This window comes from Dipodomys merriami, unplaced genomic scaffold (genome assembly GCF_024711535.1).
Source record: "Dipodomys merriami isolate MVZ:Mamm:240054 unplaced genomic scaffold, mDipMer1.0.p SCAF_11, whole genome shotgun sequence".
In the NCBI taxonomy this organism is placed as follows: domain Eukaryota; kingdom Metazoa; phylum Chordata; class Mammalia; order Rodentia; family Heteromyidae; genus Dipodomys; species Dipodomys merriami.
The window spans coordinates 14,234,294-14,371,639 of record NW_027202382.1 but is presented as its reverse complement, the minus strand read 5'-3'; the positions used below and the strand labels follow the sequence as shown (position 1 = coordinate 14,371,639).

Here is a 137,346-nt window from a genome sequence, read left to right as displayed (position 1 = left end):
AGAGCTGAGGGACAGTGCCCAGGCCCAGAGTTCAGGCCCCCACGACCGGACCCAAAAAAAAAATATTTGGAGGGGCTGGGAAGGTGGCTCAGTGGTAGAGCGCTTGCCTTGCATGCATAAGGCCCTGGGTTCGATTCCTCAGCACCACATAAGCAAAAAAGAAAAAAGCCGGAAGTGGCGCTGTGGCTCAAGTGGTAGAGTGCTAGCCTTGAGGGGAAGAGCTAAGGGACAGTGCCCAGGCCCAGAGTTCAGGCCCCACAACCGGACCCAAAAAATAATAATAATAATTGGAGATTTCAGTACAATGTTATTACTTAGTAAATCTCCAAAGTTCTACTGCTTCTAGGATTTTTGGCTTAGTATATAACATAAATTTAGAAATTTACCTTGTTATTTCTTCTATTTTGTTTCATTGTCTCTCTTTTTTGCTTCTGGGATGCCAGTTGCATACATATGTTAGTATTTTTTTATTCCAATTAACTAGCCTAATAGCTGGAAATATAGCTCCATCCAGCCATGTACAGAGCATAAAACCAAGTATTCAAGCCACAGCACCTCAGATCCCAGCCTCCTGCACAGTTAGGGCTACAGGTGTAAAGCACTAGTGCACAGCTTAAAGCTCTCCATTTCTAAGCCATAGTCATGTTCCTATGTGCTTCTTGGCTACATTTTCAGGAGAGGTGGCAGAATTGGTGGAGGGTCCTCTGACTCAGCCACTCCCTTTAATTTCTGGTGTGCATGCATATGCACACCAATACACAGCACTCTCCCTTAGCTCTTTCACTTAAGGCTGGTGCTCTAACACTTGAGCTACATACACCTTCAGTTCTAGCTTGTTGCAGGTTAATTGGATTAGGAGTCTAACAGACTGTCCAGGCTGACTGAGTTGCTAAACATTTCAGCCACTCTTTCTCACCAGGTGAATTATATACTAAAGCATGTAATTTTCTAGGGACAGGTGACTGGATAGTTCTTATGAAGGAGAAACACAAGCCAATGTGGTAGTAAAGAGAAAGTGGGAAGTAGACACAGCTTGTGCATGTGGCACGTATAGATGCAGACTATGTAACCTTGACGCAGGACCACACACCATCCACAGACTGAATCACCACTGCACTTCCCTTGGGAAACAGAAGGGCTTTGTGATGCAGTCTGCTTGGCTTGGTTCTGCCCTCTGTGAGGTGGATATGATAGGGTCCAGCACTGAGTGTCATTACTCATAAGGACCTTGAACTCATAGTTAGGGGGATGGCTGGTTTCCTCATGCTAATAAGATGTAAACTATGTTGAGCCAAACAGAAGTGCTGTGGAGCATTGGATATCCCTTATATGCTTATGGCTCCATCTTTGTCATTATTCTAATTGTCTGGCACGTGACAAGGAGTTACCATGGAGTGAGGCATGAACCTAAAAAGAGATGCTGCCGGGTAGGGAGATGCTCTGATCTCAGCTGAACTAATTCAAATCTCAAAGAAACCTTTAAATTCTCTCTGTTTCTCCATATTTCTTCCATCCCTACATTTATACCATACATTAACTTTTAACTCAAGTGTTTATAAAAGAATAAAAGAGGGGCTGGGAAGGTGGCTCAGTGGTAGAGTACTTACCTTGCATTCATGAGGCCCTGGGTTCAATTCCTCAGCACCACATAAGCAGAAAAAACCGGGAGTGGCACTGTAGCTCAAGTGGTAGAGCGCTAGCCTTGAGCTGAAGAGCTGAGGGACAGTGCCCAGACCCAGAGTTCAGGCCCCACAATCGACAAAAAAAAAAAAAAAAAAAAAAAAAAAGAAAAAGAAAAGAAAAGAAAAAAGAAAGAATAAAGTATTGGAGAAGTAAGGGAAACACACATGGTGCTTGCTTCTCTGAACCTATTTACCTGGTCCTCCAGACAATATACACTAATTGAAAACCCAAGAACTTCCCTATTTGGCTTGAGTTTAGAACTAAATATAAAAAACATAGGATTTCAGAAGTCCCCCTCCCCCGAATGGGAGAGCTTTCTCCTTGGAAAACTTTGTAAGCAGAAGTCTTTGGGTTGTCAGAAACACTCTTCCTTTAATTTGTTCAGCTTTTCCCCCTTGAGTCCATCTTCAGCTCCCTGCAGGATTTGTCATGTGATTGGGGACAGGAGGAAAGAGAATAGATTTTGGTTGTTTGTTTTTTGGGTCCGGTCGTGGGGCCTGAACTCTGGGCCAGGGCGCTGTCCCTCAGCTCTTCAGCTCAAGGCTAGCGCTCTACCACTTGAGCCACAGCGCCACTTCCGGCTTTTTTCTTTTTGCTTATGTGGTGCTGGGGAATCGAACCCCGGGCCTCATGCATGCAAAGCAAGCGCTCTACCACTGAGCCACCTTCCCAGCTCCGAGAAAAGAGAATAGAGAGCCTCAAAGTAAATCAACGATAGCACAAAATTGGTGGAATGGAGGAAAAGGCAATGGACAGGAATATATAAAATACAGAAAAGCACGTGTTTGTGATCTTTATCTCATTTTGGACACCAAAAGTGTGAAGTGTGAATGTGAAATAGCTTCACATGCTAATACTATTTTCTCTCACTTTTTTTTTTTTTTTTTTTTTTAGCATCACCGAAAGGTCAGGCAAAGGGCTAGAGCATCAAGAGGTAATGTGTCAATCTCTTCTCTGACTAAGGCAGGCTTCCTGTTCTGTGACCCTTGGTGCCAGGAAATGTGTGTTGTAACCACTTAACTTTTATGGCTCTGGATGGGAAAGCAGAACGGCCAAAAATTAGAAATGTTCCAAAATTCTCTTAATTCATTTAAGACTAAAGAATTAAAACAAGATAGATATCCTTAACTGTTGTTTACTAATTTTCTGACCCTGTGCAATTCAGCTCATGCCTTACCTAAAAAATTAGGTATAATATTGAAAAAATGATTTTTGGTAAGGGACAGCATGTTGTAACTGGTAATGGTATAAACAAACATGACTCTTACATCTTCAGTACCCTAGGCCAAATAAAGGCCTGACTATTTTGCTTATTATAGGGTGTCCCTGAAAATACTTCCATAACATATAACACTGTGTCTTATTTCTCAGCTAGGAGATTTGCCCAAGGAGAAGCTGAGAAGCCCCAGAAACTGCTGTCTGTCATGAAAAGGTGATTTCTTACCCTTTGCAGGTTCCCAACTCCCAACCTGGTCCATGAAGAATTCTTGGTCTGGCATGGGGCAGGGATGAGGAGAGGGATAATGCCTGGGAAGAGACATACATGAAGGGAGTCTACTTGACTGGTTGAAAGGTTGCCCAGACAGAGTGAAGTTCAGGTGTCTCAGGAGGGAAAAGTCCGTCACCCAATTCTACTCTGTGGTAGGGTCACAATAGCTCTGCAATTCAGGATTCAACTAGTGTATCATTCACAAAAGAAATTATATGGGTTGAACTCAGCCAGGAGACAAATTATCCAGCCAAGAGAATGGATTCTGAATAAAGAAGCCATCAGGGTCACCTTCTCTTTACAGCTAGCTATGCTAGGGCAGAGTCCCAAGGCTGAACTTTTCTCACATTGGCGTCTGTGATCTGACTTCAAGGAGTTCACTTCCCGGGCCTTACACTTTCAGAGGACAGTCTGCCATCTTATTCTTAAGGTTTCTAGAGAATAGGACTAGTTCTTAATATAATGGGTATAGTAGCATGAATATCGGCTACTTCTCAGAATGAGGAGCTCCTACAAGGAGCTCACTTTCCACAGTGTAGGCCTAGAGAACCTGTAGGACTGAGAATGGTGCAGTATCCCCAGCCACAATCTTTCAAGGAGGCAGGAGTCCTCTATTGTTAACAGTTGTCATGCTTCTCTTCCCAGCCAGGGCTGGCTTCCTCAAGAGAAAAGTGTGCGGAAGCTCCTGTGTGCAGATCCCCACTGCAAAATCTGCAACACTGTAGCTCTGGAGATTCAGGAGTTGCTGAAGGCTGACACCAACCAATTATCCACCACTTTACTGGGGTCATCTGATATAAAGATGTTGCCCAGGTCAAACATGTCTTTTGAGCAGAATCTGGAGCTTCATTCCCAGAACTCTGGAGATATTTCACTGGCAACTGTAACCCCAAGACAAACAGAACTAACAGAACATTTAGCTCAGCCAACCAATGTAGTCAGCATCCAAGAATACTGGGCTGATCATCTCCAACTAGTGCAGGACATTCAGTTGCCAGAGACGTCCCTGGACTCAGAGATGGTGGCTTCTTCAAGATTGGAGGGAACTATGATTACAGTGAATGAGCAGGAGATCACTGCTAACTGTGCCCAGGGGGACAAACAACACTATCATCTAAAGGCCCAAGATTCTTTTCTGCCGTTGAACTCAAAGATCACTAAACAGACACATCCTACAGCCTTGCACATAGGTTTATTCCTCCCTACCCACCTGGCATTCCTGTGTCCTGAAGTACTGAGGCTTCTCGAAGTACATGTAAAAAAATGGATCCACTTCCAGAAGTGGGGACTCCCCAGACGTGTGGAAAATTCTCTAAGGGAGCTTATGCCAGATCCAACTTTGTTTTGCCTATCTAGAAAAAACCTACAGACTTGCTCCTTCCCAAGTAGTACTTCTAAAGTCACTGCTCACATAATTGGTACCATACCCTATCAGTCCTGGCATTCATGTTTGGCTTATCAGCACACACAATCCCTCTGGGTTTCTGAGTGGTCTGCTACAAGCCTAGGGAAAAGAGTCCAACAAAACCAAAATTGTAAGGTACACCCCCTGCCCTGTAGAGCAATGGCAGTAATAAGTGGCCACCGTCCACTGCCTAAAAGACAGACTAATGACTCAAGGAGCAGTGTGTGGCAAAGATACCACCAGCTATTCTGTGGCCTACCTTCTCTACACAGTGAGTCCCTGGTTGCCATTTTCTTAGGCCCTCAACGGCTCTCCAAAAATATGTCCAAGCTTTCTTTGAAGGATCTTCATCTCTTCAAAGACCTCTCCTACCTCCCCTTGCTGAGTCAGCCTGGCCTTGTGTTAGCTCAAGTTACCCCCTCCCCGCCTTGTCCAAATGGGGAGTATCCAACCCAGCATCAGGAGGCTCTCATCACTGTCCCAATTCTGAGTCTGGCTGAGTGTGAAGCCTTAGAATGGCACCTGCTGCAGAGGCAGCTCCAGCTCCAGTGGGGCCTGCCAGCTGCCTTCCATCGATCTCAGCATGCCCAGAGCCCCATGCAGTGTGAACTGCGTAACGAAGTCCAGTCTTGTGAGATTGTGAAAGCTTCCTGGTCAGGGAAGCCCTTCTCAATCCTCACCAGAGAACTCCACTTCTTCCCAGAGCATGCCCACAAGCTACTAGGATTCCACCTCCAGAAACACTTGATGCACCTTCGCTGGGGCCTGCCTGAGAAGATACAGAAGTCCATCCAGTTGCTTCTTTCCTCCACTGGCCAGCAGCCCCTGTCCTTGAGCAACAAAGCCCTACCCAACATGAGCATCTCCCAGCCTGGGCCCCCAGAGGCTAAAGGAGATGGTTGTCTCTTCTCCCCCATGATTTCACAAGTGTCTGTCCCCATGCCACATTTTTTTGTCCAAGCTCAGGCAATGTTGCAAAGCCACATTGATTCCAAATGTGGGCAGATTCACCAGGGCAAGGTCCCTGATCTTGTATACAGTTCCTGGGAATGCAGAATTCCTGGGGTGCTAGCAATGGCTCCCTTCACTGACATGCTACAAGGGCAGCCTCTGGAGCTGCAGGCAGCAAGTGAACCTGATCTATATCACAAAGTGACGCCCTGTAAACCAGTGGCCCTTGGCCAGCAGCAACAAGCCTTATCAAATACTACTACTAAATACCATCCGCTGCTCCAAACCCTGCCTGAGGAAACCATTGAGAAACTGGAGACAACTTTACGGCATAAGTATCTGGCCTTTCTGTCAGGCCTGCCTGTTGTTTACTATGTGAGTCTCTCTAAAGTCAAATGCCCAGCAACCACTAGCCAACCTATCATCACAGATATGGTGCCTATGCCTATTAAAATCCCACCAGAGCCTCTGGCTCAGATGCATTCCCTTGAAGCCTCAGGTAAGAGATCTGGACCATACTTTCAAGATGATAAACCTAGGAAAGACACTGCAGAAAAGTCCCAGCCTGAACTTCAGGTGGAAGCAAACACTAAAACATGGTCTCCAAAGGGAAAGATATATTCTGCTGGTTCTTCATTCAAAGTGCATATGCTTGCAAACTTAAATTTCCACCTGAAGAAAAAGGTCCTAGAGATACGATTGGGAATTCCTGAAGGTGCAAGGAAGTCCAGGAAACCAAATGTAGCAGTTCCAGAGAACAAATCAACACAGGAGTATCTTCAGAGTAAGCAACACCAAGGAAACGCAGTGCTCCAGGAACTACCCACCCCTCTATGCTCTCCTCCTGCCCCAGTTTCAGAGTGGCACCACCCTAAAGAAAAGCAGGCCACTGAACTAGATGCAATGCAGCACAACCAAAAGCACCCGGGTCTGAAAGCCGTGCCCCCTAGTTGTGTCCCCTCAGTCTCCAAGATCCCCCAACCTTATGAGGACATGACTGAGGCTCAGGTGTTTTGTGTTCAGGTTCAGACCAATGTGAGCCACCCCAGCCTGGAGAAACCCAGGAACCCTGAGCCCCAAAGACCTGGAAGAAGCAAGGCCTCAGCCCATTTGCCCATGCTGGCAAGAAAGAGAGAGGACCACCCAGAGAAGCTCGAGGCAGCAGGAGACTTTGGAGGAAGAGATGCTGGGTTTGAGGACAGACCCCATGCCGAAGTTCAGAGGCCAATGGGGATACTCCTGAACAAGACACCCCAAGGCTCATGGCGATGGAAATACGGCTTTCATCCTGTGAAGCCCTGCCAACAAAATTCCCAAGCTAAACTCCCAAAGCCACTGTCAGGAGTTCCTAGAAGAAGAGAATCTGAGCCTGACTTGCTTCACAGACAAACCAAGCCAAATGGCATCCTCTCACCTGAAAGGACCCCCAACACCGCGCAGCCTGTGGCAGCCCACGCTCCCCAGGGCCAGCCTTTCCTGGACCAACCAACTCGGGATCAGCTTTTGCAGAGCCCAGCTTGCAAAGGTCAGGTTTTGAAGGGGCTCATGAGGCCGGCTCCTGCTCACAGGGAGACCAGACTTGCAGACACTGGCCTGAGAAGTAAGACACAATCCTTTCTATACTGTGTGAGCCCCGAGATGAAAGGCAAAGGGCACCTGGAATCTACATTTTCTACAGCTGGCAAGGAAGCCAAACCCAGAATGGAAAATGTCCTAAGCAGCCTGGTTCATGCCTCAAGTCCCATGAAGAGAACCGAGACAAAGAAGCCAATGGAGCACCCCAAGGTCCAGCCTGATCCTACTGAGAGCCCAGTGGGCACAGCCTCCTTCTTAGCTGGTCCTCCTTCTCCAGGCAATAAGCTTCGCCTGCGCTCCAGACAAGGCTCTGCCTCAGTGCTGGGCCAACCCCTCCACTGCCCTCCACACTGCCCTCTAGTGCCTAAATAAACACAATTGATCAGAATGACAAGTTCTTCTGTAATATACAGCAAAGGTGGACCCAGGCCATAACACTAGGACTTATACATGTCAAATCCAGACACTCACCCCTGTAGGTCAAATAAAGAGGCAAAAAGGACAGAGATTTTCTATGGCAGCCACAGAAAGACTGAGCTTTAGTATACTTCAGCCATTTTCCAGACTACAAGCATTTAATCCCTTGGATTTAGTAGGGAGAATAGGAAGCTATGTCACAGGTGTGTCTGAGGTGGTTAGAGATGGTCTGATAATACATCATCTCAGGATGAGTCAGGTGGAGCTTTGTTGCAGTAAGGGGCATTGACACCTGGCAGGTTGTTCAGCACTTGGATTGTGAGACAGTTACATAATGACTACAGCAGAGAATGGCTCAGGGCAAAGGCCATAGATGCAAAATGGAGATTGGGCTGCCAAGCTTTTAAGATGATGACTTCAAGAGAAAATGAAAGTTGAACATGGTTGCACATGCTTGTAATACCAATACAGGGGAAGCTGAAACAGAAGGATCTTGAGTTCAAAAGTATCCCTAGTTGTCATGAGACAACAGAGAGTCATAAACTCATAAATAACAAAGAGTTAAAGAGAAAGGTGCTGGGCATGGTAGCAGATACCTGGAATCCCTCCACTCAGGAGGCTGAGGAAGGGAGGATCCTAATTTTGAGGCAAGCCTGGGCTTGTTGTTCTCTCAGAGTGAGACGGGGAGATAGAGAAAGACAGACAGACAGACAGACAGACAGACAGGCAGAGAGAGACAGAGAGGAGTGGAGAGACAGAAAAGAAGAGAAGAGCAATTAGTAATAGAAAATGTAAGGAAGCTGAGAGCCGGTGGCTCAGACCTGTTGTACTAGTTACTCGGGAGGCTGAGATCTGAAAATTGTGGTTTGAAGCCAGCTGGGGAAGGAAAGTCCATGAGACTCTTATTTCAAATAAACTACTCAGAAGAAGCTGGAAGTGGCACTGTAGCTCAACTGGTAAAGTACTAGCCTTGAACAAAAGAATCTCAAGGAAAGTGCCCAGGTCCTGAGTTCAAGCCCCAGGACTGGCAAAAAAATTATAATAAAAAATTATAATAAATTCCTTCAAGGAGTTTTGTTCAAACAAAAGTACAACAAGTAGAACATTTAGGTTCAATGTACAAGCTACAGAAAGAGAGAGAAAGGAAAGAGAAAGAAAGAAAGGAAGGAAAGAAGGAAGGAAGGAAGGAAGAAAGGAAAATGGAAGAAGGAAGGAAAGGAGGGAAAGAGGGGAGGGAAGGAGAGGAGGGAAAAAGGGGAGAGAGGGTGGGAAGAAGAGAAAGAGGGAGGGAGAGGAAGGGAAGAGGGGAAGGAAAGAAAAAAAGGAAAGAGAGAGAAAGAAAGGAGGGGGGTGGGAGAGAGAATATGAAGCAATATTACCATGAGTGTTTTCTAACAGTTTCCACACAGAGATGTTGAATAGTTGGGAAAGATGCAGTTGAGAGAATTAAACATAATACACATGAAAGAAAGGAAATAACTGCTGGGACATATAATGGGAGCAATTTCCTCAGCTGAGTGGCCAGTGTTGACTTCAAGCATAGACAACTGGCTCCTATAAGTGCACAGAATGGGGCTAGAGGCATGGCTTAGCAGTAGAGTGCCTGACTAGCAAGCACAAGACACTCAATTCAAGCTCCAGAACCTATAATGTTGTGTTGCCTGATTTTGTTATGAAAGACCCCCTCCCTAACCAACCAGGCCCTGAGCCTCTTTTTTTTAGGGGAACAGAGTTTTGTATCTAACCACGCTATTTCTGGCTTCTGTAACATGCTTTGCTAAGAAAATTATATTACCCCCATATTCCCCCTTTTGATAACTAACCTCACCAGTTAATCAATAAGCCCACACCCTACTAACTAACCCCACCCCGCAGTCAGCCCCCTGGTGTGAGCGAACGATTAGGCGTCGACTCGGACAAAGGTCACTTCCTCATACCAAGGGCCGGAGACACACAACTCGGCACGTACACCGAGGGACCCCCTCGAACAGTGATTGGCCAAAACACATGATTTGTTTTAAAAGGATTGGCTGCCTGCGTGCAGACCAGGTTGTAATACTTTAAATTTACTGGCTGAAAAAGCGCGGGCACTCCTGTAACGGACAGAGGGGTCCCATAAAAGGACCATCCCCGGGACTGCTCGGGGTTCCCAGCCACTGACCCGAACCTTGCGGATCTCGAGGTCACGTGCACCTGGGAACCTGGGCATGCCCAAATAAAACCCTCTTGCCTTTTGCATCTGGTGTCGTCTGACTGGTGCTTGGGGCAGGGAGGTCCTGATATGGGGGACACCCGAAGTCGGGGGTCTTTCAGTTACATGGTAGAAAAGTACAGAGAATTTAGTGTTAATGAGAGAGTGCTGTATGAAACAGAAGAAAGGTATAGCTTAAATTAAAGTGTGGGCAAAGACCCAGAGGGTTGAATAAGAAAAGCCAAAGTGCCAGGCACTGGTGACTCACGCCTCTAATCCTAGCTACTCAGGAGGCTGAGATCTGAGGATTGTGGTTCAAAGCCAGCCCAGGCAGAAAAGGCTATGAGACACTTATCTCCAATAAACCACTCAGAAGACTGGAAGTAGTGCTGTGGCTCAAGTGGAAGAATGATTGCCTTAAGCTAAAGAGCTCAGAGATAGTGCCCAGACCCAGAGTTCAAGCTCCAAGACTGATAAAAAAAAAAAAAAGCCAAAGTCAAACAATGGGAAGTGAAGAGGAATTCTGGAAGTTACTATTAAGGTCTAAGGTGGTACTGTGAGAGCCTAGATGGATTTGAAAAGGTGACTGAAGTTGTCCACCATGCCGGTGCAGTGGTAGTTCTTGGAAACCTGGAACAGAAGGAGAGTTCCCTGAGGAAGTTCTGAAGGCATGAAGTCTGAGGAAGATAATGGACTGGAGACAGAAATAGGACAAGGGTGGCATCCTAGTGCTAAGTAGGGACCAGGAAGGATCTGGGGATGTATGAAAGAAAGGAGGAAAATGGGAAGCAGGATGACAAAAAAGCTGCCCTGAGCAGATAGGATGGACCCCTGTTGACCACCTCACATCCCGTCAGGGGGTGGGGGGGAGCATGACAGGAAGTGCTGAGTTCCCTACAGGGTGGTATGAGAGAAGGGGCGCCCTTGGCCATGAAGGAAATCCAGGATCAGTCACCATTCCACCAAACCAGGAAGAAGAGTCAGGACTTGCTTCATCTGACAGGAACCCACTATTTAGCACAGTGTGTACACCACCAGCAGGATGCAGAAAGCTCAGATGGGAAGAAGCATGGATGGGTCCCTCCTCTGAGGGTGGTTGTGTGCACAAAGATGGGCATCCAGCCCTACTTGGTCCCCAGGGAAGAGAGACATGAGGTCTGGGCCTGCTGAGCCAACAATCTCCAGGTGTTTTCCTGAAGCATCTTCATAGGGCAAAGGAGGTCATGTGACAGGCACATCCTCTCTGCATGCTGGAAGTTGGGCAGAGAGCCCCAGAGCTGGGAGACCAGAAGGGACCCCACGAATGAAGGGAATTGACTAGGAAGGGTCACAGTAGCCTCAAGTGGGAAGCTGGGTTAGTGTGCACACATCCTGGTTTAGGGTGGAGCCGATCCTTCCCATGGCCTCCACAGGCTTCTGACTGTCATATACCCACATGGGCTCGTGTAGCTCACCAAAGTCCCTCAGTGAAATGCTGAGAGCAGGGACTTAAGCTAGAACTTAAACCTTCAGGGTCAAAGGACACTGCTACAGGATAATGATGGAGAATGACTCCTTCTCAACCTATCCCTAACCATAGCCCACCCTTCACCTTCCTCTACAACAAGAGAGGAGAAGGGTAAAGAAGCAAAAGCTTCATGAGGGTCCACATGCGAGAATTTACAAGTCCAGATCTAGGGAAGATGCTTGGAATAGATCAATGTGTGCTTGGAAACAGGGTTTTCCTCTAGCACATGAACAGCCCTGACCTCCTAATGGTCTTCCTTTGGCCATCCAGTAGAGTACCTCAGAATTGTCTAGAAGGAATTTCTGGCAACTAAACATGAGGAGACAGAGGAGAACAGCATCCTACATCATTCTTCTCAGTGCTAAATCATAGAGGACAGAGGCCATGGCTGTTTCTTTTTTTCTTTACTGCAGCCCAGGAAGGGTAGGGCAAAGAACACAGGATGACCACAGGAAGAAGCCACATGGAGATGCTGCTTCCTGCTTGATGGAGAAGGTAGGGGTGTCTGCTGCTTTACCAGCGCACTAAGGCTTCATGCTCACCTGCACTCTGGGACCCATGGCCTAGGCCAGGCCTATCATAGAAGGAAGGACAAGAATGGTTCCTGTGTGCACTGCAAGGAGAGGAAAGAGGGGATCAGGACGGTAGAGCACATCTGTAATCTAGCATTTGAGAGACTAAGGAGGAGGATCAGGATCAAACAAACAAACAGGGCTGGGAAGGTGGCTCAGTGGTAGAGCGCTTGCCTTGCATGCCTGAGGCCCTGGGTTCGATTCCTCAGCACCACATAAGCAAAAAGAAAAAACCCGGAAGTGGCGCTGTGGCTCAAGCGCTAGAGCGCTAGAGCGCTAGCCTTGAGCTGAAGAGCTGAAGGACAGCACCCAGGCCCAGAGTTCAGGCACCACGACCGGGCCAAAAAAAATTAAAAAACAAACAGAGAAAAGAGAGCCTAGCAATAATGGCATGTGCCTAATTACTCAGGAAGCTGAGACTTGGAGATTATGGCAACCCTGTGAGGATCCATCTCCAGTTAACTAGCAAAAGGCACCTGGACTTACGATTCAAGTGGTAGAGTACCAGCTGTTATCAAGCAAGCTAAGGAAGGGGAAATCCTGAATTCAAGTCCCAGTATGAGGGATGGGAAAAAGAGAAGAAGCAGGAGGAAGAGGAGGAGGAGGAGGAAGAGGAGAAGGAGGAAGAGGAGGAAAGAGAGAGAGGGGGGAGAGGGGAGTAAGATAGACACCCTTGAATTCACTAGGGATATAGAAGTCAGCACAATCTAGATTTGAAAAGGGCTGGGGACACAGAGAAACGCATCCCTACTAGGTCTGGCTGTGCTTGCAGAGGGCCGCCCATTTCTTCACCAGAGACTTGAGGCCAGGACCCTCCACACTTGGTCTGGATGAGCACATGAGGAGAAGGGGCCTGGGGAAGGGGCCAGAGACAGATCTCATTTCCAGAAGGAGAAGTGAACTCTGCCAGCTGCCCCCTTTCCTGCCTCATCCTTCTCCTCTACCATATCTCCTGTGGGTGCACAGCCAGGCAAGGCACACACTGGGGGATTTCCAGAGTGTATCGCTTCCAAGGTCAGGCCTGCTCCACAGGCCACAGGGGCAGGGCCCTGGGCAGGCAGCCTGACCCATGGGAATCAGACATTGGGAAGGAAAACCTTCTTTGTGGTAAACAGTGCTGGCAGCTGGGGTGTGTCAGGGAAAATGGGGGAAGACAAAGTGAGAGGCCAGAGCAGAATCACACCAGGCCAGGGAAACAATCAGCCACACAGATACACATGGGAAAAGGTACAGTCACCTACACTAGCCACACAGATGCTAATTCAGAAGAGGCACAGAGGTGTGCAGGAAACACAGCCACATAGACCGGTGAGCACTGTGCCTCAGACATGCTGGAGCAACCCAGGCACACACGTTCATGTAGACACAAAGGCAGGTTTGCACATATTACTGACCTAGTCCATCGCAGAGACCCACAGACACAAATGCAGTCCAAATCTCTCCTTCAACTCCTTCTCCCCCATTAAGCCTATAGCCCAGTTCTGACCAGGCCTGATTTTTCCTCCTCCAAGTCCTGATTATAATTTCTATTCTATTGTTTAACCTGTGCTACAACAATCTCGTCTCAACAGCTTGGCTATGTGCTTTTTAAACAATCATCAAAAAAAGTCATTAAAACTCCTGAAATAAGGTTTGAGATGTGGCTCAAAGGGTAGAACACTTTCTTAGTAAGCAACAATGCCCTAAATTCAATCTCCAGGACCACCAAAACAAAAAAAAGGTAAATTTATGGTCTTAATTTTAGCTAGGTATGGTGGGTCATACCTGTAATTCAACTACTCAGGAGACAGAGATCAGGAGGATTACAGGTCAAGAGGTCTGGGAAAAAGTGAGTGAGACACCATCTCAACACTTAAGAGGGGCATACACCTGTCATCTCAGCTACCTGGAAGGTGTACTTAGGATTGAGGTCCAGCCTCAGACAAAATACATGATTTCCAGCCTTAAAAATAACTAAAGCAGGGGCTGGGAAGGTGGCTCAGTGGTGGAGCGCTTGCCTTGCATGCATGAGGCCCTGGGTTCGATTCCTCAGCACCACATAAGCAGGAAAAAAAAGCCAGAAGTGGGGCTGTGGCTCAAGTGGTAGAGCGCTAGCCTTGAGCTGAAGAGCTGAGGGACAGCGCCCAGGCCCAGAGTTCAGGCCCCATGACTAGACCCCCCCCCCAAAAAAAAAATAAATAACTAAAGCAATAAAGGAATCAGAACAAAACTCAAGTGGGAAAGCCTCTGCCCACAAACCATGAGGTTCTAAGTTCAAAAACCTATACTATAGCCTACAACTATACTACCCTCAAAGTACCTGATTTCATCTCATCTCAGAAACGAAACAGGTTGGTCCTACTTAGTACTTAGATAGAAACCCCAGTACTACAAAAAAAAAGAAAAGGAAAGAAGGAAGGAAGGAAGGAAAGAAGGAATAAAGGAAAGAAAGAAAGAAAGAAAGAAAGAAAGAAAGAAAGAAAGAAAGAAAGAAAGAAAGAAAGAAAGAAAGAAAAGAAAGAAAGAAAGAATTCCCCTGTCCTTTTTAGCAGTTCCATGCTTCATCTACACACCTTTAACCCCAAGAACTCCCAATTTGCTAAGGGCTCCTAACTCCTAGACTGACACAGCAGAAATGAGAGGAGAAAAATCAGGCAGATAAACGGAATACAGGTTACCCAGAAGGGACCATCAAGATGCCAGGTGCCAGTAGCTCACACCTGCTAGTGGCTCACACCTAGTTACTTAGGAAGCTGAGCTTTGAGGATTAAGGTTCAAAGCCAGCCTGGGCAGATAAACTTGAAAGACTTTTACCTCCAGTTAACTGGCAAAAAATGCAGGAAATACAGATGTGGCTCAAATGATAGAGCACAAGCCTTGAATGGAAAAGCTAATCAGGAGCACAAGGTTTTGAGTTCAAGCCTTAGTATGGGCATAAAAGTTAATTTTTTAAAAAAAGGAATCATCTAGAAACAAGTCCAAGATCCTCAGGAATGAAAAATTCTTATTTATGTTAATTAACAGTTACATATAGCACTCCACTTAAACCTAACTCCAACTCCATTCCCAGAGACAATTTCAAAGGGAACCCTTGGAACAAATGTATTTCGGAAAGATAGGTATTAGCAAAATATGTTTATATGGCCAAAGTAAGTTTAACAAAATATCACAATGTTCCTTCTCCCCCAGAGCTGGATACCTCCTTGCCCCAGTGAGATAACTAGAAGAACACTTGCTCCCCTCAGCCCCCCAAAAAGGGTCAACAACCTCTCACCTAACAGATCAATACCGACACAATACATTCAGATGTTCCTCTCCAGACTACCTCAAAGTTCAAAACTTTGAGTTCAAAACTCAAACACAGTTTATTGGTCAATCTTAATCACACTCCTATGTACAAGCAGTGCCTTACTTCATCCCTAACAAAATCTTAACCTGAGATACACCAGCACTCATCCACAGGAGCCACAGACCCACTTTCTAGCCCCTTAAACACATTGGGATTCCAGCCCTGTGCTTATCATTGCTCAAGTTCAGTCTGTATCAACGTCAACACTGCTGTAAGCATAAGTCTAACTCTAACCCTAACTCTGGGCAGCCAGCTACACATTGCTACTGTAAGCCTCTTCACCCATGCATGGGGGTTGGATCTTCTGCATCCTCCATGGCTCCTTGAGGAACAGCTGCACTGTCCACAGGGCATTTTCTTCCTGGAAGGCTCAATGCTCTGCTGGGAACCCAGGAGCCCCAAAGCACCCAGGCCCTTGTTTGGATATACAGGCTCATGCAGCTTTGGCCACCCCACATTCTGTTCCAGGACTAGCCCAGCCCCTGAGCTGAATTTCCCGCCATACCCCTCCTGGTTCATGTCTGCCAAGCTGAGCACATCTGCTGCCCTGGAACCCCAGCAGGCAGGAGCGGGCAAGCCTGGGGCTGAAGGGATGTGGGGATTTCCAGATTCTTCTACTAATCCCCACACCTAGAATGTCACCCCAGAACTGGCCCAGGTGCCTTCCCTGAGCAGGTGGACCTGCTGATACTGAGGCAGAGGGAGGCATCAGCAAGCACAGTTCCCCACTTTTTTCCAGAGTCTCAGCTTGGGTTTGTCAATTCTGTACTAATCATCAAGGTAGCTAATTAACATGGGCAGCTGGACCCGTGGGGATCAGGGCATCACGTCTGCCCCTTGGACTCCTCAAATATTACCAAGCAGTGCCCATGTTCCCTTAAGATCCAAAACTTTCAAACAGGATTTGTGTCTGGGATTCAAGCTCCAGACTCCTGCCTCCAGGTTTAGGGTTCAAATGGGACTGTGGCTCTGGAAGGAGCCCAGGGCGGCAGCCGAGGGCAGAGGAATGGCTGCGTGAGCAGGCCGGGTCCTATGGAAGCCCTCCTCTCATCATCTCCTGTCTTCTTCTGGACTCCCTCCCTTCCCAGCTACCTCAGTGCCTCCTTCTCATACCCCACACTCACCCTTCTGCTAGGGAGGGGCCCGCATTTGCCACCCCCTTTGCTCTCAAGCCTAAGCCTCCTGCCCGTGTGTGTGTGTGTGTGTGTGTGTGTGTGTGTGTGTGTGTGTGTGTGTGTGTGTGTGTGTGTGTGTGTGTGTGTGTGTGTGTGTGTGTGTGTGTGTGTGTGTGTGTGTGTGTGTGTGTGTGTGTGTGTGTGTGTTTTGACCAGCCAGGTTTCTACCTGCAGATAACATTCTGTGTTTTTCCTCCTTTTCCCCAAGGCTTGTCCTTTAGTTTCTAAGTTCCAGAAGCAAACAGGAAGTTCCAATATCAATCAAACATATCTATCTGAGGCTGTTTTTATCTCTACAGACTCAAGTTCCCAGGTAGGGTATGGGGCCTTTGCTAGGAAATGTTTCCTGAATCTAGGAAAGGTAGACAACAATGGGACCTGAGAAGGCCGTAGACACCATCTGACACAAACAAGGGCCCTGCTATTTCCCAGTGGCATAAATAAGAGCAAAGGAACAAGATTTGTTTCATCCTGAGAAGAGGAAACAGTAGAATCTCTGTCTATCTTTTTCTTTTTCTTTTTTTCTTTCTTTCTTTTTTTTTTTTTTGTTGTTGGTTATGGGGGTTTGAGTTGGGGCTAGGGAGTGGTTGCTCAGCATTTTTATTTTTTTTTTGCTCAAGACTAGCACTCTACCACTTTGAGCCATCATTCTAATTCTGGTTATCTGGTGGTTAATTGGAGATAAGAGTATCACAGACTTTCCTGCCCAGGCCAGCTTTGAACCAGAATCTTCAGATCTCAACCTCTTGAGTGTAGCTAGGATAATAGGCGTGAGCCACCAGTTCCCGGCCAGAATCCCCTTCTTACTTTCTACATACTTTCCTACACACTGTGCCAAGCCAGAAAGTTTCTTTCCTTAAGAGAGGAGGAGGACCATCATCCTAGTTTACTTCTCTCCAACAGTCTTTATTCCCTCTCACCTACTCTGGGATAAGCAATAGAACTGGCTCACGTGCTCTCTCAGCCCCACCCACCAAATACTTGGAACTACCTGGACAACTTGGAGAAAATACAGATGCTTTATCTCTATATTGAGATTCTATCTACAATGTTCCAGGGTAGTGAATAATTCAACATTTTTGTTCTTATACTTTTTTGTTGGTATGAAATTTGAACTCAACGCCTTGCATTTGCTCTACCACTTGGACCACATCCCCACTTCTTTTTCCTCTAGTATTTTTCTTTTAGATAATGTATTACAGTTTTGCCTGAGGCCAGTTTCAGACCACAATCCTCCCACTGATTCCTCCCATGTTGTTGGGATTACATTGTTGCACCATCATACCCTGATTTTGATGATTCTCAAGCACAACCAAGTTTGGAAATGTCCTAATACAATGTGCTCACTCCAGGCCTATGCTATCCCCCATCTTACAGAATATTTAAGAAATTAGACTACTTCCCACACTCTTAGGCACTTTCACAGGTGCAGGTGGAGAGATAAGAGAACTGGAACTCTTTAAAATTTCTGGTGCCAGGATTTACCTTCAGACCAGGTTAAAAAGCCAAGAAATCTTATCTTCTTATTTTTGCCCAGTCACATCCCAGAAATGTCAGCCTCTTGCCAGTAGAAGCACTAATGCCCTTCTTAAGGTCTCAGTCTGTTAGGAAACCTTAGACTGAAGGACTCAATTTGCTTCATTCCAATTCCAGCCCCTTTCCTCTGTGAAGCTAGGGATAAAACCACCTCTTTATTTCCATTCCAACAGTGCTCCCATCTCCATCGTCCATCCATCCAAAGCAATACCCCTATCAACGGCCCGCTATTTCTGTCACTACTATATCCCTGGCTATCCCCATCCAGATGCATCTATCCCAGTCCTCATGAGCCAGGTATATAGTAGAACATATCTGTAATCCCAGCATTCAGGAGACTAAGGGAGGAAGATCTTGAGTTTGAGACTAGCCTGGGCTACCTAGTGAGACCCTGTCTGAAGGAGGAGATGGAAGAAGAAAAGGGAGAAGAGGGCAAGGAGGAATAAGATTTTTTTTTTTTTGGTCAGTTGTGGGGCTTGAACTCTGGGCTTGGGCACTGTCCCTCAGCTCTTTAGCTCAAGGTGAGCTAAAGAGCCACAGCGCCACTTCCAGTTTTCTTGTAGTTTATTCAAAGCCTGGGCTGGCTTTGAACCATGATCCTCAGATCTCAGCCTCTTGAGTAGCTAGGATTACAGAAGTGAGCCACCAGCGCCCAGCTGGAATAGATATTTTCAGATAAACAAAACTACAGAGAATTAATACCAGTAGACTTGCCTAAATGAAATGCTAAAAAAGGACTGAGGATATAATTCAGTGATAGAGTACTAGGCTCTTCCCAGCACCATGAAAGAAAGAGAAAGAAGGCAGGAGGGAGGAAGCAGGGATGGAAGAGGAAGAAAGGAGGGTGGGAGGGAGGGAGGGAAGTTCACTTTAAATATAAATAAAGACCTTGGAAGTAAAAGAATGGAAAAACATATTCCATTCAAATACTGACCAAAAGAGATCTGAAGTAGTTGTGTTGCTAGAAATAAAACAGACTTTTAGTTCAAAAAAAGTTATCAGAGGGGCTGGGAAGATGGCTCAGTGGTAGAGCACTTGCCTTGCATGCCTGAGGCCCTGGGTTCGATTCCTCAGCATCATATAAGCAAAAAAAGAAAAAAGCCGGAAGTGGCACCGTGGCTCAAGTGGTAGAGCGCTAGCCTTGAGCTGAAGAGCTGAGGGATAGCGCCCAGGCCCAGAGTTCAGACCCAATGACCGGACCAAAAAAAAAAAAAAAGTTATCAGAAACAAGTAAGGGACAGGGTGGAAGGGAGAGAAGTAGGAAGAGAGAAAGGAAGAAAGGAGAGGTTGGTTTTTTTTTTGGCAGAACTGGCATTTGAAACTCAGGGCCTTGTGTTTCTTTGCCTGGCACTCTACTACTTATGTCATGACTCCAGCCATGGTTTTTGCTAATTAGTTTGGGGTTTCAAACTTTTCTGCTCAGACTGGCTTTGAATCTTAGTCCTTCAGATCTCAGTCTCTTGTGTAACTAGGATTACAAGCCACAGCATCCAAGGGGTATTATATATTAATAAAATATTTTGTACATCAGAAAGTTATAAGATGTGGAAATTAAAACATGCCTTTAAAAACTGAAGAACCAAAGAAGAAATCACAAGGGAAATTAGAGGATAAGTTGAAATAAATGAAAACAAAAACAATATACCAAGACTTCTGACATAGAAAAATCAGTTTGAACAGGGAATTTATGGTTATAAATGCCTAAATGGAAAAATAGAATCTAATTAATAACTGTATAGTTTAAAGAACCAGGAGAGCAAACTAAATCTAAAGTTAATAGAAATAATACTTAATCTCTGCTTAAAGCAGAGATAAAGAACAGAAAAACAATAAAAAAAATCTGAAGCTGGTTATTTACAAATGCAAAAAAATTATCAAAACTTTAGATAGATTGCAAAAAAAACCCTCAAATTATTCAAATAAAAAATAAAAGCCAGACACTGGTGGCTCACACCTATAATCCTAAACTACTAAGGAGGCTAATATCTTAGAATTGTACTCAAAGCCAGCCCAGGTAGGAAAGTTTATGAGACTCATACCTCCAATCATAAACACTGAAAAAGCTGGACATGGAATTGTGACTCTATTGGTTAGCCTTGAGCAAAGAAGCTCAGGGACAGTGCCCAGGCCCTGAGTTCAAGCCCCAGGACAAGAAGAAGAAGAAGAAGAAGAAAGAAGAAGAAGAAGAAGAAGAAGAAGAAGAAGAAGAAGAAGAAGAAGAAGAAGAAGAAGAAGAAGAAGAAGAAGAAGAAGAAGAAGAAGAAGAAGAAGAAGAAGAAGAAGAAGAAGAAGAAGAAGAGGAAGAAGAGGAAGAAGAGGAAGAAGAAGAAGAAGAGGAAGAAGAGGAAGAAGAGGAAGAAGAGGAAGAAGAGGAAGAAGAGGAAGAAGAGGAAGAAGAGGAAGAAGAGGAAGAAGAAGAAGAAGAAGAAGAAGAAGAAGAAGAAGAAGAAGAAGAAGAAGAAGAAGAAGAAGAAAAGAAGAAGAAGAAGAAGGAGGAGGAGGAGGAGGAGGAGGAGGAGGAGGAGGAGGAAGAAGAAGAAGAAGAAGAAGGAAGAAGAAGGAAGAAGAAGAAGAAGAAGAAGAAGAAGAAGAAGAAGAAGAAGAAGAAGAAGAAGAAGAAGAAGAAGAAGAAGAAGAAGAAGAAGAAGAAGAAGAAGAAGGAAGAAGAAGGAAAGAATAGAAAGTGGGGACATTACTACCAATTTGATGTAAATAAGATTTATATCAATTTGCTATAAATGATATACAAATGACATAATGCTATGAACAAGTACATTCTAACAAATTGGATAGCCTAGAGGAAATGGACAGACTCCAAGAATATAAAACTACCAAAACCGATTAAAGAAGAAATAGAAAATTTGAATAGATCTGTCTGTAACCAGTAAGGAGATTAAACCAGTACTAAAAACAAAAATCCAAACAATGTAAAGCTCAGTACCAATGGCTTCACTGGTAAATGCTATCAAATATTTAAAGAAAAATTAAAATCCATCTTTTCTCAAACTCTTCCCAAAAAGTGGAGAGGAACTGACATTATCTAACTCATTCTATGAAATCTAAGTAAAGACATCATTAAAAAAGACGGCAATAGCGGGCGCTGGTGGCTCACGCCTGTAATCCTAGCTACTCAGGAGGCTGAGATCTGAGGATCACGGTTCAAAGCCAGCCCAGGCAGGAGAGACCGTGAGACTCCTATCTCCAATAAACCACCAGAAAAACCGGAAGTGGCGCTGTAGCTCAAGTGGTAGAGCGCTCGCCTTGAGCTGAAGAGCTGAGGGACAGCGCCCAAGCCCAGAGTTCAAGCCCCACGACCGACAAAAAAAAAAAAAAAAGACGGCAATATCTCTTATAAATAAATATCAAAATTCCTCAACAAAATATTAAAATAGTTATATCTTAATTTAATGACCAAGTGAGACTTCCTCCCAGAATACAACAGTAGTTCAACCTAGAAGAGTCAATACAGTTAATATACCACACTAGTAGAATGGGGAAAAATCATATAAACTCAACGCAGAAAGAACATTTGACAAAACCTCAATAGCTTTTCTTTTTTTTTTTTGGTCCAGTCGTGGGGCCTGAACTTTGGGCCTGGGCGCTGTCCCTCAGCTCTTCAGCTCAAGGCTAGAGCTCCAACACTTGAGCCACAGCACCACTTCCGGCTTTTTTCTTTTTGCTTATGTGGTGCTGAAGAATGGAACCCAGGGCCTCATGCATGCAAGGCAAGCTCTCTACCACTGAGCCACCTTCCCAGCCCCCTCAATAGCTTTTCATGATTAAAAAAAAATCAATAAACTAGGAATAGAACTTCCTCAACATAATGAAGTCCATATTTAAGAGCCCACCAGTAACATCATATTCAATGAGAAAAACTGAAAGCTTTCTTTCTTAAGATCAGGAATAAGACAAGGAGATCCACTGCTAGCCAAAATAGTCCTGGAAGACCTAAACCAATGAGACAAGAAAAATAAATAAAAGGCATCCAAATTGAAAACAATACAAACCAACACATAAAAATCAGTTGGAAAAGTTGCTGTAGCAATGAACAATACTAAAAGGAAATTAAGAAAATTTAATTTACGACAGCACCAACAAGAATTTAACCAAGTAGGGTAAGATCTGCACTCTAAAAACTATAGAACTTTCTTGAAAAAATTAAATATTGAAATCAATAGAATAACAGCCAGGCACTGGTGACTCAAACCTATAATCCTATCTACTCAGAAGGCTAAGATCTAAGGATCATAGCTCATATCTCAGGTAAACAAATCCAAGAAACTCTTATATTCAATTAACCAGTAAAAAGGCCAAAAGTGGAGCTGTAACTCAAGTGGTAGAGCACCATCCTTGAGCAAAAGAAGCATGAGGCCTTGAGTTAAAGCCCCAGTACTGGCACATTCACAATAGCAATTTTCTTTTTCAGAAACAAAAAAATCCCTCCTAAATGTCACATAGACTATCAAGGAATCCAAACAGCCAAGCCAATCTTTAAAAAGAATTAAGTTAAGCCAGGCGCCAGTGGCTCACGTCTGTAATCCTAAACTACTCAGGAGGCTGAGATATGAGGATCGAGGTTCAAAGCCAGCCTGAGCAGGAAAGTCCTTGAGACTTTTATCTTCAATAAACTACTGGAAAACCAGAAGTGGCAGTGTGGCTCCAGTGGTAGAGCGCTCACCTTGAGCTGAAGAGCCCAGGGACAACGCCCAAGCCCAGAGTTCAAGCCCCATGACTGACCCCCCCAAAAAAAGAATTAAGTTGAAAATTCACATTTCTTAGCCTCAAAATTTACTTCAAAGCTATAGTAATCAAAATAGTGTAGTGGGGCTGGGAATGTGTCTTAGTGGTAGAGTGCTTGCTTTGCATGCATGAAGCCCTGGGTTCAATTCCTCAGTACCCCATACACAGAAAAAGCTGGAAGTGGCACTGTGGCTCAAGGGGTAAAGTGCTAGCCTTGAGCAAAAGAAGTTCAGGGACAGTGCCCAGGCCCTGAGTTCAAGCCCCAGGACTCGCAAAACAAACAAACAGCATAGCAAGCTGGGGGCCACTGGTCTATGCCTTCAATCCTAGCTTCTCAGAAGGCTGAGATCTGAGAATTATGATTCAAAGCTAGCTCAGGCAATAAGCCCATGAGACTCATCTCCAATTAATCACTGGAAAAAAACACCAAGAAACAAACAAAAAAAACCTAACAGAAAGAACCATTTACAAATCATATATACAATATCCAGTAAGGGTCTATTATCAAGATTGTGTACAGAACTCTTACAACTCAATAGCTGATTGTTAGAAGGAGAAGGAACATGGTGAGGGAGCGTGGTAAGAAAGTTCAGGGCTGGGGCTGGGAATGTGACTTAGTGGTAGAGTGCTTGCCTAGCATGCATGAAGCCCTGAGTTCAAATCCTCAGTACCACATAAACAGAAAAAGCTGGAAATGGCCCCGTGGCTCATGGAGTACAGTGCTAGCCTTGAGCAAAAGCAGCTCAGGAACAGTGCCCAGGCCCTGAGTTCAAGCACCAGGACTGGCAGGAAAGAAGGAAGGAAGGAAGGAAGGAAGGAAGGAAGGAAGGAAGGAAGGAAGGAAGGAAGGAAGGAAGGAAGGAAGGAAGGAAAAGAAAGAAGGAAAGAAAGGAGGAAAGAAGGAAAGGAAGAAAAGAAGGAAAGAAAAAAGAGCGAGCAGGGTTTCAGGAGAGAAATGTCTAGGCTTGCAGCAAAGCAGTGACTAGAAATAGGATTCAACAGCATTGAGCAGGTAGACTCAGGCAGCTGAGGGACTGGATTTCTTTGTTAATTTTGTATTATTATTATAAAGGTGATGTACAGAGGGGTTACAGTCACATGTCAGGTAAAGAGTACATTTCTTTTTGTACACTGTCTCCGTTTTTCCCTCCCATCCCCACCAACAAGTTATATAGCTCGTTTTCAATATAGTGTCTAGTGAGTACCACTGCTGCATTTGTTTACTGTTTGTCCCTCTTTTTCTATGCCCCCCACCCCCTTTACCTTCCTATGGACAGATACATGAAGAAACAAGACAAAAATGAAGACAAAAAACAGCAACAAAGACAAAAACCTATTGTTTCCATTTCCTGGAGCTCATTGTGATAAATATTCTTATATACGATCAGGTGCAGCAGGCATTGCGCTTTCTGTTGCTCGCCTCAGAGTGTCCTCCTTTGGTCTCGCAGTGTGAGAGTCCTGTATCATTTGTTGTGCTGAGGCACTGTTTTTACAGCGGCCACGGTAGTGAAGCTGGCACAGGCTAGGGTCCAGCATTCAGGAAGGAAGGGGGGGGGGAGACATGGAAGTGAAAGCATCCAACTGCATAAATAGGCAGCAGGCCAGTCCCAGCCCACACACAGACCCCCAACTTGTGGCTGTCCATCTTGTCCACGGCTCGGGATCGTCCTATCTTTAGTCACAGTCATGGCTCGGATGCTGGCTCTGCACCTCCTTCTCCTGGTCCTGACTTTCTGCATCCCCTCCATCCAAGGTACCAAAGGAAAAGGGAGGCTTAGCTGGGGGAGTGGGTCGGAAAGCTGCGGGGAAGAGCTCCTAGGCAGCATCTGTGAACCCCATTCTGCAGGCAGCGATGGAGGGGGTCAGGACTGCTGCCTCAAGTACAGCCAGAGGAGAATTCCCTACCACGTTGTCCGCGGCTATCGGAAGCAAGAGCCCAGCTTGGGCTGCCCTATCTCAGCGATCCTGTGAGTGGCTAAAGGCTGGCGGAGGAGCAGGGAATTCATGTGGGCAAAACCAAGAAGGCTCATTAACCACCTCCAACCCCCAGGTTCGCCCCCCGAAAGCGCTCTCAGCCAGAGCTGTGTGCAGACCCAAAGGAAGATTGGGTGCAAAAGCTGATGCAACGGCTGGCCGAGCCACCAGTCCCGAGGAAACCAGGCCAGGCCTGTAGAAAGAACAGGGGGGCCTCCAAGTCTGGAAAGAAAGGGAAAGGTCCCAGAGGTTGCAGGAGGTAAAGCAGCTGAAGGGAAAGGGAGGGGGAATCGAGGGGAGCCTCAACCTGCACTCCTCCGTGCCCCCTCCCCTCCACACACACCTTCTCCTTCCAGGACTGAACAGACACAGAGCCCCAAAGGCCCGTAGTCCAGTGACCAGCCTGAAGCCCAGAAGACCCTCCACCCACCAACCTGAACAGGACTTGGAGCCCTGATATGAGGGGCTAAAGGGGGGCTAAAAAGAACTGAGGGGCTCCAGAGCAACTACATCCCACTGGCTTTATCCCACCCCCTTTCTCCTGCTTGAACCAACCCACCTGCATTCCCATTGCCTCCTGCCTTGCATGCCTGAGCCACCAGGTCCAGAGAGGGAGAACGTTGCCCAGGGAATAAGGGAGGAGATGGTAGGGCTGGCCCCTTGGGGAGGTCACACAGGACCGGAGAGGCTCCCCACTGCACCCCCACCTTTCCCTTGAAAATGTTCATTTAGACCTAACTGAATAAAATCCAGTTCCAGCCTCTATCCAAAATACTCATTCTTGTGTGTTGGTGTCTGTAGGGAACTGATGGCACTTAAGGGAGAGATGGCACACTCCGGGGCCCCTACAAGGGCTCAGCATGGTGATCTCTGCTCTGTTACTACCTACCCCAGTAGTTTCCTTGCCCCAAATACATGGGTAGTTGTAGGGCAGCTGATGGGCAAGGATGGGCCTTGATCTCTGAAGAACCTCTGTCAGCCCCAGAGATCCTGTGTCACAGAGAGAGAGAAAGAGAAAGAGAGAGAGAGGAGAGAGAGAGAGAGAGAGAGAGAGAGAGAGAGAGAGAGAGAGAGAGAGAGAGAGAGAGAGAGAGAGAGAGAGAGAGAGCATGGTTTTACAGGCCTCTTGACACTTCAATGAACCCTTCCCTAATTTTATTCTTTTTTTTTCTTTCTTTTTTTGCTGGTCCTGAGGCTCAAACTCTGGTTCTGGGCCCTGAGCTCCTTTTTTGCTCCAAGGCTAGCACTCTACCACTTGAGCCACCGCACCACTTCCAGCTTTTTCTGTGATTAATTGGAGATAACAGTCTCACAGACTCTCCTGCCCAGACTTTGAATCATGATCCTCAGATCTTAGCCTCCTAAGTAGCTACCTGCACCTGGCCCTAATTCTATTCTTACTCCAATAGTGATCTGAAGTGTTTTCCCCAATCTTCCAGGAACTTTGCTTCCACTTTCCTTGGGACCTTCTGGATGAGAACCTCTAACTACTGCTAGTAAGATTTCCCAAGAGGGGGTAACAATACTCGACAGGAGATGTACTCATTACCTTACTCATGTAGCTGTAACCCCTCTGTACAGTATCTTTACAATCAAATGTATTTAAAAAAAAAAGATTTCCCAAGAGTCATGCCATGGCCTGTACCAGTTAGTAGCACAGGCAAAAACAAATTCTAGTGAAATCTACCCTCTGCACAGTTCCAGCCCCAGAAGCTTCTCAGAGCCTCAAGAATGCAGCCCTGTTCAATGAAGCTCAACCTGCTGTTCTGTCTGCCTTAATGGGACTTTTGCAATATCCTTCTGCTCCTGTCTGGGCTCCTCGGTTCCCTCCACTTCCTTCCAGTTAGGAAAGCAAGCCTCTTCCTCTTTCCCTTTTTCCTCTTTTCTTGCCTAGCTGGGACCCAAGGCACTCAAACTCCTTGAGTTTGAAAGCGCTTGATTCAGATATAAATCATACCCTGATTCAAGACAACTCCAGCCAGCCTCCTCTACCTCTTCCACTTCAGAGCCCTCCTACTCCTCAGTTAGAGAGAGAGAAGGGGGGGAGAGGGAGAGGGAGAGAGAGAGAGTCCATGATGGGATGGGACAATGTGGGAAAGAGGAGCGGATCCTGGGGGAAGGTCAGAGGAGGCAGGGCCCTAGGAGGCTGGAGGTGGCTGGCTGGCCCACCTCATCTCTCCATGGAGCCAGCGTCTGCTGCAGTGTTTAGCATTTACTGGAAAATGGTTAAAGTATCTTCCCCTTGAGGCTGATAAAGACAGGGCTCTTCTCTCCCACCACTGTGCATCAGATGTGACCTTAGCCTATGAGGTGCAAGAAATACTGCATTTTTAAATGCCCTAGAAATGAATGTCATTCTTACTCAGCCCCTGCAATGCAGTGCTGGCAAAAACTCACAGGCATCAGGCACTCTGCCAAAAGCTATATAATGATCCTCAAAACGCTAAGTCCCAGGACAGACCTGCTACCTTCCTTGTACCTCTCCCCACTCCCCCAACCCCCGACACACACTCCCTGCAACCCCAACCCAACACTGGATAATAGCTGTGTTCACCGTGACCCCTATAGTCCCAGCAGGTAATGTGCCTTCAAGTCTGTGCCAAATTTGAAATATGGGAATTCAGATATGAATGTTTCTGGACTCGGAGCTAGCTTCTTCCCCGCCCCCATCCTGGCCTCCAACCAAAGTCATCCACTAGAGGGCTGTCATCTGTTCCCTCACAGCCAGGGATCACAGCCTAGCTGCCCATGCTGTCTGGACCTACACTAGTCCCCTCTGCCATCTGGAAGGGTAGTGGAGATTGTGCAAGTCCAACCTCTCTAGGGTATAATCTCTTCCCAGATTTACTTTAGACTTTTGCAAAGGGCAGAAGGGCATTTGACATGAGGATAACTCTACTCCAAGCCCAGCCAAAACCCTTGCCTACACTAAAGTGAGAGGAAAAGCATAGAATAAACAAAACCTCATGGCACACTAAATAATCTCCACCCTTGCTTACCTGCCAGCTGCTTCAAGCCTTGTTCTGGGCAGGTGTCCAGCACATTATTTATTTCTTTGGAGGCTGAGTGACCCCTCTCCTGTTTTTTTCTTTGTCAGTTCTGCCTTATTTCATTTTCTTTTAATAAAATATGTAATTTTTTTTAGTCACATAATATATACATGTGGTTTTTATGTCAAAAATATCTAAATGTTTTGTTTATGCCTATTTCTGTCATCTTCCTTCCTTCCTTTCCTTCCTTCCTTCTTTCCTTCCTTCCCTTTCTTCTTTCTTTTTTTTTTGGGGGGGGGGGTGGTGGTGGGGGTCCGGTTGTGGGGCCTGAACTCTGGGCCTGGGCGCTGTCCCTCAGCTCTTCAGCTCAAGGCTAGAGCTCTACCACTTGAGCCACAGTGGCACTTCCGCTTGTTTCTTTTTGCTTATGTGGTGCTGAGGAATCGAACCCAGGGCCTCATGCATGCAAGGCAAGCGCTCTACCACTGAGCCACCTTCCCAGCCCTCTTTCTTTCTTTTTGATTGATTATTTTGAGACAGAGTCTAATCACATAGTCCAGGCTGGCCTCAAATTTGTAATCCTTGTGCCTGCTCAATCTCCCTAGTGTTTAGATTACAGGTGTGCCACCATGCTCAGATTACTTATGTCTTCTTTACCAATTGGCTTCCTATTATAAAAAGTGAAGGAACTTTGAGGCCAGAATACTCAAAGGCTCATAGCTATAAAGTGACAGAGGATAATGACAGAAAATGTAATTAAAGAGTTGTATGTCAATCCAAGCACTGGTGGCTCACGCCTGTAATTCTAGCTACTCAGGAGGCTGAGATCTGAGGATCGAAGCTTAAAGACAGCCTGGGCATGAAAGTCTATGAGTCTCATCTCCAATAAACCATTCAGAAAACCAGAAGTGGTGCTGTGGCTCAAGTGGTAGAGGCTAGCCTTGAGCTGAAGAGCTGGGGACAGCGCCCAGGCCCAGAGTTCAAGCCACATGACTGACAAAAAAAAAAAAGAGTTGTATGTCAGACACTACAATTTTAGAAAAACTGAATTTTAAAAACGTGAAGATTTAACTCTCTTACCAACACTCCTCTCCTGTGATGCAATCACTTCATCCTCTAAATACAACTGCTATGACCACTATAATTAGATCATGATCAATTTACATTATCAGGACTACATAAATATTGTTCTCTATAGAACAAAATAAGTACTATATTTACTTGTTCATTAGTCAACATTTTACTTTCTGAAGATTCTAATGGCTCTTGCCTTTAAAAATATCTTTTCTTCCTTTTTTGGGGGGTGGGGGTGGGAGTGGGGGAAGGACAGGGTCCAGACTTGATAGTCCTACCTCAGCCTCCTGGGCTAGGATTACAAGCATACGCCCCACATCTAGCTTAATATTTTTACATAATGTGCATTAAAAATCTAATGTTTAAAATATATGTAATAGAAGAAAATATAGCTGCATGCTGATGGTTCATGCCTGTAATTCAGGCTGAGATCTGAGGATTGCAGTTCAAAGCCAGCCCTGGCAGGAAAAGTCCATGAGATTCTTATCTCCAATTTGCCATCAGAAAACTAGAAGTGGAGTTGTGGCTCAAGTGGTAGAGTGCTAACTGTGAGCTAAAGAACTTAGGGACAGTGCCTAGGCTATGAGTCCCTGCGACACAACTGACAGAAGAGGAAGAAATGGAAGGAGGAGGAGGAGGAGGAGGAGGAGGAGGAGGAGGAGGAGGAGGAGGAGGAGGAGGAGGAGGAGGAGGAGGAGGAGGAGGAGGAGGAGGAGGAGGAAGGAAGGAGGAGGAGGGGGAGGAAGAAGAGGAGGAGGGGGAGGAGAAGGAAGAGGGGGAGAAGAAGGAGGAGAAGGAGAGAAGAAGAAGAAGAAAGAAGAAGAAGAAGAAGAAGAAGAAGAAGAAGAAGAAGAAGAAGAAGAAGAAGAAGAAGAAGAAGAAGAAGAAGAAGAAGAAGAAGAAGAAGAAGAAGAGGGAAAGAAAGCAAGTGGCAGCAGAAGGGTCTTGAACTCACAGCTCCACACTGTCATTCTGCTTTCCTCTTTCTTTCTTTCTTTCTTTCTTTCTTTCTTTCTTTCTTTCTTTCTTTCTTTCTTTCTTTCTTTCTTTCTTTCTTTCTTTCTTTTCTTTCTTTCTTTTTGTTGGTCATGGGGCCTGGGTGCTCTTTCTGTACTCTTCAGCTCAAGGCTAACGCTCTACCACTTGAGCCACAGCACCACTTACAGCTTTTTCTGCTTACGTGGTGCTGAGGAATAAAATCCAGGGCCTCATGCATGCAAGGCAAGCACTCCACCACCTGGCCACCTTCCCAGGCCCATTCTGCTTTCTTAAGTATGGCACTCTACCACTTGAGCCATGTCAGTAGTTCCAGAAAAGGATTTCTTAAACAAAATATAAAATCAAATCATAAGGGAAAAGATCAACTCTATCAAATTCACAGAAGTTCGGCATAAGATGATAATGTATATACAACTTTATTTTTCCTCCTTTCTAAGTCCCCATTGGAATTACAGTACAGTAAACATTTTGGTATTTTTATGTATATAAAGAGATAAACAAACAAGAACCAAAATGGAAGAAGAAATGAAGACAACTCTTCAAAAGCCTGCCAGTTAGAAAAGTCAATGTTTCAGTCATGATGGGCACAAGGTATAAAACCAAATTAACAAGTCTGAAGGATTTCCAGTGTCTTGTTCCTGCATATATTTTTAAATCCATATTTGAGAGATTATTACTATGCTGGTAACCAGCACAAACAAAACAACCCAACAATGAACAGTGTCTACTAGAAAGGTGAAATGGAAAATTATGAAGATGAATTATGCCCAACATTTACAAAATCATCCCTTACCATAAAACATGCAATCCCCCAGGGTGCACAGGTTGGCTGGAAGAAGGGGATTGGCTGGCACTAGCTCAGCACGACCTGCACCACCTGCTCAGCCACCTGCTGGGGAAGAAGACGCTGTTTCATTCTGAACTGGTTAAGCCAATCCTTTAAAGAGGCATAATCACCAATGATGATTAGTTTTAATATCTTTATCCAGCCAAATATGGGGTAGAGTACTTCTATTCAACACACGCAACACTCGTGGCATGCTCTACCTTGCTGTGTGGCAAGAAGGTCAGAAGGATGGGCTCTGCATTGTGTTATCTATGAAAACTCAAAATAATGTGTTTCCTAGCTTTAAATCTTTACCTGTGCAGCATAGCTCTAGTGTCTGCTGGCCTCTTTTGTGAAGTTCCACCCCCATCTAGCTGTTATTTATACTTGTACTTTAGGACAAAATGAAACTCCTATCCTTTACCATAAATCTCAACCAATGAGTTATTTCTTTTTTTTTTTTTTCTAATACCTATACTTGTAATTCTTCTAATGATGCCTACCCTGTTAGCTGAAAGTTTCAGTTGTGGCAAACTAAGATATCCCCAGATCAACTCTGTTGACATGATGTTTTTTTCTAGATTTGCTATATTTCTTTAGAAAAAAATTCAATAACAGATATAATAACAAGTTTCAGCCCAGTATCAAGAGAATAACCTGAGGCCACTTGTTCTGAATCTCCGCTGCAAGAGGAACACATTGGCTGCGACAAACTCATTGCCCCATTCTGTCACCAGGGGGCAGCATTATCATGCCGGTCCTCTGTCCACTGAAGGCAAACAGTTCATCTGTGTGTTGGATTTTCTCATTTCCTTTAGCTTTCTGGGTCATTTTCTTTTTCTTTCTTTCTTTCATTCTTTCTTTTTTCCTCCTCCTCCTCCTCCTCCTCCTCCTCCTCCTCCTCCTCCTCCTCCTCCTCCTCCTCCTCCTCCTCCTCCTCCTCCTCCTCCTCCTCCTCCTCCTCCTCCTCCTCCTCCTTCTTCTTCTTCTTCTTCTCTTTCTCCTTCTCCTTCTTCTCCTCCTTCTCCTTCTTCTCCTTCATTTATTTACTGGTTTTATTATTTTAAGTCAAAAATTTTTCATGCCAAGTCAGAGGGCTAGCGTTTCTGTGTCCATTTATGAACAGGACAAACTCCTTTTCCGCCGGTGGAGTTCAAACCCTTCATCATCCAGGATCCAGCAGAAAGAACAGTTTGTCTCTGCATCGATCTCGGGGATCAAGAAAGCTGTGCTTAGAGCTGGAGCTGTAATTAAGTGGCTGAGCAATCCATCTAGGAATCAGTCGGGTGCAGATTATTTATCCTGAGAAGGAAATGCCGGAGGTGATGTGAACTTCCTTCAGCCTTTACGCCAGGCGGCAATTACTTTACATCAGTCATTCCTGGTGCCTTAGATTGGGGTGAACTGGGGATATGTGAGTGGGGAACCATCTATTCGCAGGTGGACATGAATCTTCGCCTTCACACTGGCCCAGGTCCATCGAGGTGCGGACACCACCACGCACGCCTGTACAGCAAGGAGGACCCTGAGGCCCTGGAAGGGCCAAGTTCAGGGTCTGGGACTTGGGATGCTGGAACCTCGCTCCAGGGCCTCCCTTGCTGGGCTCGCGCGCCCTCTGCCGGCCTGAGAGCGAAGACACATTCACATTCGGCGCCCAGGCAAGACATCACTCACAACACCCTACACGGCTCGGCCAACATTCATCCAATCAGCAAACACTAAGCATCCATCCGGTCTGGGTCCTTTCCTACAATTATTTATGTATTCCTCTGAACCCCTCTGTTCACTTGGTTGTCTTCCCAGGTCCTAAAAACCCCTCCCTCACCCCGATGGCAAAGACACTTCCCTCCCCCAAGTTCTCCCATCTCTAGAGCTGGGATTTGTTCAGACTGGAGTACCCCTGGAAGGGTCGTGGGGCTATGCTGAGCTACCGGGCTGGGTGGCTCCGAGCTGGGTGGGGCAAGACCTTCCCAGGGTTCACACTGAACCAGGAACCCCACGAGAGCGACAGGACTGCGTAGCGAGTTGGATGAAGCAGTAGAGCTGAGGCCTCTGTGAATACCATCAGAAACAAGTTCACACTCACCTCCCTAAACCTCGGGGCTCCATTCCACACCTCCATCTATATCCTTTCCCTTTATCTATGACATGGGAGCCTTCATGTCACCCTCCTGCTTCCTCTGCACCTCCCTGAGCTGTAGATAACTGGCAAGCCTCAAGACTTGGAACTTGAACCTCTTCTATCCATGTTCTCTTTCAGTGATCTCATTGTCCTGGGTCTTTAAATACCACCCATATGCTTCCAAATTTCTATCTTCAGCTAGAATCTTCCCCCAGCTCCAACTCATGCCAACTATCTACTTCACATTGCCATCTATATCTCCAACATACAGCTTCAACTTAAGTCAAACCGAGGCTCCTGCACCCCTCTCCTCTGCAATCAATCAGCCACATCTTGATAAGTATAATTCCAAACAGTGAGTTTCTCAAGCCAAAAGCCTTGCAGTATATTTGCCCACTCCACCTCCTTTTTTATTTCCGTCTGTCCTAGGTCCTGAACTCAGGCCTTGGTGCTGTTCCTGAGCCACTTGGTGCTCAAGGCTAGTGCTCTACCACAGAGCCATTTCAGGTTTTTTCTGAGTAGTTTATTGGAGATAAGAATCTCATAGACTTTCCTAACAGGGCTGACTTTGAACCACAATCCTCAGATCTCAGCCTCCTGAGTAGCTAGGATTACAGATGTGAGCCACCAGTGCCTGGCTTATTTGCCCTGCCCCCTCCCACCTTTTTCCCCCTCCCATATCCTGTACTGAACCCTTGCACAAAGCTCTACTGTGTTTTCACAGGTGATAACTTCTTACTAACTCTGAGTGTTATCATCTGCCCCCAGCATTGTGACAGCCTCTAGCCTCCTTTTTTTTTTTTTTTTCTGGCACCACTTTGGTATAGTCTATATTCAACAGCTAATATAGATCATGATACCACTTCCCTTTTTGGCCTCCTGGTCATCCCTCAAATGTCCTTTTGTATCCAGAGCTTTTCCCCTGTTGTTTTCTCTACTTAGTACATCTTCCCCTATCTCTGGATGGCTCTCTTCCCAACCATAACATAAGCTCTGTGCTCACACATTCTCAGGAAAGGCTTCCATGATGCCTTAAAATAACATCCACCCCTACACTACCTACCCCTTACCTAATTTTTCTTCATAGCACCTATTGCCATCTGATATACTATAGATTTTTCTTGTTTGCTTACTATCTCCTTCATTAGAATACAAATTCTACAGTAGCAGAAACGTATCTACTTTGTTTACTGTTCTTTTGTAGCACCAAGAGCAGTGCCTGCCAGAGAAGGCCCTTAGTAACATATTTATGGAGTGAATGTGGTATTACTGTTTCATTATTCTGCTATTTCCTGATGACTCTCAGGATCTTTCCCGATGGGCACTTCAGGCAGATGGTACTGAAATTGAATGGAGATTTGTGCCAGCTTTGCACTACACTGTTGTGCTACTGGTGATTTTGGCAGGAAACAAATGCATATTCAAAAAAGGCTTAATGGAAAATAATTTAGTGAAGGGACCACTTACAAAGAGGGTGGCAGGATTTGCTGCACACAACCATTTCCTATGAATGAACATAGCTCTAAACCTCAGGCCACTAAATGCACGGTCTGAAATCCTGAGGATTTTCCTTCACCAGGGCTATGCCTGGCTGGGGCTCAAGCAGCTATTTCTTACTGACTTCAGAATACCTTAATGATCCATTTCTAAATCAAGACCATCAAATTAAGCACCAAGTGAGTACTTAAAAAGGATGGAGTGGGGCCAAGTGGAGAGGAGTAGACAAATGAAGAGACAGACGAGAGGTACTTAGGAATTCAATGTATAGCCTACAAAATTAAGAAGAGGGAGGGAAGGGTTGGGTAGGAATGGATGAGAATGTTTAAAGAGATGCCATTGATTAAAATATATTGTGGGCTGGGAAGGTGGCTCAGTGATAGAGTGCTTGCCTTGCATGCATGAGGCCCTGGGTTCGATTCCTCAGCACCACATAAGCAAAAAGAAAAAAGCCAGAAGTGGCGCTGTGGCTCAAGTGGTAGAGTGCTAGCCTTGCGCTGAAGAGATGAGGGACAGCGTCCAGGCCCAGAGTTCAGGCCCCACGACCAGACCCAAAAATAAATAAATACAAAAATAAAATAAAATAATTGTATTCATAAACAGCTTTGTTAAATGGCAACTCATTTGTACAACTACTTAAAGATAATAATAAATAAAATAAAAAGTTAAGTAAAAGAAAATAAATAAAATGGCTAACTGTCCTATCTCATGTATGCCCTGTCCTTTAAAAACAAAAACAAAAAAACATTTTCTCCCCTCTGTCAATGCATAGAAAACTTCCTGTGAATTCATAAAATAAAGAAGCAGAAATAACATAAGAAGGAATCTAAGTCATATTCTCCCATATTTTTACTCTTCTAAGATCTAGTCTCCCACATGCAATGTCACTTAACAATGAGCCTGTGCACATCCAGTTGGATGATGCATATAGACAATAACCCTTATGTTACATGATTATTGGTTAAACTAGAGACTAAATTTTAGAACATAGCTTTTAAAACAGTAAACTAATCATTTGCACCAGGTGCTTGGGGCTCAGGCTGAGATCTGAGGATGGAGATTCAAAAAGCCAGCCCAGACAGGAAAGTCTGTGAGACTCTTATCTCCAATTAACTGTCAGAAAACTGGAAGTGACTCTGTGGCTCAAAGTAGTAGCCTGTTAGCCTTGAGCATAAAAGCTCAGGGACAGTACCCAGGCCCTGAGTTAAAGCCCCAGGACCAGCAAAAAATCAGCACCAGCAGCAGCAGCAACATCATTATCATCATTTGCAGAGAAGCATGTCTTTTTTTTTTTTTTTTTTTTTTTAATTTTTTTTTTTGTGTCCGGTTGTGGGGCTTGAACTCTGGGCCTGGGCACTGTCCCTCAGCTCTTCAGCTCAAGGCTAGCACTCTACCACTTGCGCCACAGCGCCACTTCCGGCTTTTTTCTTATGTGGTGCTGAGGAATCGAACCCAGGGCCTTGAGCATGCAAGGCAAGTGCTCTACCACTGAGCCACCTTCCCAGCCCGAGAAGCATGTCTTTACTCCGTACTTTAAGAGGCTTTGGCCCTAATTCTATTAGGGTTCCCTACAGCAACCTTATCTGCCCCCAGACAACCTGAAATTTGTTGAATCTGTAGGTCATTAGGCCCAAAGAGCAGGGAAACTTCCCCTGGAGCCCAGGCCTGCAAGGTTCTTCTTTGCCCTGGATCTCATTCTGAACGGTGAGCTCTACCCCAGACCTACCACAATTTTACAATACTCCCCACAGATAAATCAGGGATGATACATGCATCCAGGATTGGGTAGTATTATATTAGCTTGATCACCTGGGAATGGTGTTAATATTGTTAAGTTGGTTACTGAAAGCCTGCATTCAACCAGGACTAGAACCTTGCTGGCACATTTTAAGACATTGCCTTAACTGCTAAGTTAGCATTACTGAGCCCCTTCGGCTGACTAGTCCCATGTGTGTGTCTCTCTCTAAGAAAACTCTTGAAACACTGCTCCCTCCTTTTGCCTCTCCAGGCTTCAGTGTGGTAATGACTTCCCACCATTGCTAGACCCAGTGTCTCTTCATGTTGGTTACTTAGTTCTAGCTCACATCTTATACTATCTATCTATCTATCTATCTATCTATCTATCTGTCTGTCTGTCTGTCTGTCTGTCTGTCTATCTATCTATCTATTTATCTATCTATCTATCTATCTGGTTTAAAACCAAGGGCTCTTTCTAGACTGCCATGCTACCACTTGAGTCACACTTCCAGCCCTGCTTTTTGAATATTATTTTGGAGATGAAGTCTTGCAAACTTTCTTCCCTGATTGGCCTCAATTGATAATCCTTTAGCTCTCAGCCTCCTGAATAGCTAAGATTATAAGGATGAGACCTAGTGATAGGCTTAAGTTGCCTGTTTATTAAAATCTTTTTTAATAGTTCTGAGGTTTGATCTGTCTGGTAGGCAAAGAGTCTACTACTTGAGTTATGCCCCCTAATTCTTTTTTTCATTTGTTATTTTTTCCAACAGGGTCTCATATTTTTGCCCAGGCCAGTCTCTGACCATGGCTCCTCATCCTACCTATGTCTTCCTATAACTGGGATTTCAGACACTCTACCATACTCTGTTATGGATTGAGATGGAGTCTCACTAAACTTTTGCTCAGGCTGGCCTCCAACTTTAGTCCTCCCAATCTCTGCCTCCTGGATAGCTGGTATTGCAGGCATAAACCACAGTGTTTGGCTTGGTTAAATTTTCTTCTCTGTGTGTATACCAGCACATAGAAGACAATCAGAAATATTATTATTATAGTTAATGGATAGAATAAAAGATGTCAGAAGCAGGAAGGAAACACTTCCCCACTCCAAAAAAGGGTCCAGAGTTTGGGTAGGGAAGATTGAATATATCCCATATATTAATTTCTCCTTGGAGATCATCTCTTTTTGTCTTTCTCATAAGAATGGGAAATCACTTGTTCCCTCCTCCATCTGTCAATTCCTTGGCTCTTGGGCTTTGTATGAACATGAGCTGGCCATTCCCTTGCTTTTAGAAATCCCCTCTTAGTTCCCAGGATTGAGAGAAAGCAAAGATGAAAGGGAGCTATGCCAGGCCAGACTCTCTCCAGCAGTTCCTGTGCCCCTAGGCAATGAATTTGGGAAACTGATGGCTCGGGAAAGGATCAATGCCTGTAAGAGCCAGAAGGCTGCATGCAGAGGCCTGAGATGGGAACCTGGGCCTTCTCCTAAGGAAGCTTCCCCTTCAGCTGTCCTTGTCTCAAAACACGGGCTGGTCCCCAGAGGATGACATAGAGGACCCATCTAGGCTCTCCAGGTTTGTCTGAGGGCAACATGAAGCCTTACCAGAAAGGACAGAGGCACCAGGGAAGATGCAGAATGAACCTAGCAAAGCAGATTCAACTCTTCACCCTGCTACTCTTACTTCTGAACCAGCCCCAAGGCTGGTGATGTAATTTCCACCAGTGGCATGAGAAGGCTGAAGCTGACAGCACCCAGCCCCACTTCTGGCCAGACTGCAGACTGCTTCAGTTCTCAGAGCTGAAGCCAAGGAAAGCAAAGAGGGCAAAGCCACCAAGGGGGAAGAGGGGGGGCAGGGTTGAGTTCTGCCAGAAAGACAGGGGTCAAGGGGAAGCCCCAGAATGGGAAACGGAGGGGAATTTTTGCATAGTAAAAGTAAAAGCTCTAGACCATAAATAAGAAGCAGGCCACAGCCTCACCCAATCTCATCCACACACTCCTAGAGCCCCTCACAACCCATCAGGACTAGCTGTGTGCTTCCCATCCCATCATACCCACCCAAGCCTCGGCCTCTCACCGACTCCTGCACACACATCCAGAGACTCGCTCACTCTCACACACTTGCTGCCAGCCTGCCTCAGTTCGCCCTTCATGGCGCCTGGTGTAACCCCACTACTGGCCTTCAGCCTGCTGTTTCTTTGGACCTCCCCAGGTAAGACTGAGGGAAAGGCAGGAGTGGGGTGGCAGTGAGTGGGGCTGATGTCTTGTTTCTCACTGCTTGACAATGGCCGTGAGTGACATACATCATACGTTCATCTCTCTCAATGGACCTGGGGCTCCCTGTACTCTGTGCATCTGTGTACCCCTGAATTCCAGTGTGGCTCATCTGTTGGCAAAACCAGGACTCCATGGCTGCTCTTGTCTCTTCCTGTGTCCTGCTACCTCTGTTTCCTGAAGAAAGAGGGAACGAGATATATTTGTTTTAGGAAAGGAGACTATTTGCCAGGCTGACAGTCAAATATTTGTAATTCTTTTCTTTCTCTTGTTTTGCTGTTGTTTGATTTGGTTGCTTTGTTTGAGATAGTGTCTATGTTGTCTATGCTGGCCTTGAACTCTTAGTGATCCTCCTGCCTCAGTCTCCCCAAATGCTTGACCTATAGCAGTCACAGGCCTTGCTCTTACCAGCCTTCCTGCCTCAGCATTAACTCCTTGCTTGTTAAAACCTGAGGGAAGTTGAGTCCCGGGACAGAGGCCGATTGGATCACAACAGCAGAAAGGCATTTGTTGGACCTAGAGCGGTGTGATTCTTTACCAGTTTGATACATTGGTGCATACTGAGCATCAGGACCAGTATTCACACACACATACACACACACACACAATCACACAGAAGTGTTTCAACCCTGCTTAGAGCTGTGGCTTCTCTGTCTCATGGTCCCTATGTTCTACCTTTCCCCTACCTCAGCCCCAGTGCTGGGTGGTGCTAATGATGCAGAAGACTGCTGCCTGTCTGTGACCCAGCGCCCCATTCCTGGGAACATCGTGAGAGCCTTTCGCTATCTTCTCATCAAAGATGGCTGCAGGGTGCCTGCTGTTGTGTAAGTGATCAGAAGACTATCTAACCCCAGCCACCCCCACCCCATTAGCTCCTCCAGATACCCCCACTACCTTATCCCTCTTCTCCTGCCCAAGTCCAAAGGACAAAGAAGTTCCTGAAACAGGTTCTTATCCTCTGCCTCTCATATTAGAGCCTTCCAAGAAGCTGAGTTGCAGGGCTCAATTCTCTCTGACCTCTAACTCCAGGTTCACCACACTGAGGGGTCACCAGCTCTGTGCACCCCCAGACCAGCCCTGGGTGGAACGCATCATCCGGAGACTGAAGAGGTTCTCTGCCAAGGCAAGCCAAGGCCCTGCCCAGGCCTGCTTCCTCCCTCCAAGCCCTTGTCTAAATATCCAGCTCCTGACCCTGCCTCTCCCTGCCTCCCCAGAGCAAGCGCCACAGCAGTTAGTTCTGGACAGCTCCAGAGGGAGCCCCGTGTCTCACTGGAAGGATGTGAATCACCCTGGCCTGGAGAACTAAGACCAGAAGAGAGGATCAAACCTCCTGCTGCTTTATACCAGACCTGACCCAGCGAGAGTAGGTCTGGAGTGTCAACATGAGTGGGGGTGGGAGGGTGAATGTGGCAACTGCTCAGCCTCCCTATGTCTAGATTGTAGTGCTTCCAATAAAGCCACCTGGCACTCATAGATCTGTCTGTTTGCCGTCCATTTGATCTGTTTGCCGTCTATTTGATCTCGACCTTGGAGGACAGGGATTGAAAGGAAGGAGAAGGAACAGCAGGATCTATTTCCTATTCTGAGACCTAAGAAACCTCTTACCAGCCTCCCTCCTCTTAAGGGCCAATTTGACACGGTCAACTTGGGTCAGTTCCCTGAGCCATCTTAAGTCTGCTGTCCAGGCAGGTGTTCAAGCATCCAGGTTCCTTCCAGATCAGGTGTTGGTGTGAGTGAGGAGGAGAGGGGAGGGCAGATGTCCTAGCTCTATGTGCCAGAAGGAAAGTACTCAAGTACCAAGCCTTTTCCTCCAACACAATCTTCCTCCTCTGCCCCACCGGCTTCCCATTTAGATCCAGATGTCTCTTCCTCCAGGAAACAAGCCTAGGCTGGTTTAGTAGCTTCACTCTCTCCCAAGCTCCCATACCCCCCTGAGACTACCTTCTTCCAGCATCCATTACACTGAGCCATATTCGCTAGTTTGTGCTGGGAAGGAATCATGTTGAATTTAACTTCTAACGTACCACCTGGTACAAGGTCATCACTCAATACATATTTGTTTAAAGGCTGAATGTGAATGGACTCAGCGGCCATGGGTAAAAGTCCAGTTGTCTATTCTGTTCATAGGGAGTCTGACCTCCAGATCTGCCCCTCTACCTACTCAGTCTGAGCAAGCTCCAGCCCCACCTAAGCAAGGCTGAGCTACATAGACAATAACAGGGGTGATGACAGATGGACCAAAGAGCCAGAAGTCAGAGATGGGCATGAGGTCCATGGGGTAGAAGAAGGAGCAGCTAGAGACGCTCCAGAGACTCAGCAGGGAGGAGCCCCATAGTACCCCTGCAGTGCCCATCAGCCTCAGGGCTTACAGGCTACATGGAAACCAGACAAGACTCAGGGAAGCAGTCCCAGACCGAGAGGACGAAAGTCCTGTGACTCTTGGAGCATCCCATAGAGCTGCTTTGTGAAGATAAAGCCCCTTGGCATTAGAAAGTCCTCTAGGGAAGTGAGGGGACTGTTGCTTCTTAAATGCCTGTCCAGATGGAAGTGACAAGACTGTGCTGCTGCAGTCAGGTGGCTGCTAGGAGGCCAGATTGAACATCCTCGCCTAGAAGTATCACCATGTCATATAGACATCACCCAGCAAGCAAGCCGAGCCTGGGCACGCTTTCACGGCAGCCTCTTTCTCTTCTCGGTTCCCATGGCAGTTGTTCAAAACCTCAGGATCTCCAGAGTCACAAGGGGTTGGTGGGAGAGGGACAGGTTTCAAGAACAGCTGCTAGGGCTTGAAAGTTTGCCTCTGCTGCCAGGGGAGAAACTATTCATCCATTCATGCATCCATGTATCCATTTACTCAGCTGTCTCTGCGCTCATCAGACCTCCATCCATCCACTACTAACCTACCTGCTTCCCACCCACCCATCCACTAGTCTAGCCATCAAGCCAGACAGAATGCCCTGCAGGCAGAACAAATACATATTTGTTGGGGGAGAGGGGGCGAGGGGAGAGCAAGGAGTATGTTGCCTCAAATCTTCTTCAGATCCCGGGAAAACAAGAGGAGGTTAGCCTGACTCAGGAGCAGATACAAATCATCTCTCTGAGGGTGGGATTTTTGGCTGATAGTAATACCAGGGCAGAGCCTGAATGCAATCTCCATGCCACAGGGAGATTCATGAACAAGTCCAGAACATAATGCCTGGACCACACTCCTGACAACTCTAACCCTGTCAGTGAGCAGCTCTATGCAAATTCCTTCAAAATACCCCACCCCAGAGCCTATCAGATAACAGAAAAATAAAAGCTTGACTTTTTTTTTTTTTCAGTCCTTCCAAATAAGAACTTGGCTTCCAGAAGCTTTGGATCAGTCACACTAAACCCCCAACATTTGTACAGACTTTACCAATGTCTAGCACATCAAGAAACTTTCTACTTCCTGGATCCCCAGGGACCACTCTCTGGGAACAAAAGAGTCTGAGATTCAGGAATAGAGAAAATAAACCCCAGTAATCCCAGCTTCTCAGAGAGCAAAGGCAGGAGGATTAGGAGTTTGAAGGCAGCTCTAGCAAAATGAGCAAAAACAAAAAGGAGGCACTGGAAATGTAGTTGAAGCAGTAGAGTGTTACTGCAGCCCTGGGAGAGAGAAAAAGAGAGAGGAAGTACAAGAAATAAAAAATTTGGGGGGCTGGGAAGGTGGCTCAGTGGTAGAGTGCTTGCCTTGCATGCATGAGGCCCTGGGTTCGATTCCTCAGCACCACATAAGCAAAAAGAAACAAGCCAGAAGTGCCGCTGTGGCTCAAGTGGTAGAGTGCTAGCCTTGAGCTGAAGAGCTGAGGAACAGCGCCCAGGCCCAGAGTTCAGGCCCCACGACCGGACCCCCCCAAAAAAAATGGGGAAAGTCTAAGAAGATGACCATCTCACAGAGAGCAGGTATGCAACTCAGCCCATCTCTTTTCCAGCCATTACTTTCCATCCTATTTGTTCCTCCGTTTCCCACCCACACAAGCATACCAAGTCCTCTAGGACACTGGATCTTATCCCCTTATCTCCCTATCAGTCTGAGGCTGACCTGCTCCGACAGTCTCTGTCTGGTGACTCCATCTAATGAGCATCTGCTTCCTGTTTATCTGATCAACGGATGTGTGTTTCATTTGTCCTAAGCTTTACCTGCCTGCCTCTGAAAACTAACAGGACTGTTAGTTCTCTGGAAGGTAGCATGGGTACCTACCTTGTTACCTGCCTCTATAAAGATACTTTCCTCCCCAGCCCCTACCCCCCAGCACATGGCACACAGTACAGGTTCAAGGCCTATAGATGAATGATACCTTTTATGCTGAAGCCTCTTATCTGACTTCCCTTTGCAGGGATGTCAACAGAGAGCATCTAGGAGAAGGGACTGAGCCTGTTGAACTCAATTGCCAATGCGGCTCTGTAGTGGCTGACACACAACAAGCTCCAATACGTATTTGATTAATTTTTTTTTAAATTCAACAGAACACGGCCCTCTCCTCGCATGCCATCCCTCACACCTGGAGTCCATCCAGTTCTCATGACAGTTGGAACTGCTTCTTTTGCGTGGTTGAGGGTTTGGTGAGAGCCAGCTCCATATGGTTTTAATCATGTTTTAATCATTTTATGTTCAAATTCTCAGCAAGCCCCCACCCCATGTCACCCTCTTCCTCTAGCCTCCGGGAAATTCAGAAATAGCCAGAACAATCTTGGGAATAGTCTTACAAAGGAACAGGATTCTTAACTAGGGGGTTTCCTCCAAAAGACCCTCTGTAAGAATAAGCCAGCACTGGCTGGGCACTGGTGGTGGCTCACACCTATAATCCTAGCTACTCAGGAGGCTGAGATCTGAGGATCATGGTTCGAAGCCAGCCTAGGCTGGAAAGTTCCTGAGACTCAAATCTAATTATCTACCAAAAAGCCATAAGTAAAGCTATGGCTCAAGTGGTAGAGTTCAGAAACTCAGGGACAGTGGGCAGGCTCTGAGTTCAAGCCCCAGGACTTGCACAAAAATAAAATAAAAACATTAGGGGAAGCTAGGAAACAGAGGCAGAACCCCAACTCTTGAACTCAGATACAGAAATGCCTGTTTCAGGGGATCCAGCTTCCTGAGTTCCACCAGTGGAGCATGGAGTGGGAGACCAGGCCACAATACCTACCCTGTGCTCATTTGAAGGAGAGGATTAGAGGCCAGGAAGGGCAGGGCTGGGAATTCAGAAGGTAGGCACAGGTAAAGGCCAAACTAGGAGACCTGTGGGAAGGGTTTCATATATACCATGGAATATTACACAGACATAAAGAAAAGTTAAACCATATCACTTGCAGGAAAATGGATAGAATTGGACATTATCATGGTAAATAAGATAAGCCAAGCTCAAAAAACAAATATGGCACATTTTCACTAATTTGTGGAAACTAGATATTCATATACATAGATAGATCCATATAGAGAGATCAGTCTGTCCATATATATAGATATATCTATATAGCTATAAATGCATAATATATTCATACACATGCACATGTATATACATATATGTATATATTACATGTTATATATCCATGTATAGACATACATGCACACACACATACACACACACACACACACATATATACGTATATAAATATAGATAGGATCAGGACACACACACACATGTATTATTTAGGACTTTAGGGGGAAGAACAGAGAAGAGAGAGAAATGAAAGGTAAATAATCTTTAAATGCACTGCAACTATATGTAAACAGTACATAAGGAATCTTTTTTTTTGTGGTCAGTTGTGGGGCTTAAACTCAGGGCCTAGGCACTGTCCCTGAACTTTCATGGTCATGGTTAGTGCTCCACCACTTTGAGTTACAACTCCACTTCTGGTTAATTGGAGATAAGGAGTCTCACAGACTTTCCTCTTTGGGTTAGCTTTTTTATTTTTTTTGTCAGTTGTGGGGCTTGAACTCTGGGCCTGAGCACTGTCCCTCAGCTTTTCAGTTCAAGGCTAGCGCTCTACCACTTGAGCTACAGTACCACTTCTGGTTTTCTGGTAGTTTACTGGAGATAAGAGTTTCATGGACTTTCCTGCCCAGGCTGGCTTTGAACCACGATCCTCAGATCTCAGCCTCCTGAGTAGCTAGGATTACAGGTAAGAGCCCCAGCGTCTGGCTTTGGGCTAGCTTTGAATCACAGTCCTTAGATCTCAATCTGAGATCCTCAGCTACTCAATCCAGAGTAACTAGGATTACAGGTGTGAGCCACCAGCACCCAGCATAAGGAATCTTAATGAGAGCTATTGATCAATTGGGGATTGGAGGGATAAGGAAAGAAAAACAATAAAGAAGGTGAATCTGAGGCCGGGAATGTGTCTTAGTGGTAGAGTGCTTGCCTAGCATGCATGAAGCCCTGGGTTTGATTCCTCAGTACCACATATACAGAAAAAGCCAGAAGTGGGCTGTGACTCTAGTGGTAGAGTGCTAGCCTTGAGCTTAGGTACAGTGCCCAGGTCCTGAGTTCAAGCCCCAGGACTGGTTAAAAAAAAAAAAAAAGGTTAATCTCTTAAAATATATGTACACTTGAAATATTATGATAAAGCACACTAAAAAGAAAATAAATTATAGGAAAATAGGCTCTATTGTAGGAGTACCAGCAGCATATGGAAGGAAAAATAAGGATAAATATGGTCAAAGTAGATTATTTGTATGCATGAATAGAACAATGAAACCTGTGGAAATTGTTTTAGAGTAAGGGAGAGTGATGAGGGTTGGGAAAGTCTGATCATGCATGTCACAATAAAATTCCCCGTCATACAACCTTTGCATGCTAATAAAAATCACAGAAATAAATACTCTCTTTTAAAAAAAAATCTTCCCCAAAAGAAAGTCAATCTTTCCTATCAGGGCCTCTCTAACGGCAAAGATCATCCCTGACAGAACATCCTAATATCTGCTGTGTCCTCATGGCTGACAGAAGCATTGTTCATGTCAAACTGCTCCCATTACTCCAAGGCCATCTTTCCCCTCAGGAAATTCTGTCACTGACAGAAGCCTATTATGTAGGACAACAGTACTGCACAGCACCAGGGACCACGTTCTCTCTGCACAGATCCCATGTGAGTGCTGAGTGTCAGAATATAGCTCTGCATATTAGTGTAGTGCCTCCAGTTCTTCTAGCACTATCACACAGGGATGGAATCCAGCCCTGGTAAAAACCCTTTGTGTTTAAAGGATGTTTTGACGCTGGCTGCAATGCAGAACATTTAAGCCAAGCTCTGTTCCAGGTGCTAATGACCCAACAATGAACAAGTTTAATGTGGTCTTAGGCTTCATAGAGCTCCTTCTCTTAAAACGGCAGATAAGCTGGGTGCCAGTGGCTCATGCCTGTAATCCTAGCTACTCAGGAAGCTGAGATCTGAGGGTCAGGTTCAAAGCCAGCCTGGGCAGGAAAGAAGTCCATGAGACTCTTATCTCTAATTAACCATCAGAAAACCAGAAGTGGCACTGTGGCTCAAGTAGTAGAGTACTCACCTTGAGCTGAAGAGCTCAGGTACAGCACCCAGGCCCAGAGTTCAAGCCTCACAACTGACTTAAAAAAAAAAAAAAAGGCAGATAAATTACTGGGAGCTGGTGGCTCACACCTGTAATCCTAGCTACTCAGGAGGTTGAGATCTGAGGATCATGGTTCAAAGTCAGGCAGTAAAGTCTGTGAGACTCATCTCCAAAAAACTACCAAAACAGCTGGAAATGGAGTTCAAGAGGTAGAGAGCTAACCTTGAACAAAATAAGCTCAGGGGCAGCACCTAAGCCCTGAGTTCAATCCCCAGAATGGGGGGAGAAAAAGGCAGATAAATATATCAAACATTATTTTTAATTGCAAGCCACTGGAACTCATTGGCAGGGTTAAACAAAAACTGAAATTTTATTTTAAAAGACCCTAGGGGAGCAGGGAACAGTGACTTACCCGTGTAACGTTAGCTCAGTGTAAGTCTGCACAGGGACACTTCCTTACCTCTTGGCTAAGTTTCCAGCCAGTATCTGTTACCTAGGTAACTGGCAGACCTGGAAGCAGTCATCTTCCCCTCCTGCTAGGTCACATCCTGAGCCACCTCTGGTCACAGGCCTCCCATCAGACCTTAGGAGGGTCCCAAACCCTGAGGTCATGTCTGGATTCAGTGTGGCCACACCTTTCCCTCACCTGGCCACACCTCTTCCTGTCCCTGGCTTAGATAAGTCCTGGCCCAGGGGTGGATCACCCCTTTTCCTTTTCAACCATGCCTCTCCACCGTGCATGGTGGGGGCAGCAGTTTGGTAAGTAAACTTCTCCTCCCTGAATAGCATGTGGTGTTCTCATCAGCTACCTAATGAAACCTACCTATTTAATATACCTTATACTCAAGAGGCTGAAATCTGAGGAGCATGGGTCAAAGCAAGCTAAAGCAGTAAAGTCTGTGAGACTTATCTCCAATTAACTGCCCCAAAAGCCAGAAGTGGAGTTGTTGCTAAAGTGGTAGAGTGCTGGCCTTGAGAAAAAGAAAAAAAAAAAAAAAGCTCAGGAACAATGCCTGGGCCCTGAGTTCAAGCCCCAGGATCAGTACCAAAAAAGCTCTCAGGGGTATGGTTCAAGTGGTAGAGGATTTTCCCAGCAAGCCCAAGGCCCTAAGTTATGGGAAACTAGGGAGGATGTCGAACTCAAGGCCTCATGCTTGCTAAACAAGTGCTCTACCACTTGCAGAAAATGATAAGAATGACAGAGGCCAAGAAACTAACCAGAGAAGATGAATGCAGTACAGCCAAGATGATCCATGTAAGGTCCGCTCCTGGATGGCTAGCAGACTCCACTCAGTACCTGCGTTACCTAGGCAACTGGGACTCCTGGAAGAGGTCACATTTGAATTTGATGTGGCCACACCTTTCTCCCCCCTACCCTAGATAAGGCCTAACCCAGGCCCAGACGCCCTCTCTTTGCTCTTTTCTAGCTCTTTTCTCAGCTCTTTCCTTCTCTTCTCTTTCCCAGCTCTTTTTCCTAGCTTGCTCTTTCCCACCTCTTTCCCAGATGCTCTATTTTCTAGCTCTTTCCTTTTATTTTCTAGCTCTTTTCTTTTTCCCAGCTCTCTTTTTCCCACCTCACTTTCCCAGCTCTTTCCCACCTCTCTTTCCAAGCTCTTTCCTCTCTTTTCTAGCTCTTTTCAATCTCTTTCCCAGCTCTCCCAGTTCTCTTTCCCCACCACGTGGAGGACCAAGATGGCCTGGTACCAGCCGGAACGATGAATACCACCTGCGTGGTGCTGTTCTTACTTGGCTACCTCTTTTTAAAAACCTAACAATCCAAATAGCCCTCCAAGACAAACTGGTGGCACTCCACATACACACCAAGAAGGACACCAGTTGAACTGCCCTTATGCCCACACAACTGGGGCATTAGCTCTGCATTCCATGTTTTAGAGGGCCTTGCTCTGGCCCTCCTCCAATCCTATCTCTAGACCCAGGACAGACTGTCACCAGAGCCAATGGGACATATTCAGAGCTCACCTTCTCTTTCTTGACCACAATTCAAAAAACAAAACCCAGGGAATTCCCTGCTCAGTAGAAACAGCCTCTAGTGTTTATGAGGCCCCCCTCTTTTAGATTTGTTCTTCCTAGGATGGACTGTGTAATTGATATACTAGGTCCAAAGGAAGACCAAGAAGTAATCTGTAAGGAACATGTATCATGGGGCTGGAGCAGTTTCACTCAGGCATGTGAGATTCTCCATAGTGCAAGACAGGAGTGAGGGAAGGCAGAAGACAGGGAAGGGAAGGGAAGTTGGCTCTTCTCTTACTACCTGAAATGACTCCAATAAGGTTTGGCTTTTTTTTTGTTTCATTTTTGCTGTTTGTTGTTTGTTGGTGAGTGGTGGTTGTGAGGCTTGAACCCAGGGTCTCTGCACTGTGCATGAGCTTTTTTGCTCAAGGCTAGCACTCTACCACTTTGAGCCACTGTGCTACTTCTGTTTTCTGGTGGTTAACTGGAGATAAGAGTCTCTTGGACTTTTCTGCAATCCTCTGATCTCAGCCTCCGGAGTAGCTAGGATTACAGGTGTCCAACCTTATTTTTTCAGAGAGGAAACTCACTGTAGAGATTTAATCATTATTGTGAGATAAGAACAGTTCAACTATGATGTTTAGAGGTGGGATCTCTGGAAGGTAGTGAGGATAAGATAAAGTCATCAGAACAAAGCCCTTGATTAAATTATGGTGGCTTTATAAAGGGGGGAGGGGCTGCATCACCTCAGGACATTGGAAATCAGAAAGCCCTGATTAGATTTGGACTTTCAACCTTAGACTGACCTCCTTTTATCAAAAAATCCAAGAATTCCAAGTCAAGCCAGGCCTTTCAAGTTAAAATCATCATCATCATCTTCATTATCAGTACTGGATTTGAACTAGGGCCTCATGCTTGCTAAACAAGTGTTCTTCTACTTGAAACATTCCCCCAAAAGTTATTTTAAGGGTGGAGTTCTCAAGACAGAAACATACACACATTTTTATTTGACAATTTATTACCTTGATTTGTAACTTTTCTTAATTTTTATTGTTATTATAAAGGTAATGTACAAAGGGGTTAGAGTTACATAAGTCAGGTAAAGAGTACATTTCTTTTTGGACAATGTGATATGTAATTTCTATTTTTTTTCAATTTATTTTATTTATGGGTACCAAGGAATCAAACCCAGGGCCTCATGCATGCAAGCACTCTACCACCAAGCCACAATCCCAGCCCTTTATGTTATTTTGTTAAGGTCTCCCAATGTTGTTGTGCAGACTTTACAATAGGAAAGTGCTAAGGCTTAAAAAAACTCAGGAAAAATTTGGGGGATAACACACAAATCCAGAGTTCAAGCCCAGGACCAAAAAAAAAAAAAAAAAAAAGCTAGGTATGGTGAGTCATACCTGTAAACACAGATATAGAGGAGGCATAGGTTGGAGGTTTGCAACCCGAGACCAGTCCAGGTTTAAAAAAAAAATACAATACAAGCTGAAAAATAACTAAAAAGTATAAAAGGTGTAGAGGCATACCTCATGTGGTAAGCACTTATCTAGAAAGCACAAGTCCCCCAGTTCAAACCCCAAACCCCACTGCTGCCAAATAATAAGTGTGTATATATATATATATATATATATATATATATATATATACACATATACAAATGGACTAGGGGTATAGCTCAGTAGTAGCACTTGTGCTTAGCTTGCATAGGGCCCTAAGTTCAATCCCCAGTACCAAAGAAATAAAAAGTATTTAGATGGTGTCCTTTTTTTCCTGTCTCCAATGTTTTCACAAACATTAGGTGGTCAGTGTGCCAAATGCTACCACCTCAATCACAGCTACATATAATATGTATATAAAATAGACATCACTTCTACCACCATTCTTACTACCACTAATAGAGACTCTCTGCCAACCGTGTTTCTTTCCATCACTACTAGTTTCCAATTCAGTCCTTAGCAACATCCAACTCTTAAGATCTCAATCATTCCTCCTCTAAGTTATCTTGTAATCTTATTTCTCTATTCTGAAACACTTGATAATCACCTCCAATTGGCCTGATGGGTCAGGATAGGTTTGGTTATGTTGTACTAACACCCAGATCTGAGTAGTTTCACACAACAAAATCCTATTTCCCATGCTTACCATGCCTGTTGTATGGAGCCACGCAAGCTCCTAGCACAGCTGTATTCCATGTGGTGCTGCTTTGATCTTTTGGCATATCCTTGCATCTCAACACATGTGTCTGTGATCCTTCTCGTCAGGGAAGCCAGCAAGGGGGGACACTTGTTTCCACGTTTTTGTCTGTAAGTGACATATGCCACTTCTCACATTTCTTTAAATAAAGTGGGACGAACAGCCATGCTGTTCTTCTCTGCCAGGAGAAGTAAATCAGAATCTTGGTGGGAGTATTAATATCAACACAGCAACCTACATTCAAGAAAGGAGCATGGAGCTGGCCATTTCTGGCCATTCATGCCTGTAATCCTAGCTACTCAAGAAGCAGAGACCAGCCGGGCGCTGGTGGCTCACGCCTGTAATCCTAGCTACTCAGGAGGCTGAGATCTGAGGATCGCGGTTCAAAGCCAGCCCGGGCAGGAGAGACCGTGAGACTCCTATCTCCAATAAACCACCAGAAAACCGGAAGTGGCGCTGTAGCTCAAGTGGTAGAGCGCTCGCCTTGAGCTGAAGAGCTGAGGGACAGCGCCCAGGCCCAGAGTTCAAGCCCCAAGACCGACCAAAAAAAAAAAAAAAAAGAAGCAGAGACCAGAAGGATCACAGTTTGAAGCCACCCCAAAGAAAAAAAAAGTTTGTAAGACTATATCTCAACCAATGGCTGAGCACAGTGGCATATGCTTGTTATTCCAGTGATGCAGGGAAGCACATGTACTTGGGAAGCAGAGATCAGGAGGATCTTAGCTGGGGGGCCAGACCATAATAATACTAGCAAGACTCCATCTCAACAAATAAACCAGGTATGATAGTGATCATGCCTATAATCCTGGCTATGCAGGAGGCTATGGATAGGAGGATCACAGTCTGAGGCTGGGCATAGACAAAAACAGTAGACCTACCTGAAAAGTAAATAAAGCAGACCTTCTCTGAGTTTCTATTTGCTGACTTGACTACCTGAGGAGTCTGCATAGAGTATGTGTGAGCAAAAATAACCTCAACAGATGTAGCCTTTCCACTTTCAATCTCCAAAACTGAAGTTGGGCATTTTTACACAAAATATTTTTTAAAACATTGTAGGAAAAGATAGATGTACTGACTAGAATTAAACATGAAACACTTTGAAATCAGAAGAAAAATAAAGTTTTAAAAAAAAGCCTCAAAAAAAAACAAACACCTCAAGATCATGGTTCAAAGCCAGCAAAGGCAGGAACGTCCATGAGACTCTTATCTCCAACTAACCACCAGAAAACTGGAAGTGGCACTGTGGCTCAAGTGGTAGAGCACTTGCCTTGAGCTGAAGAACTCAGGGACACTGCCCAGAGTTCAAGCTCCATGACCAAACAAAAAACAAAAAACCTCTATTTTTAATTACATATCTTTAGAAATTATATACATTCAGTCATGGGGTGAATGGTCATGGGACTTCTCTAGAAAAAAATCTGAGAAGGAAATAGATGCCTGCCTGGAAAACAGGAACTGAACACAGAATAAAAAACAATGATGGACAAAGAGGCCATTAACTTGCTAGTAAGAAATATGGTGGGGCTGGGAAGTTGGCTCAGTGGTAGAATGCTTGCCTTGCATGCCTGAGGCCCTGGGTTCAATTCCTCAGCACCACATAAACAAAAAGAAAAAAGCCAGAAGTGGCCCTGTGGCTCAAGTGGTAGAGCACTAGCCTTGAGCTGAAGAGCTGAGGGACAGCGCCCAGGTCCAGAGTTCAGGCCCCACAACCGGACCCCCCCCCCAAAAAAAGAAATATGGCTAATTTCCCAAGAAGGACCCCAGGTCGATTGGAAAAAAACAGCCTCAAATTGGGTCAATTTGTGTTAGATGTGACAAAGCCAAGCAACTTAAGGACTCAATTGCCACTCCCAAGGAACAGTTAAGAGTCTGAATTCAAGTGAACAGCTCAGAACTCCAGGTTCATCAAGATGGCTGTTATACTATGCTCATCAAGAAACCGGTTATGTTCTAGAGATATAAATGATGTAAATAAAAGCTATTTTCTACCACTACGTAGAAATAAAGATGGCTGCAGCCCTGCCAGATTACATCATCGCAGTGGATGACAAGGAGGAGAAGGAGGTGGCCACTAAAGGCAGGCCTTGGAGTCAGAAGCCAGCCAGGCTAGTTGAAGCAGGAACAGAGATGGGACTAGAGGAGAATTTTAGGAAAAAGAGGTAGAAGAACTTCCATATATCAGAATACAATGTTAGGATCCGACACGACCACCCCAAGGGAGACCATGTGGAGTCAGGCACACACAGGAGCAAGATTATTACAAGGTTTATTAGAGGGGCTATATCTCCCACAGGAGAGGGAGCACATGGCGTCTGTACCTATCCAGGTAGCAGGTAGCAGGTAGCTCTGGGGCAAGTGGTGTGCACAGGCAGGTCTGGTTGGAGAGAGGGAATGGCCAGCTATCCTGCAGGAACTCTAGGGGAGGGAGGAGCTCAGGTCTGGGTGGAGCTGAGGACCAGAGGTGGAGATAATGCTATCAAGATTGAGGAAGCTGGGGGGGGGGGCGCTGGGGGAGGATGGGAAGGGATGGGAAGGGGAAACAAAGGAGGAGGCTACAATGCTTGATAAGAAATGTACTCATTACCTTGCTCTTGTAATTGTAACCCCTCTCTACAGTATTTTCACAATTAAAAAAAGATTGAGGAAGCTAAAAAAGAGAACTCATGCTGCAGAGGAATTAACAGGAGTTCCTACAATGGGCCTTCTAACTGCACCCAAAGGGAGACTCTTACCATTAAACAAAGTAGCCAAATGAACACACTAAAGTACAAGGAAGACTACATTGCCAGGTACAAGTTGCACGTTGAACTGTCCAAAACAAAAAGGAAGCTAAATGTGTTTACTTTCATTTTCCAAAATGAGTATTTCAAAACTCCTATGCAGAAATTTGCATTTTATACTTCAGTATTTCTATACAGCACATGCCTTAGTAAAACAAAAATAAAAATAATAGTAACTAATGAGGCTCACTAGTGGCTCACATCTGTAATCCTAGCTACTCAGGAGGCTCAGATCATGCAGTTCAAAGCCCATGAGACTCCAGCTCTGAAATAGCCAGCAAAAAGCAGGGCTGCAGACATGGCTCAAGTGGAAGAGCACCAGCCAAGTAAGCAAACCCTGTAAGTAAGCGAGCAAGGATGTACAATACTCTGCATTCAAACTCCAGAACAAGGGGCTGGGAAGGTGGCTCAGTGGTAGAGCTCTTGCCTTGCATGCATGAGGGCCTAGGTTCCATTCCTCAGCACCACATAAGCAAAAAGAAAAAAGCCGGAAGTGGCGCTATGGTTCAAGTGGTAGAGTGCTAGCCTTGAGCTGAAGAGCTGAGGGACAGTGCCCAGGCCCAGAGTTCAGGCCCCATGACCAGACACACAAAAAACAAAAACAAAAAAAACCCTCCAGAACAAAAAAAAACTAAAGCAAAAAAGGGCTGAGAATATGGCTCAAGTGGCATAGCCTATCAGCAAGCACCAGACCCCAAGTTCAAACCCCAGTACCACCAAAAAAAAAAAAAAAAAAAAAGGTGAAAGATAAGAGGTCAGTTAAAGTAAGAAATGTAGATAAAAGCTACAATCAGTAATTCTGAAACTGGTGCTGAGGCTTAGCTGACACTTGAAACTTTCTCCTTGCATTTGTTTTTTATTGCATGGCAAGTGGTTACAAAAACTTCAAACACTGGTGAGTCAAAGTCAAGACAATGGAAAATGCTTTCAGTTCTACTACAGCCATTAACACAGAGTGCCACCCAGGTACTGGTGACTCCTGCCTGATGGGCTGATATCTGAGGCTGAAATCTAAGGATTCCAGTTCAAAGCCACCTTGAAAAGGAAAGGCCATGAGATTCTTATCTCCAATTAACCTTCAGAAAATTGGAAGTGGTGCTGTGGCTCCAAGTGGTAGAGTGCTAGCCTTAAGTGAAAGAGCTCAGGACAGTACCCAGGAGCTGAGTTCAAAACCCCATGACTGGCCAAAAAGCAAAACAAAACAACCATTGTGCATTCTCCAGTACTGTATGCACTCACATCCCCACCCTCCCAAAAAAGTAGAATGCCTAGGAAAGGTTTCTTTGAGGGAATCATATTTAAACTAAAAGAGAAGCCAGCCATTGAAGAAAAATGACCAAGTCAGATATAGTGATGCATGCCTATAATCCCGAGAGGCTGAATCAGTAGAATCTTTTTTTTTTTTTTGGTCAGTCATGGGGCCTGAACTCTGGGCCTGGGCGCTGTCCCTCAGCTCTTCAGCTCAAGGCTAGCACTCTACCACTTGAGCCACAGCGCCATTTCTGGCTTTTTCTGCTTATGTGGTGCTGAGGAATTGAAATGAGGGCCTCATGCATGCAAGGCAAGCACTCTATCACTGTACCATCTTCCCAGCCCATCAGTAGTTCAAGGCCAGCCTGAGTTACTTATGAGTTCAAGTCCATTTTGAACTACACACTAAGACCCTGTTTAAGAGATGTTGGGGGGAGGGGGATGACCAGTGCAGCTGGAGCAGAGTGAACAAAGGAGATATAAGGTGAAGCAGGACAAGGAGGTAAGGGTCACATGATCCAAGTCTTTGCAGACCAAAGGAAGGCATGAGGATTTTGTTATAAGTGCTGTGAAAGATTTTAGTCCACAGGTAACAAAATCTCTTTTACAGTTTCAAAAGACTCTCAGTAGTATGGAAGAAAAGTAGCATACCAGAAAAGAGTGATTAAGTTGGGGTAGTCTAGGAGTCTCAGATAAAGAGCTGACACTGGCCAAATCCATATGGTGGTGACTGGAATAGAAGAGTAGTAATTCTAGACATAGTTATGAAACAAAATGGCAGACGGCGCTGATAGATTATATTTGAGGCATAAGAGAAAGGGAAAAACCAGGCATGACACCAGGCTTCAAGTCTGCATGTTTGAGTAACCGAAGGGATAGTGGGTGAGATTCTCAGCGATGCGTGACTGAGGGAGGTGTTGGGAATCCAGAATTTGGCTTGGGAATTAAGATGCCTATGAGGCAGCCAAGAAGAAATCCCAAACCAGCAGTTAGCCTCCCCAGCCTGGAACCAAGAAGTAGACGGGTATATCAGCCCTCTTCTATTTCTCTCACTCCTTTGCTACCAAGTCATGGGCTTCCTGTCTCCTTAATGTCTCTAGTGTCTGTGTAGCTTCCTTGGTAAAGCTAAAGTAAAACCCCTTTCTCAGCCTCCCTCCTCAGCATAACTGCAGCAATCCCACATAAAAGCCCAACAATCCAGTACTCACCTGTGTTTAGAGAGGCCCAGCCAATCTGGATGTACCATCTCAGGACTATGAGTGAAAGCTGGACTAGCCATCCCTACTGCTCCCTCCTCAGGAGTCTGACAAAAATAAGTCCTTCACTCCATTCTGCCCTGTGCCACTCTCCCCAAGTGCATACACATAGCCTCCCACCACTAGCCCTTTCCCTGCTCATCCACACTGGATTAGTGAACACAAACCCCTGTAACTCTCCCCCACATCTTTGTGCTCTGCTATTCCTTCATCCTTCTCAAAGTCGGGCATAGTTACCTCCATCATGCAGCTCCGCTGCCTCCTTCTGACTTGTCCCCCCAGAAGCCCTTGTTTATCTTATTTTCTCTGTGTGTGTGTGTGTGTGTGTGTGTTTGTGTGTGTGTGTGTGTGTTGTTGTTGTTACTGGGGGCCTTACACTTTTGCTTAGGTTTTTGCTCAAGGCTGACACTCTTGAGCCAGACCTCCACTCTGGCTTCTTGCTGGTTAACTGGAGGTAGAGTCTCTCTGATTTAGCTACCCAAGCTGGCTTTTAACTACAATTCTCAGATCTCAGCCTCATGGGTGGCTAGGATTGTAGTTATGAGCCACCTGCACCCAGCAGGGGCCCTTGTTTTCTGAGTTTCTCCCAAGCCCCCTGGGGCAGAATGGCCCAAATAACAGTGAATGAAGGAGAGAAGTCTTCATGAATTCTTTTTTTTTTGTCAGTTGTGGGACTTGAACTCTGGGCTTAGGTGCTGTCCCTCAGCAATTCAGCTCAAGGCAAGTGCTCTACTACTTGAGCCACAGCACCACTTCCGGTTTTCTGGTAGTTAATTGAAGATGAGTCTTATGGACTTTCCTGCCAGGGCTGGCTTTGAACCATGATCCTCAGATCTCCTGAGTAGCTAGGATTACAAGAGTGAGCCACTGGCACCTGTGCCTTCTCCATGAATTCTTTAAGAAATCACCAAACAAAAAACAAAACAAAACCAACCAAACAAACAAAAACTCCTGGCATTGAGGTTACTTCAAGCTTCTAACGGTAGAAGGCAGGAAGGGGTGGGGGGAGTATTGCACTATTGCTCAAGATTTCCTCCATGGCTTCCAGAAGTTTATTTCTTTTCTTTTCTTTTGTCGGTCTTGGGGGCTTGAACTCTGGGCCTGAGCACTGTCCTTCAGCTCTTCAGCTCAAGGCTAGTGCTCTACCACTTGAGCTACAGCGCCACTTCCAGCTTTCTGGTGGTTTACTAGAGATAAGAGTTTCACAGCTGGGAATGTGGCTCAGTGGTAGAGTGCTTGCCTTGCATGCCTGAGGCCCTGGGTTCGATTCCTCAGCACTACATAAGCAAGAGTTTCACAGACTTTCTTCCCTGGGCTGGCTTTGAAACGTGATCCTCAGATCTCAGCTTCTTGAGTAGCTAGCATTACAGGAGTGAGCCACCGGGACCTGGCTCCAGAAGTTTATACAAGGCTCCAACTATACTCAGGGACTACAAGGCCAAACTTCCCCATCCCCTGGCTAGGCCAGACCCTCTAGACATAGACAGAAGATAAGGAGGAAGATGGGAAGTGATACAGACCCCCTTCCCAGGATCAGGGACTTTCAGAAGCTGAGTCATTTCTTGTTCATTTCCAGCTCTTTTCTGGAACAAAACATCCCAGCCTGTTGAGATTGCTATCCTGATTTCCACAGGCCAGAAACCAGATACCTCACTCCTATATACTAGACGCCCTCTGCAGGCCCTACAAGGTTGAGGTCTCAGACCAGGAGCCCCATATCCGCTGTTCTCTAAGCATAGGACGCCCCCTGCAGATACTGTGAGGTTAAATGTCACAACAATTTTAAAAGCCTTCAGAGATCTTGAAGTTTTGCAAAACAAGCCAGACACAGAAAGACAAATACCACATGTTCTCACTCCAGCATGAGGTCAATAATTCAACTGTGTAGAAATACAAAATGGAGTGGTATACATTAGAGACAGGGAAGGGAAGGCAGGGGGGAACAGAAGAGAAAGTAGGAGGAACTTTTGGGGACAAGGAAAGAGGGTGCTGGGGGAGAGATGGAGTGGGGAGAAAAAATCTGGGAAAGAATGGATGGCCTTGATCCATTCACAGTGAATATATGTATAGAAAAATCACTGGACCCCATTAATTTGTACAATTAATATGTGCAAATTTAAGAAGAAAAACCCTAATAGAGAGTATTATAATTAAAACATAGTATGCATAGGTCTGAAATACTATGGTGAAACCCCTTGGTACAATTAATATATACTTTTTATAATATATTATAAAATATAAAATATAAAATATATAAAATATATTATAATATTAAAAATATAATAAAAAGAGCTGGGAAGGTGGCTCAGTGGTAGAGTGCTTGCCTTGCAAGCCAGAGGCCCTGGGTTCAATTCCTCAGCACCACATAAGCAAAAAGCAAAAAGCCGGAAGTGGCGCTGTGGTTCAAGTGGTAGAGCGCTAGCCTTGAGCTGAAGAGCTAAGGGACAACGCCCAGGCCCAGAGTTCAGGCCTCATGACTGGACCCCCCCCAAAAAAATAATAATATAAATATATATTAAAATATAAAATATATTATATTTTAAATATATTTTATATTAATAAACACAATTTAATATAAATAAATTACAAGGAAAGTAAAACAGGCTCTATTGGGAGTGGGGATCAATAGGAGAGAGGGGGTGAATAATTTTAAATTAACATACATGTATATATGAAAATAGAACAACTAAACCAGTTGAAATTGTCTTAAGAAAGGAAGAAGAGGAGGGGCTGGGAATGTGGCCTAATGGTAGAGTGCTTGCCTAGCATGCATGAAGCCCTGAGTTTGATTCCTCAGTATCACATAAACAGAAAAACCCAGAGGTGGCACTGTGGCTCAAGTGGTAGAGTGCTAGCCTTGAGCAAAAGAAGCTCAGAGACAGTGCCCAGGCCCTGAGTTCAAGCCCCAGAACTGGCGCACACATACACACAAAAAAAAGTTAGGGGAGGGAAGAGGAATAAGAGAGACTGATAGACAGGGGTGAGTTTGCTCCAATAACATTATATGCATGTATGGAAATGTCACAGTGAAGTACCCCTCATTATATACAGATAATGTATGTTAATATGAAATCTGAAAAAGAAGAGAAGAGAAAACACACACAGAATTCTACAAGTGAGAACTTGTCCAAGTGACCGATGAATGTCCCATAAATAATACAATAAGCTTTACAGTCAATCACTCACAGGGAAATACCACAGACATTTAAGCATACAGCCACAATATGCTTAAAGACGTAAGGCACAGACACATATAGAATCTCTCTCTCTCCCTCTCCCCCGCCCTCTCTTTCTCTCTCATACACACACACACACACACACACACACACACACACACACACACACACACACACACACACACACATACACACACACATACACACACACAATCATGGACACATGTATACACAAATACACAAGGATAAATATCTTTTCCTAGAGAGAAAAATTGGAAGAAATAGACTGAGAAGCTGCTTGGAAAGCAAGAAGAGATACTGAGGACTTAATGAAAGCGAGTAGTTTAATGGGTCCAGCTGACTGAACAACCCTTCATTTTGCTGAGCACTAGACTGGTTTTGGATTTGGAACAGTTTAAATAAGCATTAGTATATAGAAGCAAAGTGTTGTGGTACATACTTGTAATCCCAGAACTCATGAGGCTGAGGCAGAGAGATACTCAGTTTGAAGTCAGTCTTGACAACACAGCAAGATCCTATCTCAAAAAGAAAGAAAAAGAGCCAGGCACTGGTAGCTCATGACTATAATCCTAACTACTCAGCAGGCTCAGATCTGAGAATCAAGGTTCATAGTCAGCCCAGGCAGGAAAGTTCATGACACTTTTTTTTTTGTGGTCGGTCATGGGGTTTGAACTCTGGGCTTGGGTGCTGTCTCTCAGCTCTTCAGCTCAAGGTGAGCACTCTACCACTTGAGCCACAGTGCCACTTCCAGTTTTCTGAGTGGTTTATTGGAGATAAGAGTTTCACGGACTTTCTTTACTGGGCTGGCTTTGAACCTTGATCCTCAGATCTCAGCCTCCTAAGTAGCTAGGATTACAGGCATGAGCCACAGGGCTGGCTCATGAGACTTTTATCTACAATTAACAACCATTGCTTGAGCTGTGACTCACGTAATAAAGAGACAGCTTTGAGATTAAAAAACAAAGAAGAAAAGAAAAGCTCAGGGATAGCACCCAGACCCTAAGTACATAGCCCCAGAACAGGCACAATCACACAAAGAAGAAAGAAATAGGAAGGGAGGAAGGGAGGGAAATGAACCTTTCTGATACCATTTTCTTCCCAGACAGAACTAATATTCTCCCATGATGGGGTAAAATGGGACAGTTGTTTAAATGGTAAGGAGAGGCATAGCAGGAATCAGATCATAGGTCTCAGGGAGCCTGTGAAAGAATCAGATTTCATGTCAACATACAGATCTAAAAATGAACCTAAGACTATACATGTGTCAGATAGCTGTGCCTTTGTGGCAATTGTATGTCCCTGTATGATGTGAACATATCTGTAAATTGTGTGTATTCCTGTGCAGCCTGTGTATACCTGAGTGTTGTGGTATACCCATGTTCTGTGTGTACAATTCACGGGAGGTAGATATGCCTGTATCCTAGGCGTTCCTAGATGTCATTGCCTGGATGGGTCCTGACACCACTTGCTGCTCTATCTCTACAGGTTCTATCACCTGGTGGTGGAAACTTGCAGAGGTGTGACCTACTTGGAAGAAGTAGTCACTAGGGACATAGCCTGGAAGGCTGTATCTTGTCCTCAGATCTTCCTCTGATTTCTTTGCTTCCTAGCTGCCATGAAGTGAGCAGTGTTGCTCCGCCACACAATCCCCACCATGATGATCTGACTCATCAGCACCCAAAACAACTGAGTCAACGGACCATGGCCTGAAACTGTAATGGGAACAGACAACAAAATATGTTCCTAAATAGTCCAATAACTAACTCATGGTTAGCCTGATTTCACTCACAGAAGGTTTCAAAAGACTTCTTTTTTTCCTTATCATCACCTCCTCCATTTCCCCCAGGAAAGGGAACTCAAAAAATATCTTTACAGCCAGGCACCAGTGACTCATACCTTTTAATCCTAGCTATTCAGGGAGCTGAGATATGAGGATCAAGGTTCCAAGCTAGCCATGGCAGGAAAGCCAGTAAGATTCTTCTTTCCAACTAACCTCCAAAAAGCCAGAAGTAAAGCTGTGGCTCAAGTGGTAGAGCACTAGCTTTGAGTACAATAGCACAGGGACAGTGCCCAGGGCCTGAGTTCAAGCCCCAGGACCAGTACACACAAACACACAAGAAAAATCTTTACAGCTCCCGACAATTCAATCACTATTCCTCTCATCTGACCACGGGAATGAAAAAAAAAACTATACAAAACGGAGATATAACTCTGGAGGCTAACACCAGCATGTCAGGGGAAAAAAAGCCAAGCTAAGGTCCCATCTGTTCCAAAGTCATGCGTCAACCCTTATATCTAGAAGCACATGATGCTGAGCTTTCCTTTCAAAGTCCATCCTCCCCACTACCTCTATAGGACTGTACTTTCTTTTTAATATCAGTTTATATGGTCCTAATCTTGCTTGGCAAAATAAATAAACTTTTACTTTCCCCAAAATCCTGCTCTCACTATATGTGAATTGGCATTGAGTTCAAGGGATCAGATTTCTGGTATTTAAACCTCTGAAACAGTGAGCCAAATCCTTCCTCTAAGTTTTCTCAGGTATTCTGTTATAACAGTGGAAAGCTGGCTGGGAAGGTGGCTCAGTGGTAGAGTGCTTGCCTTGCATGCCTGAGGCCCTGGGTTCAATTCCCCAGCACCACATAAGCAAAAAGAAAAAAGCCGGAAGTGGCACTATGGCTCAAGTGGTAGAGCGCTAGCCTTGAGCTGAAGAGCTGAGGGGCAGCCCCCAGGCCCAGAGTTCAGGCCCCACGACCGGACCCAAAAAAAAAAAAAAAAAAACAGTGGAAAGCTAATATACTTCCTTTTTTGTCTAAATTCTCCCACAAGGAAGTCCTCAACAAGTTCCTAGATGTGATCTCTTCAGACTCAAGCTTTCAAGAAGGCTGAATTAAAACTCTATCCTATGCTATATACTTCCCACTGATTCACCACACTGAAAGGGCTAGCCCTGCATATCCTCAGACCAACTAGGTGGAACATCTCATTAAGAAACTAAAGTAGTACTCTACTAAGGCAAGCCTAGCACTCTAGATTTGCCTCTACCCTCCAAGCCATCCAAGATTCCAACTCATGGCCCTACCTTTTCTTCCTTCCCCAGAGCTCCAACACTTAGCCTATGGCAGCACCAGAGTAAGTCCTGGGCAAGTAAAGAGATGTGAATTGCCATGGCCTGGCAAACCTTGCTCTAAACTAGACCTGACCCCACTAGCATAAGCCTGGAGTGTCAACATGAGCGAGAGTGTGAATGAAGGCAAGTGTGGCAACAGCACAGACTCCTCACATCCAGACTACAGTGCTTCCAACTAAGCCACCTGTCACTCACATATCTGTCTGTCTGCTGTCTATAGCTAAGGCTGGGGAAGATAAATATAAGAGGAGGGTTGAATGAGGAACTGAGTAGGCTATTCATTTCTCCCACTTTGTGTGTGTGTGTGTGCACACACACGCACGTGCACACATACATATGCATGCATTGGTACTAGGGCTTGAACTCAGGGCCTTAACTTTTCCACTCAAGGCTAGCACTTTACCACTTGAGCCACAGCACTACTTGTGGCTTTTGGTGGTTAACTGGAGATAAGGGGCTCTTGGACTTTCCTGCCTGGGCTGGTTTCAAACCGCCATCCTCAGATATCAGCTTCCTGAGTAGCTAGGATTACAGACCTGAGCCACCCCCAGACTCATTTCACTTATTTCTGATCCCTCTCATTCATATTATCAGTTCAGGCTCTCTTCCCACCCTTCTCCCCACAACAATTTTAGCTGAGCATTTTGGGCCTTGGCTGGGACAGTTATTTCCAACACCCTGGACTTGGTTAATGGTCCCTTTTCTTTTTGGCTCTGGTGCAGTACCCTCTACCTACCCCTGCCAATCTCCTTCATTTACTGTAATAATCTGTCCTTTCTTCTCTCTCCTATGTATGGGAGATAGGATAGGCTCTCTGAAAGTGAAGTCTTCTTTACTATTATATCCTCAAGACTAGCACAGTAATTTGCATGTTGTACTCAGTAGTTATTGGTTGATTATAAAAAATAAAAATTAGCCGGGCGCTGGTGGCTCACGCCTATAATCCTAGCTACTCAGGAGGCTGAGATCTGAGGATCACGGTTCAAAGCCAGCCAGGGCAGGAGAGACCGTGAGACTCCTATCTCCAATAAACCACCAGAAAACCGGAAGTGGCGCTGTAGCGCAAGTGGTAGAGCACTCGCCTTGAGCTGAAGAGCTGAGGGACAGCGCCCAGGCCCAGAGTTCAGGCCCCACGACCAACAAAAAATAATAATAATAATAAATAAAATAATAAAAAAATAAAAATTATAGGAATATCAGTCTTTCAGCTATTAGGTGACTTGGCCAAGGCCACACAAGAAGAATTTCCATAGCCGAGCCTTTCTAGGCTGGGTTCTCTTTAAGGGCCCATTCCTTCTCAACCCAGTCATGCAAAGGGAGCAGGGCAAGTTAAGAAAGGCAATTGGCAGGGCAGATACCTGGAAAGAGTATGGGGGTGTGAAAACAGTACTGGAGTGTTGCAAAGCACTTATATTGCTGCCTGTTGCTGAGGCCTCAGCCTGCAAGGGAGTATCCCCAAAGCCTCATTTTATCCCCGTAAAACAATATACTATTAACCCCTTCCTCCCTTCCCGTAGCACCCCATGACTCCTCCTTCCCCTCAGTGACAAGGTCTGATTCCACATCAGAGTCTGACGCTTTAACTCCGCCTCCCCGGGGGAGAATGTCTGGCTCCGCCCCTTCCGGGTTATAGGTAAGCCCCACCCCTAGAGTGCGAAGGTATCCCTGTGACGTAATGACAACAATCCGTTTCCGGGGTGGAGCCAGGGAGGGCGGGAGTTTAGGCTGCGCCGACCCCTCAGCCCCCCTCCAGGTGATCCCAGCTCCTGGAGATCCTCCCCCGGAACCCCAGATTTCCCAGCCCCACGGCCGCCAAGGCTCCTGGCTTGACCTCCAACACGTCCCAGGCCCCCGAGATATCCTTTCCCCCAACGCTTTAAATCTAGTGCCTCCCAAACCCTTCGTCCCGTTCTATCCCGATGTGGCAACTGGCTCCCGGAGGGGCCCCTGGCTCAGATTACCGGAGACCTACTGAGCCCCGTCCTGAGAGTGACGGAGAACGAGACTGGGGGCTGGGGCCATATACTTAATCCAGTCGTGCTACTCCCCAGGAGACGTTCGGAACCCGGACATGTCGGGATTGAGGAGATACGAGGTGGCGCTGGAGGCGGAGGAGGAGTGAGTGGAGGCGGAGGCGCGGAGGAGGGGCCCGGCGGCTCCGGGGGGCGGGGGAGGGGAGGAGGGTGCGCGCTCTCGGGCCGGGAGGGCGGGGCGGCGTCCCGGAGGGCGTGGGTGAGAGAGGCCCGCCTTCGAGGGGGCGGGGCCTTTCTCGTGGGCGAGCCAGGTCCGGGGGCGGGGTCTGCGGGGGTCATCCCCGCCCCTCCCGGGGTCATCCCCGCCCCTCCCGGCGCCCGGCCCGGCTCTGCCTTCTCTCCTCAGGATCTACTGGGGCTGCTTCTACTTTTTCCCCTGGCTGCGAATGTGGCGCCGAGAGCGGAGGTGAGGGGGCTACTACGATCCCGCGGGCCTGCCTTGGACGAGACTTAGATCCGAGGGGTGGGCGGGGGACCCAAGGACTCCCCGCACCGGCTCACGCAGTTTCCCGGTCGCCCCACAGCTCGGCGCACCCCCGACAACAGAAGCTGGAACCTCTTCGGGGCCTGATGAGCTGTCTGTCGAGCGGTCTGGGCCCTGCTCCCCAGCGCTCAGGCCGCGGCCTCCTCTGCCGCACCCCCACCACCGCTGCCCAGCCAGCCGGTGCATTAAAGATTTAAAGCGAAGCCTACCTACCAAACTGCCTTCCTGACTCCGCCGCCGCGGCCTCCATTCGAGCTGGGAACCCCCTCTCTCCGTATCCGCTGTTTCCTTCCCAACCTGGCTTCTCTCCCTTTTAGCCAAGGCCCCAATTAAGACTTAAGGGCTCCTCATCAGTGTCAGGCTTCTTGTTACTGTCAGTGACTGCTTCTCCGCCACATCCCCTAAAAAAATATCCATCACTGGTAGTAGCCTATATGGTAAGAACTAAGTAATCTTGGCCTGATCTACCTCTCCACTTTATCCCCATACTGGTATGTTTGTTCCCACAATCCCAGCTGTTACCATCTTCCTCCTGGCCAGAACTTCGCCCAATGTTTGAAGAATCTTCTCTTCCTGAGAGTGGATCTAAAACATTTTAAGCCAGGGTTGTTGAGCGTAGTGAGTGAGAGGAGGAAATTCCTAAAAGCTGAGCCCAGCCAGTAGCCTGCGTCAGGAGAATGATGAAGGGTGAAGATGTTTCCTACAGTTAATATCCCCACCTGATTCCAGGTTTTGAGATAGTGGCATCAGCCTACCTAGCAGTTCTTGCTACTTCCCTATGGAAGTCCAAGCATCATTACTCCCTGCCATCCCTTTTTTTCTTACCACCCAACCAGTCTGAGACCCTAACTCCTAAAGTGGTGAGAGACTAGAACTGCTTTATGGGCCTGCTTTCAGTTATAAACCAGATCCAGCACCAGAAAGGGTACTGGAGAATTAAATTACAGAAATAACTCATTCCTGGCTAAGGCCAAAACTGGGTTTCACCTTAAGCTGCACCTGCTACAGCAAATTGTGACTGGAAAAGAAGACTTGGTCTTATTTTTGGAGAAATCAGCACACACCAGGACAGTTTGTTTTCTGCCTTCCAAAACTGTTGTTCTCAACTGCCAAGTCCTGGAAAGCTCACAAAGTCAATGGTGATCTACCAGCTGACAGAGACCTATGACATGAATGGAACATGGGAAAATTCCTTGGGATTTCTTTGAAAACACTCAAGCAGAAGTCCAAACTGGCAGTGGGAGAAGGAACTCTTAAGACCTCTGGGTACCAAAAATTCAACATGAGTGGCCTTTGGATTGTGATGGCTTTCAAGAAAGCACCTGAGGAGATCAAACCGATGGCCTTGCACATACTAGGCAACTGTTTTTGAATTTTAAATAAATGGAATCACACAAAGAAAGTGCTCAAATCTTTAAGCCACTCCCATACCATGTATAACATCAAAGACCCCTTCAAAGGTAGAATGCTGTGTTCAATCCTGGTCCCACAGTTTACCAGGATTCTGTCAGAAGACCTAAGACAAACTCCAGGGAGGGGGGACTTCAAGTTTCACTCTGGATTAGAGGAAAGGTTCAGGTTTTCAGCTAGAGGAGGACTCCTCCCTAATCTGGAAAGTTGGAGGAACGCCGTAACAGAAAAGGGCTATCTAAATGGTGACTGTCCCCAGAAAAGAAAACTGGAAAAGATAGCCCTGCAATATCCAGATGAGAGCTGGATAATTGAGTTTATTTATTTTTTGTGAATGTAAAAGACTTTTATTAGGGTTTTTAATGTAAACAGATATACTAAGTGACATTACTAGGGGAAAGAGTATGGAGGCTAGTCAGGCAGGATTTGCTCTTGATCATTTGCTATTTCACATCAAGCATGAGGGCAGTCACTCTGGAGATAATTGAGTTTATACTTGGGTATATACTCAGTTTATATATTTCAATTACTGGGAGGGACTTGATTAAAATTCTCCAAATCAGGAACATAGACCACTAACCTAACAGCATGCCTTACCTAGGCAGTTTCCAGCTTCTCAGAAAGGACTGATCAGGGCAAGAAGTTTTGCCTTGAGGAACAGGGCAAAAAGGACAGGGAGGTCTACATACAGGATTAGGAGAAAATAGGAAGGATATGTTCAGGGCTAGAGCAGAAAGATGGGATAAATGGAAAAAATACTGCTGAATGCAGAGGGAGGGGAGATGTTCCTCCAGTTCCAGTAAGGAAAGAGACTGGAATTTGAGTAGAATTTTTTTTTCCTTAGATATCAGGCTTTTGGCATGGCTTAAGTTATAGGGTACCTGCTTGGCAAGTGCTAGATCTTGAGTTCAAATGCCCGCACCAATAAGAGAGAGAGACAGGCTAGAAACCCCAAATCCACAAACTGGCATTCCTGAAATAGAACTTGGCAAACACAAGAAGGTAAGATTTCTTAGGCCTTTCATCTGTTTTGACATCAGCAGTCTGGCACCATTTTTATCTTCTCTTCCACCTTACCTTTCCTCCTTACCTTCCTGGAGAAAGTAGCCCTCACCTCAGCCAGAAAGGTCGCTTTAGGGACTCATTCCCATCAGTGTCTCCTAGTAGGACAGGCAGGCCACAGCAAGAGGTGGGTTGTGATAAAGGCAAGTTAGTACTGACTTATGTTTCCACTCCACCCACAACTCCATTAGAATGTTGTATGTTAGGGCTGGGAATGTGGCTTAGTGGTAGAGTGTTTGCCTTGCATGGATAAAGCCCTCGATTCCTCAGTACCACATACACAGAAAAAGCCAGAAGTAGCACTATGGCTCAAGTGGTAGAACACTAGCCTTGAGCAAAAAGAAGCTCAGGAAGTATCCAGGCCCAGAGTTCAGTCCCCAAGACTGGCAAAAAAAGTTGTGTGTTAGTGGCTGATTATAAAACAAAAACAGACATGGTATATAACTGGGGCTTTATGATTTTGTCTGATTGTCCAATCATGGGTGTGACCTTGAAATTGAGTGACTGAGGTGTGACTGTGAATGTGTGGCTATGGGAATGTTAACTATGAACGTCTATTATTAGATGCTACTATGGATCCTTACCTGGCATTAATTATTGTACCATCAGCCCCCATATATGTACTACTGCTTGGCACTGTTTCTCTTATCTGGGCTTAAAAGCCCAGGAAAAAATGGTTGTCCTAGAAGTGGAAAGAATCTGTGGCAGCAGTTCAAGAATTAGAGCTCAGTAACATCATAAGATAAGCAATACATCTGCACCTGTGTCTGACTCACCTGGTGCCCCAGGTCAAATGTGCCCAGATAAAAGGTAGGGGGAGAGAAGGAAAGAGCAGTGTCTAGGCTGAGCAGCATGAAGGGATTCTTAACCACCAGTGGCCTCTTGCTGCTATTGTTCCTGAGCCCAGACCCTGGAACAGGTAAGTCTTGAGGATGGGGGTATAGAAGGCTGTGTGAGTGGGCTGAGTTAAGAGGGTAAGGGGTCCAGGAAGTCCAACCTCCAGCTGTGTGATAGCGCAGTTCTGGTTATAGACCCTTCTGAACATATGGCTCTCTTGTTCCTAGCGCTGCCACTGTCACCCAGCACTACATGCTGTACTCAGCTCTACAGACAGCCACTCTCAAACAAGCTACTGAGGAAGGTCATCCATGTGGAACTGCAGGAGGCTGATGGGGACTGTCACCTCCAGGCTGTTGTGTGAGCTCTGTCCCCGCTCTTGATAGCCCTGACTCTGGCCTCAGTCCCAACCCCTGATGTTTATCCCAATGCCAGCCCCATGAGCCTTCTGAGGTTTTCATATGCCCCATGCCCCAATCCTGGGACAACCTCATGCCCATTCTGTGGGCATAGCTTTGGACCTTTCCATTCCTAGACTTCACCTGGCTCGACGCAGTGTTTGCATCCATCCCCAAAACCGCAGCCTAGCTCGGTGGTTTGTGCGCCAAGGGAAAAGGCTCCAAGAAATCCTACCCAACTTGAATCTGACACTGAAAAGGAAAATGGATTGGAGCCCCCAAATGCCAAAATAATAAAGAAGTATTGGACAATAATCCAAGTGTGACCTTTAAAAACTCCCTTTTTTAAAAATTTGAATCTTTACAGTTCCCCCACCCCCAAGAGCCAAGGTCAAGAATCAGAGACCTATACATATTCTCCAGGTACCTACATACATACAACATGCAGAGAACATATGTTCTCTACCTCACACACTTGGGCACATATGGACACAGACATAAACATCTACATACATTCCTCAGGTGGACCTCTAGCTCTGAGATGACATCAGAGATCCAGACACCTTTCAGCTGGCAGGTATAGAATACAAGATTGCAAAGAAAGGGGCTCTTCCAGCTGAGAATCCCATCTATAGAGTTCTCCTGCCCTGGTTGATTCTCCTGTCCATCTAGACACGTCAGCAAGACGAGTTACAGGTAGAATTAGATGAAGTTCTCCTGGGTCCTCTATAGATTTGAAGCACCTAGAAGAGCAGGAAGAAAATTAAGAGACAAAGTAAGTCTGGGTCTTGGCCCAAACATCCTAAGAATGAAAGCAAGGGGGTGGGGAAACCCATTCTGAGCCAACACTGAGATGGAATAGATGAGCCCAACTCTGAGTGAGCCCCAACACCCTAAAGAAGGGACAGATATAACTCTGGACACACATACATTAAGAATGAGGGAGGAGGGCTGGGAAGGTGGCTCAGTGGTAGAGCCCTTGCCTTGCATGCATGAGGCCCTGGGTTCGATTCCTCAGCACCACATAAGCAAAAAGAAAAAAGCCGGAAGTGGCGCTGTGGCTCAAGTGGTAGAGCACTAGCCTTGAGCTGAAGAGCTGAGGGACGGCGCCCAGGTCCAGAGTTCAGGCCCCATGACCCTCTCCCTCTCCTTCTCTCTCTCTTCCCTCCCCCTCCCCCTCCCTCTTCCCACCCCCCCTCACACACACAGAATGCTGTGGGCATTGATCTAAGATATCTCAAGGGAACTGATAGATAAGCAGTTTTGAATCTGACTTCCTGAAAATGTAGAAAGCCCTTTTAGAATCCCTGGTATCCAAAGGAGAGAGAGTGAAGAAACCCATTTCTCTGCCTAAGTACACAAGAATGAAAGGCCTAGCCATCAGCATAGATACCAAAAAAAAATGAGACCAAACTCTGATTTCTCAATACCCTTAAAGTTAGTAGGACGTGCAGCTCTTAAACCAGACACTGTCAGAATAGGAAATACCTTACCAAGTCCATACTCGCCTGGAAGCTTGTCCACTGGAATCATCGGGGTCAAGAATCCAGGCTTCTGGGGTCCATTCTTCCCACCTCGTCTCAGCCTCAGCCTAGGGTATAAAAGGGCAGCTGTTCTCCCCAGCAATGTCACTTCCAAATGGGTTTAATCAGAAAAAAAAAAAAAGCCAGGAACCAGTGTGAATCACAAAGTGGGGTGAATCAGACAGGTTCAGGTGTGATCTGAGGCATCAAAACTTCTGTAGGGGGGCTGGGAAGGTGGCTCAGTGGTAGAGCGCTTGCCTTGCATGCATGAAGCCCTGGGTTCGATTCCTCAGCACCACATAAGCAAAAAGAAAAAAGCCAAAGTGGTGCTGTGGCTCAAGTGGTAGAGGGCTAACCTTAAGCTGAAGAGCTGAGGGACAGCGCCCAGGCCCAGAGTTCAGGCCCCACGACGGGACCAAAAAAACAAAAACAAAAACAAAAACTTCTGTAGGGCCAGGCGTTGGTGGCTCACGCCTATAATCATAGCTACTCAGGAGGCTGAGATCTGAAGATCTAGGTTCAAAGCCAGCCTGAGCAGGAAAGTCCATGAGACTCTTATCTCCAATAAACCACTCAAAAACTGGAAGTGGCGCTGTGGCTCAAGCAGTAGAGTGCTCGCCTTGAGCTGAAGAGCTGTGCCCAAGCCCAGAGTTCAAGCCCCACGACCGACCAAAAAAAAAAACTTCTATAGGGGTCTGAGGCTGAAGGACCTCAGTAACTTACCAGAGTCCCAGTGCTAAGGCCCCAGCAGCCAGTCCCAAGAAAGAGAAAATTCCTAAAGATGCTAACACAGCCACTTGCTCCAATGGATCTCTGTGATCTGAAGAGGGGTATCACATAGTGTTATCAGAACAAGCATACTGAAGCTCAGTGCCCCCTTCTCTCAGGCTCTTCTCTTCATTCTCTGTGGCCTTTACTTCTCTGCCTAAGCTCACCAAATGGTTGTGGGTCTGGCTGCATGGAAGGCCTTGGAGGAGCAGGGCTGTCCACCTGATCTTCTGTCTCTCGTGGTTGCATGGGTAGCTGGTCCTCAACAGGTATCTTTGTCAGAGGACCTGAGGGTGTGTGAAACATGAGAAGTATCCACATCAGCATGGCCAGGGCTGGGCATAGAGGCCTACAAGGCAGAGGCTGACCAGCTTCTAGGGTGTGGCTTTTAGAAGTATAGCCTATAACTGCAAGGATGAAAGGGTTGGTAGAGAAAGCTTAAGACAGGGTGATGGTTGTCTAGGGCAGCCATTACTTCTGCCTGGCTGTGACTGAGGGACAAGGGGAGGATGTACCACCTTGCACCTTCAGGGACGTTAATTAGCCAATAGATGCTTTGGAGATGGGGGTTCTTCCCTTTTCTTTGGCTTTCTTTCTCACCAGTGCTTGGAGTTCCCCAGACCTCTGGACTCCAGGCGCTCCAGGTACCAGCATCCAGAAAGTCCCGGGCACTGACGCGCACAGTGTGAGACAGCCCAGCCACAGCATCTGTGATCACCTCCTCCAAGCCAGTGGGCTCCACCTGGGTGTTAAGATAATTCCTTAGGGCATTATCGTAGGCCCTAGGCTGTCAGCAGGGAGCCTAGACAAATGGTTTTCAAATGTTACCCTGTCCTCCCAGTGCCATCCCTGGCAGCCAGTGGAGGGTGTAGGCCTCTAACTACTGTGGTGGCTGATGGGGTAGTCTATACCTAAGGTTTGGAATACTGTATTGGATAGTGACCACTTAGAGGGGCAGTCTGTGGCTTCAATCTGTCTAGGTGAACTTTTGGTCTCTCTATAACTCAGTTTCATTAAATATGATTTTTTATTGTATTGTATTGTATTGTATTGTACTTATTGTAAAGGTGATGTACAGAGGGGTTACATAAGTAAGGTAATGAGTTACATTTCTTGTTGAACATTGTTCCTCATTGAACATTCAACATTGTTGAATATTGTCCTTCATTTTTCTCCCACTTTCCCTCCCCTCTGGCTTCCCACCAACAGTTGTAAAGTTCATTTCCAACATAGTGTCTTGTGAATATCGCTGTTGCATTGGTTCACCCTCTGTCCTTTGTCTCACCGTTTTATTCCCCTTCTCTTCCCCAAATCAGAGAAAGGTATATACAAGACACAGAGTACCAAAGTAAAAATCAGTGGTAACTGAGGTTGATTCCCCAGACCAGATGGTAGCCACTCTTGGGGACTGAGATAGCAGTGGGAGTTCACTACTATCCAGCTGCATGCCTGGCCCAGGGGGTATCAGAGCTGATAATGAATGCCCAGAAACTACAAACATTTAGGATCATGAAATCAGAGACAAAACCCACAGCCCAAGCTTAAGAAACACTCTAGGCCTTACCATGGACCAGACTGGATGCTGTGCTGGACGATACTGCAGCCGGAACTTAAGCAGGAAGTGAGGCTGGCGAGGCCAGGAGGCAGGGTATGTCCAACTGGCACGAAGGCGTCGGGGGTAGCCAGGTACTGACTCTACCTGGAGCCCCTGGGGTGGGTCAGGACGCACTAAGGGCAGCCAGACACAAAGTCAAAGGAGGAAACAGGTACTCATCCCTTTACCGCTTCCTAAGATGTGTGCTTAAAAGCATCTTAGCCGGGCTGGGAAGGTGGCTCAGTGGTAGAGCGCTTGCCTTGCATGCCTGAGGCCCTGGGTTCGATTCCTCAGCACCACATAAGCAAAAAGAAAAAAGCCAGAAGTGGCTCTGTGGCTCAAGTGGTAGAGCGCTAGCCTTGAGCTGAAGAGCTGAGGGACAGCACCCAGGCCCAGAGTACAAGCCCCATGACTGGACCCCTCCCCCCCCAAAAAAAAAGCATCTTATCCAAGTACTTCCAGGAGGAATGGGAAAATCTGAAACTTGGTCATTAGTTAGCCTTAGGACCTGTCTATCATCATATCTTTATTTTAAAATAAGCTACCAGTCTTGGGGGTGGAGGGAGAATTTTGTTGCATAAGTAAAAAAGGAAATTTTCTATCGGAAAAAGATGATTTGGTCCAAATTTCAACCAGTTTTACTGCCCACCTCCCCACCACACACATGCATGCACACACACACATAGATCAAGAAGGAGGACTCATCGGGGGCTTCCCTTGGCTAGGGAGGCCATGAGATCTGACTATCTTCTGCACAGTGCCTAGAAGCAGGAGTCAGTCCTGAGGCTAGGCAGCCTCCAGGGAAGCTGAGAGAAGGAAGGACCTGTAGCAGCAGGCTAGAGTGTGTGCAGAGGGTAACAGAGACCATCTCTTTGATTGCATCTGTGTGTGTGAAGTGGAGTCCCTCTGGGGTTTCTGATAGGGGTCTGGGTAGAAGTCTAGGGTGGGTACTCACAGATGTTTTGCAAGCTCACATCCAGCAGGCGTGTACTGGCACCCAGCGGATTCACCTCAGTCACATTAATCCGATACTTGCTCCAGAATTCGGCCCCATGAACCACACAGCGGGTAGCCCCTGGGGGTTCCTGTGGACATGGCCAGGGCCCTGTGGATGAACCCTCACTAGGAGGGAGAATATGGTCTTAGGCTTGGAAATACCCATTGTGGGACACTGTGGGAGCCCCCAGACACTCCTTCATATCCTACCTCTGACTATTAGCAGCTTCTGGTGCATTCTTCTTCCTGGTTGGGAGGGGCCATCTGAGGTCAGGAAAGAAAAGAGGGCCTTCTGCCCTCTTTGAGGCTTTCCTTAGAGCCTCTCTCCCTGCCTCCCATCCCCATATTATGCCAGCACACTCAATTGCTTAGACACACACACACACACACACACACACACACACACACACACATACACACACACACACACACACACACACCTGTAAGAAGTGAAGTAGCGGGTGGGTAAACCGCTGACCTGGCTGGATCTCCAAGTACAGGAGAAGTTCTCATAGGCGGCTGCTTGGCAGGAGACCACAGGACGGGCTGGTGGGTCTAGAGGCAGAGGATGCAGCTAGAGATGATGCAGTCCTCCCCTCCTCCCTATGCCAGAGGGTTTCCTTGGGCTCTAAATTCCCTTAGGGATCACATGACTCACCACCACCATCCTCCCCAACTCACAGCCCAGCTTCAGGTTCACCATGCCCTCAAGGGCACCATCCAGCGTCCGACAGATGTAAGTGCCCTCAGCACTGCTGTCTGCCCCAACCAGGACCAGCTCATTCCCTAACCCAGCGTCTGGTCCCTGTAGCATCCCAGACTCCCCATCTCGAAACCAGGAAACTGGGGTCCTAGAGGTGAGATGAGGTAATAGCAGAGAGAAGATTTAAAGATTAAGTCAGACCATGCCACTGTTCTCCACAGGCCCCTATTGTTAAACTCGTAAACAAGTCTAAATTCCCTTCACTGCTTAGAAAATCCCTCATGATCTACCTTTGCTTTCTTTTCCTTCATCAGCTCCTTCCTCTTTCCCCTTCATCAACTATACTTTGGCTACATTGCTCTGTTCCTCAGAAGTATTGAGTTTTTACCCATCTCAGGAGAAGCAATTTTTATGACTTTAAAATATGTTTCTATTGAAGCATAATTCACACACAACAAAATGCTAAAGTACACACATCACTAGGTTCTATTGGCTTTGATGAGTGCTATCACAAGACAAGATTGTTTTGATCCTAGAAAGTTTCTTTATATCACCTCCCTCTGGGGAGAAGCATTTGTATTTGCTGTTCCCACTATCAGGAATACTTCTACCCTAATCTGTGGCTGGCTTTTCTTTTCTGATCTTCAGAAATCACTTGCAATGTCACTTCCTCATACAGACCTAGGAAGTAATCATTCAATCACCTTCTTCCATGTGTGTTTTTCTGTCCTGCAAATATTACTAATTGGCAAGATTCACTTATGGTCTGTCTTCCCCCATTAGAATGTAAGCTCTGCGAGGGCAATAATTTCCTGGCTTGTGTATTCCTGCCTCCTAGAGCCCAAAATACACAAGGCAATTAGTGCCCAATACATACATATCTATTGTTTTATTGGGTTTTTTTTTTTATGTGTGGGGAGAGGGAAGGTACTTGGGGTCAGATAGTTCCATGTATGCCAAGCAACAATCCACTCCCAGCTCTAGTTGAATTTTCTATTAAACGAGCATAATTAGGAAAAAGAGATGGGTATGAGAGGGAACATAAGTCAGGGCAGATCAAGAGTGTCATATCAACTGGCAGGTGGATTACTTACCCAGCATTCACTCCAGGGCAACACAGCATCACCGACTTGCCAAGCTGCCCATACTGGACCCCTGAAAAGGGCAATTCTGAGGTAATATTCTTTTTCCCCTTCCCCTCTGCCCCACTTTATGAGAGTGACAAGATAAGGCATAAGACTGTCAATCAACTAGGATTAAAGTGTCAAGATACACTATCGAAGCTGGGCACTGGTGGCTCACACCTGTAATCCTAGCTACCCAGGAGGTTCAGATCTGAGGACCACAGTTTAAAGCCAGCCCAGGCAGGAAAAATCCATGAGACTCATCTCTAATTAACCACAGAAAACCAGAAAGGGACCTGGAGCTGTGGCCCAAAGTGATAGAGTCCTAGCCTTGAATGAAAGAGTTTAGGGACAACACTCAGGCCCTGAGTTATTCAAGCTCCACGACTAACAAAAACAAACAACAAAAAAAGACATACTGTTAGAGGACAAAGTAGAAAAGGGACCCCCATGAACAGAGATTAGGAGTGGTCACAGTTAAGACATGGGAAGGGGGTCACTGAGTGGCAAATCCTACATCAGAGTTGGAGGGGTCACAGAACATCATTCTTTTTACCTGAGGGACCCCAGGCCTGGGGGCAGAGAGAAGAGGAAGACACCAGGGCTGCAGCCACGACCACCAGGACCCTGCTCAGCCCTGAGTAGCTGTGGCTCATCTGTGGGAAGAGAGACAGAATCAGGGATTCCCCCATCCCTGAGATAGGAGGCTAAAGCCTGGTTCTTGCTCTCCAAAGACAACTGAGGTACTAAGTGAACTAAAGCTATTAGAAAACACTGGGTGTGATCAGAAGCTTCTTTTCCATCATATCCCCATGCATGTGCGTGCTCATGGGTGCATGCGCGCGCGCGTACACACACACACACACACACACACACACACACACACACACACACACACACACACACACACACACACACACACACACACACACACACACACACACACACACACACACACACACACACACACCCATCTCAGTCCTGGGCTTAGGGCCCAGAACAAAAGCCGGAGGCAACAGACTGTGCCAGCACCCCCCCCCATACACCACTCTTGGCACCCACCCCTGGCACCAAGGGCTGGCACTGGCTTAACCACTCCCATTAACCCTCCACTCCATTTCGTGGGAATTCTGGCATTCATCCCACCTGTCCATGGCTAATCACTGCCTCTGACTAACCCGAAGCAAACCTTATCACCTTGCAGCATGGGGGCTGTGTAACGTGTCCAAAACTGCCCTGTAATCTTACCATGAGGTCTAGTCCTGCTCTGGCTTTCAAGTCTCTGGCCTGGTTCTGGCCCCTTGCTCTGGCTACTTGGGCTACTCAGCTGGGCCTGGCTTGAAATCTTGTTGGTCTAGCTTATGAGGCTGGATGAAGCTAGGGTGCAGGCTGGGGTTGCAGAGTTAAGCGGATCCAGATGCCCTGGCTGCTGCCAGAGGCTGGGGACGGGCAAGCAGCCAGCAGATGGAGATGGAGACAGGGTGGCGGAAAGGGGAGGAGGACTTGGAGCCTGCAAGAATAGAGGGGCCTAGAATAGAGACCACAACACTAACAGAATAGGTCCTGATCACTCCGTCCTGAAGACCCAAGAGGGAGCAGGGGGTCGAACGAGACAAGGGTAGGGTTGGGGTCAGGGGAACTCAAAAATGTCTGAGGAGACTCTAACAGTGTGTGCATGTTTCCACAGAAGAGGGCTAGGAGAGAGGATCTGAGTGGAGGTTGGAGGGGGGCGGTAAGCAGTAGTAAAAAAGCAAATGGGGAGAATGTTCTTGTCCAGAGTGCCAAAAGAGGAAGAACACATACCCCTCCGGAGTTAAATGGAGCATGGGCCTCTTGTGTTTGTGTCAGTCTGAATTTGTCTTGGTGGCTTCCTCTTGCCCCCTGCCCTGCCCCCAGCCACACTGACCCTACTTAGCCCAGCCCTACCTCTATGATCCCAGTGACTAAGTGTTCAATGGCCTCCAGGACTTCCTCCTACCAGCCATTGCACCAGCACTCCTATTCCACTCAGTTCTGTAACCCCAGAACTAATCCCTCCTTCCCATTCTCTCCCGCCCCACCCCCCCCCCAGCCCTGGAGCCCAGCTGCCCCAACCAGGCCCCCTCCCCTAACCTCCTGCTTACTCCCCCTACTTCCCATCTTCTCCCCTCTCCTTCCTCCCTCTTCCTCTCCTCCCACCCCAAGCCCTGGGAAGGGAAGAGGTTCCCCCTGGACTGAAAATGAAGCCACAGACACAGCCAGGGCCAGCAAGAGGAAGAGGAGAGTTGCTTATGCTTAAATCCCCCATCACTAGGAAATTCTGTTTTCACAGTCATATATAGCCACATTCACATATGGATTCACTACATACAGTTAACAAAGACACTCCTTTGAACACATATGGATACAATCAAATGAAAACCAGACACAAACTCCTGTTACCATTCTTTTTGCTCCCTAGCAAATATTTCATTAGGGCACAGCTGTCTGGGCTTCCAGGGGAAGGAAGGTCCCAGACTGGGGGATATATGGAAAGGCCAGAGTTCAGTTACCCCCTTCCCTGGAAGTTCCAGCTATTTCTCATCTCCCCCTCCACCCTTTGGGCCCCAGCACCAGGAAATGCCTCTGGTTCCTTGGTGCCAGATACACAGGACTCACACTTAACCTCAGACCCACACTCTCAGATAGTCAGAGTCACACTGATACATTCAGGCATCATCACTAGGACTCAGACATGCTTACATACTTCTCCACATACTTACAGTTTTTCTGTTTCTTTCCTTTCTGCTCTCCTCTTTCCTCTCCCCCCCCCAGTCTTCTTCTCCCTATTCTTCTCTCTTTCTCTCGCTCTTCCTCCCCCTCCCTCTCCCCCTTCTCTCTCTCCCTCTGGGGTGGAGCTGCAGCATTCCCTAAAAGCAACTCCTCTTAGCAATGGCAGATCAGCACGTCACTGTTACAGGCCCCCAGGTAAAAGAGTCAAGCACAGGGACATCGAGAAACAGCTTGAGCACAGAACTAGAAAAACAGATGCACAGAAACACTTGGGAGAGAAAACAACAACTGTGAGCAACATATCTCTAAGAAGGGGAAGAAATACAAGGAACCATAGAGGTTAACATAAAATAAAGAGGGGAGAAGAGGAAGAAGGAAGGCAAGCCACATGTGTTAGGGATGTACAGATGGGCCTGTATATGCTGCAGGCAAAGTAGAAAGGTTAGTTCCACTCTGCTATGAAAGTGGGTCCCCCAGTATAGGAACAAGGCTGTACTCCCAAGCAGTCTGTTGGGATGCAGGGCACACACAGAGTCACAAGTCTCATTCTTGCTCTATTACTTGCTGAAGTCACACACTAGCCACACACAAACTTAACCACCCACTCTCACACTGGCAGACACAATCTTAAACCCCACAGAGACCTTCCCAGAACACATTCCCCATGTGGTCACAGTCCCTCTCACACACACAAACACACCTTCACAACTCACCAAAAACGGCCCACACAATCCCACCCTCTCACTACCACATGCAGACTCAGCTACAAGCACAGGAGCACTGGCACATTAGCTGACAATTACAGCAATTGAGTCTCACACTCTGACATCTTCAGCCTCACAGTCGCACAGACACACTTAACAGTCGGTCACTCGGGGCCCGTAAGATCATACACCACTCTGACCCGCCTCCTCCTGGCAAGACTTCGTAGTCAACACCCGCCCACCCCACCAGGCCTCACCTTCTGCAGCCCGCCAACGCCAGCGCCCTCCACCCTCGCCCTCTGCCCCGGTCTCTACTCGTTCCTGCCCGGGGCTCCTTTAGTTGGGGGCGGCTCCACCCAGGCACCAATAGAAGGAGAGAGGTGAAATAGCGGGGGCTCCCGGCCCATTGGAGACTCCAACTGCCAATCACATCCACCCCCACCTCCTCTGGACACTTCCTGTCCCGTCTGGGATGGAGGAGGGTGCAGGGGGTAGATGCCAGGACAGAGTCCAAAGCTGTATTCCTGGGACTTGGACTGAAAGTCTGTCCTCATCTGGGGACAACAAGACTAAAAGCGTTCAGGCCCCTTCCTCTCCCAGCTATCCATAAACAAAGTGCCAGGTTTAAGGCTTAGAAGCCCCTGGGCAGGTGACTGGAAATACTGAAGGTGCCCTAGACTCCAGATAAGATAAAGCAAGCCAGTGTAGAACAGTCGTTCTTAAACTTTGCTGGGTGTTGTGGTTTTAGAAATGCCAGGCCTTTTGCCAGTTAAATCCCTGTCTCTGAAGGTTGGACCTACAGATCAGTGTTGTTTAAAATCTGACAAGTTGCAGTGAACATGGAGGTGCAAGCATATATTTATGCAGTGTAAGTGCATGTTTAAGTTTGCCTTTTAAAAAAATCAGCCACCTCCTTTTCAGGACTTGCAAGGGAAATGCCTACTATGTCTCTGATCTCCTTCTTGACTAGTTAACGGTACCAAGTCCTAGATACTTCCCCTCCAAGGTCTCTCAGGAAAAAACAAAACAAAACAAAAACACCCTGGACTATAAGGCAGGCAGGCAGCCAAGGTTCTGAGGCCTGTCCAGTCACTGTCCAATGTCAATGTAATTCCCCCACCCAGAGACTCAGTTTCCCTAAGGAAAAAAAAAGACTAAAAGTGTTCTGGCCATCTTTGCATTACTCATATGCCTTGTCTTCACCTTAAAATTTGGAAGACAGGAGGTAACATCTGTTTTCCTGGGTCACATGACCCGTTTTCCCCTCCCCCCTCTCACTAGGGAAACATGTTCAGATGGGAGGGGGCAGAATCAAAGACATTCTGAGAATGGCACCTTGCTTCTAAGTTTTGGGGCTCCTACCTCTTGCTGCCCCTTCCCTGTCAGAGATGTCTATTGCCATGTGCAATGTCTGGGGCAGTGGAGGGGGAGGTATAGGGATGGTTGGGGAACAAACAGGTGTACTGAGGGTACACATACTGCATGTGAGTGTTTGAGGAAGCCAAGGACATAAAGCCACATAAATACGCCTTACCCACCCTTTTCAGCCCCTGTGGGATGGAGCACAGCCAAACTGTGGCCACTCACAAAGTCAGGGTTCTGGCTAGCAGCCCAGGGTCTGGCCAGTGACCACTGGGATCAGGATCCTACTCACCCTCTCCCTACCAAATCCTGAGGCTGGGGTTCAGGGAGCTGACACCAGGTCCAACAGTGAAAAGGACCCTGGGCTCCCCAAAGCCTTGGCCTCAGCTAAGAACACAATACTTTAACACTTTCCTAAACTGTAACAATGTGTATAACATGAATAAGAGAATCATTAGGCCAGAAGCAAACCTGGAGAGTCAGAGATTTGGGCTAGAATTTGCACATCAAGGTGTTAAATATCTGTCAGCAAAGAAAACCGGCTCGAAGAACATTTAGCCTTTAATCTCAGATCTCTGAAGGTGATAGAGATCATACTCCTCTGATATCACAATAGGTGGTTAGAGCTCAAGAAGCAGTTTTATTGATACTGCATCTGCCCAAACTCCAGTTCTCTCAGCCAGAAAGCTTCAAGGCCCTGTGGTCAGTGTGGTCAGATGACAGCTGCTGTTTCCTTATTCGCCTTCAACTGGTAATGTACTTCAGGAAGTGCCCTTAATCTCTCTGCAGCCTAGAAAGGAGACAAGAGACAATCAGGGAGGGTAAAGGCCACCCAGAATGATAGTATGGACTTTGGACACCCAGGTGACACACTGTGATAAGGGTGTATGGAAAGGGTTTATGGTGGTCAGGATAGGTGGAGTTACCAGAGGATAGGGGTAGAACAGCTACTAAGTTCCTAGGAATGCCCATGTTTTTATGAGGATCCTCGGGGTCATGATTGTTGGGATCCCTTAAAGAAGTATGGGTGAAAAGGGAGCCTGAGGATCCAGGATGCTCCGAGGTCTGACCTGCTCAGGGGTGAGGTCCCTCTGGGCCTGGGCAAGCATTTCATAGCCAACCATGAATTTCCGGACAGTCGCAGAACGCAGAAGTGGAGGGTAGTAATGAGCATGCAGTTGCCAGTGGTCCCACTTGGCCCCAACTTCTGATCCTGTAGGAGCCCCTGAGAAGAAGATGGTAGAGAAGGCCCTTTTCTCAAGTCTTCAGTTTATTTCCTACCCCAAAACCAGACTAGATAGTCAAAATCTACATCTCCCAGCATTCTCAGCATACAAGTGAGTTTTACCAAATTTGCTGCTCCATCCTCAACCCTAGCATCCTTGCTCTTGACCCATCCCTACCAAATAGGCAGGGAAGTAGAACTCAGAAATGGTGTTGGGGCTAAATATAGATACTCAAAAAGTCTTACCATGCCAGCCCATGGAGTAGGGAAAGGACATCTCAAATAGGTTGTCATACTTGGTCAAAAGCTTCTTCATGATGGAGGCTAAATCTGGAACCAGAAGCTGACTCTCAGGTTGGAAACCAGTGGTTTGTCCTACTAGAGCCACTCCAACCAGAGTCCAATCCCTGTGTCCCGGCTAGGAGACTGACCATCCCGCTCAGCAGGGGTCAGCTCAGGCAGCCTCCGCACATGCCGCCGGGGCAGTAGTAGAGTCTGGAAGGGCCACACTGCCCAGAAGGGGACCAGCACTAACCAGTGCTCACTTGTTAGAACCAGACGTTCCTGGGCACAGAGAATGGAAATGAGATCTTTAACACTGGTGTGAGGAGAGGGGATAAGCAAACAAGCAGGTCAGCAAATAAACAGAAATAAAGCATTTGATAGATTCTTACCACTTCTACCACCTTCACTCAAGTCTAAGCCATTATCATCTTTCCTTAGATTATTACTAGTGCTTTCTAGCATGCCTCGTGCTAGTTCCCTTCTACCTTTCTCATTCATATACTTCTCTCTTTGGGGATAAGAAGGCCCACCTTCCTAAGGAGCTCCTGATGGCCATACTCCACTAACAGAGGCTCTCCATGCTGACTCTGATAGGCTTGCTGAGACCGCTCCTCACGCTGAGCAATATCTGGCAGGAAACTGCTAGCCCACACCTGGCATGGACAGGAGCAAAAAGAAAGGCAGGTATTTTATTTCCAAGCCCCTATATCACTAGTATATTTCTTTTATTCTATCCCTGTTCATAGTGCTGGCTTAAACTCCACTAAAGTCATTCCAGTTTCTAACAAACTTACCTGGCAGTGGGGGTGGGGGTTAGAACAGCCCATCATAGCCCCTTTGTTTTCAAAGATCTGTTGGGTAGGGGTAGAGAGCTTTAATCATCCAAAGGCATCAAGTCAACTCCCTCCCAACAACATCCCCATAGAAACAAGAATACTACTTCCCCTGAACCAAATTTCCATCTCCCCATCCCTTCTCTTCCAGGAAAAGGGGAGGCCTCACAGACCTGCACCCAAGGGTACTGAGCACCCAGCTCCTCTGTGACTGAGGCCCACGCATCGATGACAGCACGGATTTCAGGGAGCGACATGAGTGGCAGTGTCACATCCGACCAGGGGTGGAAGCACATGACTTTACTAGGTGGTGAGGGACAACAGAGGGATAGGGATTGGACACTAGGGGCAGGACCCAATCCCAGGGCTTCGTCTTCAACCCTGGGTTGAAATTTAAGAAGATAAATTCATAGTTACCAAACTCCCCTGGCAGCCTCTGCTCGGAAAAGGGGGTGATCACTGGGACCTGAGGTAAAGGAATATCATCACTGCCTGCAGCAGCAGTTTCCCCAAGAGGTGCGGCCTCCCCATCAAGGGTTAGAATCAAGTTACCTGGATCAGGAGCATCAGGCTGCAGAGCTGGGAAGTCATTATCAAACAGGAAGGTGCCATCATAGTGGGGATTTACCTACTGACAAGAATAGGCTAGAAAATCCTCTCTCCCATACCACCATCTGGGGGGGGGGGGTGGTTAGGGTTGCACAGGCTGCTAGAGGGTAGGCAATAACCTAAGGTACCAAAAGCTTGGTGGGATATGGTCTCTCCTGTGAGTGACCGGCAGGTGTAAGGGCGGGGCTACCCCCTCGATGGTCCACATGGTGCATATGGCTCTGCAGGCTTACCTCGCCATTCGCCCTCACGGCCCCAGGACACAGAGGGTTGAGAGGGTCATGGCGGGGCACTGTTTCCACATGCTGGGGCTCCACCTGTCCTTGCCAAGGCCGCTTCATGCGATGAGCTGACACCAGCACCCACTCATCCTGCAGCGGGTTGTAGCGAATATGCTGATGCTCTGGGGAGGGTGGGGACAGTCAGTTAGCAAAGCTCTCTGGCTCCCCCTAGCTGTTCTCACCCACCAGCAGGCCGGGCCCAAGCTCTGAGACGCCCTCTGGTCACGGTCCTTCTCGGGAGCAAAAGGCCCAGAGCCTGACCTTCCCAGCGCCAAAGGGCCTGCAGCCCCCTCTCTCGGCCAGCGGAGCCCCAGCCTGGGGCGGGCGAGCCGGCCTGGACATGGGGTCAGAACTCCCTAAGCCTTAGGAAGTGTGCAGTGCACGCTCATCACAGCGTCCCAAGGCGTCCCGACCGCCCCGCAGTTACCGCTGGCCCGGAAGACTGAAGCCGGGGCGTCCTCCTCAGACGCCTGCCGGCGCTGCTCCGGGTCGATTCCGCTGTGCAGCATGAGGCCGCCCCAGGGACTGCCAGGAAGGTCGGAGAGGCCCCAACTCACGCTGCCCTCGCTGTCTGCTCTGCTCCGCCCCGCCCCCGTGATTGGCCAGCCGCCAGCACGTGACAGGCTGGTGGCGCCGTCAGCCACCTGGAGGCGGGGCTCAGGAAGGCGGGACATCACCGCGAGATGACTGACAGCAGGCACAATAGCCACACCAGGAATCCCAGGCCCTGGAGGAACCTCTCTCTGTGAAAGCTGCTTGCCTCACAGTCCTTCAGCTCCAGGGCGTTTACCAGACTAATTTGCTGCACTCAAATCCTTCATCTGGTTATTCGTTAAATCAATATGTACTGACCATCTACTATGTGCCAGACTCTTGGGCTTTAAAAATGTGAAGCCTGGGGCTGGGAAGGTGACTCAGTAGTAGAGCGTTTGTCTTGCATGCATGAGGCCCTGGGTTCGATTCCTCAGCACCACATAAGCAGAAAAAAAAGTCGGAAGTGGTGCTATGGCTCAAGCAGTAGCGTGACTTGAGCTGAAGAGCTGAGGAACAGTGCCCAGACTGGACCCAAAAAAAATGAAAGAAAGAAAATGTGAAGCCTTGGATTCCTTGTTTTTTTTTTTGGTCTGGTCCTGGGGCCTGAACTCTGGGCCTGGGCGCTGTCCCTCAGCTCTTCAGCTCAAAGCTAGTGCTCTACCACTTGAGCCCCAGTGCCACTTCCAGCTTTATTTCTTTCTGTTTATGTGGTGCTGAAGAATCGAACCCAGGGCCTCAGGCATGCAAGGCAAGCGCTCTACCACTGAGCCACCTTCCCAGCCCGCAGCTGAAGTATTTTACACACCTCTTCTCCAAATTCTTCAATCAGACTAATGAGCTAACATGAGGATAGACTTCAGTGCTATTCAAGACAGAAACTTCATGAGCTAGGAACTGGCCTATAAGAGGAAAGATCCTTTCCCAAGTCAGGCTAGGCAGAGCTAGATATTCTGCAGCCAAGCTGCAAAAATTAGGTCATTGGTCATGTACGTGATCTCTGCCCTACAATCCTCAGGGTAGAATCAGAAGACACTACTAGGTAGAAGGCAGAGAACAGGGCTCAGAAATGAGTTTTACTCCCTCCACTGACTGGTCATTCATACAAGAGGAAGTGAGGGAAAGGGTAGGAGATCTGCTTCTCTAGTGTTTCAGTTGTCTTTGTTTGAGGGACTACTTTTTGTGGATAGCTCCGGTGCTAACCATACCAGCTGACTCTTCAGGAAAGTCTCCACAGCACTCCTCTCTTTGTGTGTCTCTTTCTTTGCAGGCACTCTCTTTCCATTCATATTGGGGATTGAATCCAGGGCTCCTGTCACCGCTACTTGACGCAATAAAACAAAATACTTCTAGGCCTTTTGTTGTTGTTGTTTTTTGAGCTAGTCCTGGGGCTTGAACTCAAAACCTGCATCTTGAACACTGTTCCTGAGCTTTTTTTTTTTTTTTTTTACAAGGCTAGTGCCCTACCACTTGAGCAAAAGCTTCACTTCTTGTTTTTGGTGGTTAATTGGAGATGGGGATAAGAATATCAGGGACTTTCCTGCCAGGGCTGACTATGATTCTTAGATCTCAGCCTTCTGAGTAGCTATAGTTACAAGCCTGAGCCACTGACACCTCACCAGACTTTTTTTTTGGGGGGGGGGGATTCCGGTCGTGGGCCTGAACTCTGGACCTGGGCACTGTCTCTCAGCTCTTCAGCTCAAGGCTAGCACTCTACCACTAGAGCCACAGTCCCACTTCTGGCTTTTGTTTCTGCTTATGTGGTGCTGAGGAATTGAACCTAGGGCCTCATGCATGAAAGGCAAGTGCTCTACCACTGAGCCACCTTCCCAGCCCTCGCCAGACTTTTTGTTTTTAATTTTGATGTTGAGACAGGGTCTCTCTAACTTTGCTGGGGCTGGCCTCAAACTGTTGAGCCTCCAGCCTCTTCCACCCTCCTGAACAGCTGGGATTACAGGTATTTGCTACTATGCCCAGTCCTTGATTACTTTTTAGGGGAAAAGGAGAATGGCTTATATGAGGCCTACCCAGATTTCTCCTTTCCAGATCTGAGAAGTACAATCTCTACTATGGCATTTAGGGAATATAATTATGTTCACTACCCTAGTCTCATCCTGGGGTCATTCAATAACATAGGATTTAAAAAAAAATTAAATAGAATGCACTGAAGAAGCTTTCTGAAAGATCTGATAAGATTGTTAGAGGCCCAGTTGGTCTCAGATGGGTCTTCCTGGAATGAAGCAGATGTTGCTGCTAGTCCTTGCTACTTAAGAGTCCATGAGCTTTAGGAACTGTTTGTCAGTGAGCTTTGGAGGATTCTTTATGACAGCAACTAAAATTATCTACGCTAATACATGCAAAAGACATGTTTCTATATGCAGTGCAGCTAAGAATAGAGGCAGAGGAGATAGGCTTCTTTTTAGAAACTTGGTGGAGAAAGGAAAAATAAAAAAGAAATTATTGCTGCAAATTGTGGCACACATGCACAATCCCAAAACTACAGAGACTAAGGCAGGAGGATGACAATAATGATCTGCTTAAGACAAGCATGGATTACTTAGCAAGACCAGCCTAAAAAAAAACAAAAACAAAAACAAAAGACCAAAGACACAGCTCAAGTAGAATAGCAAGTACTAGGACCCTAAATTAAATCCTCAGTTGGGGGGGGGATATGCTGGGATTGGGGCTTGAACTTAGGGCCTTGTGCTCTCACTTGCCTTTTTCACTTGACTGGTATTCTACCACTTGAGCTCTACCTCTGCTTCTGAGCTACACAATATATGATACTATATATTTTTTCCGTGAGTGTAAGTAATTTTAGTTGGTATGACTCCCCAAACTCAGTGGCTTAGCACCACAATCCAATGTGTGTGTGTGTGTGTGTGTGTGTGTGTGTGTGTGTGTGTGTGTGTTTGAGGTGGAGGAAGTATTCCACAAAGCAGTCAGAGAATTTGGTTCCATCTATTTGTGCCTACCAATCCCCAATGCTTTACAATTGCCTTCTAAGTCCTCTCTAACACAGTAATAGATGAGCAAATAAAGAGAATGTAAAGAATTTCACAGGCGATTTTAGGAACTAAACCTGGGAGCTGTATGCATCATCAGCCTACATTTCATTGCCCCCAGGATGCAATCACATGAACCCAACTGACTAGAGTAGACTATGAAATGTAACCAGACTCTGGTTGCCCAAGAGCAGAGGAAATGTATTTGCACTGTCTCTGCCACACATCTCTACTGAGATATCTAATGATCATTTCCCATCGTCTTATTGAGCCTCTCAATTATATTTGACTGTGTTGATCTTTTATTCCATCACTCCCATGTGTTAGGCTATTTTCATTCAGTTCCTTTATGTTTTATTTATCGAACACATTTAATGCTCACCATATGCAAGCACTAATTGCTTTAAAAATATTAACTCATTTAATCTTCATCACAATGAAGGTATGTCCTATGAGGTAGGTATTTTATTGATTCCATTTTACAGATAAGAAAATTGAGTCACAGAAAACTTATACAAAATTACACAACTTGTAAGTCAAGTTTGAACATAGGCAGTCCACTTTGAGTTCTTTCTGCTTTCTGCCTCTCTCTGTCCCTCTGTCTCTCTGTCTCTTGCCTGCCCATGCTCCCTCCCTCTCTGGCAGTACTGGGGATTGAATTTAGCCTGGTGCTTGCTAGACAGGTGATTTACCAGTTGAGCCAAAACCCCAGCCCTTATTTTGTTTTTTTGGGTGTCTAACCTAGAGCTTTTCACAAGCTAGATAAGAATTGTGACACAAAGCTATAGCTCAATCTTGAGTTTATTTTTTAATACCCCCATTATGTCACAATGCTGCCTTTTTTTCTCTTTCACTTTACTGCCTTTTTGTTCTCTTCTTCTGCTATTTGTCCCTTAGCCAATGATGCTTTTTAGAGCTAAGCTTTCAGGAGTGCTGGAATTACCATGCACAGATCAGTTTGTAGATTTTTTTTTTTTTAATTTTTCCTTGCCAGCCAGGCACTGGTGGCTCACGCCTATAATCCTAGCTACTCAGGAGGCTGAGATCTGAGGATCGCGGTTCAAAGCCAGCCCGGGCAGGAAAGACCGTGAGACTCCTATCTCCAATAAACCACCAGAAAACCGGAAGTGGCGCTGTAGCTCAAGTGGTAGAGCGCTTGCCTTGAGCTGAAGAACTGAGGGACAGCACCCAGACCCAGAGTTCAAGCCCCACGACTGACAAAAAAAAAAAAAATTTCCTTGCCAGTGCTGAAGTTGCACTCAGAGCCTCCTGATCATTTGTTCATGAGTGATGCTCTACCACTTGAGCCATACCCCCAGCATAGCTTTTGCTGCTTAATTTGAGATGGAGTCTCTTGGACTTTTCTTCCTAGACTTCTGGATTGGAAATTCAATCCTCCAAATCTCCACCTCCTGAGTGCCTAGGATTACAGATGTGCCACTGGCACCCAACTAAAACAGCATTTTATTTGTTTGTGTGTACTGAAGCTTGAATTCAGGGGACTCACTCTTGCTCAGCTTGCTTGATCATACCATGGTTGGTGCTCTACCACTTGAACCACATCTTTAGCCTTTAGATTTTTTTTTGTCAGTCGTGGGGCTTGAACTCTGGGCCTGAGCGCTGTCCCTCAGCTCTTCAGCTCAAGGCGAGCGGCCTACCACTTGAGCTACAGCGCCACTTCCGGTTTTCTGGTGGTTTATTGGAGATAGGAGTCTCACGGTCTCTCCTGCCCGGGCTGGCTTTGAACCGCGATCCTCATATCTCAGCCTCCTGAGTAGCTAGGATTACAGGCGTGAGCCACCAGCGCCCGGCTAGCCTTTAGATTTTAATTACTACCGTTTCTAAGGAATCTGCAGTGAGATCTCTAAACTGGGATGAGACCATGCTGCACTGACTAGAGCCGTATTCCTTGTGGTCACCACAGAACTTGGTCCACACAAGTGCTAAAATGTTACCTGGATGAATAATACTTCCTGTGTCTAGACTGGATTTGAGTTCCTGATCTGGACAAAACTAACTGCCCACTCGGTATGAACAAGTGTGTTAGCCAAGTAAATTGAAGAAGGGAAAGATGGAAAAGAGAATTCCAGGAAAAGAGCAAGCCTTGTCAACCCTATTTCCACAGTTCTCAAGCTCACTTTTTTTTTTTTAAATCTCCACGGACACAGATCTTCTCTCTTTCTTGGACATTTGTTATGGTATCCCCCAACTCTCATTTTGCTCCACCCCCCTCTCCGCCCCCTCCGCAGATATTGTGTATCCCTGTGCTACTCAGGGCAAAATCGAATCCCATTGCTTCCCTGTGCATAACCTTGTGTAAATTACTGTTTTACATCTTTGTACCTCAGAACAAAAATTGATCATAGAACCCCTAAACATCCCTATGCTGTCTCTCCTCTAGGTGTCTTGGCTCTTGCAATGGGGTCTCATAGACTGGAATGCCCTTCTCCTGGTTTAAAGACATTGGGTGTCGCTGCGTCTGGAAAGCTTTACTTAATGCTTCCAGGTTCGGCCACCTCTCCAAGCTGATCCTGTGCTAGCAAAGGAGGTCCTTTTAATAGTTACGAGTCCCAGAGACTTTACAAGTCTCAGGCGGGTCGACCCTTGTGGGTCGCCCCGCAGCCCACTGCACACGGCAGACGCAGCAGCTGAGAAGCCCAGCCAGCAAACAGACGCTTAAACGCCCACAGCCGGAAAGCTTGGCCCCGCCCCCTCACCTCACGTGCGTGACGCCTCCCCACCCTCTGCGCCCCCTATTAGTAAATGGTTCAACCCATAGGGCGGTGCTACAGTGCCCGGACCTCTCTGATTGGCCAGATCGAGCCATACCACAGTGTTTGCGGGGGAGTGAGTCGGGGCCGCCGCCGGCGGGCACCGGGGCCGGAGCTAGACTCTCTCCTGCGGTACGCTGCGTTCGGCCGTGCGGAGCGGTGCCAGGCCAGCTACCGGGATGCAGTGGGCAGTGGGTCGGCGGTGGGCGTGGGCCGCGCTGTTTCTGGCTGCCGCGGCGGTGCTAACCCAAGTCCTCTGGCTCTGGCTGGGTACGCAGACCTTCGTCTTCCAGCCCGAAGAGATCGCGCAGTTGGCGCGGCAGTACGCTGGTGAGCGGGTTGAGGGTGGAGATCGGAAATCGGGGAACCGGGAGCGGGGCGAGCTGGCCCGGCAGAGCCAGAAATGTGGTTTCCCAGGGAGCCACGGATGGGGTTGGTCCTGATTCCGCCGCTTCTGTTTCCGCCAGGGCTGGATCAAGAGCTGGCCTTCTCCCGCTTGATCGTGGAGCTGCGGCGGCTGCACCCAGGCCACGTGCTGCCCGACGAGGAGCTGCAGTGGGTGTTCGTGAACGCGGGCGGCTGGATGGGCGCCATGTGCCTTCTGCACGCCTCGCTGTCCGAGTACGTGCTGCTCTTCGGCACCGCCCTGGGCTCCAGCGGCCACTCGGGTCAGTGCTAGCGGTGGGCCGTACCGGGAGGCTGGGCCAGGCCCTCTTTTCTGTGGTTCATCTGGGCTATGATTGAGGTGAAGACACCCTGATAGTCCATGTCTATCTGATTGTCACTCAGGGCGCTATTGGGCTGAGATTTCTGACACCATCATCTCTGGCACCTTCTACCAGTGGAGAGAGGGCACCACCAAAAGTGAGGTTTTCTATCCAGGTGAGTAAGGAGGCTGTGCCAAAAATATGGCTCCCCTCATGCAGGGAGGCACACAAGTGGGGAACTGAACAGGACACAGAAATGGGATTAGAGCGCACGTCCCCCCTGGGCGCCCCCCCCCCCCGCCCCGTTTCCTTCCTCCCCAACCTCATAAGCCACAGGTAGTTAGTTGGTTGAGGCAGAACTAAGGGACTCTGTTGCTCTCGCCTGTTTAAGAGAAACAAAACAGCTTTCTGACAAACATGTCCAATTTTTATCTGCCAGGACACTGTTTTACCCAGACAATATTCCAGCACTTGTTGGGGAGACAGTTAATAGTAAATGTGCTTATATCCAAGTTAAGATAGATGTTGTCTCCCACCTCTTTCATTTTAAATAATGAAACCATTTACATTTCTTAAAAATAGAGCTTTTGGTAGGAAAGAAAGTGGAGCTTTGTACTTCATAGCAGGTTAGAGGTTGAGTGTAAACATATAAACAGTGTGATTGAACAGTTAAAAGAAAAATTCCAGGGGCTGGGAAGGTGGCTCAGTGGTAGAGCTCTTGCCTTGCATGCATGAGGCCCTGGGTTCGATTCCCCAGCACCACATAAGCAAAAAGAAAAAAGCCGGAAGTGGTGCTGTGGCTCAAGTGGTAGAACGCTAGCCTTGAGCTGAAGAGCTGAGGGACAGTGCCCAGGCCCAGAGTTCAGGCCCCACAACCGGACCCCCCAAAAAAAAAATTTCCAAAAGCCTCACAAATCTTGTAACCATCATATTTAACAAGCCCAGCCCATGTTAGCTAAATTTCCACTTGATATGTTTGAGAATTGAGAATGTAGATTTCCATACATTGGCTCATGGCCAGTTGGGAGTAGGCCTTTCTGGCTTCCTCCAAGACAGAACATGGGCCGGGTGAGGCTATAGAATATGTAGGAGTGGCCATCTGGGTCTCTTACCCCTCTAGATGGTGGGCCAAGTGGGATAGGACTGGGGCTGGGAAGGTGGCTCAGTGGTAGAGCGCTTGCCTTGCATGCTCGAGGCCCTGGGTTCAATTCCTTAGCACCACATAAGCAAAAAGAAAAAAGCCGGAAGTGGCGCTGTGGCTCAAGTGGTAGAGCACTAGCCTTGAGCTGAAGAGCTGAGGGACAGCGCCCAGGCCCAGAGTTCAGGCCCCACGACTGGACCAAAAAAAAAAAAAAGTGGGTTAGGACTTTTTCCTCTCCTAAGACTGTCTCTTTATGTCCCACCCGGGTAGATAGGCCATAGGCCAGGAAAATGTAACAATGAAGGACAGGGCAGAGTGGGCTCCTCACATGGGTACTCCCTATCCCTCAGGGGAGACAGTTGTGCACAGGCCTGGCGAGGCAACGGCTGTGGAATGGGCGCCAAACACATGGATGGTGGAGTACGGCCGGGGTGTCATCCCATCTACCCTGGCATTCGCACTGGCCGACACTGTCTTCAGCACTCAGGACTTCTTCACCCTCTTCTATACCCTCCGCTCCTATGCCCGGGGCCTCCGACTTGAGCTCACCACCTACCTCTTTGGCCAGGACCCCTGACCAGCTAGGCCTGAAGAGAGAACTGTGGATGAACAGGAGCAGGCAGGCCTGTTACACATCCACTTGCTGAAGCCTATGTGGACAGGGCCATATTCACACCATGCAGATTATTGAGTTCCTGATGTACAAGGAGGGACATACATGCTTAGACATCCAGACACAAAACTCGTTGAGGACAAATGGGACACACACATATATAGTTAGATAGATGTCAAGACTTACGTGTACTTCAGGATCATGCACTCATATCCATCCAGAGAAGGAGCCCCAAGTATACTAGTGGGGCCAGTCATGAATATACATATCACGAGCTTGACTTAATAACTCAGGCTGTTCAGGGTTTCCTGCCAGCATTCAAGGCTCTGGAGTTAAGGATGGGGGTGAATATTACATTCTGCCTCAGTCTGACTCATCAGTACAGCCGTAATCCCTGGTAGAGGAGTTGGTGAGGGAGAAGAGGAACTGCCCTTCACCTGTAGCTATGATACCCTTCCCCTTCATCTCCTCTCTCCTCACCATATGCCTTATCCCCATTTTACCCCCTGCTATGCAAAGCCCCCCCCCCATGTGGCTTACCCTGCCCCCAGCAATGAAGTCACTGGGGAGTCAAGGGAATGTAGAGAATGCTGAAGCCAAGGTCTTCCATCTCTGATAGAACCTTGTTATTCCCTTGGGGGGTATATGGGAAAGTTGGCTTCATCCCAGGTCTGACCACCAAGGAGAGGATCTGGAGAGGTGGGCCTGGATCTAAGGGACCATCCCCTAGCTTAGAGAAGGCTTTTTCTGCGTGTATACACATCGCCCATTACAGTTTCCAGACAGTTTTGCCCTACTGAATTCTCTGTTCATCTGTCTGTCTCTGTTAATAAAGACTTGTCAAACTGTTCCATTTCTTTGTGTATGAACAGCAGGAAAAGCCACTATCTCCAGGGGGAGTTCAGAAAGGCCTCTTTCTTGCTGTGCTATTCTGCTTATAAAAGATAGAAACTTTGGATGTGTTAGGGACTATATAATCCAGTGTGCCTAAGAATTACCTAGGAGCCTTGTTGAGTCTATAGATTACTGGGCTCCATCTTTGGAATAAGGTGTACTGGGGTGAGGCCTTCAGATTGATATATATAATAAGATTCACTTCAACACAGTTGTGAATGCCACAGATTATTCTGTGGATCGTCTTAAGAGTCCAGTCCTGGATTGGCCACATGGTGGCACTGTGCTCCCACTTTGGGGCTGAAAGCATCACTTATTTCTTTTTTTTTTTTTTTTTTTTTTTGTCGGCCGTGGGGCTTGAACTCTGGGCCTGGGCGCTGTCCCTCAGCTCTTCAGCTCAAGGCAAGCGCTCTACCACTTGAGCTACAGCACCACTTCCGGTTTTCTGGTGGTTTATTGGAGATAGGAGTCTCACGGTCTCTCCTGCCCGGGCTGGCTTTGAACCGCAATCCTCAGATCTCAGCCTCCTGAGTAGCTAGGATTACAGGCGTGAGCCACCAGCGCCCGGCTTGAAAGCATCACTTATTTCTTGTCAGCTTCTGTGCCCCCAGAGTATGAGAGATACCTCCCAAACTGAGCAGGTGTTCTTCATTCTACGATCTGCCTATCAACCCAACACTTTTGTGGAAGCTCCTCTGGTGATGTATGACGTGGAGAGGACCAGGACTTGGGTGAAGCAAGTGCAAAAGCTAAAGTGCCCTGGGTCCCAAGGGTCCTATTTTTTGTTTTTTGTTTTTTCTTTTTTATTAGCCTGTACTAAACCCTGAACTCAGGGTCTAGGCACTGTCCTTTAGCTTTTTTACTCCTTGAGCCACACCTCCAGCTTTTTTTTCTGGTTAATTGGCGATAATAGTAAAGGGCTTTCTATCTGGACTCTCTTTGAACCTCCATCTTCAGATCTCAGCCTCCTGAATGGCAAAGATTACAGGTGTGAGCCATCAGCACCAAGGACCCTGTTCTTGCCCTCTTAATGTTTACACCCTAAGCACCAAGCTTACTTCATCTTCCTTACTTCCTTACTCTGGAGTTCAGAGAAGCCATGACCACTCTACTTCTTAGGACTTGGTATATTAAAAGTGGGAGAAATGTAGTTATGAAATTATATGGAGACAGGAAGGGTGAGCAAATACAGTCATTCAGTGTAAAAAGTTATATATGCACACATATATACACACTTGATATTCTGGTGAACACAAATATTAAAGGCTACACATATAACTTCACTTGAAAACAACATTGTGGGCCAGGTATGGTGGTGCACACTCATCATCTCAGGAAGAAGGATCAGGAACAGAGGCCAGCCCTAGCAAAAATGTGAGACACACCTCTACACCCAAAAATAAAGCAAACAGGGCCAGGGCTGTGGTTCAGTACCTGCCTAGCAAGTATGCTGTCCTGAGTTCAAACCCCAAGTCTAAATGTGTGATTCTGAGTGGCTGAAGTCCAGGCATATAGCCATCTTGACCTCGCTCCCATTCCCACCAGGTTGGCCATGTTAGGCACTGATTAGGGCCTCTATTGGTGAAGGTTTGCAAAATCATGCTTATTTCCTAAGATTTCCCCTCTGGTAACCCAACTCTACCTCTAGGTTCAAACTACATACTTGTCAGAGATGCCCAAGTGTACCTTATCATTTCTCCCTCTCATAAAGGACTAAAGCCCCAGGCCCCTCCCCATCTCTGTTGCTAAGTGCAATGGTCATTTCATAGTTCTCAGTTTATTTTGTTGGCACACACAGCTCTTCCCTCTCCCTTCTTCAGTTCCTGCTCAGTGACTCCTTCCCTTAACACACAGCATCCTCCTATAGTGGCTTTCAGATACTTTCACAATTGTGTGTGTGTTCACAAGCCCATGTGTGCATCTGCAGCCCTGAGTGTTAAACCCAGGGCCTCATATATGTTAGACAAATGCTCTAACCACTGAACTACACCTCCAGTTCCTTCCCTCCAGTTTTATGTTGTTTGTGTGTCTTTTTTGTTGATAGAGGGGCTTGAACTCGGGGCCTGGGCTCTGTCCCTGAGCATTTTGCTCAAGGCTAGCACTCTACCACTCTAAGCCACAGCTCCACTTTGGGTTTTTGAGTGGTTAATTGGAGATAAGAGGCTCATGGGGACTTTTCTGCTTGGGCTGGCTTCAAACCGTGGTTTTCAGATCTCAGCCTCCTGAGTAGGATTACAGGCATAAACCACTGGCACCTGGCTTCCCTCCAGTTTTTGGTAGGCATAGCCTAATTTCCTTTCCCTTGAGTGTAGGCTATAGTTAGTTATATATGTTAACAAATAATAACATTGCAGAAGTGCTAGTGTGTGACTTCTACAACTAGGTCATAAAATGTACTTCTGCCTCTATAGTCTCTCTTGAACCACTCTAGAAGAAACCAACAGCCTTATATAATCTATAATCCTGTATAGAAGGCCCCTGGCCTCCTGCTGACCACCAAGTGAGTGTGCCATCTTAGAAGCATTTCCTTCAGCCCTAGCCAACATTGTTAGTACAACCTCATAAGAAACAATGAGTTAGAACCACCCAGCTAGGACAATCTTGAATCCCACAGAACCCACAGAAGTGTGAGAAAATACATATCATTTTAAGTTTCTAAGAGTTTTTGTTTGTTTGGGAGAGGGTAGCAATAGATAACCAATAAATCCTCTATTTCTTCCAACCCAATTTTTCTCCATGGTTCATATCTCCATCTGACACAGTATATATTCCCTCCCCCTGTAATTATACCAGAGCAAAGAGTTTGTTATATTTATGCCTGTGTCCAACAGTACCTATTGTAAAATAAGTACTCAATAAATACATGTTGAATGAATCAAGCAGTCATTTGCAGAGGTTGAGGTCGTTTGTCTTATTTTTGTCTCTGTGAAGTTTGAACTACATGGGTGTGAGAGGCAGCCTTTTGCACAGATGAAGAGAGATAGGCTTACTCTTTCTCCTCAGTTCTTCCCAGTAGAACCCTCCAAAGACAAGTCTAGTTTGCTTGATTGTGTGTGTGGGGGGGGTGCGCGCACACACACACACACACACACACACACACACACACACACGTGCGCACAACACACATGCTGGTCCTGGGGATTAAAATCAGGGTCTAAGTGTTGTCCTTGAGGTTTTGTGCTCAAGGCTACCACTTGAGCCACAGTTCTGAGTCTGGCTTTGTTTGTTTTGTGGTTAATTGGAGATAAAAGTCTCACCAAATTTCTTGCCTGGGCTAGGTTTGAACTGTGATGCTCAGATTTCAGTTTCCTGAGTAGGTAGCATTACAGGAGTGAGCCATCAGTGTCTGGCTCAATTCCTTATTTGAGGGCAGGGAGAGTGGCTGCCCAGCCCCATGCCCCTCTCCTCTCCAACCCAAGGGAAAAGAAAGAAAGAAAAAACTCCTACAAAAAGCAACCTCCAAATCCCCAACTGAAAATTCCCCAAACCAGTTCTTGAACTTTTACCATCTATCCAGGAACTTTTACCATCTGTCCTGGAGCCTCCTCTAGGGCCAAGGGGGACTGAGGGAGAAGGGAGCTAGCCTGAACTGAGTTCTGCAGATCTCTACCCTCTAGTCATTTATGACACACTCCAGGGCATGACTGGCACCTCTCTTGGCACCTCACTGTTTCTTCCCTTTGTGGGCCCAGCATATGGGGAGAAGATGGAAGAGGTAGAGGCTTGGCTTTGCCAAAGAAGATTACATCCTCCAACAGCCATGGGCTGTGGCATTGGAACTGAAGGTGGATGGATTGCTGAGGAAGGGGTGGGACAGAGGATTCTGACTGGCTTCCATAATGATATTTGAGGCTAGCCAAAAGTAACAGTGGGACTGAGTCTCAGCATGGCCGAGGATAAGGAAAAAGGAAGGTCTTAGCACTGCAGTGGAAGCTGGGCTCTAGACTAGGGTAGAGGCTAGAGGCAGGGAGACCAGAAGGGTAGCACCCAACATGGGACTCTGTTGAGAAAAGCTGATGGTCTAGGCCAAGGCAAGCTGAGACTAAAAGGAGAGTGCTGACTGGGAGAGGGTAAGGAACGAGGTTAAGTTCAAATTCTTACCCTCTACAAGAATGGGCATCATGGGGCATATGCACCTTACTGGATGTGAGGTCTGAAGATGGCCCTTGATGCTCAAAGGGTATCATAGTTTTATACCCATGCCAGATGTCACTGCTCCAAACACCTGCTGTTCACTCACCTTAAGTTGGTCCCCGTGCCTTTGGCAAGCAGTTTCCCTTAGACAAAGAAAACTAGGACTGTATGAAGGGGCCGGAGAAGATTAATGTCCCAACTTCTCAGAGGAGAGATTATGGTTGTCACACAGAGCTACCAAAAGAGAGTCAGCATCTTGGATGGGAGATTACTAGGATAGGGTAGGCCCAAAATAGTTGGCTGCAGGGGTCAGGGGGTGGGGCTGGGGCATCTAGAGAGAGATTTTGTGTGTGTGTGTGTGTGTGTGTGTGTGTGTGTGTGTGTGTGTTGATTTGATTTAATTGATTAATATATCTAGCCAAGATATTTAGAAATGCAGATATAAAATGACACAATTTATGGGTACGATGTGCTATAGTAGAAAAGCTTTGTGCATGCTCTGTAGTGGGATGCAGAGTTTTTTTGTTTTTGTTTTTTGTTTTTTGTTGGTCATGGGGCCTGAACTCTGGGCCTGGGCAATGTCCCTCAGCTCTTCAGCTCAAGGCTAGTTCTCTACCACTTGAGCCATAGCACCACTTCCAGCTTTTTCTGCTTATGTGGTGCTGAGGAATCGAACCCAGGGCCTCATGCATGCAAGGCAAGCACTCTACCACTGAACCGCCTTCCCAGCCCTAGAGAGAGAATTAAAAATTAGGGAGCCACCAGGTGTGGTGGCTCACGCCTGTAATCCTAGCTACTCAGGAGGCTGAGATCTGAGGATCGAAGTTCAAAACCAGCTGGGGCAGGAAAGGCTGGAGACTCTTATCTTCAATAAACCACTCAGAAAACCGGAAGTGGCACTGTGGCTCAAGTGGTAGAGCGCTAGCCTTGAGCTGAAGAGCTGAGAGACAGCACCCAGGCCCAGAGTTCAAGCCCCATGACCAACCAAAAAACAAAACAAAACAAAACAAAAAACAGAAAACAAAATGGGGTGAGGGGAGCCATGGGTAGAGAACATGTTGTGAAGATGGTCATCTCTAAACATGAAACAGGTGATGAGTACCTGAGGTTCATTATACTCTTTGTTCTCCTGTGCCAGAATATCATGTCAAAAAGAGATTTTGGAAAAAGATAAAACCCTGTGCAGCTCTCCCTGTGTGTGTGTGTGCCACAGGGTGTACTTCAGGTATGCTGTTGGCTCAGAGATGTAGATGTCTGGATGTGTGGGTGCCCAGGTGTGAGCCCACCACTATGTGAAAACGACAGCACACTTGAAGTTGAATACTGCAAGTGGCCAGAACAGAGGAGAGGCTTGTGTTTTAACCAGATGCTCCACATCCATCCCAACATCCTGCAGAGCGATTCTCCAAATCTCAACCTGCCCGGCTTTTGGCACTCTAGAGCTCTAGTGACAGTGACAGAAGGCAGCTGTGTGCCTGAACTTGGGACAAGATGCATTGGTATGTGAATGCAGCTATGGGGTCGGGGGGGGGGGGGGGCGGTAAACGACTTGTGAGACTGGGTGGGACCGGCGGACCAGAATCCAGCTGCGGTGGACTTGGGGAATTAGACTTGCCCAATTCCCCATAGCTCTCCAGCGCCCCCTCCCCCGATCTGGCTGTAAGGAAGGTGGTAGACACCTGTTGGGAGACGGAGGGGCAGAGCCCCGGGGGGGCCTCTTCCCCCTGCGCTCCCGCCCGCCCTGCCCAGCGGGTCCCGCCCCCCGCGACCGCAGCCAGCAGAGCAGCAGCCGAGTGAGCGAGCGCAGAGCGCCACGACGGCCAGAAGAGCGCCAGGCTGCGGGAGCGCACGGCTGCGGGAGCGCACGGCGGGGGACAGGGAGCCGGGAACCAAGCCGAGGCTGGGGCCGCCCGGGAGGCGGGCGGAGCAGAGGGGCCGCGGTGGAGACGCCAGGGGCAGCGGGCCAGGCCAGGCTGGTGAGTGCGACTGCTGGGCTCTGCTGGGAACCAAAGAACGGAGACGCCTCCAGACCGTCCAGTCCCTTTCCTGGTCCAGGCTCGGCTCCGTCGTCCTCTATTCCCGTGCCTCCATTTCTTGTCCTCTTCCTCTCTGTCCCATCACTCCGTTTTCCCCTGCCCTTCTCTCCCCCCTCCCCCTTTCTCTTTCTCATCTCTTTTCTGTCTCTCTCCGGCGGTGTCAGTCTTCCCCTGTCTCTCTCACGTCTTACAATTAGACTCTTTCCGCCTCTTGTCTCTGCCTTCTCTCCGCACTGCTGCCACTTAGGTCTTTTATCTCTTGCTTCTCTCTTACCCTTCCTGCCTCTCTATCAAGCAATTTTTCCCCTTTCACACTCTATCCTTACATTTATCTGTCTCTCCCATCTCTCTTCACCTTGGTAGCTCTTCATCCTATCTCCCTCTCAATTTTTATATCTCCCTTATTGTGTCTCTCTGTGGCATCTATCTATCCTCTATACATGTCTAGCTAGCTATTTCTTCTTCCTCTACCCCCACCCCATGCCTGTCCATTTCTGAGAAAGCTTTCTGCCCTTTCCTTATGTACAGGGTGCTATCTATACATGTCCGGATCCACAATCATCTCCCCTTGTGTTGAGAGTGTGTTGGGGCAGTAAGGCTCACCACCCATAATTTCCTGCTCACAGGCGGCCCTTTCCTCTGGACCCCGTCTGGTACCAGGCCCCCCCTCAGTAGGGGGACTGCGCCTGGAAGCTGTCATGGAGACCCTGCAGAGGCAGCAGGCAGCTCGGCTGGCCCAAGGGCTGGGGCCGTTGGCCCCTCCTCGCCTCCAGCTGCCACAGCCTCCCTTACCTGGTCCTCGGACCATGCAAGCTCCTGAGGGGGCTTTGGAGGAGGTTGGGGCTGAGGAGGAGGAAGATGCTGAAGAGGATGAGGAAGGGGAGGAAGCCAGAGCAGAAGAGGAGGCAGCTGAGGAGAGTCATCCGGGGGTCCATGGCCCCAACTCACCTTCCAGCCAGCCCTCTGGACCCCATCCCCATGAGTGGACCTACGAGGAACAATTTAAGCAGGTAGGACCCCCTCACTGTTAAGGCCTTCCTACCTTCTTCCCCTCTGAGCAAGGCAGAGCCAGGTGATCAGTAGTCCACCCATCCCTACCACCCTCTGCAGGATGGAAAGACACACACACACACACACACACACACACACACACACACACACACACACACAGAAACAGACAGGCAGACAGACGGAGATAAGACTAAAGGAGACATAGAGAGGAGAGACACTCTAATATATGGAAAGGTACAGAGGATGTCCATAAATACAAGGACTGACAAATTAGAGGCATTGGTGGGGAGTCTAGGGTCTGGAGATTTTAGTGCCAGTACTACCCAACTTACCTTCTTATACATCAAATCACAAGGACCAATGGGACTGTCTACCTCTGTCTTTGGAAGCAGGTTAGAAATTGCCACTCCCTTTGCAGGCTGCTAAACCTCTTGTCACTGCTCCACCATCCAAAATTTTCTTCCTAAGTTCTATAAGTGACAGTTTTAAGCCTGTGTTGGCCACTACAGCTGCAGTATACCTGGCAAGCCCTTGTACAAGTAGGAATTCTAAGACTTTACTCAGATGGCCTTAATGTAAAGGTCTTTCTTCCTATGGAACACCATGAAGGTGTTACTTAGGGCTGTTACTCCATATGTGCTATTCTGGTGTATTACTCATAGGGTATTGGCCTTAGATATTTTCCAGAGGTATCAATCTGTGCATAGTGTTCTGTGACATTATTATAAGACTAGCACATACTCAGGCCCAGTATCTGGAGATAACAGCTTTAGTGACTGTTTCCCCTGGGGGTAATTCTGGGAGAGTGTATTATTTGTAGATATCCAACTAAGACAGGAGTTTGATAGGTGTGTGACTTTAAAACTAGGTCTCTGAATGAAAGAGAATTGTTCCTATAGTGTAACTCAGGGGTTGTTATTCTGATTGAGTGACTCCATTACTGTGGGAATTGTTCATCTTAGACTTGAGAGGTGATACTAGAGGTGGGACTCCAGGTGACTGAGAAGTGGTAGGATAACAGACAGGTCCCTCATGTCCTGACTCCTCAGGTCATGAATAACTCTTCTGTAGTAGGCAGGGTATCTGCCTGTAGAAGGGGATCTGACCAGAAGGTGTCAATCAGGAGCTCTTGAGCATCATTCCTACTCCTTACTCACCCTTAGTGCACTCTCCCCTCCCTTCTCTCTCTCATACACATATGCATAAGTCCCTTGAATAGATGAATGGAAATTTATTTAAGGGCCTCAGGTACGCAGCCTCTATATTATAGAGCAGAGTCCCAGCTTGGTTTCCTTCTTAGGCCTTAAGGTAGGGAAAAACAACAACAACAACAACTCTATCTTGGAGAGTGACTGAGCAGTCATAGCTCTTTCCTACTTTCTAATGTCATATTTGTCAGATGCACATTGGAGCTGTCCAGGGTATCACTAGCCAGGCTTAGTTTCTAAGTGTAGTAGAAAAAAGCACCACTAGCAAGGTGCCAGTGGCCCATGCCTGTAATTCTTGCTACTCAAGAGTCTGAGATCTGGAGGATCTTGGTTTTAGGCCAATTCAGACAGAAAAGTTTACTAGACTCCATCTCCAAAATAACCAGAAAGAAACAGGGCTGGATTCTTGGCTCAGCTGGTAGAGCAGCCTAGGAAATGTGAGGTCCTAAGTTCAATTCCAGTACTGGGGGGTGGGGGTGGTATCAGCACTGATACTGGGCTCAGATTTTGGCTTGAAGCCAGCCTGGGCATAAAAGTCTGCAAGACTGGGCTGGGAAAGTGGCTCAGTGGTAGAGTTCTTGCCTTGTATGCATGAGACCCTGAGTTCGATTCCTCAGCACCACATAAGCAGAAAAAGCCGGAAGTGGCTCTGTGGCTCAAGTGGTAGAGCGCTAGCCTTGAGCTGAAGAGCTGAGGGACAGTGTCCAGGCCCAGAGGTCAGGCCCCACAACCAACAAACAAAAAAGTCTGCAAGACTCCATCTCCAAAATATTAACCAGCAAAATGCCAGACTAAGGGTGTGGCTCAAGTGGTAGAGAGCCATATGTGAGCAAGGAAGCTGAATGGAAGTGTGAGGCTCTGAGTTCAACCTTAATACCAGAAAAAAGCCACTATCTACTTCTGGCGGGGGGGGGGGGGGGGGAATCAGGCCTGATATTGAGAAATTCACATCCAGACTCTACTCACACCTTCAGTTAGAGCCTCCTTCTTATTCAGGGTAAAACCTGAATTTGGGTTTCAGGGGGAGAGATTCAGTAGAACTAAGAATGACCCTGCTCCTTCCTCAGCTGTATGAGCTTGATGCAGATCCCAAGAGGAAGGAATTTCTGGATGATCTGTTTACTTTCATGCAGAAGAGAGGTGAGTGAGGTAATGGGGGAAGGAGCCCTGGACTGCTCCCTTTCCAGATTTTAGAAAGGGAGATTACCGGGGTGTAGTCCCCAGGTGTGGTCCTCCTGCACAGTGCTGAGGTTGGCAGCACCTGTCCTTTGGGCCTTCAATAACATCTTTAACCTCTGACCCTGCCCCCCTTTCCCACCCCAGGATTAATTAGTGGCCGGCCCACTGGCAGGTTAATGAGTGTGGGATCAATTGGGAGGGTGGGAAGGGGAACTGGTAGGGAGCTGTCGTGGGGTAAAGGAGTCCCAGGGCTGGAGGGCTGGGAATGCCTTGGTTCTTTCTCTATGGTGGGCTCTTTAACTAGCCTTGTCTCTTCTTAATTTCCCATTACTTTAAGCCAAGGGATGCCCCATGTGCCCTGTAGGAGGAAGGACTGGGATTGGATTGAAAGGAGATAGAAAGGACTAGAAACCACACTTGGTGGGCAGTGGAGAAGGAATTTCTTTCCAGGTATCTCAGTGCTGGAAGAATGCAAGAAGGTTCCAGGAGGGGATTGGGGTAGGCAGCAGTCCATCACTTCCGCTTCTCCCCAGATTCATGGGACTGAACACTGACTCATTATCTCTCTCTACAAAGCTAATTAACTCACTCAGAGTGCAGCCTGATAAGCTGCTAATTAACTGGCTGCACTGCACCCTCCCCTTAGTGCAGCTGCTAGCCCAACACCAGGGCCCTCCAGACCCCACCCTAGGCCCTGCATCTCTTGCCAGTCCCTTCCTTCCCAGAGACCCTTGGTGGGGCCCCAGATCTGCTTTCTCCCCAGGGAGTTCTGGTCATTCCTGTCCTGGTGTCCCCTCTCTGCCCCTTCCTCAGAGCCTCTTCTCCACTGAGAACGGTAAGGCGTTTTGAGAAGATCCCAACACTGCCCGCACCCCGGTAGCTCTGCTTTTCTTCCGCCCTCCGCTCCGCTGCGGAAGAGGGGGGGCTCCCACGGGGCCGATAATTTCCCCCCATTAATCAGGCCGCAGCTAATTGTTCGGGTCCAAAGGCGACGGTGGAAGGGGACGGGATCGGTAAAGAATTAACTGGGGCCCATCGCTCAGCGCAGACAGGCCCCTTTGTCAGATCTGGATGGCGGGGGCGGCGCAGGCTGCGGAGTTGGCTGGTCCAGGCAGGAGCCGATTCTTTGCCCGCCATCCCCTGGCCTTAAGCAGTAACTGAGAGTTTTCAGAAAAGTCCAGCTCTTTGGTATTATCCACAAGTCCTTCCTATAATCTACCTCAGGTTAGCGAACTAAAGCTTTCAGGCTAAATACAGCTGCCACCTATGTTTTAATGTATTTAGAAAATACAATTAGGAGAGGAATAGCATTGCTACACTGTGAAATTCGGAATCCACGACCTGTAAATAAAGTTTTATTGGAACACAGGCATACCCACTTCCTTAAGTATTTTCTAAGGTTGCTCTCGGGTTGAAATTGCAAAATTGGGTAATTGTGACAGATACCACTTAAACCACAAAGCCCTAATATTAATCATCTGACTCTTTGCGGGACAAGTTTGCTGACCCCTGTTCTTAGACCCCTGTTCTTGTAACAAGAAAGGCATCACGGCTCTGTCATCCTTCCATCCTTCCTTTCCTTCTCAGGAACCGTCCCCAAATCCCAGGCCAAGCCTCGCAGATATCCAACTCCTTCAGGCACCCAGGGAAGACCACAGATAGGACTTTGTCTTAGTCACCTGACGCTTTACCTATTCCACAACAGGGACGCCAGTAAACCGCGTACCCATCATGGCAAAGCAGGTGCTGGACCTGTACGCATTGTTTCGCCTGGTGACGGCCAAAGGCGGTCTGGTGGAAGTCATCAACCGAAAAGTGTGGCGAGAGGTCACTCGCGGCCTCAGTTTACCCACCACCATCACCTCGGCAGCATTTACCTTACGCACTCAGTGAGGCCAGGGGCGCAGGCAGAAGCCAAGGGCAATCGGGGGCTGAGGGTGGAGGAAAAGCATGAAGGATGGGGTGGGTGTGTGGGACTTGATCGGCTGGGCCCAGCCTTTCTCTCCATGTCCACCCCTAGGTACATGAAGTACCTGTACCCATACGAGTGCGAGACACGGGCTCTCAGCTCCCCGGGCGAGCTCCAAGCCGCCATAGACAGCAATCGGCGAGAAGGACGTCGCCAGGCTTACACCGCGGTCCCGCTCTTCAGTGTAACGGGGCCGGGACCAGGCCCTCGCGGCGCTCAGGGTCCCGCCCTAGGTCCAGGTCCTGGCCCCGCCCCGCCCCCGCCCCAGCTCGCTCCCGGCCCTGCCCAGAGTTCCGCCTCTGGCCTGCCAGCGCACGCTTGCGCCCAGCTAAGCCCCATTAAGAAAGGTGCGAGAGAAAGGGTGCAGAACTTGGGATGGGGGGTGGAGGTTGTCTCAGTTCTATACAAGCACGGATGTGCAAGAAACAATACAGGGATTCTAAGGTTCACAGGCTTTATGGCAAGGAAGCGACAAGATCTAATGGAGTTCTGAGGCTTGGAGATTGCTAAAATAGAAAGATCCTGAGGGTTGGGGGTCAGTAGAGCCTCTGTGCTGGGGCTGAAGCTCAGGAACATAGCTCGTTTCACACCTATTCACATAACGCACCGGGCTGGGAAGGTGGCTCAGAGGTAAAGTGCTTGCCTTGGATGCCAGAGGCCCTGGGTTTGATTCCTCAGCACCACATAAGCAAAAAGCAAAAAAAAAATCACATAACGCACCAAATGGGTGTGTTGGCTCTACACTTTCAGAGCCTCTAGACTGAGGCTGTAGGTAGGAAGAGAGATTGAACTTTGTGTGTGAAGTTCGAGTGACTGCTTCTGGTCCAAGACATTGGGGAGAATCAAATACAAAGACAAGTTGGGTTGGGCCAAAGGAACTGAATGATGTCTTCTTTCAGAGGAAAGTGGAATTCCAACCCCTCGTCTGACATTACCTGTGGGTCTGGCTTTGGGGCCTGCACGAGAGAAGTTGGCACCAGAGGAGCCTCCAGAGAAGAGGGCTGTGCTGATGGGCCCCACTGACCCATCTCGACTTGGTGCACCCCCCAGTTTCCTGCCCCGTGGCAAAATTCCTCTGAGGGGTGAGGAGGGGCTTGCTAATGAGGGTCTTTGAGCTTGTGTCCCATCACACAGTGGAGATAGAACTGATAAATCCTTCAATAGACAACTATAAGCATAGGACAAAATGGAGCCAAGACTATCTGTAGGAATGGGGGAGGGGATTCTAAGTTTAAGTCTCATTCCCCAAAATGTGACTCCTCTACTCTATCCCGGACAGAAGAACGCCTGGATGGACCCCTCAATCTGGCGGGCAGTGGCATCAGCAGTATCAACATGGCACTAGAGATCAATGGGGTGGTCTACACTGGTATGGATACTGTAGGCTTTCTACACTGGCATGGAGTTGGGATTTAGACTGGCATGGGTATTTTAGACTTTCCCTACTAGCATGAGGTTTAGTGATAAGTGAACTTGCATGGATAACTTGAGCTTCATGGATTGTTACATTGGCATGGGATCCAAGACAAAGGTCTCTGTAGCATGGTTACTATAGGAGTTTGCCTTGTCATGGGCCTTTTATGGTGCCAATATTTCTTATTGTTGGAGGATATTAACTTTGGCAAGGGAGTTTCTCACTGAACTCAACAGCTTGCCCTCATTGATTTGTGGCAAGATTATACATGAGGACCTCTAACAATGAGGACAGTTTTGTTCCCTTCTTTCATCCCTCCCTATGCTTGTGTTTGCCTTTTACTATCTCCTCACTTTTTTTTTTTTTTTTGCCAGGTGTCCTCTTTGCCCGCCGTCAGCCTGTGCCAGCTTCCCAGGGCCCAACCAGCTCTGTACCCCCACCCTCTACAGGACCTCCTTCTAGCACCTTGTCCTAAGAATTCCTACTTAGAACTAAGAATCCCAGCTCCATTTCTGAGGGTGAGGAGGAACCCTTCCACAGTGGTTCTTTCAGGATGCCTACTCTGGAACTCAGTCCTGGGAGATGACCGCACCCTACCTCCATGCCAAAGCAATTTCTTCTGATGTTTCATCTACCTCATTGTAAAAAGAGGGCACTTCTTCCCTCCCTAGCCATGTCTAGCAGTATGTACCAAAGAATTCCCCAGATACACCCTATCATGTACCTTCTCATTTGCTCCTGTGTCAATATCATCTCTGGCACCTTACCTATTTGAGTCAACCCTGCTTCTCTTCAAGAGCCAGGTGAAGGGTTGGGTTGAAGCATTGTAGAGGAGACATCCCTCAGGTAGCATTTGGAAAATAAAGCTATCCCTCCTTCTCCGGTGTGTCCTTTTATTTTGGGTCTTGGAAGTTGGGAGGAATGATTTGGTATGAGGGCTGCATCAGGCCAGGATCTCTTTCAGGAAAAGGCAGAATACAGACTTCCCAAGAGAATAGCTGCGTAAGAATAGAATACATTCTCTTCGACTATGCTTGGTTTCAAATCCAGATTTTGTCTCAAAGGTTCTGGCTGGCATTGGGTAGGTCATTCACTCACCGGCTTTGAATCTTAAGTCTCAGGAAGTTTCCAACTGATCTTTCTTTTTTTTTTTTTTTTGTCGGTCATGGGGCTTGAACTCTGGGCCTGGGCGCTGTCCCTCAGCTCTTCAGCTCAAGGCGAGCGCTCTACCACTTGAGCTACAGCGCCACTTCCGGTTTTCTGGTGGTTTATTGGAGATAGGAGTCTCACGGTCTATCCTGCCCAGGCTGGCTTTGAACCGAGATCCTCAGATCTCAGCCTCCTGAGTAGCTAGGATTACAGGCGTGAGCCACCAGCGCCCGGCTTCCAACTGATCTTTCTATAGAAATGGACCTGGAGTAGTGGCTGTATTCATTAATTATACATGCAATCTCAAATAATGGGTAGAAAAACTCCCTGGTACCTTGGAAGTAGAAGTAAGACAAAATTCCTGACAATTGGGGTTGAGCCAGGATAGGGAGCGTTGCCTAGGTAACAAGACCGCTTTTTAACTCCTTTCGCTAGCCTGGCCTAATGTCTTCCGGTATCGAAGGCTGGGTCGTGACGTCACTTCCGTCATGGAAGGCCACGGGTGCACTTGGATTGGTCAGTTTTCCTATTTGGGAAGGAAGTCCCGCCTCTGGATGTTCGGTGACTTGGTCCGGGTGGCAGTAGCGATGGCGGCTCTGACTGACGTGCAGCGGCTGCAGGCTCGAGTGGAGGAGCTGGAACGCTGGGTGTACGGCCCTCACGGGACTCGAGGCTCGCGGAAGGTGAGCAGTCTGGTCCCGTGGCCTGTTTCTGGCAGCGGGACCACTAGCCCTGCCTTTGGGATGGGTGCCACCGTTCCAGCGTTGGAAATGAAAATGTCCAGACTTCTCGGAACAGATGGGACCCTCGGAGTCCACTCCTGTGGGACGAGGGGCGGGTCTGAAGACAGTTAGAGCTGTTTGAGATGGACTCTGACTACCGTAAGACCCCGCCCCTGCCGTCTTAGGCTAGGAGGGGAGACCTGACACACTCAAGGAGCAGACTAATGAAGAGTTTCACTAAAAGCTGACGCCCACAATGGAAGTGCCATCTTGGAGTGTAATTAATTGCTAAGTGAATTGTGCGTGGAGAGGTCCATGGGACCCTAGAGGAGGCTAAGTGGATGGGAGGATCCACTTACAGGTGGATAAGAAGGCTCCTAGGAGTGAGAGGTGAAATCTGAGAAGACCCAGATTAGGAGGGTCAGAGACTGAATGCTAAAATGTTCATTTGTAGACGTAAATTAATTTATTTTGGTGTTGATACTGGGGCTTGAACTTAGGGCCTGGATGCTGCCTTTGCTTTTTCGCCTCCAATATAACCTATGAAAATGCATTTGTCTACTGGTCTTTTCCATTTGGCTAACTGACATCTCAGGCTCAACTTACATGCTCTTAACTGTACTTCTCCCCTAATCTGATTCTCTTCTGTATTCCCTAATGCAGGGATTGAAACATCATTGGGATCCTAGAGTTCATCATAGACTTTTCCATCTCCTACACTAGACTTCATGTGGAGGGGATGGGCCTAGATATAGGCCAGCCAGTCTGGCAGCTGATACAGTCATGGCTAGTCATGAGGTAATAAAGGCCTAGATACTTGAATTTCTATGCCCAAACTCAGGGTTTAGGAATTAGAGAATATATAGTAGGGACTGGTACCTCATAAATTTATATTAGTTCATTACCTTCTTATTTGGACTTTAGACTCTCCAAGAAGTACATGACTTTCATATCAAGGATTCCCTGAAAGCGTGACTACATCTTTAATCAAGAGAAAAATACCATTATAGATTACTAGGACTCAGAGACTTGAGAGACTAGAGAAATTAGGGTTCTTTAGGTCTTCCAAGCCTTGGATCAGGAGGTGTATCTTGGAATTAACCTCTATTTCCTTAACAGGTGGCTGATGGTCTGGTCAAGGTGCAGGTGGCTTTAGGGAACATTGCCAGTAAGAGGGAGAGGGTGAAGATTCTGTACAAAAAGAGTGAGTACTTTCATGGGATGCCTGCTTAATTTATTTCCCAAAAGCCTATGCTTCCTGGGACCTGATTGTGACCTTTCAGCTAGTAGATCACTGGAATATCCCCTTGAGAATATAAAGAATGTGAAGGCATTTCTCTACCAAATTGGGGTTTGCTGTCCTACCTGTGTATAAATCACAAGTCAATGCCAGTGTTCTATCATTGGATGAGAGCTTTTATTCAAAGGTTCAGCTTTTCTTATTGAAGGAGGGGAAGAAAATATGGATTTTTTTCTCTAAGAAAGGTGAAGAAGCAGGAAAAAATTAACCATTGAGAGCTTTTTAAACTATGTCACAGCTAGTAACTTGTTCAGTAACTAGAAATTAGATAGCACTAGTTTGTCTTGGTGGCATTGTGGAGGAAAGGGGCCTTTTATCCTTGGTAAGAATAGGTCAGTGGGAATGCTGGGGGCCCCAGTGTGTGGCAGTGATGTGCTTTCCAAAGCATAGGTTCAACTAGCAAGTGCTGATACTGGAGAAACTGGGAAGTAGGATAGGAGCCATTCCCTAACCTTGTGAGTTCTATTTTTCATCTTTTTGATCTTTTTTTCTCTTTTTTCAGCATTGGTGTTTGAACTCAGGGCCTTGGGCGCTGCAACCTTAGCTTTTTCACTCAAAATTAGTGCTTTATTACTTGAGTCACAGATTGACTTCTGAGTTTTTGTTATTTAATTGAAGATAAGATCCTCACAGACTGGGCTGGGAAGGTGGCTCAGTGGTAGAGCACTTGCCTTGCATGCATGAGGCCCTGGGTTCGATTCTTCAGCACCACATAAGCAAAAAGAAAAAAGCCGGAAGTGGCACTGTGGCTCAAGTGATAGAGTGCTAGCCTTGAGCTGAAGAGTTGAGGGACAGCGCCCAGACCCAGAGTTCAGGCCCCACAATCGGACCCCCCCCCCCAAAAAAAAAAAAAAAAAAAAAAAAAGATCCTCACAGACTTTCCTGCCTAGCCTGGCTTCAAATTTCAATTCTTAGATCTCAGCCTGCCCAGTAGCTAGGATAACATTGAACTTGCTGGGAAAGAATTCTATTACTTGAGCCACATACTCTCACTCCTAATAGTTATAAGCTAGATAAGTATATGTGCTTTATGTATTAAGCCCAGGGCCTTGTATATGCTAGGCAAGTACTGAGCTATATCCTCAGCCTTCACTTTCATTTTTTAGTAAGTTTTTTTTATTGTAAAAATATTGTACAGAGGGGTTACAGTTACATGAGCAAGGTAATGAGTACATTTCCTATCAAGCATTGTTGCCTCCTCCTTTGTTTTTCCCCTACCACTCCTTCTCTTCCACCTCCACAACTACACTCCCACCCCCTTTCCCCCCAAATTGTACAGTTTGTTTTTCAACATAGTGTCTTGTACATCTCATTGTTACAATAGGTCAACCTGTATCCCTATTTAAACATTTTTTTTTTCAGCCTTCATTTTCATTGTTCTATTTTTCTAGTTGAAGACCTGATCAAATACCTGGATCCTGAATACATTGATCGAATTGCTATACCTGATGCCTCTAAGTTGCAGTTCATCTTAGCAGGTAATTCTTGACTACATGTGCACGTGCATCTGAGGATCTAGGTTGTGGGGGAATGAGCACAGAAATGGCCTCTCTCTTCCAACTTATTATATATACAGCCCTAAAAACGACTCTGGAATTCTGACCCAGCTTTAAGCTGAAGCCCATGTGCTCCTGTGGGTCTCTAGTTAGCACTGGGTGTAATATAACTCTGGGCTAGCTGTCTTCCATTGTCAGCCAAAGTGGGAGCTACTCCAATGTTGGAGGATTCTCATTAAAAACCTTTCTCACTCTGCTTACTGGACAGAGATATGAGAAGGAGATGAGGTAGAGAACATTGTCATTGGGAGAAAGGAGAGTTTTGGCATGAGTTTGAACATTTTTCTTTCATGTGAGAAATATCTGAGATTTCAGAGCTAAGCTAGGAAGCAACAGTTGCTCAGATTTTCAGTATATCAGTTGTCACAGCTATTCAAGAGACTGAGGCAGGATGATTGTAAATTTGAGGCCAGACTGGGACAACATAGTGACACCTTGTCTTTTTTACAAAAGAAAAGATTTAGCTAGATGTTAGTGGCTCATCCCTGTAATCCTAGCTGCTGAGGAGGCTAAGATCTGAGGATTGCAATTCAAAGCCAGCCTAGGTAGGAAAGTCCATGAGAGTCTTTATCTCCACTTAAACATCAAAAAGCTAGAAGTGAATCTGTGGCTCAAGTGGTAGAGTGCTAGCCTTGAGCAATAATTTAGCTTAGAGACAGCACCTAGGCTCTGAGTTTAAGTACCCAGGCTCTGAGTTTAAGCCCTAAGACCAACACACAGACACACACACACACACAGATACACACTGACACAGACACAGACACACAGACACACACACACACACACACGCATACGCATTACACACAGAGGAAACTATTTAATGCTCATCTGCTGTGATCCAGGCTTTCTCCTGGGTATAAGGCATGCTATACCAGAAAGTCCTTGCCCCTTTGGGCAAAATCAGACCTGAAAGAGACAGAATTCTTTCTTTAAGCACTTAAGATTGTAACCTAACTTGGAGATCAATCTCTCAGAAGACTGATAAATGAATAAAATGTAACACTGAGGGCTGGGTGGGGAAGAGAAGCTCTTGCTAAGAGGAACTGTCAGAAGTCATAAAAGGCCCCTGATCAATTGCCATGGCTCAGGTACCAAATTCAGGAGATATTCCCCTGAACTGACTGGAGCCCAGTTCTCCTTCCCTCCCTACACACTGTCTCAGAGTATACATCTATATGCAGGTGAAGTTACATAGTCTCATAATCATCTTGATTTTAGATTTCCCTTCTTGCATGTGGTCCAGTTCCATCTTCACAAAATGTTTTGAACATGTAACTTGCCTACTTTTGAACCTCAGTGTCTCTTTTCTCTTTCTTTCTTTCTTTTTCTTTTTCTTTCTTTTTCTCTCTCTCCTTCTCCTTCTCCTCCTTCTCCTCCTCCTCCTCCTCCTTCTTTTTTTTTTGGTGCTAATACTAGGGCTTGAATTCAGGACCTGAACACTGTCCCTGAGCTTTTTTGCTCAAGACTAGTGAGCCACACTTGAGCCACATCTCCACTTCTGACATTTTGATAGTTAATTGGAGATAATATAATAGCCTCACAGACTTTCCTGCCTGGCCTGGATTTGAGCCACGATCCTCAGATCTCAGCTTTCTAAGTAGCTAGGATTACAAGTATGCACCACCAGTGTCTGGCAGTGTTTCTTTTCTTAACTAGGATAAATGCCTAATTATTTAGCCAACCATTAAAAGCCTGCTAGTCTATTGAGCCTGCCCTTTTTCCTCTTGTGGTCTTTCTGCTCCAATTCAGCTAGTTGAATTCTTTTTCCTCATTCTTTCATTGTCATTTGTACATAATAGTCTTCACTCTTTTTTAAAAAAATTAATCTTTCAGAGTTTATGGAAGAATTGCCATTCAACAATAGTCCTCACTCTTAAATGCCTTTCCACTGACACCCCACTGTATTTTCCACAATAGACAAATTCCACTGGATTTCAGTATATTGAAATCCCCTTAGCATACAGAGTCTAGCCCAGGTCTACTCTCCCATTGTTCTCCCAGCTCTCCTATTATCTGTGCCTAAGAGCCATGACACAAAACCTTCCTAGGCTGGAAAGGTGGCTCAGTGGTAGAGTGCTTAACCTTGCATTCATGAGGCCCTAGGTTCGATTCCTCAGCACCACATAAGCAGAAAAAGCCTGAAATGGCACCATGGCTCAAGTGGTACAGTGCTAATCTTGAGCTGAAGAGCTGAGGGACAGCGCCTGGGCCCAGAGTTCAGGCCCCACGACTGACCAAAAAACAAAAAATAAAACCTTCCTGGCATAGTCTGCCATGGATCTCCTCTAACAGACCTTCCCTGAGGTCTTCTGTTGGGGAGCCAAGTTCAAAGTACTCTTCCTCTTGTGGCTAAGAGCACTTGTTGAGTTGCTGATAGGCGGCTCTAAGAAGAGACTGTGGAGTTAAAACCTGGAGAAAGGTGGGATTTGTAGAGATCAAGAGGCTTTTTGGACTCAAAATGGGTTCAACAGGAGCATCCAGAGGGTGGGATGGAAATGTACATCTACAGGGATAGAAAGTGGACAGGGCTGCTGCCCAAAGCTCCAGGGTCTAGGTAGATGCTTGACTGCTTGCATGGAAGTAGCAATGACCAGGCCATTGTCTTGTTTTTATGCTTCAGAGGAGCAGTTCATCCTTTCCCAGGTTGCACTCCTGGAGCACGTGGATGCCCTTGTGCCCATGCTGGACAGTGCTCCCATCAAAGGTACCCCTCTGGGGCTGCAACTCCACTATTTGTGCTTGGGGAGGTGGGTGGATGGGCCTTGACTTCCCTGGGCTTAGGCTGGGTCTGTTCATCCTCTTTATCCCTACTTTAGGGATACTTATTCCCTAACCGGGATTAACATTCCCATGGTAGAAAGCCTTGATTCAAGACCTCAGGTAATTCAGAATTAAGGATCCTAGATCTCAAAGCCCCCCAACTCTGCAGATTCCTTCTGCTTTCTACCCTACTGCTCAGTATCCCCCTTTCAGGGTGGTATAGAGTCTAGATTTTACTGACTGAGCCCCTGCCAGGTGTGTGAACACTTCTTGCTGCACTGCTGAGACAGTCCTTGGGCCTGAGCTTTGACAAGTAGGCAGTGGCTTTAATTGAATCCAGATATCCATCTTGTCTGCCTCTGGAGGTATTTTCCCGAGCTCCCTTTCTCTGCCCCTGACCAGCTAAACACTGAGTATCTGACAGCTACAGTTCTAACGTGGTGGCCAAAGCTCTCTCAGTGTTAGATTCTCAGTAGCTAGTTTAGGAACCTGGCATTCACTCTCATTCTGCCTACAGGTTCTCTGCTCTTTAGACCAGGCAGACCTCACCTCTGCTTGGATGAGAGCAGACACCTCTGCTCTACCTCTGTCCTACGAAAGACAAAGCTTTGCTTTTTTTTTTTTTTCTGGCCCTATTTATAGCATCTGTATGGTAGAAGGGGCAACAATGGGGACTCCTATGTTGTCTTTTTGATACTTGTTCTTCCCATCCCCTATGGGTCCTGGAATAAGAATGGGGTGGGCAGAGCGCCCCACCACCACCACCTCCAGCTACAACAATCAATGAAGCCTTGCGTTTGTTTAGCTTCTCCACTCAATACTCTAATCCTGCCAAAGACCTAATAGACTATTGAGCAGTCCCAGGGGAGGGCACAAGCATCATCAGGCAGTGTGTATGTTGTGTTTCACAGCCGTTCCTGAGCATGCTGCCCACTTGCAGCGCCTGGCCCAGATCCACATCCAGCAGCAGGTATGGAAAGGGAGAGGACTAGAAGGTTGAAGTGGTAAGGCACCTCATCCCCATTCCTGCCAGCTGAGGGAGCAGCCTCCGGTCCTTCAGTTGTCCACTCAGAGGAATATTGAAGGTTTATTCTTAATCTTCCAAATATCCTAGAGCGGGGAAGGGACTGGTTTACAGCCATATACAGGCTTCTTGCCTCCTGGAGTACTGCTATTCAAACACCAGAAAGCTGAAGTTGGGAGGTACCTAATAAATTTTTTTTTGGGGGGGTCCGGTTGTGGGGCCTGAACTCTGGGCCTGGGCGCTGTCCCTCAGCTCTTCAGCTCAAGGCTAGTGCTCTACTACTGGAGCCACAGCGCCACTTCCGCCTTTTTTCTTTTTGCTTATGTGGTGCTGAGGAATCGAACCCAGGGCTTCATGCATGCAAGGCAAGCACTCTACCACTGAGCCACCTTCCCAGCCCATACCTAATAATTTCTAAGAGTGGTATGTCCTTCACTCTAAGTGGAGGAACTTTTTTTTTTTTTTCTATTTCCAGGCTGTAGAGTCAAGTCAAAGAGGATACAGATAGGAACAGAGGAGATATATACTAGAAGAGATATATACTAGAGAGAATGTTTACTTAATATGTGTTCACTTCATCTTTCACCGTTCCTTTTTTTTTTTTTTTTGCCAGTCCTGAGGCTTGAACTCAGGGCCTAGGCACTGTCCCTGAGCTTCTTTTGCTCAAGGCTAACACTCTAGCCACAGTGCCACTTCTGGTACTGAGGAATCGAACCTAGGGCTTCATGCATGCTAGGTAAGCACTCTACCACTAAGCCACATTCCAAGCCCCCTTTCACCATTCTTTAAACTGCTTTGAGAATGCCTGTCCTAGAATCTGATAGTTCCAACTTAGCAATTAATTTGCTCCTTTTGTTTTAGATTTAGGCATCCTCTTTCCTAGGCTTTGTGGGGAGTAGGTCAGGAAGTTTAGTAGGAGATGGGGGAGATGCCTAACTCCTCTCTCAGTTATACTCTGACTTATAGGATCAGTGTGTGGAGATTACTGAGGAATCCAAGGCTCTCCTGGAGGAATACAACAAGACTGTATCCTTTCTTCTCAGCCAGCTCCCTAATAGGTTCTCTCCCCAAGCCTACCTCAAGCTGCCTCACATCCAATCCCAACCAGCCTGTCTGTACTCTACTCTCCACTCCTTGTCCTATTGGGGCACATACAAAGTCTCTTCACTCCTGTTCTCCTTGACCTGTGACTAGACAATGCTTCTCTCCAAGCAATTTGTGCAGTGGGATGAGCTACTTTGCCAGTTAGAGGCAGCAAAGCAAGTGAAACCAGCAGAAGAATGACAGCTCCTCTCCATCCCAGGGCAGCCACATTGCAGGACCCTGTGCCTATCTTATATAACAGGGCAGAAGCAACTTTGTATTTATTGGCTTCAAGGACCAACTGTCTGTACTCAAGTAAGGCTCTGAGGTCAGAGGTTAAGTTTCCTGAAAGATGTGCTTTGCACCCCATCAGTGTATTTATTCCAGTGACAATAAACTGTACACATCACCGGAGGACTGTGCTTCTTGGTCTAGGATGGGCTTCATGGTGACAGTGGAAGCAGGGCTGAATGGTCAACCTACCTAGTGGTGGGACCAGGAACACACAAATGCTGGTCAGGTTTTCTGGGAGAAAAGCTCTCAAGATGCTCTCAGATCATTTGACAGATGCACACAGGACTGTTTTTGGGGCAGGGGAGGGAGTCCGGTCGTGGGGCCTGAACTCTGGGCCTGGGCGCTGTCCCTCAGCTCTTCAGCTCAAGGCTAGCGCTCTACCACTTGAGCCCCAGCACCACTTCTGGCTTTTTTCTTTTTGCTTATGTGGTGCTGAGGAATCGAACCCAGGGCTTCATGCATGCAAGGCAAGCGCTCTACCACTGAGCCACCTTCCCAGCCCCAAACACAGGACTTTTATACATCACTTTTATATATTTCACATTTACCAAGTACCCTGTGAATATTAGGTGCCATGCCAGGGAGGGAGGACTACCTATTAGGCTACCTATAGGCTATCTATTCTTTTCCCTGCATAGACTATTGGGGAAACTATCAAGGAAAAGGGCAGTCCTGCCAAATGGGTACAGAGTCCTTTCAGACACAGAACAAGGAATTGAGGGAACTTGCCTTGGTGGGTGATAAGCAAGGACTTTATGAGAGTACGTGCAAAAGCAAAAAGGGGTCTGAAAATGTCTCTCGGGAGCGCGTCTGGTGTCACACCTCAGAAGGAGGCCGAGTTTCTAAGGAAGGGGACTTGGAAGGCAGGGTTGCTGGATGGGAAAGGGCAGGAGAAAGGAGTTTGGCACCCCCAGTGTCTGCTGCCCCCTTGTGGTGTCGGGGAGGGCTTGGCTCCCCGAGCCGCCGCCGCCACCCACAGTGCTCCCGGTCCCCTCGAGTCCAGCGTGCTCATGCGCGACTCCACGGACGCGCCCCCGGGCTCGTGAGGACGCTGCGGGGCCCTGGGCCTCCGCGTGCGGCCAGGGCGAGCTGTGCACAGCTTTCAGGGGGATCGAGGTGCTAGCCCCAGAATTCAGCAACCAAGGACCTGGTCGGCTGCCGCCCCCGGGCCCCGCGGGGTCGCCCACCGCCCCCTCTCCGCCTCGCCCGCGCTCCCATCTCCTTCCCGCAGAACTCGGCTGACGGTCGCGGAGCCCTGCCCGGGAGGCTGCGCGTCCCCCATCCCCTCTCCGGGCTGCCCGGGCCGGGCGTCCAGCGAGTCCCGGGCTTCCCGCAGGCCCCGCCCCCTCCGGCGTGCGCGGCCCCGCGGCCCCAGCGCGCTCTCGGCCCGCGCGCCATCTTGGCTACGCTCTAAGGGCCGAGCGTGGTCTGGCGGCCGCGGTAAGCGCCGGGGCTCAGCGGTGTCGGGGCCACTGAAGTTGGGGAGAGGGGGCGCCTGCTACGGGTTTGCAGCGCACAGAACGCTGGGAGCGGCCCGTGGCGGGGGATTGGCTGAGACCCGCCACCGAGGCCCAGGCAGTCCTCCGCCCCGGCCTCCGCTCCCGAGACCTCAGTAGGCCATCGGAGGCCCACCCCGGCCTAGGCACCCCGGGCGCTGAGGCTTTGTGTTGGGGGAACAGTGAGGGAGGACTCTATATGTATCCTGAGGTGGAGGGGGTGGGCCCTGCTCTGTCCTTGGAGACCCTAGTCTTGTTAAAATCCTAGGGTGATAAGAACGGCCAGAATGAGTTCCCAGACTCGGGGTGATCGGGGTCCAGCCGTATCCCCCAGAGGCCTGATGTCTGGGGAACTAGGTCTGGTCTCCGGACTGGGTCACTCTGCACAACTTGGTGGGAGGTAGAGGATGGTAGAGGATGGTGGAGGGAGGTGGAGATGGCGGAGGGCGGCCTGGAGCACATTCCTAGCACTCATCTGTTGCTTTCCTTCAGTGAGTAGCCAGATTGCTTCGAGAGGCCACTGCCAGCAGGATGGAACACTACCGGAAAGCTGGCTCTGTAGAACTTCCGGCACCTTCCCCAATGCCCCAGCTACCCCCTGACACCCTGGAGATGCGGGTCCGAGATGGCAGCAAAATTCGAAATCTGCTGGGGCTGGCCCTGGGTCGGTTGGAGGGTGGCAGCGCAAGGCACGTGGTGTTCTCAGGTTCCGGCCGGGCTGCTGGGAAGGCTGTCAGCTGTGCCGAGATTGTCAAGCGGCGGGTCCCAGGTCTGCACCAGCTCACCAAACTGCGTTTCCTACAGACGGAGGACAGCTGGGTCCCAACTTCACCTGATACAGGCCTAGACCCCCTCACAGTGCGCCGCCATGTGCCTGCAGTGTGGGTACTGCTCAGCCGGGACCCCTTGGACCCCAGTGAATGTGGCTACCAGCCCCCAGGAGCACCCCCTGGCCTGGGCTCTATACCCAGCTCCAGCTTTGGTACCCGGTCCCGAAGGAGGGCTCGAGACACTCGGTCCTGAAGATCTACAGAGACAGGATGTTCTCTAGACCTGAGTATCTGTGATGGATGTGCCTTACCTGAGAACCACTTGTGATTCAACTTCCCCAGCAAGGCTAGTTCCACAGAACTTTGGCTCTTTCCCTCTGGAATGTAGAAAGGTTCTGCTATGAAGAATGACAGGTGTGGAGTCTCTTCTGAGTTCTGGATTGTTTGAGAAGGGCTTACCCTCCCTCTAACTACAGTACATCTGATCTTCCTTGTGATAGAGGTCCAGGGAGGAAAATAAAATTCAGCTCATTTGTCAGATGGGCTTTTGCTCAGCCTGCTGTGTGGAAGTGTAATTAAAAGATTGGGAGTCTCACCAGGCATTGGTGGCTCACACCTGTAATCCTAGCTACTCCAGAAGCTGAGAGCTCAGGATTGCTATTCAAAGCCAGCCCGGGTAGGAAAGTCTGTGAGACTCATATCTCCAATTAACCACCAGAAAATAGGAAGTGGCACTGTGACTCAAAGTAGTAGAAGCTAGCCTTGAGAGAAAAAGCTCAGGGACAGTGCCCAGGCCCTGAGTTCAAGCCCTGTGTCTGACCAAACAAGAAACAATGGGAGTCTCTCCCAGTGAGAAATCATGAGCTGGAAAGAGAGAAAGGGTAGGCTTAGGACAGTCCTAGGAGGATTTGATGTCAAGAAGGAACCTTAAGCGGTCTTTAACTAGGCCTCTGGCTGTTGGCCACCTCCTTTGGGTTGGTTTCCGGACTCCGTAGGTCAGATAATTTTTCCCCATCTCTGGCATTTTGTTATAGTATAGTATAGTAAGATATTGGACTCTGACACTAGCCTTCCTGGATTTGAGTTCTGGTTCTGCCAGAAGTTCCTCCCTTGTGACTTTGGCCAAGTTACTGTTTAGGCCTTAGTGCTCTCATCCTTTATAGTTTATTTCATAGTGTTCTTAGGATTAAAGTGATGTACATATTTGATGCTTGATCCTACTTGGACATGTAGAACTATGTAAGTTAATTGTTTCTAAATTACTTTTACATATAAATTACTTAGTTTATAAACATGCTTGTTTGTGAGACAAGGTCTGCCTGGCACAGACCCTTGAAGTCATGATCCTCCTGCATTAGCCATCCAGGGCCTGGAATTACAGATGAGCACCCACACCTGGCTTCAAGCATGCTTTTTTTTTTAAGTTTTTTAATTATACAGTGGGTTGTGATATTTCTATAATGCTCACTATTATTACTCCTCTAATCCCCATTTTTAAAGCTCTTACGTGTTACCTGTTTTCACAAATGCATATACTTTGATTATATCCACTGCCTACTTGCCCTCTTACCCCTCACCATGGTTTTACTGCCAAACAGTTCTCTTTTACATTCACAAATGTGTTTTTTCTTATGTTAAAAAATATGCCTTCAGTCAGAGGTGTGGCTCAAGTGGCAAAGCTCTTGCCCACCAAGTGCTAAGTTCAAATGTTAGTACTGAAATAAAAATAAAACCTTATTGTAATTATCTGTGGTTCACACCCATAATCCTAGCTACTGGGGAGGTTGAGGTCTATAGAATCACAGGTCCAGGCCAGCCTGGGCCACAAGATTTCAAGTCCCCTCATCTCAACCAGTAGCTGGGCACAGTGATGGACACTGGTTGAGATTAGAGGATGGTGGTTCTAGACCAGTCCAGACAAAAAAGACTCCATCTCAAAAACCCAGGCATAGTGGCAGTTGTCTAACATCTCAACTATGGCAGGAGGGTCACCAAGCTGGCCTGGGCATAAAGCAAAGCCCTTCTCAAGGAAATAACCAGAACAAGAAGTGCTGGAGATATGATTTAAATGATAGAGCTGCCTAGCAAGCACAAATCCTGAGTTTGAACCCTAGTACAGTTAGAAAACAACAAAAATGAACCTGAATTTCATATTTTTCTAAGGTCTCATCTTTGGCTTCTGGTCTTTTTCTGCCTCAACTTGGCCCTGGACTCAAATTCATCGTGATGAGGTTGAGTGGTGAGAGTTGATTGTTTTAGTAGCCAGGTTCTATAGACACTAGGGCAGGATTGTAAGCAATGGCTCTGAATTGAGGATTGAATCAGTTGGGACTCCCAGGGTTCTCAAGAGTTCAGTAAGTTCAGTACCAGGGTGTTCAGTCATGAGAAAAACAGAAAATTAGGGTTCTTCTGGGTTCACAAAGCGGAACCAACAATTTGAGGATGTTGAAGTGGTGGTTTCTTGAGAGAAACCAAGAGAGACAGAGATGTTAGGAAAAAGAATTGTGGGCACTGGACACCTTAATAAGGGCTTCAAAGATGGATGAGGAGACCACAGAGCCAGCAGGCTTTAGTCAGAGCTCAAAATATACCGTTTGCTTTTCAAGATAGGTTACCCAATGAACAATATGGAAGACCCTGGGGCAGGTGGTGAGGATTCAGAGTATTAAGCGATATGAGACTTCAGTTGCTGCACCATAAGGCCCTATGATGCAGGTATCAAACACCCCTGAAGGTGATTATGGCTTCTGTACTGATTAGGTATCCTGAGAGCAACAACCTGATCTCTTCAGCTAATTCAGGATTTGGGGTTTTGGCTTTCTCTCACCCTCTATGTTCTTCCAGCCCCTCCCTCTCCTTTCTTGTCATTAAGAGACCCACACTGGCACTAGTTTTTAATACTGCATCAGCCTCCCCAGTGCTGGAATTAGGGGCATGTGCTCATACTCCTTGGAATTCACTTATGTCTTCTGCCATCAGCAGAAGTTCTGGGTGTCCAGAACTTTGGGGTCAGAATATCTTGCAGACTACTGATGTTTGACCCTGAATCCTATCCTGATCCATTTTGCTGTGGCAGGATCTCATGTGCTAGGCATGGTGATCTGGGCTGAAGGAATGATTTCAGTAAGTGGCATTGAAAGCTATGGAGTCCTATGATGGACTCCCAATTGTGCTGAGGTACCATCTAAGTTCCCCAGGGTGATGGAAGAGGTAACGTGAGTGGGAACAACTGAGGTCACAATCCTTGGGAACACAGGACCCACACCTTGGAGAATCAGGACATAACTACAGATGGAGGGAGAAGTAGGTTAGCAGTTCTAAGAATTTTCCCTTTCCCTGTTCCCTGTAGGGCCCAGGTGAGATCCAGGCAATAGAAATAGCAAGTGAGAGGGGTGAAGTCTTTGGAGCAAGAAAGCCTGCCCAAGTTTTTTTTTTTTTTTTTGGTCCAGTTGTGGGGCTTGAACTCTGGGCCTGGGCGCTGTCCCTCAGCTCTTCAGCTCAAGGCTAGCGCTCTACCACTTGAGCCACAGCGCCACTTCCGGCTTTTTTTTTTCCTTTTTGCTTATGTTGTGCTGAGGAATGGAACCCAGGGCTTCATGCATGCAAGGCAAGCGCTCTACCATTGAGCCACCTTCCCAGCCCCAATGCCCAAGTTTTAAGAAGATATAACATTCAAGTATGATTCTTCCCACTTTCTCCTTAATCCACTACAATGTGGCTTTTGCCTCTGACTTCTTAGAACAGATTTTGCCTTGGCCAAAAGATAAGGATGTAGGGATACCTCTTTCAAGAATTTGGAGGAAGCCGGGCGCTGGTGGCTCACGCCTGTAATCCTAGCTACTCAGGAGGCTGAGATCTGAGGATCGCGGTTCAAAGCCAGCCCGGGCAGGAGAGACCGTGAGACTCCTATCTCCAATAAATCACCAGAAAACCGGAAGTGGTGCTATAGCTCAAGTGGTAGGCCGCTCGCCTTGAGCTGAAGAGCTGAGGGACAGCGCCCAGGCCCAGAGTTCAAGCCCCACGACCGACAAAAAACAAAAACAACAACAAGAATTTGGAGGAGAGATGGCTACCCATGAGAGGAAGGACTATGGATGTGTATGCAGGTAGATGTGGAGGGGAAGGTAGAACCCTAGGAAGTTCTGTCTTTGTGAAGCAGCAGTCCAGCTGAGGGGGAGGCAAAGAAACGGGATGAAAGGAAGAGTGAGACAGATGTTGGACTTAGGAGTACAAGGAGATGACCAGGCAAGGCTAAAACTGGAATGGTAACTATGAACTTGTATAATCAGTGGGAGGGTGTGAGCCCCAACAGCACCCACGAGACAAGTGAGGACACAGAAAAAGCACAGATGCATTCTTCCAGACCGTGAAGTTAAGACAGGCAGGAACAATTCCCTACTAAGAGAGTTCATGTGATGAGCTCCCGAGGAGGCTAAGATCTGAAGATCTCAGTTTGGAATGAACCTGAGTGGCCAAACGTGTGAGACTCAACTAATTTGCAAAAAGCTGACAGTGGAGGAGGTATAGCCTAAGTGGTAGAGTGCCCAGTCTCAGGTAAAAGAGCCAAGCAAGAACACAAGGCCTTGAGTTCAAGCCCCAGTACTGACATGCATGTGTGTGCGTGCGCACACCCACACCCACACAAAAGATGTAGTGAAGGAAAACTGTTGGAAAGGAAGAGAGGAAGGGCTTGGGTGAGTGGCCTAGGAGTCCTCATGAAGAGGTTTGGAGTGAACAGAGATGAAATGCCATAGCAAGGGAGGAATGGCGTGGCTATATTAGTTTCCTAAAGTGGTCGCAAAGTGCTACAAACTGAGCAGCTTAGAACAGCAGAATTTATTGACTCATAATTCTGGTAGCTAGGAGCCCCAAATCAGGAGGTCAACCCAGTCGCTTTCCCTCTGAAACATGTAGGGGAATCCTTCCTTGACTTCTAGTTTCTGGTGGTTCGCCAGCAATCTTTGCTTATAAATATATCACTCCAATCTTCTGTCATCACAAGGCATTTCCCTTGTGTGTCTCTTCACATCATCTTCCTCTTGTATGTATTTGTCCAAATTTTCCTTTCTTTAAGAAAACCTGCCATATTGGATAAGGGTCCGCCCTAATGACTTCATTTTAACTTATCTCTGTAAAGACTCTACTTCTAAATAAAATCAACATCCTGGAGTACTGGAATTAGGATATTGAATATATCTTTTTTTTTTTTTGGTTGTAGGTAGGGGCACACACATAATTCAATCCATAAGTATTGATGAGAGAAGTCAGTGGTTTGAGAGTTTTAGAAGTTGATAGGATTTCTTTGTGGCCAATAGAGTTAGTAGCTGGGTGGCCTGGAAGAAAAGTCACTGATGACAAGACAGGTACAAAGGAAGAGTCATCCAGGATGCAATGTATTGCCAATACTCAAACCTGCTTTGGAGATAGTTTATGTAGCCTCATATATGTTACCTTAGGAACGGGATCTTCAGAGCACAGTATTTCTGGAAGTATTACATACCAAATCTAAGCAGGCATCAAGTTCTGCCATTTACCTCTCAGGTGTCCCTCCATTTCTGAAGCCTGGGTTGGAGTGTGTCCTTCATTATCTTACAACAGTCTTCTTGTTAGTTTCCCTTCTTTACTCTTCCCCTCCCCACCCCCATCTCCCAGCTGTCCTCCACACCAAGCTACTGGCTTTTCTTTTGTTTAAAATGCTTTTCCCAAATATCTTCATGGTTGTTTCGCTCACTCCTTTAAGTCTTTGTTCAAATGTTTATTAGAGAATCAACTCTGTTGATTTCTTTTGAAACCACAGACCATCTGTGTGTGTGTGTGTGTGTGTGTGTGTGTGTGTGTATGCTGGTCATAGGGCTTCAACTGTCCCTGAGGTTTTTTTTTTAATGTTTTTTTCTCAAGGCTAGAACTCTTTTATTTGAGCAACAGCTCCACTTGTGGTTTTTTGCTAGTTTATTGGCAATAAGAGTTTCCTGCTCAGGCTGGCTTTGAACTATGATCCTCATATGTCAGCCTCCTGTGTAGCTAGCATTACAGGAGTGAGCCACTAGTATCTAGCCAGACTACTATTGGTTTTTCTTTTTTTAATTTTCCCTTACTGTGCCGTGTGTGTGTATGTGTGTGTGTGTGTGTGTGTGTGTGTGTTTTACCTTCTAAATATAACTTCTTTAAAATCCAAATTTATTCACCAAATAATCTAAAAGGACTCTATTGCTTGGTTGTTGCCCATGACTCAGTCCATCTTTGGCCTGGTCTTGAAGCCTGTCCTCTGACCACACTAAGGCCTCACTCCCAAGTGTAGTGAGTTTTTCTTCTTCTGAAAGACCTTTCTTTGCCCTTAACTTTCTGCCTTGGAAATCATTAACACCTTTGCTAACCTCTGAGAACTCCCTTGGGGCCAAGCTTCCCACTCCCTACTGTTTAACTGGTTCACCTGCTAGCTCAGGAGTCAGGCCTGATTTGGGTGTCTCAGGCTTCCACATTGGTCATTGCACTGGGTGTGGCGTCCTGACTGAGCTGTATTTGGCCACAAGGTGGCAGCATATGCAAAGGGATATCCCATCCATTTCCTTTGCATGATCTGTAGATTCCTAGAAGCCTTAACCGAGAGCAGACCAGACTTGAAATTTGGCCCTAAATAGGTTCAGTGACTTCTCAGTTGTTCAACAAACAGATAATTATTGGCTAGATGACAAAGCTAGGTACTGGCTCAGCATCAACAACTCTATGCGTTATAGGCAGATAATAGATGATGGACAGAGATAGATAGATAGATAGATAGATAGATAGATAGATAGATAGATAGATAGATAGATAGATAGATAATGTCACATAGCATCCTCATGAGTGTGACTGAGGTGCGCAGATCCAAGACGTTGAATATTGAAGAAACCAAAGCCTTTAGGCAAATTTCTTTTTTCTTTTTTGTGTAGGTCCTTTGCTGGAACTCAGGGCTTGGGTACTGTCCCCGAGCTTCTGTGCTCAAGGCTGATGCTCTGCCACTTGAGCTAAGGCTCTGTTTCAGGCTTTTTGGTAGTTGATTGGAGATTGAAAGTCTCATGAACTTTACTGCCTGGGCTGATTTTGAACCACAATCCTCAGACCTCGGCTTCCTGAGTAGCTAGGATTACAGATGTGAACCACTGGTGCCTGGCGGACAGGCAGATCTTCAAAAAGTATAGTGTTTGTAAATTAGCTAGAAGAAACATAGAAAGGACATCCACAGTGACCAGAAGTCATGAGCCAAGGCATAGAAGCTTAGAGATGATCACTGACACATGACATTCAAGGCAGGGAGGAGGAGGAGGGCAGCTCAGAAGTGAGTGTAGGGCTGAACTGGAAGGCCCATGGGCATAGCCAAGGAACTCGGACTTTATCTAGAAGGCAATGAAGAGTCAGTGAAGGCTTTGGAGGAAGGAGTGAGGTAGAACATCAGATTATGTTTTTAGAGGAAGAATTCTGGTGCAATGGACTGGGGGCCTGGGGCAGAAGTGAGGAATCTGTTGTAGGGATCCAAGGAGAGACAAGGAGGTAAAAATGCTGACCTGATCAGGCCCTGGAGAAGTTCTACCCTGCTCACAAGGGCATTCAATGTTCTGTACTGTTCATTGTTCTATATTTGGTCCTAAGTGTTCTCTGCCTCTCCATATGAGCCACTTCAGCTTCTGCTCCTGAGGCTCCTTTGAGCTCCATCCTAGCTCCTCGGATTATTTTGGCTGGAACCAGGATCTCTGTCAGCTTTCATATAGAGGCCACAGCATCCTAGGTTCCTCTGTTAGTAGATCTTTAAGCTTTCAACTCATCCTACATCCCAGCGTCTCTCAGGGTGACCGTTGTCATGGGTCCTCAGGAGTATGGCTGAAGGACCTCCTCTACCAAGGAGCCAAGGTAAGCATTATTCACTCCTTGCTATCTCCCATAGCCCCCTACTTGAATGTGGGGTGTGAGGGTGGCACCTTCAGTGGGCAGAGTGGCATAACTGAAGGAAAAGGCCTGGAAGTAGGAGAGTACAAGTTGGTGTTTGAGGAGCAGGGGAGAATGTTGTTAGTATAGGGTCTTGCAGATTCAGGTCAGAAACTGGAAGGTCAGGCCTGGTGCCATGACTGTGGATTTCCAGCAGGGGGCACCAGAATCAGGTTTTTGAGCAGGGATTAGGAGAGTCACCTTCATTTACAGCCTCATGAATATGCACAGAACCTGTTGAATTATGCAGATAGAAAGGATGTAAATGTGTATGCAGATCTGGTGCTGCCCTCCTTGTTGTTATGGAAACCAGAAAAGGAGGGGGCAATACCTTAGGGAGACCAGGACACGTCTTTCACTGCTTTTTCCAGTCCTGTCATTTTGATCTCTTCACCCCACTGTTTTTGTCCCCCTTTGTACCTCTTTCTACCTTTTGATCTTGCGTTTTTTCCTCTCTCCTCTTTCCCAGCCTTTTTCTCCTCCTCCTCTTCTTGTTCTTCTCAACTATTTTTTTTTCTGTCTCCTAATCTCTGAGTTTCAGTCTTTATTTGCCTCTATACCATTGTTGCTTTGTGATCGAAACACGGACTGATTTCCAGTCTCTTTTTGTCCTTAACTTCATGTCTCTCCCTCCTTCTGCATTGCCCTGTCTCTTTGTCCTTGGTTCACATATCTCTTTCTCCATGTCTACAAGTTTCTTCTTTTTTTTCTTGTGGGGGCTAAACTCTGGGCCTGCCCACTGTCCCTCAGCTCTTCAGCTCAAGGGTAGTGCTCTACCACTTGATCCACAGCACCACTTCCAGCTTTTTTCTTTTTATGTGGTGCTGAGGAATCGAACCCAGGGCCTCATGCATGCAAGGCAAGCGCTCTACCACTGAGCCACCTTCCCAGCTCCAAGTTTCTATTTTTTGGTCTCTCTCCCAGGTTTGCTCTCTCTTTTGCTTGCTCTTGCTTTTCTGAACCTTTTGTTCTAAAACTTGTCTCTATCTGATGGGAAAGACAGGAAGCAGCACATCTGTCCTTGCCTGATGAGATGTCTCCCCCCCCCCCCCCAGCCGGCTGCCCACATGTTCAAGGATTCCTAGGCATTCTCCCCACATAAAGTCCTGTTTTGGATCTGGCCCCTGCCCCTGCCACAGTGTTGGCACAGGATCTCTATGACAGACCCAGGCTGGCTGCCAGAACCCCAGGACTCCTGACCCAGCTTCTGCCTGTTATGTGACCCTTCCCAGTGTTTCTTCCTCTCTAGGTTTGTACTCACTGAGTGCTCTCCTTGAAGCTGCTTGGCACCTTAAGGCAATGAAGTGTCGGGACTAGGAAAACAAGGGGAGAGTCTTAGTTGCTCACCCATCTGGCCCTCTGCCTGAGAGCTGACGTGAAGGGTCTGGCTGGAGCCCAGGTGTGGGGGCGTCTGGGGCAAGTTGAGACCAATCCAGGGCCCCCCAGAGAAGCCTCCTTGCTGAGCTACCAAGTTGAGCAGCAGTCTTTAGGTGATCTACCTTCCCTGCCTTTTACAGCCTCAGCTGTCCAGTTCTTGTTTAGGGTCTTCTTCCTATATTTCATGAATACCTACTCTGTACCATGTCCTCTGCTTTCACAGGACATTGTGATATAGAAATGAAATCGGAACTACTTCTGCTCCTCCTCCTACCTGCTCCTTTCCTCCCTCTTCCTGCTCCTCTCCTCCCCCCTCCCCCGTCCCTACTCCCCATCCCTGAGGCCAGGAACTCTTTTGGTCAGGTGAAGAGCATGGACTTTTCTGTCACCTGACAGCTTCAGTTTGGGGAGGGCAAACAAGCAGCTGCCAAAGTCATGGATTAAATCTGAAAAGGACAGCCACAGTAAGAAATGGCGACAAAGGGCTGGGAAGGTGGCTCAGTGGTAGAGCGCTTGCCTTGCATGCCTAAGGCCCTGGGTTCGATTCCCCAGCACCACATAAGCAAAAAGAAATAAAAAGCCAGAAGTGGCACTGTGGCTCAAGTGGTAGAGCGCTAGCCTTGAGCTGAAGAGCTGAGGGACAGCGCTCAGGCCCAGAGTTCAGGCCCCACGACCGGACCAAAAGAAAGAAAGAAAGAAAGAAAGAAACGGCGACAAGAAAAAGTAGGTGGATGAAGGCAGTAGGCTTCCATACAGAGTATTGGATGAGGTGTGAGAGTTCTGGGGTTTTTTGGTCTTGTTTTGTTTTCTGGTGCTGGTCCTGAGACTTGAACTCAAGGCCTAGGCATTGCCCCTGAGCCTCTTTGCTCAAGGCTAGCGCCCAACCACTTGAGCCACAGCTCCACTTCGGCTTTTTTGGTAAATTGGTGATAAGGTTCTCATGAATTTTCCTGCTTGGGCTGCTTTGGACCTCAATCCTCAGATCTCAGTCACCTGAGTAGTTAGGATTCCAGATTGAGCCACCAGCGCCAGGTGGTTCTGAAGTATTTTGAGGGCAGGTAAGCCATCCTATGTTGGAGGTAGAGAGGTTCCCCTTTTGGTCCTGGCCTCTGGGCAGGTTACTTCACCTCTAGGCAGGCAGTAATCATGGGGGATCTGGCCTTGGGCCCAGGTGTGGGGGCGGCTGAAGCAGTCAGGACAAGTCCCCCTCCTCCAAGCCCCCAGCTCTCCTCCCCAGCCAGGAAGGACCACAGACACAAGCACTCTCCTCACTACCTGATTCACCCATGCTCAGGCCCAGGCGCGATCCTGCTGCTGGGAATTCCATGTCTGAATTGAAAACATCCCTGGACTCCTCTATCCCAGCCCACCCCAGCTGTGCCAGAGGGCTGGGGAAGAGTCAAGGAGGGCTGTCTAGGGGGCTGCAGGTCTGCAAAGCCAGACACAGAGAGCAACAGATCAAGGATGGAGAGAGAGACAGTTAAACACTGAGGGTGAGGAGATGACATAGAGAGATGGAGAGAAAGACATAAGAGAGAAGGGACACACAGGGATTGGCAACAAGACAAAGCTAGCATATGAAAGGGCCTGCAGCCTGGTGCCGGGGCTCAGGCCTGTAATCCTAGCTGCTCAGGAAGCTGAGAACTGAGAGATCACAATGCAAAGCCAGCCAAGGTAGAAAAGTTTGTGGGACTCTTATCTCCAGTTAACCACCAAAAAGCTGAAAGTGGAGCTGTGGCTTAAGTGCTAGCCTTGAGCCAAAAAGCCCAGAGACAGTGCCCAGGCCCAACTTCATGCCCCAGGACTGACACAATAAAGTAAGAGGGGGAGGGGGGAAAAGGGGGGCTTACCAAGCCTACTGCTAAGAACACTTAACTGGATTATTCTATTTAACTCAATCTTACAACAGTCTTAGGAAATAGGTCCTATTATCATCCCATTTTACTGCTGAGGTAATTGAGGCCCATTTTACTTCTGCGGTAATTGAGATATGAAGTCATTTGCCTGAGGCCCTAAAGCCAGTAAATTACAACCCCCTTCCTCCCCCCAGTTTGACAGAAAAGCCTGGGAAAGAGACAGACATAGAGACAGAGGTGGGGACAGATTTCCACATCAGACTTCTGAGGAATCTAGAAATCCTGGAATCTTCAGGCAGCTGTGCAGGGGAAGGGCCTTCCCATCAGGCTGACATGACTACAGCTTCCGGTCCTTTCTGTCAGAGTCAGAGGAAGGAAGGAAGGGGGGAAGGGCAAGAAACAGCAGCGCAAGGTGAAAGATGGAGGGGATCCTAGGCCACAGAACTCTTTATTTGACCCTCCTCTTGCCACCTTGATGTTGTGACTTGTCCCAACACTGTTCAGATCAGCCAGCCAATACCTTGCTCTGGGAGACACAGGCTTTAATAACTATTCTTTCTTCATAGATTTATTGAGCACCATAGATTTATTGAGGGGCACTCTGCCCCATGTCTAGAAATACTCCCCATTGTGTAACTTTCACACACACACACACACACACACACACACACACACACACACACACACACACACACACACACACACACACACACACACACACACACACACACACACACACACACACACACACCGGCCCACTCCAAGATCAGTTCTGCTGGAAGGGAATAAAACTCGAATTTGGGACCCTTCAAAATGAGGAGGTTAACCTGGTATGCAAGGTGGTTGTCTGAGAACAGAGAAGAGGTCCCTAAGGGCTGAGTTGGGGTACCACCTGGTTGGAGGCCCCTTTTAGTTTGGGGAGAAGGGTCAGCAGCCCAGCTGGTGGGGATCTTGGGGAGCCAAGCTGTCAACAGCAGGGAGGACCAGGGGTGAGAAGAAAACCAGGAGCTGTCCTGGGGGAGCCAGGGAGTTGGCGTTATGGTTTCTAATGTCTTAGCCCTGGTTTCAATTACTCTCAGGGTCCCTAGGGGCTCCCCAACCACTGCAGGCTCCTGAGCTTGAGGAAGGCTCAGCAGCCTCCTGGGAAGACTAGAAACCAGGGCCCCAGGGATAGAAGCCTAGGGACCCTGAGCCTTTTCATTCTCTTCTGCCCCTGTGCCTGACTGAGAGAGGCCCCTAGACCAAGAAGGGGTTCTGGGAACAGCAGAGAGGCTGGGGAGGGATGGATCTGTGCTACATTGCATTAAGCCCCTGGAAAGGGGTCTGCAGTATCAGCTCCATTGTTACAGCCTGGTCCCACCCTGCTATTGGCTTTGTGCTAAAAACCCAGGGCTCTTATTTGGTCTCTAAGCTCCTTTTTAGTCTCATAACGCCTCTCATGAGGTAGAAGAGACGCTAGACTCTCCTTCTAACTCTGAGGCCACCATACCTTTCTTGTCTTCAGGGAGTCTCTCATCTTCCTGTTCCAGTTTTTTTAGGTCCAAGACAGGGACTCGAACTCAGTACCTGATATTTTTTTCTGATCCTGGGACTTGAACTCTGAGCTAGGGTGCTCTCTCTGAGCTTCTTTTGTTCAAGGTGAGTGTTCCACCATTTGAGCCACAGCACCACTTCCAGCTTCTTTGAGTAGTTTGTTGGAGATAAGAGTCTCACAGACTTTCATCCCCAGGCTGTCTTCAAACCATGATCCTTAGATCTCAGCCTTCTGAGTAGCTAGGGTTACAGGTGTGAGCCATGGGCACCCAACTGATACCTGATGTTTTTGCTCATTGGCTAGTGCTCTACCAACCGAGCCATGCCTCAAACCCCCGGTTCTATTTTTTAATCACTGGTCCTAGGGTTTCCTTTCTATCCTGTCCTCCTCTTACCACATTCCCTCCTCCAAACCTGATATCCATCTCACCTCCCAGTATGGTTAGAATCCCCAGATTGGCCTGGGACTTTGAAGAAGGCTCAAGTTTCCACATGTTCTGGAAACTAACAGAGACAGCAGTGCATCTCCAACCAGCTAGCCCTCACTGGGTTTTTTGAGACTTCTCTCCTTCCTCATTCTTGCTCCTGCCTAACCATTGTTACACAGCCCCCCGCCCCCAACCAAAAGCTGGGTATGTCAAGGGCCTCCTTTCCTAGCTCTGTGAAGCTTCCATCATCTCCCAATCACTCATGCCAAAAACCTGGGAGTCGCCTGTGCTTTTGTACACAATGTTCCCTCTGGGCCTGGCACACAGTAGGTGCTAATAAATGTCTGTTGGACTGAATTTAATTCAATTTTCTCTCTTGGGCTCTCCCTCTGCCTCTTTCTATTTCCCTGGGAGTTGATGTCGCTAGCATTCAGTCTCCAAATTTCTAAATTATCTCTGTCTTCCAAGTCACCACAGTTGAGTTTCCTGGAGGAAGTTGAAGCCTCTTTTATTTTTCTCCCTCTTCTCCCCAATCCTGGGGACTTACAGGCTAGCCAGAGGTAAAGTCATAAGGGGTGAAGGAAGAGAACCAGTTTTTTTTTTTGGGGGGGGGCTACATGACCCTCATCTCTTCTTGGAAATCCCAGCCTCATTATCAACAGCAGCCATCAGACTATGCTCACACTGGAAAGGGACAATTCTTTGAGGACAGATGCCTCCAGAAGAAGAAGAAGGAGGAGGAGGAGGAGGAGGAGGAGGAGGAGGAGGAGGAGGAGCAGGAGGAGGAGCAGGAGGAGGAGGAGGAGGGAGGGAGGAGGAGGAGGAGGAGGGAGGAAGGAGGAATAGGGAGGGGGAGGAGGGAGGAAGGAGGAGGAGGGAGGAAGAGGGGGAAGAGGAGGAGGGGGAGGAGGAGGAGGGGGAGGAGGAGGAAGGGAAGAGCAGGAGGAAGGGAAGAGGAGGAGGATGGAGAAGCTATGTGCCTCTGAGCAGGGAATCCGTTTCATGCAAATTTTTACAAAATGAAAAATTGCATCTGTGATTTTTGCAAGTCTGTTTCCCTGTTCTTGCCTTCAAAAAACAGTCTTCTGATCCCAAATTTCCTCCCCCCCCCCATCTCCCATCCTCCAATCCCATCTGGATCCTCTGTTCCCTCTCTGCCCACCTGCTTCACTTTCCAAACTTAACCCCACCCCAGTATCACTCCATGGGGGAACAAGGTCCTCTTTCTTAATATTAAGGCATGTATACAGAAATTTCCCCCATGGTGCACAGGAGCAGATGGAGATGATTATTTTGAGAGATCCCCCCATCCCCTGTTCCTCAAAGCCTTGTCCTCACTGCTCAGCCCATGACCTTGTCCCATCAGGTTGGAAGTTGGACCTTACCCAGCAGTCTCAATGGTCTTGCTGACATTCAAATGTGCTCCTTATCTACTTTCTTCCTTTTCCAGCCTCTGTGGCCTTGGCACCAAAGGCATTTTAGGATGTGGCCTCTGGAGTCACTTGGGCTTCTTCAGCCTGCTTTCCAGGCTTCTGATTAACCCCTCACTGGTTACCGAACCCCTTCCCCGATCAGCGCTATCCTACTCACTTGTGGTATTTATTTATTACACATTTATTTAAATCTATTTCAAGAGTTAGGAGTACCTGTTCTGTGCCTGACCTACCGCCTGGTGTTGGCGAACACAGTACTGCTTTCATAGAGGTCACAGGCATCACACAACTAACTAGGTCTTTTTTGTTGTTGTTGTTCAGTCATGGGGCCTGAACTCTGGGCCTGGGCGCTGTCCCTCAGCTCTTCAGCTCAAGACTAGCGCTCTACCACTTGAGCCACAGAGCCACTTCTGGCTTTTTCTGCTTATGTGGTGCTGAGGAATTGAACTCAGGGCCTCATGCATGCAAGGCAAGTGCTCTACCACTGAGCCACCTTCCCAGCCCCATTTATTTTTAATGGTATTTATTTTTAATGGTCATTTATTTTTAATGGTAGTTTTAAAATTTTTTGTTGGTCATGGGGCCTGAACTTGGGGCCTGGGTACTCTCCCTGACATCTTATGCTCAAGACTAGGGCTCTAGCACTTTGACCCACAGCTTCACTTCTGGCTTTTGAGTGGCTAATTGGAGATAAGAGCTCACAGGGACTTTTCTGCCAGGCTGGCTTCAAACTGCGATCCTCAGATCTCAGCCTCCTGAGTAGCTGGGATTACAGGTGCCTGGCCTAACTAGGTAATTTGATAGCACACTAACCATTCTTTTACCCAATACTAAGAATTGAACTCAGGGCCTTAAGCTTGCTGGCAAATGCTCTACCACACTAACCATTATTAGGTAAAAGTATCATGGCACTAGGGGAAAGGACAAATGGGTTTAGTCTAGGCCTCTCTTAGGAGACAGATGCTTCAGCTATTTCCTCTTGGCTGAAGAGACTGGGGAGTCAGGCACAGGACAAAGTGCTTTCTTTCTTTTTCTGTCTTTCTTTTCTTACTTTTTTAATACCCACCTTCCTATCTTCTCTGACTAGAATGTAAACACCATAAGGGAGGATACATTTAATTTGTTTTTGAGACAAAAAGGTAAAGTATGCAAATCTTGAATTATAGCTCAAATTTTAGTTTTTCCTGTTCTAGAGCTTTGTCTAAATGAAATCATTCAGTATGTCTTTTGTGTCTGGCTTTTTCCCATCTTTGCTCACCATTTTCTCTGTGAGATTTGCCCATGTTGCTTTGTGCAGCTGTAGTGTGTTTTTTCTCTTGCTGTGACCATAACACAATCGATGTACCTACACTGTTTCTACTTGGGGACTATTATGAATAGAGCTGCTATGAACTTCCTTGGTGAGCATATTTGATCATTTATTTTGGGGATATATCAGCTTAGTAGATCCTGCCAGTGTTCCAAAGTGGTTGTACCAACTTATATACCATACACAATGTATAGGATGTAGTTGTTTCAGGTTCTTGAGAGATCAGTGTCTGGTACACTGCAGTATTGAGATCAGTACCTGACACAGTAGGGGCTTTATATTTATTATCTGATTTATGAACAGGAGGAGCCATTAGCATTCCTGAGGTACTTCTCTGGGTCTGGCACTAACTTACTAAGTGACTCTGGGCAAGGCAGCTTCCCTTCTTTGGGACATTTCCCTGACTGTAGCATAAAAAGACCAACACTGAAGGCTCTGCCTTCCAGTGCCAGCTGGGTACTGTGAAAGCTGGACACCTGTTCTTTCACTTACTCTACTTATATTGCTTAACAACGGGGCCTACTATGTGCCAGCACAGTGAAGTTGTGATGGGTGATGTGCCATTTTCAGGTCATCCAAGGCCAGGGGTCACTGCCTATTTTGTCCCTAACTCGTCTTCCCAGAGCCCGCTCCTCCTCCCTCCCCTGTCCAGCCCTGACCCTGGTGGGAGGGGGTCTGGACTGAGCCTGTGGATGGAAAATGTGATTAATAATCAAAAAAACATCCAAGAGGAAGAGACCAGGAAAACAACTTGGGGAAGGCTCCTCGCCCAGGGGAGCGGGGCCATGTCCTGGGCCTTGGGACAGCTTAAGCTGCCCTCCCCGCCGCCCTTTCTGGGCAGCTGCCACAAGAACCAGTATTTTAGCCAAAAGGGAGGGGGGACACCCTAATTATTTACTTAAAAGATGCTCCCCAATGTAAATCATGCTTCCCCTAAGGGCTACTCTGGTACCCCTCCACTAGTGGTCTCTCTGCTTGGTTATGTGGGGGGAGGGCTAGAGATTCAGGACTGGGGGCAGAGGAGGAATTTCAACATGCAATGTTTTGTTCATTAACAGAGAACATGGGGGGAAATTCCCTTCCTGCTTGGGTCTGGGCAGCCCAAGCGGACACTCCAAAGCTATTTTGAAAAATGGAGTTTGGGCTCTAGAGTGAGGCGAGGGTTTCTACTGGAGCACCATAACAAGAGACCTCGCTCTTCTTTTCAGACTCCTAACTACTAGGGGTGGTGGTGGTGGTGGTGGTGGTGGTGGTTCTCAACTTTAATCCTTCCTCCTTCCAGGGATTTGGTTCCCAATGCCTTAGATTGCCCTCAAAATTCCTTCATGGTAAAACAGTAGAAACTGTGATTAGACTGGAGGTAGAACTTCCCACTGAGGAAGAAGAAGAAGGGGGAAAAAAAAAGAATATCAAAGAGAGGGAGGAGAGAACTTGAACCTATCTGAATGAGGTAGAATTCTGATAGAACATGCTGGTTTGATAGGCAGGGAGGCAAACATAGGAGGGGAACCTTTATCAGTGGATTTAGGCCCTAGTGAGGAGAGAAAATGCCATAGTTCCAGGGTATTGGGGTGGGGTGGGGGACTTCTGGTTCAATACTTAGTTTCCCTCACTATGGCTAAAGCCCTTTCCCATTTTCTACCTTTGAGAAATCGTTGTCCTTTTCTGGTGTGGGAGGTTGGAAGGGTCAGGGCACACAGGCAGACAAGTCCAGATGATAGGATTCCAGGAGGAGGTGGGCAGAACGAGGGTGTTTGAGTGCAACCTAGGTGCTGTCCCAAGAATGGGAGGGTAAGTCGTCGGGCGGGGGCGGGGGGGGGGCTGGACTGGACCCTGGACTTGGTGGGGCTCTGGGCCCCCCTCCCTGGCTCGGCCCAGGGCTGTGTTGGGATCGGGTTTCTCGGCGCCTGGAGCCTCCGCGAGGCCGAGCTGTTCCCGGGCCTCGGCCAAGCCGCCCCGGGCGCTGGCACCGCTCGAGGAAGCAGGGGGGGGGGTTGGGGGAGCGAGGGGGGGGCTGTGAGGGCGTTTACGTAACTGCCTCCCAAAGCCCGCCCCGACCTGCCAAACCCCAGTGTGATTGAGAGCGTGTGTGACTGCGTGTGCCTGTGTGACAGTGTGTGTGTGGTGTGTACGTGTGATTCCCACTCTTGTGCAATCTTTAGCCATCAGAACGTGCGGGGGACACTGACTCCCGGTGTGCCATAGCGAGGTGGAACATAGACATTTTACTCTTTGAGGCTGCCTGTGTGAGGCTGTGTGACCCCATATTGGGCGCTTGCAGGACAGAGACCCCCTGTGTGAGGGATGTAGAGCCAGGAATGGGATCCACGGTGAAAATACCAGGGCAGAAATGGGTATACCATTTCCTTTCCCAGGAGCATTGGTAAGGGGAGATTGAAGAGCAGGGATGTGGGCTTTCCTTCCTTGGATGAGGGAGAGTCCTTGCGGCCCAAAGGCTTGAGTCTGCTGAGAAGCTATGATCCAAGTTTAGGTTACTGCCAGGGTGGAGTGTGAAGTTACAAGTCCTGGCTTTTGCTGGGCACCAGTGGCTCACATCTGTAATCCTAGCTACTTGGGAGGCTAAGATCTGGGGATTACGGTTCAAAGCCAGCCTGGGCAGGAAAGTCCACGAGACTCTTATCTCCAAATAGCCACCAGAAAACCAGAAGTGGAGCTGTGGCTTAAGGTGTAAAACACTATCCTTGAGCAAAAGAGCTCAGGAACAGCGCCCAGGCCCAGAGTTCAAGCCTCACAACCAAAAAAAAAAAAAAAAAAAAAAAAAAAAAAAAAAAGAGTCCTGGCCACATACTCTCCACTCCTTTCTTTTTCTCTTTTTTTTTTTCTTTTATTTTTTGCCAGTCATGGGGCCTGAATTCTGGGCCTGGGGGCTGTCCCTCAGTATCTTCAGCTCAAGGCTAGCACTCTACCACTTGAGCCACAGCGCCACTTCCAGCTTTTTTTGCTTATGTGGTGCTGAGGAATCCAACCCAGGGCCTCATGCATGCAAAGCAAACACTCTACCACTGAGCCACCTTCCCAGCTCTCCGCTTCGTTCTTAGTGGGTATAAAACTGTAGAGGGCCTGGGGACATAGCTAAGTGGCATGTGAGAGGTGGTGGGTTGGATCCCCAGCACAGCAAAAACACGAAGACAAAACCCACGGCACAACAAGAAAATCTGGGCTGGGAAGGTGGCTCAGTGGTAGAGTGCTTGCCTTGCATGCAGGAGGCCCTGAGTTCGATTCCTCAGCACCACATAAATAGAAAAAAAAAGCCGGAAGTGGCTCTGTGGCTCAAGTGGTAGAGTGCTAGCCTTGAGCTGAAGAGCTGAGGGACAGCGCCCAGCCCAGAGTTCAGGCCCCAAGATCGGGCCAAAAAACAAAAACCAAGAAAATCTTCCAGGAGGTCAAAGTTAAAAACATCCCAAATGTCCCAAGGCATCTCTAAATCCGGGGCCCCTATGTCTTGCACAGTCTGGGGGCCTCACTTCCTGCCACTCCTCATGGGAGAGGCAGATGGTGAAGACAGGAAAGGCAGTCAATATGCAAGTTGGGGCTGTGGAGAGAGCGCTGACGTTTAATTTAAGCATAGAGAAGGTAGGTGGCACAGAAACAGGGAGGCCAGGAGTAAGAGCAATCAGGTGAGTTGGATGGGAGACCAGCCAGAAGACCAAATAGAAGCTTAGCTCTAACCCCAAGGCAGTGAGTGGGGAAGAGACCCCAGAGGATTCAACACTGAGGCTTAGGAGCACAGGAGCTAGTGAGCAGATAATGCAAGGTTATCGGAATTAACAAGAGCAGGAACCCCACCAGTCGTCTGTGGCCCCAGCTCAAGTAGGAAGAAAATGAGTTCTTTGCCAGGTGATGGAAGCTTGGAGAAGGAGCACTGTTGCCCTGTCAATTAGCCAGGCCTCCCCGCAGAACGCGAGCCAGAGGGGCACGCGCTTCCTGCACCGACCGCCAGGTGTCGCTGCGGCCCCGGGGAAATGAGCAAGGCTGCTGGATCCCGTTTCGGGAGGAGCTGCTGACCCACCGCCGCCCCCCCCCCCCGCCCTCCCGCCGCCCCGTCACTCCCCCACCCCCCGACCCCCGGGTCCGACGTGCGCCTCTCCCCATCCTTCATCCTCTCACACAAGTGCACGTCGCGTTCCTGGTCCTTTGATGTCGGGTGTAGGCCCGGCACCCCGGGACTGCGGCAGTGACGACGGCAGCCTCCGCGAACCCGGGTGGCACGCGGCGGGGGGAAGGGGGGGACGCTCGTTGGGGCGGAATCCCTGGCTGCTGGCAACCTTGCAGCAAGAGGCCGCGTGCGGGCATCAAG

General features: G+C 47.4%; 11 protein-coding genes across 17 annotated transcripts; 9 read left to right on the top strand and 2 right to left on the bottom strand.

Annotated features, from left to right (window-relative positions):
* The first annotated feature begins 1,278 nt into the window (after positions 1-1,278).
* On the top strand, positions 1,279-7,475 carry Spata31f1 (SPATA31 subfamily F member 1). Its single transcript, XM_070007440.1, has 4 exons — positions 1,279-1,427; positions 2,578-2,617; positions 3,055-3,115; positions 3,818-7,475. Exons 1-4 carry the CDS (start codon positions 1,284-1,286, stop codon positions 7,473-7,475), a joined length of 3,903 nt encoding a protein of 1,300 aa, XP_069863541.1. The 5' UTR covers positions 1,279-1,283.
* Positions 7,476-24,175: 16,700 nt separating this feature from the next.
* Ccl21 (C-C motif chemokine ligand 21) lies at positions 24,176-25,315 on the top strand. Its single transcript, XM_070009154.1, has 4 exons — positions 24,176-24,322; positions 24,416-24,536; positions 24,620-24,802; positions 24,900-25,315. The coding sequence occupies exons 1-4, from the start codon at positions 24,256-24,258 to the stop codon at positions 24,931-24,933; spliced, it is 405 nt and encodes a 134-aa protein (XP_069865255.1). The 5' UTR covers positions 24,176-24,255; the 3' UTR covers positions 24,934-25,315.
* A 12,374-nt stretch (positions 25,316-37,689) lies between these two features.
* Ccl19 (C-C motif chemokine ligand 19) lies at positions 37,690-39,530 on the top strand. The gene is made up of 4 exons (XM_070005670.1): positions 37,690-37,995; positions 38,749-38,881; positions 39,087-39,180; positions 39,272-39,530. Exons 1-4 carry the CDS (start codon positions 37,935-37,937, stop codon positions 39,290-39,292), a joined length of 309 nt encoding a protein of 102 aa, XP_069861771.1. The 5' UTR covers positions 37,690-37,934; the 3' UTR covers positions 39,293-39,530.
* A 23,525-nt stretch (positions 39,531-63,055) lies between these two features.
* LOC138818183 (uncharacterized) lies at positions 63,056-64,102 on the top strand. Its single transcript, XM_070009142.1, has 4 exons — positions 63,056-63,137; positions 63,436-63,502; positions 63,764-63,823; positions 63,942-64,102. Exons 2-4 carry the CDS (start codon positions 63,456-63,458, stop codon positions 64,096-64,098), a joined length of 264 nt encoding a protein of 87 aa, XP_069865243.1. The 5' UTR covers positions 63,056-63,137; positions 63,436-63,455; the 3' UTR covers positions 64,099-64,102.
* Positions 64,103-67,209: 3,107 nt separating this feature from the next.
* Ccl27 (C-C motif chemokine ligand 27) lies at positions 67,210-67,902 on the top strand. The gene is made up of 3 exons (XM_070009129.1): positions 67,210-67,292; positions 67,438-67,570; positions 67,746-67,902. The coding sequence occupies exons 1-3, from the start codon at positions 67,226-67,228 to the stop codon at positions 67,900-67,902; spliced, it is 357 nt and encodes a 118-aa protein (XP_069865230.1). The 5' UTR covers positions 67,210-67,225.
* Positions 67,903-67,931: 29 nt separating this feature from the next.
* Il11ra (interleukin 11 receptor subunit alpha) lies at positions 67,932-78,116 on the bottom strand. Of its 4 annotated transcripts, none has more exons than XM_070009117.1 (13): positions 78,029-78,116; positions 74,873-74,972; positions 74,287-74,347; positions 73,148-73,340; positions 72,968-73,044; positions 72,700-72,735; positions 72,449-72,615; positions 71,464-71,627; positions 70,500-70,641; positions 70,067-70,186; positions 69,855-69,951; positions 69,102-69,199; positions 67,932-68,351 (listed from the first exon to the last, which is right to left on the bottom strand). In XM_070009117.1, exons 2-13 carry the CDS (start codon positions 74,970-74,972, stop codon positions 68,335-68,337), a joined length of 1,272 nt encoding a protein of 423 aa, XP_069865218.1. In that variant the 5' UTR covers positions 78,029-78,116; the 3' UTR covers positions 67,932-68,334. The 4 variants fall into 4 exon arrangements, with proteins under 4 accessions (XP_069865218.1, XP_069865200.1, XP_069865211.1 ...); XM_070009099.1 differs by having other exon boundaries at positions 72,930-73,044; positions 73,171-73,340; XM_070009110.1 differs by having other exon boundaries at positions 69,117-69,199; positions 72,930-73,044; positions 73,171-73,340.
* Positions 78,117-79,676: 1,560 nt separating this feature from the next.
* Galt (galactose-1-phosphate uridylyltransferase) lies at positions 79,677-82,944 on the bottom strand. 3 transcript variants are annotated; one of them, XM_070009074.1, is made up of 11 exons: positions 82,794-82,944; positions 82,319-82,488; positions 82,029-82,104; positions 81,894-81,942; positions 81,650-81,779; positions 81,438-81,494; positions 81,174-81,296; positions 80,790-80,922; positions 80,605-80,688; positions 80,204-80,358; positions 79,677-79,923 (listed from the first exon to the last, which is right to left on the bottom strand). In XM_070009074.1, exons 1-11 carry the CDS (start codon positions 82,873-82,875, stop codon positions 79,846-79,848), a joined length of 1,137 nt encoding a protein of 378 aa, XP_069865175.1. In that variant the 5' UTR covers positions 82,876-82,944; the 3' UTR covers positions 79,677-79,845. The 3 variants fall into 3 exon arrangements, with proteins under 3 accessions (XP_069865175.1, XP_069865180.1, XP_069865186.1); XM_070009079.1 differs by having other exon boundaries at positions 82,319-82,456; positions 82,794-82,872; XM_070009085.1 differs by lacking the exon at positions 82,794-82,944 and having other exon boundaries at positions 82,029-82,107; positions 82,319-82,402.
* A 5,803-nt stretch (positions 82,945-88,747) lies between these two features.
* Positions 88,748-91,984, top strand: Sigmar1 (sigma non-opioid intracellular receptor 1). 2 transcript variants are annotated; one of them, XM_070009063.1, is made up of 4 exons: positions 88,748-89,003; positions 89,141-89,341; positions 89,463-89,555; positions 91,002-91,984. In XM_070009063.1, exons 1-4 carry the CDS (start codon positions 88,853-88,855, stop codon positions 91,166-91,168), a joined length of 612 nt encoding a protein of 203 aa, XP_069865164.1. In that variant the 5' UTR covers positions 88,748-88,852; the 3' UTR covers positions 91,169-91,984. The 2 variants fall into 2 exon arrangements, with proteins under 2 accessions (XP_069865164.1, XP_069865154.1); XM_070009053.1 differs by having other exon boundaries at positions 90,872-91,984.
* Positions 91,985-98,896: 6,912 nt separating this feature from the next.
* Positions 98,897-105,497, top strand: Arid3c (AT-rich interaction domain 3C). Its single transcript, XM_070005662.1, has 7 exons — positions 98,897-99,208; positions 101,485-101,557; positions 103,302-103,485; positions 103,617-103,912; positions 104,465-104,647; positions 104,845-104,934; positions 105,354-105,497. Exons 1-7 carry the CDS (start codon positions 98,897-98,899, stop codon positions 105,452-105,454), a joined length of 1,239 nt encoding a protein of 412 aa, XP_069861763.1. The 3' UTR covers positions 105,455-105,497.
* Positions 105,498-106,675: 1,178 nt separating this feature from the next.
* On the top strand, positions 106,676-114,982 carry Dctn3 (dynactin subunit 3). Its single transcript, XM_070009042.1, has 7 exons — positions 106,676-106,811; positions 107,970-108,054; positions 109,542-109,628; positions 112,327-112,410; positions 113,378-113,436; positions 114,457-114,516; positions 114,685-114,982. The coding sequence occupies exons 1-7, from the start codon at positions 106,683-106,685 to the stop codon at positions 114,772-114,774; spliced, it is 594 nt and encodes a 197-aa protein (XP_069865143.1). The 5' UTR covers positions 106,676-106,682; the 3' UTR covers positions 114,775-114,982.
* Positions 114,983-116,246: 1,264 nt separating this feature from the next.
* Rpp25l (ribonuclease P/MRP subunit p25 like) lies at positions 116,247-117,688 on the top strand. Its single transcript, XM_070009035.1, has 2 exons — positions 116,247-116,307; positions 116,856-117,688. Exon 2 carries the CDS (start codon positions 116,895-116,897, stop codon positions 117,384-117,386), a length of 492 nt encoding a protein of 163 aa, XP_069865136.1. The 5' UTR covers positions 116,247-116,307; positions 116,856-116,894; the 3' UTR covers positions 117,387-117,688.
* The last annotated feature ends 19,658 nt before the right edge of the window (positions 117,689-137,346 follow it).

Excerpts from the sequence above, each read along its gene's own strand:
- Spata31f1 (XM_070007440.1), top strand. The coding sequence starts at position 1,284 with ATGTTGAGCCAAACAGAAGTGCTGTGGAGCATTGGATATCCCTTATAT. Across the intron at positions 2,618-3,054 it reads AAGGGCTAGAGCATCAAGAG|CTAGGAGATTTGCCCAAGGA; the intron begins GTAATGTGTCAA and ends CTTATTTCTCAG. Across the intron at positions 3,116-3,817 it reads CTGCTGTCTGTCATGAAAAG|CCAGGGCTGGCTTCCTCAAG; the intron begins GTGATTTCTTAC and ends TTCTCTTCCCAG.
- Ccl21 (XM_070009154.1), top strand. The coding sequence starts at position 24,256 with ATGGCTCGGATGCTGGCTCTGCACCTCCTTCTCCTGGTCCTGACTTTC. Across the intron at positions 24,537-24,619 it reads TGCCCTATCTCAGCGATCCT|GTTCGCCCCCCGAAAGCGCT; the intron begins GTGAGTGGCTAA and ends TCCAACCCCCAG. Across the intron at positions 24,803-24,899 it reads GGTCCCAGAGGTTGCAGGAG|GACTGAACAGACACAGAGCC; the intron begins GTAAAGCAGCTG and ends TTCTCCTTCCAG.
- Ccl19 (XM_070005670.1), top strand. The coding sequence starts at position 37,935 with ATGGCGCCTGGTGTAACCCCACTACTGGCCTTCAGCCTGCTGTTTCTT. Across the intron at positions 37,996-38,748 it reads GTTTCTTTGGACCTCCCCAG|CCCCAGTGCTGGGTGGTGCT; the intron begins GTAAGACTGAGG and ends CCCCTACCTCAG. Across the intron at positions 38,882-39,086 it reads TGCAGGGTGCCTGCTGTTGT|GTTCACCACACTGAGGGGTC; the intron begins GTAAGTGATCAG and ends CTCTAACTCCAG.
- LOC138818183 (XM_070009142.1), top strand. The coding sequence starts at position 63,456 with ATGTCGGGATTGAGGAGATACGAGGTGGCGCTGGAGGCGGAGGAGGA. Across the intron at positions 63,503-63,763 it reads GCGCTGGAGGCGGAGGAGGA|GATCTACTGGGGCTGCTTCT; the intron begins GTGAGTGGAGGC and ends TTCTCTCCTCAG. Across the intron at positions 63,824-63,941 it reads ATGTGGCGCCGAGAGCGGAG|CTCGGCGCACCCCCGACAAC; the intron begins GTGAGGGGGCTA and ends GTCGCCCCACAG.
- Ccl27 (XM_070009129.1), top strand. The coding sequence starts at position 67,226 with ATGAAGGGATTCTTAACCACCAGTGGCCTCTTGCTGCTATTGTTCCTG. Across the intron at positions 67,293-67,437 it reads GAGCCCAGACCCTGGAACAG|CGCTGCCACTGTCACCCAGC; the intron begins GTAAGTCTTGAG and ends TCTTGTTCCTAG. Across the intron at positions 67,571-67,745 it reads TGTCACCTCCAGGCTGTTGT|ACTTCACCTGGCTCGACGCA; the intron begins GTGAGCTCTGTC and ends TTCCATTCCTAG.
- Il11ra (XM_070009099.1), bottom strand. The coding sequence starts at position 74,972 with ATGAGCCACAGCTACTCAGGGCTGAGCAGGGTCCTGGTGGTCGTGGCT. Across the intron at positions 70,187-70,499 it reads CTGGGGAACTCCAAGCACTG|GTCCTCTGACAAAGATACCT; the intron begins GTGAGAAAGAAA and ends ACACACCCTCAG. Across the intron at positions 69,200-69,854 it reads GCCTTAGCACTGGGACTCTG|GCTGAGGCTGAGACGAGGTG; the intron begins GTAAGTTACTGA and ends TTTATACCCTAG.
- Galt (XM_070009074.1), bottom strand. The coding sequence starts at position 82,875 with ATGCTGCACAGCGGAATCGACCCGGAGCAGCGCCGGCAGGCGTCTGAG. Across the intron at positions 82,105-82,318 it reads CCGTGAGGGCGAATGGCGAG|GTAAATCCCCACTATGATGG; the intron begins GTAAGCCTGCAG and ends TCTTGTCAGTAG. Across the intron at positions 81,943-82,028 it reads GCCTGATGCTCCTGATCCAG|GTCCCAGTGATCACCCCCTT; the intron begins GTAACTTGATTC and ends CCTTTACCTCAG.
- Sigmar1 (XM_070009053.1), top strand. The coding sequence starts at position 88,853 with ATGCAGTGGGCAGTGGGTCGGCGGTGGGCGTGGGCCGCGCTGTTTCTG. Across the intron at positions 89,004-89,140 it reads GTTGGCGCGGCAGTACGCTG|GGCTGGATCAAGAGCTGGCC; the intron begins GTGAGCGGGTTG and ends TGTTTCCGCCAG. Across the intron at positions 89,556-90,871 it reads AAGTGAGGTTTTCTATCCAG|GGGAGACAGTTGTGCACAGG; the intron begins GTGAGTAAGGAG and ends CCTATCCCTCAG.
- Arid3c (XM_070005662.1), top strand. The coding sequence starts at position 98,897 with ATGGAGACCCTGCAGAGGCAGCAGGCAGCTCGGCTGGCCCAAGGGCTG. Across the intron at positions 103,486-103,616 it reads GCATTTACCTTACGCACTCA|GTACATGAAGTACCTGTACC; the intron begins GTGAGGCCAGGG and ends GTCCACCCCTAG. Across the intron at positions 104,648-104,844 it reads TGGCAAAATTCCTCTGAGGG|AAGAACGCCTGGATGGACCC; the intron begins GTGAGGAGGGGC and ends TATCCCGGACAG.
- Dctn3 (XM_070009042.1), top strand. The coding sequence starts at position 106,683 with ATGTTCGGTGACTTGGTCCGGGTGGCAGTAGCGATGGCGGCTCTGACT. Across the intron at positions 108,055-109,541 it reads GAAGATTCTGTACAAAAAGA|TTGAAGACCTGATCAAATAC; the intron begins GTGAGTACTTTC and ends CTATTTTTCTAG. Across the intron at positions 114,517-114,684 it reads TGGAGGAATACAACAAGACT|ACAATGCTTCTCTCCAAGCA; the intron begins GTATCCTTTCTT and ends ACCTGTGACTAG.
- Rpp25l (XM_070009035.1), top strand. The coding sequence starts at position 116,895 with ATGGAACACTACCGGAAAGCTGGCTCTGTAGAACTTCCGGCACCTTCC.